At 34.4% G+C, this 142681-nt stretch overlaps 16 protein-coding genes and 2 pseudogenes across 22 annotated transcripts; 12 read left to right on the forward strand and 6 right to left on the reverse strand.

Moving 5' to 3' along the window:
* The first annotated feature begins 4597 nt into the window (after window positions 1-4597).
* On the forward strand, window positions 4598-6761 carry LOC129315531 (ervatamin-C-like). The gene is made up of 2 exons (XM_054959296.1): window positions 4598-5058; window positions 5388-6761. Exons 1-2 carry the CDS (start codon window positions 4608-4610, stop codon window positions 5975-5977), a joined length of 1041 nt encoding a protein of 346 aa, XP_054815271.1. The 5' UTR covers window positions 4598-4607; the 3' UTR covers window positions 5978-6761.
* Window positions 6762-22708: 15947 nt separating this feature from the next.
* LOC129315532 (rac-like GTP-binding protein RAC2) lies at window positions 22709-24427 on the forward strand. Its single transcript, XM_054959297.1, has 6 exons — window positions 22709-23071; window positions 23168-23255; window positions 23334-23443; window positions 23516-23579; window positions 23684-23916; window positions 24135-24427. Exons 1-5 carry the CDS (start codon window positions 22973-22975, stop codon window positions 23758-23760), a joined length of 438 nt encoding a protein of 145 aa, XP_054815272.1. The 5' UTR covers window positions 22709-22972; the 3' UTR covers window positions 23761-23916; window positions 24135-24427.
* A 1696-nt stretch (window positions 24428-26123) lies between these two features.
* Window positions 26124-31441, forward strand: LOC129316271 (acyl-coenzyme A oxidase 3, peroxisomal-like). Its single transcript, XM_054960604.1, has 13 exons — window positions 26124-26689; window positions 26938-27055; window positions 27161-27268; window positions 27367-27539; window positions 27635-27734; window positions 27845-27919; window positions 28014-28144; window positions 29338-29473; window positions 29553-29672; window positions 30242-30388; window positions 30488-30592; window positions 30677-30778; window positions 30913-31441. Exons 1-13 carry the CDS (start codon window positions 26235-26237, stop codon window positions 31159-31161), a joined length of 2019 nt encoding a protein of 672 aa, XP_054816579.1. The 5' UTR covers window positions 26124-26234; the 3' UTR covers window positions 31162-31441.
* Window positions 31442-33551: 2110 nt separating this feature from the next.
* On the reverse strand, window positions 33552-36673 carry LOC129315469 (transcription factor VOZ1-like). Of its 2 annotated transcripts, none has more exons than XM_054959153.1 (5): window positions 36489-36673; window positions 36055-36360; window positions 35635-35793; window positions 34480-35113; window positions 33552-34282 (listed from the first exon to the last, which is right to left on the reverse strand). In XM_054959153.1, exons 2-5 carry the CDS (start codon window positions 36271-36273, stop codon window positions 33900-33902), a joined length of 1395 nt encoding a protein of 464 aa, XP_054815128.1. In that variant the 5' UTR covers window positions 36274-36360; window positions 36489-36673; the 3' UTR covers window positions 33552-33899. The 2 variants fall into 2 exon arrangements, with proteins under 2 accessions (XP_054815128.1, XP_054815127.1); XM_054959152.1 differs by having other exon boundaries at window positions 34480-35116.
* A 2114-nt stretch (window positions 36674-38787) lies between these two features.
* Window positions 38788-42705, reverse strand: LOC129315470 (OPA3-like protein). The gene is made up of 5 exons (XM_054959155.1): window positions 42373-42705; window positions 41947-42081; window positions 40259-40345; window positions 39793-39982; window positions 38788-39235 (listed from the first exon to the last, which is right to left on the reverse strand). The coding sequence occupies exons 1-4, from the start codon at window positions 42502-42504 to the stop codon at window positions 39824-39826; spliced, it is 513 nt and encodes a 170-aa protein (XP_054815130.1). The 5' UTR covers window positions 42505-42705; the 3' UTR covers window positions 38788-39235; window positions 39793-39823.
* A 3715-nt stretch (window positions 42706-46420) lies between these two features.
* LOC129316788 (probable O-methyltransferase 3) lies at window positions 46421-47831 on the forward strand (annotated as a pseudogene).
* A 7799-nt stretch (window positions 47832-55630) lies between these two features.
* Window positions 55631-56913, forward strand: LOC129315585 (trans-resveratrol di-O-methyltransferase-like). The gene is made up of 2 exons (XM_054959403.1): window positions 55631-56495; window positions 56605-56913. The coding sequence occupies exons 1-2, from the start codon at window positions 55695-55697 to the stop codon at window positions 56911-56913; spliced, it is 1110 nt and encodes a 369-aa protein (XP_054815378.1). The 5' UTR covers window positions 55631-55694.
* A 1587-nt stretch (window positions 56914-58500) lies between these two features.
* On the forward strand, window positions 58501-60014 carry LOC129316789 (trans-resveratrol di-O-methyltransferase-like). The gene is made up of 3 exons (XM_054961162.1): window positions 58501-59223; window positions 59518-59592; window positions 59703-60014. The coding sequence occupies exons 1-3, from the start codon at window positions 58501-58503 to the stop codon at window positions 60012-60014; spliced, it is 1110 nt and encodes a 369-aa protein (XP_054817137.1).
* Window positions 59234-63324, reverse strand: LOC129315586 (extensin-like). 2 transcript variants are annotated; one of them, XR_008594543.1, is made up of 3 exons: window positions 62466-63324; window positions 60903-61099; window positions 59234-60027 (listed from the first exon to the last, which is right to left on the reverse strand). XR_008594543.1 is itself a non-coding variant. In XM_054959404.1 (2 exons), coding segments are annotated over exons 1-2 (663 nt in total). In that variant the 5' UTR covers window positions 63128-63324; the 3' UTR covers window positions 60509-61098. The 2 variants fall into 2 exon arrangements, 1 of the variants encoding a protein (XP_054815379.1); XM_054959404.1 differs by lacking the exon at window positions 59234-60027 and having other exon boundaries at window positions 60509-61099.
* LOC129316790 (prohibitin-1, mitochondrial-like) lies at window positions 63213-68392 on the forward strand (annotated as a pseudogene).
* Window positions 68393-71220: 2828 nt separating this feature from the next.
* Window positions 71221-72001, forward strand: LOC129316148 (glutaredoxin-C9-like). The gene has a single exon (XM_054960437.1). The coding sequence runs from the start codon at window positions 71403-71405 to the stop codon at window positions 71802-71804; it is 402 nt and encodes a 133-aa protein (XP_054816412.1). The 5' UTR covers window positions 71221-71402; the 3' UTR covers window positions 71805-72001.
* Window positions 72002-81325: 9324 nt separating this feature from the next.
* On the forward strand, window positions 81326-84105 carry LOC129316155 (zinc finger protein NUTCRACKER-like). Its single transcript, XM_054960447.1, is given in 4 exon segments — window positions 81326-81751; window positions 81894-82290; window positions 82910-83694; window positions 83697-84105. Coding segments are annotated over 4 exon segments (1431 nt in total). The 5' UTR covers window positions 81326-81615; the 3' UTR covers window positions 83810-84105.
* Window positions 84106-87981: 3876 nt separating this feature from the next.
* Window positions 87982-90058, reverse strand: LOC129315917 (NAC domain-containing protein 73-like). The gene is made up of 4 exons (XM_054960073.1): window positions 89819-90058; window positions 89529-89727; window positions 89221-89410; window positions 87982-88581 (listed from the first exon to the last, which is right to left on the reverse strand). The coding sequence occupies exons 2-4, from the start codon at window positions 89646-89648 to the stop codon at window positions 88022-88024; spliced, it is 870 nt and encodes a 289-aa protein (XP_054816048.1). The 5' UTR covers window positions 89649-89727; window positions 89819-90058; the 3' UTR covers window positions 87982-88021.
* Window positions 90059-92920: 2862 nt separating this feature from the next.
* Window positions 92921-93826, forward strand: LOC129315104 (protein DMP7-like). Its single transcript, XM_054958643.1, has one exon. It carries the CDS (start codon window positions 93203-93205, stop codon window positions 93818-93820), a length of 618 nt encoding a protein of 205 aa, XP_054814618.1. The 5' UTR covers window positions 92921-93202; the 3' UTR covers window positions 93821-93826.
* Window positions 93827-96153: 2327 nt separating this feature from the next.
* Window positions 96154-97014, reverse strand: LOC129314881 (signaling peptide TAXIMIN 2-like). The gene is made up of 3 exons (XM_054958366.1): window positions 96987-97014; window positions 96681-96891; window positions 96154-96368 (listed from the first exon to the last, which is right to left on the reverse strand). Exons 1-3 carry the CDS (start codon window positions 96997-96999, stop codon window positions 96245-96247), a joined length of 348 nt encoding a protein of 115 aa, XP_054814341.1. The 5' UTR covers window positions 97000-97014; the 3' UTR covers window positions 96154-96244.
* A 29385-nt stretch (window positions 97015-126399) lies between these two features.
* On the forward strand, window positions 126400-130143 carry LOC129315126 (probable transcription factor GLK1). Its single transcript, XM_054958676.1, has 6 exons — window positions 126400-127158; window positions 127459-127599; window positions 127912-128256; window positions 128809-128865; window positions 129083-129199; window positions 129762-130143. Exons 1-6 carry the CDS (start codon window positions 126679-126681, stop codon window positions 129909-129911), a joined length of 1290 nt encoding a protein of 429 aa, XP_054814651.1. The 5' UTR covers window positions 126400-126678; the 3' UTR covers window positions 129912-130143.
* Window positions 130144-133672: 3529 nt separating this feature from the next.
* Window positions 133673-137394, forward strand: LOC129316144 (protein NUCLEAR FUSION DEFECTIVE 6, mitochondrial-like). 5 transcript variants are annotated; one of them, XM_054960427.1, is made up of 4 exons: window positions 133675-134002; window positions 134301-134422; window positions 135422-135475; window positions 137178-137394. In XM_054960427.1, exons 1-3 carry the CDS (start codon window positions 133860-133862, stop codon window positions 135427-135429), a joined length of 273 nt encoding a protein of 90 aa, XP_054816402.1. In that variant the 5' UTR covers window positions 133675-133859; the 3' UTR covers window positions 135430-135475; window positions 137178-137394. The 5 variants fall into 5 exon arrangements, with proteins under 5 accessions (XP_054816398.1, XP_054816402.1, XP_054816397.1 ...); XM_054960424.1 differs by lacking the exon at window positions 137178-137394 and adding an exon at window positions 135708-136039 and having other exon boundaries at window positions 133679-134002; XM_054960423.1 differs by lacking the exons at window positions 135422-135475; window positions 137178-137394 and adding an exon at window positions 136352-137171 and having other exon boundaries at window positions 133673-134002.
* A 359-nt stretch (window positions 137395-137753) lies between these two features.
* On the reverse strand, window positions 137754-139156 carry LOC129316143 (uncharacterized protein At4g28440). The gene is made up of 2 exons (XM_054960421.1): window positions 138766-139156; window positions 137754-138134 (listed from the first exon to the last, which is right to left on the reverse strand). Exons 1-2 carry the CDS (start codon window positions 139007-139009, stop codon window positions 137944-137946), a joined length of 435 nt encoding a protein of 144 aa, XP_054816396.1. The 5' UTR covers window positions 139010-139156; the 3' UTR covers window positions 137754-137943.
* Between the last annotated feature and the right edge of the window lie 3525 nt (window positions 139157-142681).

Consider the following 142681-nt stretch of genomic DNA (forward strand, 5'->3'; position numbering starts at 1 on the left):
AAGGATGGATATAAAAAAAAGGGGGTAAAATACATAAAACTTCCATAAATTTTGAAATTATTGTATATGATCTTCTCATTTTTAAACATTTAAAATTAATTTTTATAACCTTTAATTTTATTTTTTAAAGTTCACTACTATTAATTAACTTTATTATATTATTAATAGAGTTTGATAAGTCAGTTTAATGAAATACACATGACACCTAATATGGAAAATATTTTTATTAATTTTTCTAACACAATTTAAGGAGAAAAAATTATAATTTTTACTTTTAATACACATGACGATGCTATCATTCTTTTAGTTGAGTGATTTTGTTCTTATTATTCACTGTTAACATAAGTTAAGAAAAACTATAATTTTATTATTCTTTATCAATTAAAATAGCTTTTTATGTTAAACAAATGAACAGAAAAACATTAAAAAGCTATCATTGATAAGAATTATATAAATAAAAATTTGTCATTTGATATAAGAAAACTATACACCATTGATAATAAAAAATATGAATAAAACTAATACAAAAGTAAATATTTAAAACTAATATAAAAGTAAATACTCAAAAAAGTTATTCATTTATTATTTATTTTCATAAACTGTCACATAAGTTGGAGTGTTCAACTAACCCAATAAGCCTTATCTTACTTGAGAGACCAGGTTGGTCTTAATGATCAGGTTGGGCTAGACTTCGAGTTTAGTCCAACCTGATCTTGCTGACCTCGGGTGTGTGTGTGATTTTAATTTTTATTGGTATTATCATTTTATGAAATTTTTTTTTTCCTTCATAGATCATACTTAATAAATTATTGTTGTTGTTATTGTTAAAAGTAAATTATTGTTGTTGTTGTTATTATGAAAACTTTTAACAGGTCAATATATTATTTTTATTTAAAATTTTAATTTGATTTTGAAACTTAATATTATGTCAGAACAATGTGTGTTTAAAATTTTAAAAAATATTACTTTTGAACATGATATTTTTTTAAGAGAATATTTTCGATGGACATAATTGAGTATATAAATTTTATTTATTATTTTATTTTTAAATTTGTTTAATATTTATGCTAGGTTGGGCTGGTCTTGTACTCATTACATAAGAACAAGCAACGAGACGATAGCTAGCCCATTCTCTGTGCACCCCTACGTATAAGCTTCTGTGTGGCTTTTCTTAATTTAATGTGAAAAATTCCAACATAGCATAATTAATTAGTAGCAAGGGGAAAAATAACATCAAAAATTAGAAGAGTTAATTTTTAATATTTAAAGATTAATGAGTTATATACAACTTCCTTAAAATTTAATTTTTTTTAATATTTGAGCTAAGAAAATATTTCACTGGAAATGATTCCAACTGAGCTTTTATGATTTCCACCTTTTATGTGAATAGCGGCATTTTGGCCAGTTAATTTCAGGTCTTTTTCCCAAACACCCCCCCAAGAAAAAAAAAAACAAAAACAAAAGGTTCTTTGTCACTTACCCTTTTTCAAATTACAAGATGAGTTTAGTTTATATTTAGATAATTTGATCCGTCTAATATCTTTTAGGTGTTTCGTGCATTATACTTTACTGTATCATTTACTCATTAACTTTATAAATGTTCTTGATACTTGAATTGGTCGTCTAATTTGTTTCCCTGTATTCCATAAGTTACTTGTCTGACTATTTCAAGTACTGGATAAGTACATACGTTGGCTTTCAAAATAAAGGAAAAACCAAAGAAGAACCCACTCATCTCTTCCAATTCGTCATTAATTTTACTTAAAATCAAAATATCTTTAATATAATAAATATTGAAATTTTGTTTTAATGGAAAACGATTGGTATTTTAGCCTTAAATAAATAAATGGGTTCAGGTCATCTACCATTAAAGAACTTAGAACCGTTTCTGCCTTTTTCCCCCCCTATATCTCCTCATAGCTTTGAGTCACAATCAAGAGAGGTTCTTTTTTTTATTTAAAAAAATCATTTATAACATATTGTGCGTCTTTGTGAGATAAAGGGATATGGAGAAATCGTAGCAGAAATCCAAGTGACATCTTTTCTAGGTTAATGGCAATAAAATTAAATTTTGGATGCACCTGAAATCCTCACCTCCTATGCCACAGATTAAATTAAAGTTTATTTCTCTTAACATATTAATTAGGACCAAATTAAGGTTTGGCAATAATTAGGTCCAACTAATTAAGGGGTAATTAGTGGTCTTCAGACGAGAGAGAACAGTACAAGATCGGGGTATGCATAATGCATGTGGTTGAACATTTGATTATTACTTTGGGAGGAGTAGTTATGCATGGTGGGTGAGTCATTAATAAATTACTAATTAATAATTAATAAACTAAGTTAAAAAAGCATCAAGAGTATGGATAGAGTAATAAGATAATATCCGGGTGCTTGATTCAATTGGTTCTCGAGTTCAAATTTTGTACATTGTTGATAATAATAGTCTTATAGAGGATTTGAATTAGTTCGAGTAAGTGTTGATAATACTCATGTTTTTCAAGATACCAAAAGATGGAATGAAAAACAAAAGATAATTAGAATTTTTATGGATATGAGCTGTGAAAGAGAATGCCCTCCTCTCTCTTCCCATGTGATTTGTTTGCAAGTTCTACGCTTTCTTTCCTTTGTCTCCAAACCATTCCCACATGTAGGGTATATGCCCTCTCTCTCTCTCTCTCTCTCTTGCGCGCGCTTCTAGGCATCTTCTTCCATGGATTGGAATTTTTCGAGTTCTTAATTGATACACAAAAGAGCTTGACAAGGCCCTAATCGTGATTACAGATCAGGAAAGCGTCTATTTATTACATACATACTATATGTAGATATGCATGTTCGTATTTATTTATGTTTTCTCCTTGATCTGTAATCAAGCAATTGCCTGCCAGCACAGGGCATCTTCATGGACTATCACTGTCATTATTAATTTATTAATTACCATTTGGCATCTCTGTTTGTGGGCTCCCACTCTTCTCATCCGGGCCCTACTTTCTCTTCTCTCCTACTCTCACCATTACTGAGACACATGCATGTTTTGAATTTTGCAAGATATTTTCGCTTCAAATTTAGTGGATTTAATTTTTAGTCTAGTCAAGCAATTTCTTAAGTTGTAGCATAAGTAGAATCTGAGCTTATGGCAGCTGCCAGTGTATTTAATTACATGCTACATATGATTTCAAAACATGCCAACACATTCAGACCTCTTTCTTTTGAAAAATGATGACGAAAAGTGCCCCCGGAAACTGGTAAATTAATCAAAATTGCACAATCATATTGAGTTGTGTTTGCCTTCAGCATGTTAGAATATGAAGAATCCCAACTAATCCTGAACAAGGGGAATCCCCACGAAATGTAATGCCTTGAAGTTCATTAAATATGTTAAAGCGATCTGGTTGGCTAATTATCTAACTCATCATCTGTTGCATACATGATTAATTGAATAGTATTAGTCTTTGGAGAATGGACATGTGTTTTGGTTCATAATTGTGGTTTTTAGAACCCAGAACTTACAGTTAATCTCTAATTCCACCCCCCTCTCTGTTTCTTCTTCTTCTTCTTCGTTTTTGGGGCTTACTTTTATACTGATCTGAGACGAGATCTAATGCAGACCAGTTTCTAATATAATAAAAAAGTACGTTTATACATATACTACTTAAAAAAAAAAAAAACATTCTAAGCCCGATTGTCAATCAGTTTTATTGGGAGAGAATTACATATATTGAACTTGTTTGGTGTAGAGGATGACGGTGGCAGTCATTTGATGTATAGCGGCCGCGATGCACAAGAGACGCATGCTGGTATTAAAGCTACTTGTTGGTTATAGCTAGCTTGAAAACCAAGGCACTCGCTAGTTTTAATATATACGGGCTTTGGACATTTTCAGGGGAACAGAGTCAAAACATATTCACATGCCCACGTAATCTTCATCATTCCCTTCTGCGCCAAACGGCCAAATTGAAAATTTGATTTTGTCACTATCATTGCCACGGCTTTTGGATGAAAGTTAACAACCTCAGACGGCAACTCTTAGACCTGGACTTCTGGGAGAAGTTGTAACACAATATATATATATATATATATATAGATAAATATATGCTGTTCATGAGTTTTTGATCATCAACTCAACCAAATTGTTCTAGTGGGTTGATAGTGCTTACAGGGGACGTTTCTGGTAATCAATTTCGTTTCGGGGAGAAATAACACTGATTCATTCCGATCTTTGTATTTAACTGACGAATTCTAAAATCCTCAGGTTGTCCGCATTACAGCTTAACCAAATATGAGATGCACTGACCAACTCTGGAATATACAATGATAGAAGGAAATACTAATCAGACATTCAAACGTGCGGGTTCTGTCTATATTGATCTTTTTTGGGTTAGAAAACCATAAGCAAGTTAACAACCTAAGCATCTTTCTAGCCACGCAGAGGAGAAGATGAAATATGCAGTCTTGCCTTGTTAAAACTCTCGAGTGCGAAAGGAATGAGAACAGCAAGATGTGTAAAGAATGCAAAACTCGCAGCATACTGCTACCGCATATATTAAATATTCATGCACGTATCATGTACATACCCTCTCATACTACATCCGCATAATTAGCCAGTCATGAAGACAACCACAACATCCCCCATTGTTATCTTCTATCTTCTTACTTTGTTCTGCAACTTATGGATAACAGCAGCGAGAGGGGTATGTCCTAACACTTCCAAGAGTGACGAGACTGAGACAGAAGTGGTCAGGAAGAGGTATGAAGGTTGGCTGAAACGACATGGCCGACAATACGAGGATAAGGAAGAATGGGAAGCCCATTTTCGCATTTACCAAGCCAATATCAGGTTTATTGAGTGCGTCAACGCCCAGAATTACACCTATAAGCTCACAGACAACAGATTTGCTGACATTACAAACGACGAGTTTAGAAGTAAATATCTTGGTTCTCGACCTACACAGCAATTACAGACACAATTCCGGTATGAAAAGCATGGGGCGTTGCCAGAAAGCATAGATTGGAGGAAGAGAGGTGCAGTCACCCCCATCAAAGATCAAGGCCAATGCGGTAAAGTTTCTTGCAAAAACAAGTTCATGGTTTAGAAGAACCCAAGAACAAACAAGTACACTATTACCATGCATTCCCTAAATATTTGAATATCATAATACACGAAACAAGCATATAAGATATATAAGAGCATGGAGGCATGAACAAAAGTAACCGAGATCCTTAACAAAATATATGAAGAGATCCTTGTAGTCTGCTGATATTTATCAAATGCTGATTTCGGTTGCTAATACTTCATTCATTCATTCATTCATTCATTTATTTTTGAGTATGTTTTGAATCTCGGAGCCAGCTGAGAAGTAAATCATGGCACAAACCTTTTGATGCAGGAAGTTGTTGGGCATTCTCTGCAGTGGCAGCTGTAGAAGGCATCAACCAAATAAAGACAGGGAAGTTGGTGTCTTTGTCTGAGCAAGAACTTGTAGACTGTGATTTTAATGGTGGGAACCTAGGCTGCCTAGGTGGCTACATGGACAAAGCATTTACTTTCATCGAGAAGAATGGAGGGATCACCACTGAGAAAGACTATCCTTATAAAGGGACAGACGGTACCTGTGATAAAGTCAAAGCTGCTCATCATGCTGTAAATATAAGTGGCCATGAAAATGTTCCTGCCAACAATGAGGAGAAACTGAAAGCTGCAGCTGCTCATCAGCCTGTCTCCGTAGCAATTGATGCAGGTAGCTATTACTTTCAACTTTATTCTAAAGGTATCTTCAATGGCACATGCAGAAAGGACCTCAATCACGGAGTAACAATAGTCGGGTATGGCAAAGAAGATGGTCAGAAGTACTGGCTTGTGAAGAATTCTTGGGGTGAAGAGTGGGGTGAATCTGGTTACGTTAAGATGAAGCGTGATGCTATGGATAAAAGGGGCATTTGTGGCATTGCCATGCTACCAAGCTACCCTGTCAAATAATAAGGTGTCCGATGAAATGCAGAGTAAAATAACGCAATTAGTCCATTAAAATAAGTAGGCTAGGCTTATCAAGCAGACTAGAAGTTATGATGGACAGAATGAAATAAATAATAATCAGAAAGTTCACTGAACATATAGAAGTCACGAACTAATTATTCTGCAAGGACAGCAACTCATAATGTGGTACTATACATAAAACCTTTATCATTTTCCAGCTATAACAATAAACTTGCCAAATTTCTCTTGGCACTTGTACAAAGAAATTAGAATTTTAACCAGACAGTGAAGAATAAATTCCATCACTCGTATGCTAAGTCTTTCTCACATGATAAAACAACAACAACAACAAGAAAAAGCCTTATCTCGCACGAAAAAAACTAAACAAAACCTAACTTCAATCTTTTGCAAAGGCACGACCTTAGTATTGCACTTCCAAGCTTCAAAGAGAAAGGCTTGTCCTCCTTGGGGGTGATTTTAGGGATGATGACACCTTATTCACAACACAGTTTCTACTATGTGTAGTTAGCCTGTTCAGCTTTAGGAATTTTATTGGCAGCTCTGTAAATAACAGCAAAGATCCAGGTGTTGTAAAAATACGTTACACTGCACAAGCTATTTTCCACAGGTAACCGCTGGCCAAACCCTGTCTTACTCCCAATCTGCCCAAATCATTTCCAACAGTAATACATAGCAGCCTCCGCAAACTGATGGACAGCACTAAGTAATCATAGTAGACAATAGATAATTACCCGTTCCACACTCCAGAAGATGTCAGATTGATTGCATCCCTAGTAAAAATATTAGAAATCTGATGTGACCGTGAGATATGGTCAGACTTATAAGAGGAGATCAAGGGGGCAGTTGGGTGTAGAAAGGAAATACCCATTGGGTTAGGATTAATATCCTGAGGGTCCAGAAAAGAAGGATTATGCCATGATGTTTTGGTAGGGTGGCTTAGATTTAGTCTCGATATTGAAGTCACCTTTTTGCTTGCTTTATTTGGCTGTATTATTTTTGTTGGCACTCAAGGATGTTTTAGAGAAGTTAGACAGAAGTGAGGAGAGTGCTGGTCTCTCGAACACCAGTGAGAGACCTTTTCTTGTTGCTGTGTTCTTCCATTTAGTTTGTAATTTCAGTTGTTGGGAATAGGGTTTTGGCTAGAATCAGTGAGTTTCTCTTGTAACACTGATTCAGTTCATATGCATTAATATCAAAAACCTCAGAATTTCCCTCATTTATTTCTCTTTGCATTGAAAGCTTGGTTCTATTAGTTACTTTAGAGCAGAGCTCTAACAATTGGCATCAGAGCCGTGCAATCCTCGGACCTTCTAATAAGCGCAAGAGAGATGGCCGAAAGAGTGCAGTACTCCAATTCCGAGGTACAAGAGTTGAAAGAATCTGTTGGAGGACTATCGAAAGAAATGATCATGATGAAGGAGATGATGCAGACGATGCAAGATAAATTAGAGCAAATAGCAGAGAAACAGAAAAGTGCAGACCAACCTCCTGAACAAGATCAACCCAGCCATGAAGAGACTACAGGAAGCACCGGAGATCATGAAAAAGAAGTAGGGAAGTACAGGAAGCTGCAGTTACCAATATTTGATGGAGAAGACCCTATTGGGTGGCTTTTCAGAGTGGAAAGGTATTTTCGAATCAATGCTGTGGCTGAAATGGAGAGACTGGAAGCAGCCATCGTGTGCCTCGAAGGTAAGGCTCTTAACTGGTATCAATGGGTGGAAACTCGAGCACCTATCCGAGAATGGTCAGAGTTCAAGCAAGAACTTCTGCGTCGATTCCATCCCTCATAGCTTGGGGATGAATATGAGATGATGTTTGCAGTCAAACAGGAGCATTCTGTGCGCGAGTATGTGGAGGAGTTCGAACGCGTATCAGCTATGGTGGGAGACGCATCAGAATCGTGTGTGGGGGGAGCATTTCGTGTAGGACTAAAACCAGAGATAAGGGCTGAATTAAAGCTCACGGCCGCCAGTACCCTTAGAGAAATTATGGAGATGTCTATTAGGGTGGATGAGAGGAATCAGGTAATAGAGAAGGCCAAAGACTCACGGTTTCTGCGAGGCCAGCGTTTTCAAAGTGGGCTTAAAAATGAATCAGCCCAAACTCCTTTCACACGGATCACTCATGTGGCTGAGCCCAGTAAAAGCATGCACACCTCTTCAATACACTCGGGACTCCAGAAACGGGCTAAGACAAAAACGGCAGACTCAAAAGTAGCGAGCAACACGACAGGAACAGCGTCGTCGCGTCCAGGGGGACGAACCCAGCGACTGTCAGACGTGGAATTAACTCGTCGGCGAGAGCTTGGTTTGTGTTTCAAATGTGCAGATAAATTCGGACCTAATCACATCTGCAAAAATAAAAATCTGCAAGTGATGTTGTGGAGCTAGAGCCCGAGAAGGGAATCGAAGGCCATGAACCAATATGCACTAAAGATAGTGAAGAAGCCGAAGAAGATGAAACTCGAATGGAGTTATCACTAAACTCCATAGTTGGGTTTGGAGGGAATCGCACTATGAAGGTACGTGGGAGACTAGAGAAAGCCGAGATTGTGATTTTGATTGATAGTGGGGCTACCCATAACTTCATAGCTGAGGAATTAGTCACTAAAATAAAAATTCCAGTGGAGGACATTGCCGTCTATTCTATCACTGTTGGGGATGGGTTTAGTATTAAAGGGAAGCAACGCTGCAATGACCTCAAGTTACAGGTACAAGGCCTGGACATTATTCAAAATTTCTACCCCTTTCTACTCAGTGGCGTAGATGTTGTACTAGGAGTTGAATGGTTAAAATCTTTAGGAGAAGTGAAGGTTAATGGGGGCAACTGACCATGAAGATTGGTAAGAAAGGAAACAAGGTGTGTTTACAAGGTGATCCCGCTCTAACCAAGGCCTTGGTTTTCCTTAAGTCATTTATTCGATCCGTATAGAAGAGAGGGGAGGGGTACATGATCGAATATAATGGGATGAATAATGAAGAAACAACAGCTGAAACTATAAAATTGGCGCCTGAAATTCAGAACCTCCTGGACCAATTCTCTATAGTTTGTCGACCTTTTGAAGGGTTACCACCAACTCGTTCTCATGATCATGCAATAGCAACCAAACCAGGCGAACAACCTCCTAACATACGGCCGTATCGGTACCCTCATGTTCAAAAAAATGAAATTGAGAAGATGGTGAAAGATATGTTGAGAGCAGGTATCATTCAGCCCAGTCAAAGTCCTTATTCAAGTCCAGTTTTGTTGGTTAAGAAAAAAGATGGAAGCTGGAGATTCTGTGTGGACTATAGAGCCTTGAACAAAATCACGGTGCCTGACAAATTTCCCATACCGGCTATAGATGAGTTGTTAGATGAGTTAAAAGGAGCCGCCATCTTCACCAAGCTGGATTTGAAGTCCGGATACCATCAGATCAGAATCATGGCTGGAGATGAACATAAAACAGCATTTAGAACCCACGAGGGACATTATGAATTCAAGGTAATGCCCTTTGGTTTAACCAATGCTCCTTCCACATTCCAATCTTTAATGAATGAGATATTCCGAGAGCATCTTCGGAAATTTGTGCTTGTATTTTTTGATGACATACTTATTTATAGCCATGATTTAACATCTCACTTGAAACATTTGAAAGCTGTTTTGTCTATCCTAAAAGAGAACCAGCTAGTGATCAACCTTAAGAAGTGCACTTTCGCCCAACCAAAAATTGAATATCTTGGGCATATCATTTCCAAGGAGGGAATGCAAGCGGATCCCAGCAAAATTGAGAGTATGGTGCAGTGGCCTAAACCCAAGAATGTGAAATCCTTAAGAGGGTTCCTAGGGTTGACAGGGTATTATAGAAGATTTGTCAAGAATTATGGAAAAATCGCTAGTCCTCTCACCGATTTACTTAAGAAAGATGCCTTTAAATGGACCCCAAAAGCTGAAGAAGCCTTCCAAAGTCTCAAGACAGCCATGACTTCTCTCCCAGTACTAGCTTTGCCTGATTTTTCCATCCCGTTTGAGTTGGAAACAGACGCTTCCGGGTCTGGAATAGGAGCAGTGCTGATGCAGAATGGCCGTCCAGTGGCATATTTCAGCCAAAAGCTCTCTAACCGTGCTCAACAATGTTCCATTTATGAGAGGGAACTTATGGCAATTGTTATGGCGGTCAAGAAATGGCGACACTACTTATGGGGGGAGAAATTTGTCATCCGGACAGATCAGAAAGCTTTGAAGTTTCTGCTGGAACAGAGAATTGTAGAAGAAAGTCAACAGCACTGGATCACTAAATTAATAGGGTTCAAGTTTGAAATAGCTTACAAACCGGGCAAGGAAAATCGTGCAGCGGATGCACTTTCAAGGAAAGAAGAAAATCTGGAGATACATGGTTTTTCTTTATGGCAGCAAGGTGACCTTGAAGAATGGGAGAAAGAAGTACATGCTGATCCTAAGTTAAATGATATACTGCAAAAAGTCATTACCAAGCAAGGAAATTTGGAGGGATACAGCCTTGTGAAGGGTTGTCTACACTATAAAGGACGATTGATGCTACCAAAGAAGTCTACCAGAATTCAATTGCTCATGAAGGAATTTCATGATTCACCAACCGGAGGCCATTCGGGTTATTTGCGCACTTACAAGAGGCTTTCTACTGTTGTATATTGGGAAGGCATGAAAAAAGATATCCAACAATATGTGTCACAGTGCGACGTGTGCCAAAAGAACAAATATCAAGCATTAACTCCAGCTGGGCTGTTACAACCCTTGCCGATTCCTCAACAAATTTGGGAAGATATTAGCATGGATTTCATTACAGGACTTCCAAAATCCAAAAGACATGACGTCATACTTGTTGTTGTTGATAGGTTGACAAAATATGCCCACTTCTTGGCTTTGACCCACCCATTTACAGCAAAAGAAGTTGCTGAAAGATTCATTAATGACATTGTTAAATTGCATGGGTTTCCAAAAACAATTGTGTCAGATAGGGATAGGGTGTTTGTAAGTCAGTTTTGGAAGGAATTATTTAAGCAAGCAGGCACTCAGCTTTGTCTTAGCTCTGCTTACCACCCGGAATCTGATGGCCAAACCGAAGTCTTGAACAGGAGCTTAAAAACTTACCTGCGTTGTTTCACCAGTGAGAAACCAACCCAATGGGCGCAATGGTTACCTTGGGCTGAGTATTGGTACAACACAACTCATCATGGGGCTGCTGGAATAACACCCTTTAAGGCGGTGTACGGATGGGACCCTCCTACTTTTTTTAAGCTGAATGGGGAACCGTCAGGCATTGAAGCTGTCAATGAACAGATTCAGTCCCGGAATTCCATTATTGCCATTTTAAAGGAAAACCTCACTGTGGCGCAAGAAAGAATGAAGAAGCAAGCTGACAAACATAGGCGAGAGATATAGCTGGACGTTGGAGATTTAGTCTATGTCAAAATCAGACCCTACAAGCTGAAATCTTTAGCCAAAAGACTTAATGAGAAACTCAGCCCTCGTTTCTATGGCCCCTTCAAGATCATAGAGCAGATTGGACAGGTCGCATACAAGCTGGAACTTCCTTCCACAGCTCGCATTCACCCAGTCTTTCACATTTCTCAACTCAAAAAATCAGTTTGTTCAGCTATTGTCACTCCTACTATACCACCAGCACTTTCTGCAGAATTGGAGCTACAGGTACAGCCTCAAGACATATGCAAGGTTCGGAAACTTATGACAGACCAGCTGGAGGTTTTAGTGAAATGGAGAGATTTACCCGAGTTTGAGAATTCATGGGAGACAGCTGACACCATTTCTCTCCAATTTCAGATTTTCCCCTTGAGGACAAGGTGAGACTCTTAGAGGCAGGAAATGATGTGACCGTGAGATATGGTCAGACTTATAAGAGGAGATCAAGGGGGCAGTTGGGTGTAGAAAGGAAATACCCATTGGGTTAGGATTAATATCCTGAGGGTCCAGAAAAGAAGGATTATGCCATGATGTTTTAGTAGGGTGGCTTAGATTTAGTCTCGATATTGAAGTCACCTTTTTGCTTGCTTTATTTGGCTGTATTATTTTTGTTGGCACTCAAGGATGTTTTAGAGAAGTTAGACAGAAGTGAGGAGAGTGCTGGTCTCTCGAACACCAGTGAGAGACCTTTTCTTGTTGCTGTGTTCTTCCATTTAGTTTGTAATTTCAGTTGTTGGGAATAGGGTTTTGGCTAGAATCAGTGAGTTTCTCTTGTAACACTGATTCAGTTCATATGCATTAATATCAAAAACCTCAGAATTTCCCTCATTTATTTCTCTTTGCATTGAAAGCTTGGTTCTATTAGTTACTTTAGAGCAGAGCTCTAACAAAATCAAATGGGACTGACGTTAACAGTCCAGCCAAGCAGATGAGAGGAGAAAACATGGGTTTTCTTTTGAGGAACTGAAAGGCAACCAAAACTTGAGTCCTTTAAAGTATGGCAAGACCAGAGTGAAAGAGATGGGATCTTTGGAGAGTGTAAGAAAAAATACAGGAATAGGCTATTGATGCCTTATCATGAGGTTGAGGTACAGAAGATTGCAAGATATTTTAAAGAAATTTGCACTATTATTTTAGGAGGAAATCAAGAACAAAATGAATAAGGACAAGCAGTTCAGCAGGACTCAAGGGAAATGAAGTCAGTCATTTTTTCCCATAGTTTTTGGCTTCTAATTCAGCTGTAACAGCTTGATCAAGCCTTTGTAATAAAGGAACCCAGAAAAGCGAAGGGCATTGTTTTAAGTAAGGACAAAAGTGAAGGAGAATATCACTGCAGAGCTTGGCTGCTTTGATCACCATCTTGGCAGACCAATGTAGTACAGATGCAACTTGGGGCAAAACAAAAAAAGAACCTACAGAGATGATTTTGTTTATCAAGAGGTAAAGGGATGCAACTTACAAGGATAAGTATGGCATACACAGAGTGAACATAATGTGATGAGAGAAAAAAGGGTAGAAGATGCAGCTGTGTGCATTCATAAAATATCACTTTTTCCCCATCATGTCATGCACAATGACACCTTTAAATGGTAAAATGACAACACAATTAGCATATACAAAGTCAATAAATAACTTCTCTCTCATACCATCCTTTGCAGATAAAAGTTTACAGTAAAAAAGAAAATAAAAAAGATACACAAAAAATGACAGCAGTTGGAGATAAGGGGGTCATGAATGATGATCAAAGAGAAGTGTAATGGAAAACAAAACTATTAACATATGTTCCTCAATTTAACTCTAGGACCTCAATGACATTGGGATGTTTAATCCAATTGAATAGCATAATTGGCGAGGTTATTCATTTCATATCTTAATGTCATAACCCTGCATCAAATTAGGTTTTCTACATGTTGCCCAAATATCTAAATTCTAATAATATCTTAGATTTTTGATCAGCTTCTTTCTTTCTTTCTTTCTTTATGTTCCCCCTTTTTGCTTGCCTTGAAAATTGTGTCATGGAAGTTCCCAATTTATGAAATGAGTCCTGACATCAGCTCATATGGAAGAATAGGAAACAATAATTAAAATCGGGCAAAAAAAATAAGAAATGGAAAACGGAGCAAAAGTATTTTAGAATTTTACCTGGGGTTTAAAATAGGCAAACAATAAGGACAACATCTGTTCAACGGTAATACCTCCTTCTATATCTCTTACGGCAATGAAAACACCAGAGAATGACAACAAAAATAACCAGAACCAGTTGAAGAATAATAGCCACCTTCAGTGCTGAAATCAGACAATTTAAAGACATATTTACTTATATATAGGTTTAAAAAGTAATGTGAAAACTCTCTAGGATGAAAAAGTTACCAGTAAGGTTATAAACTAACTCCTCTAACTTCACTCCATCCTTTGTCTTTTTTGCCCCACTAGAGATTGGATCAGATCTGTATTCTACATTTCCACCCATGACACATGTATTGGGACAATGGATGCTACCATCATACTCATCACTCCCATCACAACAATCTGCAGCAATACTGGATAAAAATTGGAACTTGAAGGCAAAAGAAAAATCCTTAATACCCTTGGCAGCACATCCAATTTGAATCTGTTTTAAGTAGAATTATGAGAGCAATTTGTACAAGAAGCATGATAAACCAGATTGGGCGCAACAGAATTTCTAGTTTTACACTAGTCATTTGTAGCAAATAGACCGAAAAACTCTTATTATTGAATCCCAGAGTATGTACACTGATTTATACATGTGAGAAGATGATCAAATCTCCAAGAAATCAGGAGATGGAATCAGGAGAGGATATTCGGGAATAGGATATCTACAAAATCCCTATTTTTACTCCTCACAGTATCCCCTTTATTAATAAATAATATTTACATTAAATATAGGTCAACCACACTCCCCCTCAAGTTGGATCATAGATGCTAATCATGTCCAATTTGCTTATACAACTATCAAATGCTGGCTTGTGTAATCCTTTGGTGAGTACATCAGCAGCTTGAAGCTTTGTTGGTATGTAGACAAGGCACACAATTCCTTCTTCAACCTTTTCCCTTATAAAATGTCTATCAATCTCCACATGTTTGGATCTTTCGTGTTGAACTGGATTTAGCGCCATACTTATGGCAGCCTTGTTGTCACAGTACAACTTCAGTGGAAGATCAGTCTTGACGTATATCTCATCTAGTACTCGCCTTACCCATAGTACCTCTGATATACCTTGGGCCAACGCCCTTAGTTCTGATTCTGCACTACTCCTTGAGACCACTCTTTGCTTTTGACTCTTCCATGAAACTAGGTTTCCCCATACACATGAGCAGTAGCCTGACGTTGATCTCTTATCCTTGTATGTTCCTCCCCAATCTGCATCTGTGTAGATTTCTATTGATCGTAGACTTTGCTTCTTGAACAATAATCCTTTACCTGGTGTCCCCTTCAAGTACCTTAGGATTCTGTATACAGCTTCCATATGCCTTTCTCTAGGGTCACACATATACTGGCTTGCCACACTTACTGCAAAAGTTATGTCTGGTCGAGTATGAGAGAGATAAATCAGTTTCCCAACTAGCTTCTGGTATCTTTCTTTTTCCACAGGCTCATTCTTCTCTCCTTCTTCTTCACAATCATTTTCCTCAGGTTCAACTTCATCTTCTTGATTTTCCATATCTTTTATTAATTTCTTCCCCTTCTTCTTCACAACAATAGGGGTCTCTACAGGTTTACATCCCAACATTCCTGTTTCAGTAAGCAAGTCGAGAACATATTTTCTTTGAGACATATAAATCCCTTTTTGTGATCTTGCAACCTCCATGCCCAGAAAGTATTTCAAGTTACCAAGATCCTTCACTTCAAATTCCTTTCCAAGAGCCTTCTTTACTCTATCTACCTCTTCCTCATAGTCACCTGTGACAATTATATCATCAACATATACAATGAGAATACACCTCTTACCACCTTCCATTTTTACAAACATTGTGTGATCAGACAATCCCTGCTTATATCCTTCATTCTTCAAGACTTCCGAGAATCTGTCAAACCAAGCCCGCGGTGATTGTTTTAGGCCATACAAGGATTTCTTAAGCTTACACACTTGATTGTTCTTTCCCGCCTCAAAACCTGGAGGTAGTGTCATGAAGACTTCTTCCTTAAGGTCACCATTTAGGAAGGCGTTTTTAATATCTAGCTGCTGGAGAGGCCAATCCAGATTTACAGCCACAGAGATTAGGATTCTGATAGTATTAAGCTTGGCTACAGGGGCAAAAGTTTCTTTGTAGTCCAAGCCATATGTTTGGGTGAACCCTTTTGCCACTAACCGTGCCTTTAATCTGTCCAACTTACCAGCAGCATCATATTTTGGGGTGAACACCCACTTGCAGCCCACAACCCTCTTCCCTTTTGGTAGCTCTACAACTTCCCATGTGCCATTTTTTGTTAAAGCATTCATCTCCTCTATCACAGCATTCTTCCAATCTGGTATGCTAAGGGCCTCATATACATCATTGGGAATCTTCACTTTATCAAGGTTAGTTACAAAAGTGCGGAATTGTGAGGATAGAGTCTGATAGCTCACAAACCTTTGGATGGGGTGCTGTGTACAAGTTCTGGGTTGTTTTCTGAGGGCTATCGGTAAGTCTGTCTCCGCTTTCCCAGCTTCAGGAGCCTCTTGTGGTTCGAATTCTGGTTGTGCTTCAGGTATAACAGTCTCCCTTTCTCGCCATTTCTTCCTAGAGTAGACTATAGGGTGTCTTTTCCAGTGCATTTCCAGCAATTTCAGTGCAATCTGAAAGACTTTTTACTTCAGTTTCTGGCCTAGGAGATTGGACCCTGAATTCGGTGGACTGTGGGTTTAAGAGTTCAGACTCTATTTGAGGGTTTGTTGGTGCAAGAATGAAGGGATCAGAATCATGAATGGTGGTGATTTCTTTACCCCTTTGCCTCTCACTTTCACTTTCCAAAAACTGAAAGTCACTCCCCCTCTCCCCCTGACTTGAAGTGTTTGGGTAAAAGGACTCATGCTCAACAAAGCTAACGTCTCGGCTTATGTAAAGTTTCTTGGTATGAGGATCAAAGCATTTATACCCTTTTTGTGTAGAGGAATAACCAAGAAAGATACATTTGATGGCTTTAGGGTCCAGCTTTTGGGAGTGATGGGAGTGAACATAAGTGGAACAACCAAAAATTTTAAGTGGTAGGTTGGTGTCAAGATGAGTAATGGAGTGAGATTCTTTTAATTTCTCAAGAGGTGTGGTAAATGAGAGGACACGACTTGGCATGCGGTTGATTAAATATGTAGCGGTAAGAATTGCATCTCCCCAGAAATATTTGGGAACGTTATAAGTGAAGAGCAAGGCACGTGCAACTTCTAAGAGGTGTTTGTTTTTCCGTTCCGCAATACCATTTTGTTGGGGAGTGTTAGGACAGGTACTTTTATGGACAATTCCATGTTCTGTGAGGAACATATCCATGGTTTTATTAAAGTATTCAGTGCCATTGTCAGTATGGAGGACTTGGATTGTGGTGTCAAACTGGTTTTTTACCATTGTATAAAATTGAGAAAAGACAGAGGGCACAGCAGATTTATCTTGTAATAGGTAGACCCAACACATTCTAGTATGGTCATCAATAAATGTAATGAACCATTTAGTATTTGTACGATTAGCAATACGAGTAGGACCCCATAAGTCACTATGAATAATGGAAAAAGGACGGGTAGATTTATATTCAACAGGTTTGAACACAGATCTGTGATGTTTAGCAAGTTCACACTCAGCACAGTGAAATGAAGAAATTTTATTAACTTGAAATTCAGGAAACAAACGACATAAGTATTGAAAATTTGGATGACCCATTCTCCTATGCCATAACATAAGATCATTAAAGTCTTTATTTGCAATGTGACACTGGATTCGAGACCAAAGACTACTCACGGTTGATTCATCGAGATAGTAGAGACCGTTATGCTCCTTAGCACTGCCAATCATCTTCCCCGATAAGAGGTCCTGAAAAATACAATGAGTAGAACAGAAATGAGCCCAGCAATTTGCCTCTTTAGTCAACTTACTTATAGACAATAAGTTACAAGCCAAGTAAGGTACATGTAAAACATGATTCAGTCTCATGACTTTAGAAATAACCACACTTCCTGTTCCTGCTATTGACGAGGAAGATCCATTAGCTGTACTTACTGTTTCATTCCCAGCGCTAGGAATATAGGTATTGAATAGTTTAACATTTGAGGTCATATGATCAGTTGCCCCAGTATCAACAATCCATTTGGGGTTACTATTAGAAGTAAGTAAGGCACATTTACCTTTGTGAGCCACAGATGCAGTAGGATTCAGTTTCTGGTTTTTCTCATTCTTCTGCAACACACTAAGCATCTCAAGTAGCTTACCTAGTTGCTCCTTATCAATTTCAGGTATTGAGTCTGGTTTATCTGGCGGTACATCATGAGAAGTTTGATAACTTCGTTGCTTGCCCTTTTTCGGCTTCCAATCGGCTGGCTTTCCATGTATATCCCAACAAGTGTCACGGGTATGCCCAATCTTCTTGCAATGTTCACAAGTGACCTTCCCCTTTTGGTTCTTATGATTTGAATCACTGCCCTTGCTCACAAGTGCAGCAGTGTCCAAGGAAGAAGTTGGTGCAGAAATAGCTCCAGGAGTCATTACCTTGCGTCTTGAAGCCTCTCGACGTACCTCTGAGAATACTTCTCTAGTGGATGGAAGTGGCATACGGCTCAGAACGCACCCCCGTACATCATCTAGAGATTGATTCAGTCCTGCAAGAAACTGAAACACCCGTTCATTCTCGACTTGCTCCTTATAATGGATTGCATCATTACTGCTAGACCATTCCACTTCTGTCATCAAGTCTAATTCCTGCCAGATGGTATTCAGCTCCAGCCAGAAAGCCGTGACATCACGTTCTCCCTGCTGCAGTGACCATGCTTTTGTTTTAAGCTCATATATTCGCGCCAAATCCTTCCCATCAGAGTATGAATCTCGCACAGCTTTCCAGATTTCATGAGCTGATGGAAGAAATATGAAGCTCTGTTGAATTTCCGGAATCATGGCATTGATCAGCCACGATGATACCAACGAATTTTCGGTATGCCATCGCTGTAGCTCCTGCGTTCTGGACTCTTCTGGAATTTTTGATGAGCCATCGAGGTAACCCATCTTCCCTCGGCCTCCAATCGCAAGTCGCATAGCCTGTGCCCATACCCGATAATTCGAGCCATTGAGTTTCATGGTAACCACGAGCACCGATGATCCGTCATGACCAGTGATCGACCCGAGGGGACTACCGGCCTTATCTGGATCGATTTGCGAGGACCCATCACTCTTCGACATTGGAGAAGTGTGAATCGGGTGCAACTCTTGTGTCTCGTCTTCGGTGCTTTCTGTCTCAGAGTTTTCGGCGTCGATATCTGCTAGTAGCTTTGATACCATGTAGCAAATAGACCGAAAAACTCTTATTATTGAATCCCAGAGTATGTACACTGATTTATACATGTGAGAAGATGATCAAATCTCCAAGAAATCAGGAGATGGAATCAGGAGAGGATATTCGGGAATAGGATATCTACAAAATCCCTATTTTTACTCCTCACAGTATCCCCTTTATTAATAAATAATATTTACATTAAATATAGGTCAACCACATCATTTAATCTCACATAAGCAATGTGTTTAAATAGGGTTAAGACTCAGTAGAATAAAAGCAACAATTATCAAGAAATCTTTTGTCAAATCCCCTTAACTACTTAGCTTTATTGATATTGAAGAGTGAGGAAATAGAGACGAAAGGCAAAAAAACTGTAGTGCAAAGTTAGGTTCCTCAAAATTCTTATAAACCTTGAAAGGAAGACATTTACTACCCATCTCAAGAACACAATGCTTCTATGTGGGAACAAAATGTTATACAAAAAGCATGCCTTAAGTAGCAACTCCGAAAAAATAAATTGGAAAAAAAAAATAGCAAGGGAGAAGGAGAGAAAAAAAAATATAAAATTTAACAAATGAGACCTTTTTTGCTTACCACAAAATAGATCATTAACGCGAGAAGAAAATATGAACTGTGGCTTGCTTCCTAAGTTTTGACAATAAAATTTTCCAGTTGGACAAGCTGAAGTTCCTGTAATCACAAAAACAACACTGTGCTATCAACAATCAATTAATGTATTTTATTTACAAGCAACAATCAAGTAATAAATCGTAGGGAATTTTAATAAAAGTACAAGTATATCAATTTTTTTTTTTGGGAACATATGAAGGCGTGGTCATTACTTAACATATTTTATTTTACCCACAGATATTACTACACACACACGTCTCTGTTAACACATGGACTAGAAAGAGAACTACGACTGTGTCAGCTGGCAGCAATAGACAGTGTCTAAATATTAAATAATAATAGAAAGTATTAATAACTAAATCAGAAAATTAAGTTAAGCATTACCACTGTAGCAGAGTAGCTATCATACAGGATTCCTTCTTGTCAAAATTTAGCTTAACCAGAAAAGAAATCAGAAAGGAAGAACCGGACACATTTTGAAGCATAAGCGGGGGACCAAACAGAGAAAACACGTGAACTCATTCAGTATAACACTGGACATAGAAGTAATGAAAGCATAGACTCATGATTTTCTGAGCTCTGAATTCAAATTTCAAACAAAGAACAACAAATTAGGATTAAAACGACCATAAACCATCATTTCCCTAGACTACTAGGAAACACGTTAATAGAATCTTCCATAATCCCTTGATCGCCTGAAAAGGTTAAGTTCATATTTCCTTTGATCGACTTCGACAGTACCATAACTGTAATTTGATACCCAATATGCAAATACCTATATCTTAAACTTCCACATTTAAGTTATGATTTTAGGGACTATAACTGGTACCAGGTTCATCAGTGCCATCGGTGCAGTCGCAAAAATTGTCATTGAGACGATGTCTGGGAAAAGATTTTGTTCCATCCTTGCATTTGATCAATTCTGACCTGTAATATTTCTCATCTGCATCCACAGAACCCAATTAAAATTTTTAACAAAAGATTTACAATAATAGCTAAATGGCGCACACCCACTACTTAAAAGGTTCAAACTTCATTTATTTCAAACAAGGTACTGCATAAAGACGAAGGATATCCAGAAATACCTAGGGGGTGAACTCCAAGGAGAGGAGGGTGTGAGAAGCAATAAGCTGTAGAAGCTAGAAGGAACGAGAGGCAGATGAAATGGACGAGGCAAGATTTTCCCATCTTAATGTCGGAGAATGTTTCTGCTCTCACTTCTCACAGACGAGCCAATGTATATCCAGCTGCGTTCATTGTAGCTGTAGTGTTGACTTGGTCGTCTTTTTCAGCCTAAACCGAAGGGAACGTCTCCCGTCAACAGTGAGAACTGAGAAGAAGTGTGATTTATTCAGATTGTCGGTTATCATTTTTTTACTTCCTAAGCAAACCTTGACATAATAAGGGATTTAGAATTTTCAAAATTATTTACATTAAAGTTAGAAAATAAGTTAATTATTAAAAATAAATAATAGAAGTAAATAGTAATCCTTTTTTTATGTGAAAATAAAAGTAATTCGTTTTTACTTTATATAATGTATAAAGCAAAATATCCCAGCCAGGATATAAGTTTATATTTTTTTAACGAGATAATTTTTTATTTCAAACAAAATTAGATAGTTTATTAATATATCAGTATCAATATAAAATATCATACTTATAATAAGATAAATTATTAAAAAGTTATGAAACTTAACTTAATATCCACGCAATTCAAGTCAGCTTAAATATATTAATCTGCATTAATAATAAGCCATAAAACATAAAAGGCTTCTTTTGGAGTTTTGGTATTATTTTATTTTTTAATCCTTTGACACATACTTTGTCAGAATATGTACATATTTCAATAGAATTTAAAAGTTGGTAAGTGTAATCTCTTAAAAAGTTTTAAGTTATTATATATTTCATGCATTCACAAAAATAATATTGGATTATTTTTATAAATTTTATCTTGTAATTGTTAAAACTTAAAAAATTTAATGTTATGCTTTTTAAAAAAACTTAGGTATTTAAATTTATATTTTTGGAATACTTGTTTTCAGTCAAATTAATGTATAAATTTAAGTATCTGAATTTTCTCTAATTATATAATTGATTAAAAAAAATACGAGTAACATGTTATAAATATAAATATAAAATATAGAATAATAACTTGTAAATCATCATCAATAACAAAATAAAATATAATTTCAGTACTATGATTTTTATCTCTTTATTAAAGCAAATTGACCAAGTTGGTGTCCGGCGATAACTTTGAAGAAACCAATGACCGTGAAAGATAGGATTCCATATAGTAATCTCATCATTACAATTAAAGCCATTGTTTTTGGAGCCGTTGTCTGCTTCAACCTTCAAGATAATTCTTCACTCACATATGAAGAGTAACTCAGCCAGTTCAAGCTATAGCTTTATGTGAGCCTGTCAAGGACTTAGAGAGCAAAAGAAAATCCAGAAACACATATTTCAAAGAGCTTGGAGAAAGTGTAAAGTGAAAAGGAAAATGAAGGAGTAGAAGATGGGTGACATTATTATTCTTGGTGTATTAATAAAGTTTGAAAAAGTACTTTGTATATTAACAATTCAGATCTCCGTTTAAAAGAAAGAGAGACAATATTAGTTGGTACTGAAACATAATATATTAAGATGTCACAGGTTATTAATTAAAGTATATATAAGATTATTTTATAAGAAAAACTTTGCTTTGGTGATAAAACACATGATGGATCTTCAATAACGCCAACCACCCAATAAAGCTAGATAAATCCAGTAAAGCCCAGATCAGGAAAATGATTCATATTTGAGATTTGGGAGTGTGATATAGTAGTGACTTGGGAGTGTGATACAGTGGAAAAAGTAAAGCGAATGGTTTTAATTTTTCCACTATATTCACAGTTTCTGTCACCTTATTATGACATTGATTAATTCTACTTGATATCATGCTTACGTTGGTGATATGTGAACCTCCATTTTAAACCATATGATTTTTCAATTTTCATTATACTGGTTCTGCTTTGAATCACTGCTTCTTTGTTGGGCAAGCAATACTTACATTCTAAATGCTCATAATTCAGCCTGTGCCTTGCACAATACTTAACCAACTGACACTAGTGCAGCACCAAACGCCCTCGTTGCTGATATCAAAGCAACGCCTTCCCCTTAAAGAAACAGAAAGCCGAAGCCAATAATGGTAAAGATTAAAGATACACAATAAAGTTGGTGCTTTGGGGCTCATCCTATTAAATGCTACCCTCCTCCCCCTCCATTGCTATTCAAATTCAAACTAAACCCTCTTTCTCTCTCTCTTTCCATCTAAATATCCCTCGTCCTCTCTCCTTTTTGTAGTTCTATTTCAAAACTTTCGAGTGAAAGTGATATTCTTCTTGTCATGGAAGCAGCAAGATAGTAATATAAGGTGCAGAAAACAGAGGATTCTGGAAATGAACACAGCAAGATTTATCAAGTGTGTCACCGTTGGCGATGGAGCTGTGGGGAAGACCTGCATGCTCATTTCCTACACCAGCAACACTTTCCCAACTGTATGATGACACACGATGTTTATCTTAAAATTGTTTGAACTTGCCGTTTTGGTTTGCATGGTGTCTGACAAAAAAGGACATTTTCTCCTTGGAAAGGACTATGTGCCAACAGTTTTTGACAACTTCAGCGCAAATGTGGCGGTTGATGGCAGCACAGTTAACCTGGGATTGTGGGACACTGCTGGTAAGTATAATTTAAGTAAGGTGGGTAATAGAGTGATTTAGCTTACTTTAATGATCTAATGTTGCTTGATTGGATCAGGGCAGGAGGATTATAACAGGCTTAGGCCTTTGAGCTACAGAGGAGCAGATGTGTTCTTGCTTGCCTTCTCTCTCATCAGCAGAGCCAGCTATGAGAATATCTCTAAAAAGGTTCTCCTCAAATTCACCAAAAACGCAACATTTTTTAGATGTCAGAATCTGACACTGAGTTTGTGTTTGCAGTGGATTCCTGAACTGAGACATTATGCCCCAAATGTACCGGTTATACTTGTGGGAACCAAGCTTGGTATTTTCAGCTATAACTATAATTTACTGAATTCCGTCAGTTTAAAGCTGCAAATTTATGAGCTGAGATAGCAATGCAATTATATATGATGATTATCACTGCAGATTTGAGGGGAGACAGGCAGTATCTGATCGATCATCCTAGTGCTAAGCCTATAACTACTGCCCAGGCAAGTTGTTAAAAGGTGTTTTAAGGCTAACACAGTTTAGCTTGCATGAATCTGAATGAAGTTCCTTTTAAGTCACACGTAAATCTTGTAATCCTTCAACAGGGAGAAGAATTGAAGAAGGCCATCGGTGCTGCTTCATACATAGAGTGCAGCGCAAAAACTCAGCAGGTTCTTTTTTTCATTTACTCACGCCTCTAAATTGCAGTAGAATTCTCTCTCTTATCATGAAGTTTTCCAGCTTATAACAGCATGACAAAATGAGTAATAAAGATTAAGTGATAGATAACTGATCTCGAGCAAACCGGCAACAACATGAACTAGAAACTTTGGGAGTGAACTAAGAATTTTGCTTGAGCTTGATAGAGTGCGTTCGATGCAATGTTCAGAATGTGAAGGCCGTGTTTGATGCTGCGATCAAGGTTGTGTTACAGCCACCTAAGACAAGGAAAAAGGGAAAGAAGACCAGGCCCTGTGTAGTCCTATAAATTAGTATTCAATTTTTATTTTGGTTCTTCCGATCTTGTGATAATTTACAGCCTTCCCAAGTTCTGTGTTCAGATTGCTATCCTTGAACATGCGTACTTGTTCTACTTCATGTTCTAAATGTATCTCCTGGATACAAGCAGTGTGTATTCAATATAATGGACAAGTTAATATCAGATCTGATTAAAATGTGTTATCTGCCTTGTAGTCAATTTCGGTTTCGTTGTTGGGACAATTCACCTTCACTGGATGCGATGTGCTATGATCGTTTTATTACAGTCATCTCAACTTTGCTAGACAGGTAGCATTTTTTTTTTTAAATGATTTTGATATAATTAAAAATGTTTAGATGATTTAGTCAAATCTATTTTAAATGTATAAATTACCATAAAAAGCATTTACTTATTTAAAATGTAAATATTAATTTCAGGTGTATAATATTATTAAATTTATTGAAATCTATTTATAAAATATAAATTATTAAATTTTAGCATAAGAATTTACTTTACTATCATTATTTATTTCCCATATGTTGAAGTAGGATACACAAACCCTTAATACGAAATCAAGCCATTGATGGCATCAGAATATGTGTCAATGGAGATGAGAGGAGGACCAAGCATAGTTGGAGTGGAGATATGTTGAAAGCTCGAATGACATCTAAAAGGTTGAAACTAGTTGGAGGGGTAAGTCTGGCGAGAAAAAAATTCTGACAAATAATAAATGACTAATGATATAATTGAATTGAGTAAGCTACTTCTCTCGCCTGATGGAAAAACATAATTTGGGTGTAAATAATTGATTATAAAAAACAGACATGTATGGGTATTTTTTGCCCAAACCATAATTTTAGTCAAAATAATCCATAATAAGGGAAATCCAAACAGGCGCTTAGACTTTCTTGGCCAAACAAGTTAACGAGTTTGACAGGCAAGATTCAACTGCTTTGACGCAGTCAACTAGGAAGTGCCCAAATGAAAAAAAAAAAAAAAAAATCTTCATTTGCATCGCTTGTTTGTGTGTAAGAGGGTCAGGCACCCAAAAAAAAATATATATATATATATATATGTATATAGATGCCGATTTTAATACTTACTCCATCACAAAATATATGACAATATTGGAAAAAAATTTTACTTTTTACTTTAAAATATAGAACAATTTTAACAAATTAATATTTTATTAATGATTTTTTAATATTATTTTTTAAGTGGAGAGAGAATTGAAATGATATTTTAGTATATTTTCTTGAAACCATACTATATGATATTTTTTAAAAATCTTGTTTAACTTGAAATATAAAACATTAGATAATTTTTATAATTATTTTTTTAACTATATTCCTACTTTATTTATTACTTTCTTTCAAAAAAATGATTCATTAAAATTTTAATTATTATCATTAAAGTACTTATATAGAGTATTTAATAAGATTAAAATTAAAAAGATGTAATTTTTTAAAAATAGTTAAAGTTTCAATTAATATTTTTTAAATCATTAATTAATTACAAATGTCTTATATTTTAATTCGAAGGAAGTAATAATTAAGTGTGAAATGATATTTTTTAAAAGTTTATAATTTTGTTATAAAAAAGTAAATTTATAAAATATTACTAGTATGTATAATTTTATTTTAAATTACCTTATAATTATGAAGGGAGTATCAAATATTTTTTGTCCATAAAAAGTCTATTTTTCCTTCTCATCAAACAAATTTTACGGTTATGAATTCAATTCTTCTTTTTTTTTTTGCCGACTATTATGAATTCAATTCAAATTCAAAATTTTAAAATCTATCTTCCCCTAAGCATTCCATTAAAAAAGAGGACTAAAGTGTCATGAGCATATGACATAAAATATTAAGGTCTCTCCATTTGATCCTATCCTTCCCCACCTTCTTCCTAAAGTCGCCCCATTGAGAATTGAGACGTTATTAACGTATATCATCATCTCTGTCTGACTTGTGTGTTTTCCTTCATAGCTTTTAGTTTCTTCGTTTTCCCATGGACCGTGCTTCATGGCGAACCCGGGTGCTCTCCGGCCACCTCCTTCACTCTTCTTCGCCGTCAATTCTCCGACCCAACGCCTGCCTCCATTACTCTCCGCCGGAAGTGTCCGAGCCCTTTGCTTTCGACATCAAACATATGCGGAAGCTCATGGACGGTCACAATCTGGACGATCGGGATTGGTTGTTTAGCTTGATCATGCATAGCAACCTCTTCAACCCTAAGAGATTGGGGGGTAGGGTCTTCGTCTCTCCCGATTATAACCAGTCCATGGAACAGCAAAGAGAGATGACTATGAAGCGCATTGAGTACCTGTTGGATCGTGGCGTCTTCCAAGGTTGGCTTACGGGTACGGGGCCTGAGTTCGAACTAAGGAGGTTTGCGCTCCATGAGGTTCTTGGGATGTATGACCACGCCATCGCTATTAAGCTTGGCGTCCATTTCTTCTTGTGGTATGCTTATTGTTTTCTCAGTTTTAGGAGGGTGAGAAGAGGTGTTTATATTGCCGTTGTGAATAAGAAAGAAGTTCATAGTTTTTGAGGGATGTGGTGGTGTTTTTTTTTTTTTTGGCCCCTTCTGTAAAAGACGACACATGTTGCTAGTAAAAGTAGATCAGAGAAGTTGTTATTTGAATTTCTTAAAATGTCAAATGTAACGGATGATCTAACTGCTAGTATCTCTGATGTATAATTGATCTCAGGGGTGGAGCCATACGGTTTCTGGGAACCAAGCGCCATCATGACAAGTGGTTGAGAGACACTGAAAATTATATGATCAAGGGTTGTTTTGCTATGACGGAGTTGGGCCATGGAAGTAATGTATGTGAAGGTTGTTCGATCAGGCTTGAGTATTGGGGTCCATATGTGGCTTATTATGTGCTGCCTTGTCAATCTTAACAATTCTTTTTGCACTAATGTTTATAGGTCCGAGGAATTGAAACAGTTGCTACCTATGATTCAATCACTGGGGAGTTTGTCATTAATACTCCATGTGAATCTGCTCAGAAGTATTGGATAGGGGGTGCGGGAAAAGTGAGATTGCTTTTACATCATTTTTTATAATTATTTTAGGAATCTATTCGTCATAAGATTGTTTTAGTATTAGCATTTATCCTTTTGTTTATATTCAGCATGCAACACATACCATAGTCTTTTCGCAACTCAACATTAATGGAAGCAACCAAGGTGTCCATGCATTTATTGCCCAAATCAGGGACTCAGATGGAAACACATGTCCAAACATCAGAATAGCTGATTGTGGTCATAAAATTGGTTTAAATGGAGTTGATAATGGTCGTATATGGTAATAACAACTCCTTTTGTTTTTTACAAGGTCTATCTATGTATTTTTTATTTTAAAAATGTTAACCTTCAAATGTTCTGGACATTTATATTTAGGTTTGACAACGTGAGAATACCCAGGGAGAATTTGTTGAATTCAGTGGCTGATGTTTCGTCAAACGGCCAATATTTGAGTGCAATAAAGGATCCAGATCAGGTGATTATTTTATTGGAGGGCTAAAATCCTCTTTGGTCTGTTTGTTTTCTTCTTCTCTCCTTGAGTAATCTTTGCCAAATGTCTTGTATTGGATGTCATTCTTGCTCCAGAGGTTTGCAGCATTCTTGGCTCCGTTGACTTTTGGCCGTGTAACTATTGCTGTCAGTGCTGTTTACGTGTCCAAGGTAATGTACTTGGTGCCTTTACTATGCCTTGGGCATCTGATCATGTTCCTTCCATTCAACATCTTACATTGTCATATCAATCATTTGCTTCCAGATTAGCTTAGCCATTGCCATACGGTATGCATTGACAAGGCGGGCCTTTTCTATTACACCAAATGGGCCTGAAGTCCTATTGCTTGATTACCCAATTCATCAGCAGCGTTTAATGCCTTTACTTGCAAAAGTGTAAGTTCTCCGAGAAAGACTTTTTCATTGCATTCAATTCTTTCAGTAAGCAACATTTAGTGAGAGATAAACTGAGCAGTCATTTCTTACTGTTGTCTAATTTTCTGGCTTTTGGTGTAAATATATACCATTTAAAAGTTCAAATCATTCGGCAACATGAGGGCCCCAAGAATTTTTCTTTTGTGCTTTTCTTTGAAAATTTAGAGGAATTTCAGTCTACTTTAATTATAGTCATTATTTTTCAGGTAATTGCTAAGTTGTTTTTTTGTTACTATAAGGCAGATACTTCTTGTTGTGCAGCAAGCCAAGGCTAGAAGAGTGCTATGAAATGAGGAAATTAGAATGGCATGAAATTATTACTTGCCTGATACAATTGACGATTTATTCCAGGATGTAGATGTAAGAAAGGACTTGTGACTATGTTGCAGATCTTTAGTCATGAAAAATAGCTTGGGAGTTCCACCTGTCCTTATGATGAGGCTGCCTGTTTATATAATTGAATTTTTTCTTTCAGGCACCACGTGCTTAATTATGCCATTAAAGATTTACCCCCTATAATGTTAGACCACCGACCATCCAGAGTCTCTTAAAGGCAAAAGTGTTTCTATGTGCACGTGATCTGTAAATGCCTTCCAAACTTGTTTAGTAACTTTAGTTCCTTTACTTAGCATTAACAAAATGAACTTATTGAAAACCATATTTAATTTCAACAAAAGAAAGTTATGACCAGACCAATTTCTTGGAATCCCATCTTGCAAGCTCCAGAGTAAATCAAATAAGCTGGAAGTTCAACTTAGATGTAGTAAATGGTTTTTAGATATCATTTTATTGTTGTGACTGTGCTCAATATCTTTCTCATGTAGGAAATAATTAACCATATCACTGATATTGTTTAAACGTTTGCAGAAAACATTTTATGAAATTATGAATGGATAGGGGCATGTTTCTTGAACTCAATAACCAACCACCATATCAAGTGAAATGTAGCCATTGAATGTATTAGGCAACTGAAGTGTATTGACGGTGGACTTTGCCTTCTTGGAAAACACATGCATTTTGCTCCCCCCACTTCCTCTATGTGACCAATTTTTCTAGACTCTGAACACAGTAAAAGGTCACTATGCTGGTTTGACCATTGACAGATGCATAGTGGCCTGACCTGTTGATGTTCATTTCCGTCCTCTGTGTTGCAGATATGCAATGAGTTTTGCTGCAAATGACTTAAAAATGATGTATGTGAAAAGGTCACCTCAGTCAAACAAAACCATTCATGTTGTTTCTAGTTCATACAAGGCTACATTTACATGGAATAATATGCGAATTCTTCAGGTAAGTATAGAAATTATAGTTAGGTTTGATAAATTATTTGTTATTAAACTCACAAAAGTTCTATTTATGCACAAACCAGGAATGTCGTGAAGCCTGTGGTGGACAAGGTTATAAAACTGAAAATCGTGTTGGTCATTTGATGGGTGAATATGATGTGCAGTCAACTTTTGAGGGGGACAACCATGTTCTGATGCAGCAGGTACGCTGTAGTAAACTGTTGATTATGATGTACCATATTTAAGCACTTTTTTTTCCCCCTAGCCTCGAAGTTTTGTTGTGTTGCTGGAAAAGTAATAAATGAATTCTGGCTGTGAAGGCTTCATATTCTACTTTACTACCCATCAAAGACAATATATTCTTAGTCTGACCTAATAGTTTAAACTTTTAGGTTTTTTAGGTGTATTGACAGAAATGAATATATTTTACATATTAAATTATACTGTTTAGTTTACCTGGGATATTTAAAACATACTATTTTCTGGGATTTGAGATTTGCAAACTTTGTTAAGCACTTAGGACTTCTATGTTGGCACCACTTGAGTTTCATGAGGATTTTTTTTTTTTAAATACAATTACACATTATTCATGGGCTAAGCTGGGTAGGATCACATTGGTGGTGAAGCTCTTCCAATGAGTATTTAACACAGTTGCATACCCAGAACTTGAGTTTCATGAGATTTTATTCATGCTAATTTTAAGCTTCCTTTCAAACTTTTTTCTTTGTTCTATTTGATGTATAAAATTCATTGGTGCTATATTTCAACACAGGTCAGCAAAGCACTTCTTGCAGAATACATAGCAAATCAGAAGAAAAACAAACCATTTGCTGGTTTGGGATTGGAGTACATGAACAAACCTCAGCCTGTTATCCCATCACTGCTAACTAGTTCTACCATAAGGAGCAACCAATATCAGGTGATTTCATGGGACCTTCTGAATTTGGATGATCAGGTTGAAATTTACTACTTGCCTCTTATTATTTTTTGGCACATTGCTTACCTCTTATTTACACAGATTGACATGTTCCGTTTAAGAGAGCGAGATCTTTTGAGTCGTTTTGCTGCTAAGGTATCAGAATATAAGGCTCAGGGAGAAAGTGCAGAGTCAGCCTTCATTCAAGTAAGAACAAGATTCTTCCCTGTTTTGTCAATTATCCCTTCATCCCTTCTCTGTCTTACAGTTCGAAACTCTTTTCTGTACCAGAGTTTTCAGCTTGCTGAGGACTTAGGTAGAGCTTTCTCAGAACGAGCAATGCTGCAAACCTTCATGGATGCTGAATCTGCTTTACCAGCTGGTTCTTTGAAGGTATAAGTAAAACTCGATTTTGTTTCCCCTTCATTTAAAATGCGTGCTATAAAATGCAGCTAGGATTTTTGGATACTGAGTTCAAGAGGTTAAACAAGCCCATTTACTCATAATTGCATATGTTTAATCGGCAGAATATCTTAGGGCTTTTGAGATCCATGTATGCTTTGATTTGCTTGGATGAAGATGCTTCCTTCCTCCGATATAAATACTTTTCAAGAGATGAAGCTATTGCAGTAAGGAAAGAAGTGACAAAACTCTCTTCTGAACTTCGACCACATGCACTCGCCCTGGTCAGTTCCTTTGGTATTCCTGATGCTTTTTTGAGCCCTATTGCTTATGACTGGATCGACTCAAATTCCTGGGCTTCTGTTGAACATTGATTGCTGATGGCAAAATGTGAGCATACCTAGCAAAATGTGGTCGTTAGTTTTCTGTGTCAGCTAAACATGGCTCCGTATAATATATATTTGAAAAATGAGTTGTATTATTCGTGACTGATGAATAACGCAGATTGTTACAAATCTTATCATATATCGATATATTGATGAGTGTAACATTTTAGCTTGTAAGTAACAGCAGTTGGACAAATAAAACTGCCTAAACAAGAGATGTTTATGTTTAATGATCTATATGTAGCATGAACCGGATTAGATGCATGAAGTGTAGTTGTTCTTTACGACTAACAATTATTATTAAGTTTTACCTTTTTAGAAAGTACTCCTATGTTCAAAAATGTAAAGTATTTTTTAAGAGATTGGATGTTAAAAAATATGAGACATTTTTAGTCATTTAAAGTGTAATCATTACCTTTTTTTTTCAAAAGTGCCCCTATTGAATAGATCACTTTATATTTTTTTTGGGGTGAAACATCCTATTAAATAGGGGTAAATATGAAAAGATAGAGTTAGTTTAAAAATAAGTAACTACATCGGGAGGTGAGATTAGGTTAAAACGCCTTATATTTTTGAACGGAGGGAATATATAATAAAATTTTCATTTTGGTTATTACTATTAGAGGCTGTTTTGCCCAGAATTCTGTTGTGAAGTGTATTTTGTGCATTTGGAATTTTATTCTTTGAATACTCTCCTATTGAATTGAAGAGAAGTTGCAAAGGGGATAACGTTTCAGTTTATAACCCACATAAAATTAGGATATGTTTGCCTTCTCTGTTGAAGCCTTCTCTGTTGAAGCAAATCCTTGAGACCTTGACAGCTGCGGACTCATCAATGAAAAGCTTTGCAGCACAGACTTCTCTCCAAAAGAAAGGTTGTTTGTTTTGGACGGGTACATGTCATTTGTCGAAGAGTTGCCTTTGCCTCTCTGTGATTAAACATAATTACTTTAACACTCTCAGTGAAGCTTTTCGATCTCAGTAATTTGTTGCATTAGCGTATCCCTGTTTCGCTAGCTATTTGTGACACCAAGAAACAAGGTACCTAAAAATCCAAGAATAGGACCTTATTGGTAGCGTGTCAGCATCTTTCTCCATGGAGAATTTATTATATTTATACATTTTATCAATTATGTTTCAAATATGAGACACCGTGAGATTATGGGTTCTATTTTGTTTATTGTGGAATGGAGATATCTTTAGCAAGAGCCAAGGGGAGAAGTAATGAACAAACTACTAACTATTCACAACCTAATAATCAACTCCACCAGAACTCAATTTTTTACATACGCCTCCTCTTTCAAGTGGGCCAATCGACTTTAGCAATAAGAACATTATTTTTTTTTCCCTGCCAAAGCATATTGGAAGAAAAATTCTGAAGGCAGAATGCAAAATGTTGTGAGCATAGGAATTTCAGTTCTCTAAAGTATTTTACTTTTTTTCACTTTTTGAGAGGACCAGTTTTCCATATCACCACCTCATAAAAATTAGGATAAAGGTGCAAATTTAATTATATATTATTTTTCGAGAAGCATCTAATATCTTAAACTATTAGATAGTGCAAAATAAATTATAAACTTTTAAAAATAGAACATTTAATAGCCCGTCGTTAACTTTAGCTAACGAATGTTATGTGGGGCTTATAATGACACGGATGGAGCATGATATGTTAGTATGATAGATGCAAATTTAGTCATAAACTATCTTTTGAGGAGTATTAGGTAGTCTGTACTATAAAAAAAGGACCATCCAATGCATTCTTCTTAATTTTGATTAAACACCATTTATTTTCATATTTATAAAGTCTATAAAGTATCAAACTCTCCAATATTCTTGCCTTCATTCTCAATATTAAGTCAAGAAGAAAAGATTCATAGAATTCTTATTTAAAGACATTTACAAGAATGATGCCAATGAAATAAAAGTTTGGTTTTATTACGTATGGAAGAAGCCTCATTCTAGCTTAGTTTAATCACAAATTATTTTTTCTACTTTGTTAGTTCGTCTTCATAAATGTTTTTAAATAAGAACTTTTTGAGCATCTTCTTCTTGAGTTGAGAGTGAAAACAAAGATAAGAAAATCGAAGAGATTGATGCTTTATGAGTTTCATAAGTATGAAAATAAATAATGCTTAGTCAAAATTAAGGAAAAAGTGTTGGATGATCTTTTTTTTATAGTAAAGGTTACATAATGCTCCTCGAAACATAATTCATGACTAAAACACCTTTATCATGTTGATGGGTGTCATTATAACCCTACATAACGTCTGTCAGTTGAAGTTAACGATAAGTTACTAGATGTTTCATTTTTGAAAGTTCATAATTTATTTTACATCATTTGATAAATTAAGCTACCAGATGCTCTTTAAAAAATAGTATATGACCAAATTTGCACCTTTACCTTAAAAATTATATTACCCTAAGGAATAAACATTTTATTAGCAAGAAAAGATTGACTAGTTTCTATGACACCAATATCCAAAAGCAGTATAATAGCTATGAGATGAACTTGTAATTGGACTCGTTCACCCATTAAAATACTCATATGACATTTCCAATGAATGTCAAAGAGTTTCCAAATGTTGTCATGCATGCCCAAAGATCTACATTTGGCAAAACCAACCTACGGAGTGTATTTTTCCCCCAATTTTTTTCACGAGACACAATATTTGCCAGTACCACACTAGGCCATTGGTTATCCATCACATAGGATCTTGGTCATTTTTTTACGGAACATCGGCAGTTAGCTTTCCCATCTTGTTCTGTATATCAGCAAGAGATTCCTTGGTCACTTTTCCTTTAGGACTTTTCTTTTTGTCCACAAGCTTTAATTCCAGTCTATATAATGCGTAACCATCATGCTTATTCACTGCATATTCATACAAATGCCACTCAAGATAACTTAGAGGCTGAGGATCCATGTAATAGGACCTCTTTTGTCCCCCATATTCCTTCATCACTTGCTTCCTTGATTCATGCCAACCACGTCCGCTATAATCTGGGAGTGATCTTTGTTTTCTGTTTCCACTATCAAAAGCCCTTCTAGGCTTGTCAAAAAAGAGCCATTCCCGCACCATTTCACCCTCAAAAAGAGAAAGATCAAATAACTCTGCAACAACACGGAGAAGCCAATAATTCAAACTAGAACAATACTGACGACTAGCTGCATTGAACAGCCCAGGGAGAAACAAAAAATTTGCACTACACTTCATGCAAGCAAACATGATGCTAGAAGTCTATAAAAGATTACATGAACAAGTTACACAGTGAGATACTTACAAAGAATAAGAGTTCATGCAAACTTACCAGGAGCATTCCAAGGGGATTTAGTTGAAGCAGCACCTTCACAATTAGGGATGCCCACCTCCTTACCCAGCGTCTTCGCATTAACAGCAGCAAACAAAGGACCATCCTTAACGCCAATGCCCCCAGGACGCAAAATTGGAGTCATGCCAGGAAGACCCTCATTATTTGCCAAAAGCTCATGCGAACTACAGCAGTAGTCCTGGCAACATTTTAACCCTTGAGCAGGCCTAAAGCAATCCCATAAAGCACATTTCGGGCCTAAAAAAGCAGAAGGTGGAGGGCATATATTTGGAAGAATATTAGGCATAATATCCTCTCCAGACTGTTGGATATCATCAACTCCAACAAAAACATTGCAATCAAAATTGTCATCTAAAATAAATTGATCTGGATCCGTGCTTTTTATTGCTGAGTTTTGCCTGTATTCCTGATATATATCGCACTGTTCAATCAAATCAGATTTATGACCTCCTGTGAAGTAATTTACATCTTGATTTAAATTGAATTGATGGTCATCCGATTGAGTTATCATAACTAAGTTATTAACAGCGTTTTGGCTGTTTGTAGTTGAAGCAGCTCCTTCATATTGGGAAAAGTCTTCCAGAGCATGACCTTGTTGGTCCTCACCAGAACACTTCTGCGATGTACATAGCATCTATTAATAATCGACAAAATCTATGAAGAACCGCAAACAAATAAAAGATGAACCGGTTAAAGCTTTCAAAAGATCAAATATAAGGAACAAAAAACATCCACACTGCACAGAAGCCAATGCCTTAGATAAAGGTAGCAAATGAATTATCTTCAGCTAGACATGATAAACCCACGTTTGAAAATAACTGAACATGTGATTCTTGAATTTTCTTGATCTAGGCAAAGGAGAGCTCCACTAGCAAAACTATGACTATTGCATGCTTGTCGTTGTCATTTCACAAAAACTACACCAAATCACATATTCTATATGATATTCTGTAACTCAAAGAAAAAAACTATACTGAAAGCATAACACTAGGAAGCACAAATAGGTGATAACAATCTTCACAAAAAAAAAAAAAGGGTGATAACAACAAAGTTTAAGTCATGTTTTCAAATTAATAATCAGCCATGCAACTATAAACCATAGGAAGCCCTCTAGAACTATTGAAAAGAACTCACGTCCTGAAATGATGAATGGTTGCTGTCATTGGTGTTATGAAGATCTGGCTCAGTCTTCAATGGTGCACTCTTTGCCAGTTCACTAGTGGCATTGTCTTCCTCCTCAAGCTCTTGCAAAAGTTGGGCTAATTCCTCTGGAAATAATCCAAAATTTCCATCCTAGACAACACCGGCATATATTTTGATGATTTACAAATCATTTAAGAGCAGGATATGGTATTTATCGATGGACAAGCATAACCTAGGTCCTGTTTTTCAAATATTATGTTCTCTACCAAATGCATGACGCGAGTATAATTTTTCACACTTCAACACCACATGATTAATGTTTCTTCCATAAGAAGTTTTTCAACATGTCAATTTTGATCGAGGAACCTCCCAACAAACAGTTATTAAACTGTAGCTAATTTAGATACATACAGCTAAGGAGGAAGCTGGAGATGGCTTGTTCAATTCCGTTTTCCACTCTTGAAGCATCTGATGTACCTGCTCCTCAAAGATGACTATATCCCTGTTCTCCTCTCTTGCAGTTCGAAGCTTGACAAAGATTCCTTGAAGATCATCAACCAATTGTTTCGCCTTATTTTTCATGGAGGGGTCAGATGAAGATCCAACTTGGTTCTTCAAACTATCGTCCATCTTTCCCTTTCTGTAAATGTTACAAACTCTACTAAGTCGCCTTGAAAGTTCGACGGTATTGAACTCGAACTCCTCAACTATTTATCCCTGAATAAAAAATAAACAGTCACGAGTCATCATACGTTAATTCCATTAAGTTCGAAACTTGAATTAAGGCAAAAAGAAATCAAACACAACAAAGCAAAACACGTAGGAAAGGGATATACGAGAATCACCTGGAAGAATGGTTTGGTGAAGCGTAGTCAAAACTCCGAATTGGAACAGGATTGCCGGATACACTCTACTGTTTCCGGGGAAAAATACAGAGCTGCGTACTCTGGACGTCCAAAAGCAGTCAAAATTACCGATGTGTCCTTACTATGCGGACATTGAAGAAAGTTGGCGTGGACTCTTTGGCAACCGCGAGGAGGTGAGCATTACCCGCCGTTTGGTACAATATTTATAGACCAAAATATAATCACTTCTTTTTTTTTTACTAAAATTATGGAGAGTTTTTTTTTTATTTACCCTCTCATTTTAAACATTTTTAATTGAATCCTATTTTTAAATAAAATAATTATTTATTTTTAAGTTAATATCATCTTTTCATATTAACCCTTATTTAATAAAAAATTTTACTCTATAATAAATATAAAGTGATTTATTTTTTAAAAGTACTTTAAAAAAAGATAATAATTATATCTTAAAATATTTAAAATTTTTTATATTTTTAAAAGAGGGAGTATATTTTAGTCCAATTTTTAATACCATTAAGAATATTCTATTAAAGATTCTAAATTATTTAACTTTTTACTTTTAATTATGTTAAAAAATTTAATTATTAATTTTCTCTTATGATCTAATTGTCTATTCCCTCTCTCATAACTTTAAAAAATTTTAAATAATTAAGTATCACAATATTTAAATAAATAATTTAAAAATTTGTGTTAAAATTAATAGAATTTTAGGAGAAACTTCAACTCAAGACTAAGGATGTGACTTAATTATTAGTGAGTTTTAAAAAAATTTAAAATTTCAATTCAATCTAAGAAAATTAAAGTAAAAATAATTTTAATGATAAAAAAATTAAAGTATCATTTACTTATTAATTTTGTCTAAAATGTAGAATCATTAATTGTTAATTTTTTTAATTTATTAATATAAGTTATAAATTACATAAATTGACCTATTAATAATTATAGAAGACTTAAATATTAATTATTCAATCACAAATAACAACATCAATTATTAAATTATTAACTTTACTTGTTAATTTACTAATATCATGTATTAGTAAATTAATGAGTAAAATTAGTAAATTAACAACTGATTTTGTTACTTGTTTAATAAATTGATATAATTTACTGCTCATATTTATAAATTAACAAATAAAATAAGAAAATTAATAACTAAATATTCTACATCCCAAACAAAATTAACAAATGAAAAGTACTTTAATCTTTCTACCATTGAAATTCAATCATCCTAAACTGAACTAAAGTTTTAAATTTTTTGAGACCTATTAATAAGTAATAATTAAATCACATCTCTAATCCTTAATTAAAATTCTCCCAAAATTATATATGGCAACTTATTATATTAAATTCTTATTTCATAAATTTTTAATTGTGTATCTAATATTATTTTATTTAATTTCTGAAAAAATGATTAAATGAATGTATACAAATAATTTTAAAAATTAAAATATGAATAAAAAAGTAAAAAAAAATATGAATTAATTTTTTTGGGTAATTTGAATGATTTTGAGATAATATATATACATATATATAAAGAGGGGTGTTATGGTCCATCACATGCACTCAATAGTCAACTAACATTGGGGGGATCAAAATAAAATCTTAAAAATAAAAAAAATATTCTTTTAATTTTCTAACTATTTATATTAGGAGAGATTCCTATAGATTTCAAAAATAGATAAAGAAGTATCTATAATTAAAGTAAAATAAAATGAAGGATAAGGTATTTTACTTTACTTTATAAGATAATGATGTTTTATACCTAGTCATGCTTCTCAAGTCCGTTTTATTTAAAAAACATAAATAACTAATATTTAAAAATTTAAAATTAATTTTATTAACAAATAATATTTTTCAACAAAATTACAAAAGAAAAAATATAATAAGTGTTTCAGACAAAAAAATGTTGTTTATTATAATTAGGAGCAAAAGAACTCTCTAAACATTCTCTTACAAAAATACTAATCTTCCATCACCAGAGTGAAAAATTCTTAGATAAATTAAATATGTCACGTCATTTATAATCTATCCAATAAAAACATAACATTTAAATAATATTAAATATATATTAATTAAAACATTAATAATAATAATAATAATGATAAAAAATTACACACATTTTTTATAAGAATAAAATTAATTAAAATAATATTATAAAAGATTTTATTTAAATAACTTAAAATATTTTAATTAGACAGATCACAAATGAACTAGCATATCGCCTACCTAAGAATTTCTCTCAATAGACTCAGATGTATATTGTGCGAAACATACAACATACCAAGTCATTTGATAATTTCCTTTTATATGTTTCACGCGACATTGCGATAAGGTTGAAAGGGCCTGTAAGTTCAACAACTTTATAGGAGTCTTTAATTCCCAAATTTATGAATGGTTTCAACTCTCTCCCCATTGATATTTGCTTTCTATTGAAATTTCAACTCCCTTCCCACTTCCCACTAAGAATGAACATCAACATCTATTCCAGCAGATCAAATCATCATTTCATTGGCCACCAGTCAATTCTCAATCAACAAGCAAGTACCAAAAAGCTTGTGATTCTGTGAGAGTGCTTCACATAATCAGCACAAATAAGGCAGAAAAGTTTCTGGATGAATTTCGCATTCGTGGAGGAGACAGTCAAACTTAAATCATTGCAGGCATTAAGAATCTCCACGTGGGTATCCTTCCAAAAAGAATATAGTCTTGCGGAGGCCGTTGATCTCCTGCAAAAACATGGTAAGAACTAAGAACAGAGCCACTAGCCCATTGACAAAAACTTTTGGCCTTCCACATGATCATGTCATGCAATATATAAATTACTTATGGAATTGCTTGAGCAGAAACTGAATAATGTGATAAGCCACCATACTGCATCAAAAAGGAATTAGTAGCATAGGCATCTGCATCCAAGAGATGAGGCGTGTTTCCAGACAGAAGAGTTGAAACATAACGGGCAGGGTAGTCTTGTAGAGTAACACAAGACGATGACAAAATACTAACTAGATAAGAGGCAAACTTGAACAAGGGACTGATGGTATATTTATGAAATTAAGATGAGGAGCCCAGGACACTCTGCTGCCCTCCCTCTGACGTTCTTCTGCATCCCCTCAGTATTGGGGCAATAATCAGAGGGGCCTCCCCTTATTAGTATTACTTTTTAAAGCTTTTGCAAAATTTAGGTTGTGAGGATCTGGAACCTATGATAGTCAAGGGAAAGTGAACAAATTAGATCTGTTTCAGACTAAGAACTACGGTTGAAAAAAGATTAGTCGATAGTTACCGCAAGCCATGCACAATGCTAGTTGCAACAGTTAGCTGGGTCTTGTTTTTTTGTCTTCACTTGCATGAGTGTGCCTGAAGTTAAGGATGCCAGCTAGTCCTCGTCCTCTAGCAAGTTCTTCCAGCTCTTCAAGTTTTTGTTTAAGAAGTTCAACTTCTCTGGCTAAGTTTTCATTCCCATCCTTTATAACCTATAAAGTAATGGGGAAGAAGAGCACATATTTTAGATTAAAATATTGTGGCCCTCAACAGCTGCTTACACCCCTTCCTATGGAAAACAGGGTATCAATAATGCATCCCATTTTCAATTTAAAACCTCCACAAGTTTTGACAGTCAGTAAAAACATATGTAAATGGTACCATGTCCAAGGACTACAAGAAGACAAATTTTGCTTCAGTGAAGTCCCTCTATAATCTACACTCATATCAGATAATATACAAAACTGGGAGTAAGCCTCAAAGATAACCTGTATTTCCTGCCTACGTATTTCCTCCTTCCTTGCTTCTGATCTAGAACTTCTTTGCACCTCAAAGATGACAGCAGCTCCTGCAACCTAAATGTAAGGAAATTCACTTTATAGACACTCCTTTTTGAGGGACCTTCTGATGAAGATGGGAATTATGATAATTTGCACCCAAAAAACAAAACCAAAAAAACTTGGCATATATTACTATTATCGTAAGGAAGAAATTTAGGCAAATCAAACAGTGATTGCAAGATAACTAACAACTATAATCTGACTTGGTAGCTGTTAGTTCAAATTATAGAAGGTACTTCTGCTTACAAATAATTTCAATATTTAGTTTGGTTAGAAAAAGGTAAACAAGATAAGATTTCAACTAGGTTCCATCTGTTCGCAAAACTTCTGAGCAAATGATAGGACACAGACTAGATGAACCTCCTTGTTGACATTTCCTTGTCGATAGAATGTTCAAGCACATCTAGATTTGAATTTGCACAACTCCAATGGACAGAAAATTAGTCTCTCCAATTAAATTTTACTTAAAAATATTGTGCACTGGTTCAATTTCTTTTCTAAACAAGATAACTACCTCATTGAGGTCCACTCCATGTAATCATAAGAAATCTTATGCCCTATGCAAACGTATGCACAAAAAGAGCATGAATGAGCTCTTGGCCTTTCTTGAGGGAACCAATTCCAATGTTTATAGTCAGTGTTACACCAGTGAATTCCCGTCCAGAGTTTCACTCCAGCAGCAGCTATGAAACCACCCGCAGCCATGAAACCAGCCCATAGCTTAAGACTTGTACAGCCAACGACCATTTTTTATGAGGCTCAAAACAGCACTACAAATATATTGGGTTGAGTTCCTGGTTGGACAAGCCACACCTCTGAGGGGTCTATGTAGGGGCAGTATCTACAAAATTAATCTAGTCCGCAGAGCCATATGCATAGATTTGAGCAAGAATACAGCTCACTATATTAATACTAGAAAGATCAAAACCAAGTTAACTGAACTGAATCTACTTCTCTCAATACAAAAGCAAGAATAAAAAGATAAAATTAAACAAAAGATTCTCACCATTATTTTACTAGAAGTGTTTAGGAATCGTGTTTGTGCCATTCAAATTTTCTAAAGGGCTGATCAACTCTGCTATATGTAAGACATGGCCATTTCCTTTTATGATTTAGTCAAGGAATATGCCAAATGCACGAATAATATTGTAAAGGGTCTCTTAGTGCACATCAATTGAATTAATTAGTTCAGTCTTATTCAGTATCAAACATCGTGAACGGGAAATGTTTACTTTCATTAGCAGTTAAATAACTCATGTGACTCTTTGTTAGGATAAACTTTCAACTGATTCGTAAGTAACATAAGCTTACATTCATTTTGTGTATAGGAAGAAAACCAAAGAACTATTAGGAAAGAATAAGAAGTCCCATTCCTGTGGGTTTTGTTAGATTTTCTTGTGAGTCCCTCTAATCAAACCCAAAATCCAAAACAAGCTTATGTTAAGAAATTAATAGAATGAAACAATGAAGGACTCTCGGCACAAGCAGAAAGGAAAAATCATATCTCTGCCCTTGGAGACCATAGACACAAAAAAATAAAACCTAGAAACATGCTAGACAGCATTTTATGAACGATAAAATATGCAGAACATCGATGATTCCATCCCTATGATTACCGCGAACACAAAGAGTTCCCCAAGAAGGTCTGCAGCGGCTTGGACAGCTTTTTCTTCATTCAGGGGGCGTATGGCAACATCAGTCGCATGACCATATATGCGTCTCTGCAATGTTGTTGTGAATCTATGATTCGCCTAACAAAGAACCACGTAGTTACTGTGTGAGAAGTTAAGCATCAGACTAAATACAGAAAGGAAATAAAAAATCAGCCCATATCGCAAGCGGCCTTTTCATGACCAAAAATAACAAGAATACCAAATCCAAGAATTAAAAATTCAGTCTAGATGAAAAGTGATCGCACAAGAATTCAACAGTATTGAGAGCAAAGACACAACAGATAGATTAAAAGGGGAAAAACAAACCCATATCATGGAGAGACGAAGCAAATCTAAAGAAACTAAAAATGGATAACAAATCCAAGGGACCTGGGCAATGCTGATGATGAACTGACGGAACTTTGGGTGATAGCCAGCCTCCCTCTTGAGCCTATTGGCTATAGGTTTGCATAGTGTCTTTAAAGCGAGCGTTCCTAGCTTCACCACTGGCAGGACCACCATGTCTCAGTAGTTTTGGCCCATCAAAATTATGGGAGAAATTGCTCAGAATTGAAGAAATTTCGAGCAACTTCTGTAAACAAGTGTTGCTGCGCGCTGAGTACCGTGGCGACTAGAACGATAGCGAAATGAAAGTAAGGAAAGTGGTGGGACTGTGACCGTCTCGTCCTCCGCATGAAGTTCCTTCCATTCACTATTAACTCTCACTTTATCATTTTGCACTCACGCTAGTTTACGTATGGCAATGTTTTAAAACTCAAATTGAATAGCGAACTGAAAATATTAATAAATTATGGGTCTCATGGTTAATTGTTGGTGGTTGGACCGAATAATTAAATAAAAAATTATTTATATATATATAAAAAAGAAATAAGTTAGTAAAAATACAACATTAGATTCTTGAATGTATCAAGATTTAGGTACAATCACTTGAAAAAAAATAAAACCTCTATTTGCAATAAACAACTCTTAGACAATAAAAAATAGATTCATCTTCATCCATTCAGCAATCCTTTATTTTGCAATAACTAACCCAGATAATAAAAAGTAAGCTCATCCATTAGCATTCATTCTACTCCATTTAGAATCATGGAGATTAGATTAAATTGGGTAGAGATATAAATGAGGGAGAAAGAAAATGTTACCAAGACTGAGAGAGAGAAAGGGCAATCGATGAAGAAGATGAAGAATGAAGAAAGGGGTCGACCTCGACACCATCTGATTATCTTCAACAATTGGACGCCTACACTAGAGTTAACCAAGAATACGAAGTCACGAATCGAAATGATGAAAGTGAAGTGAAGATAAAGAATGAAGAAGCATTTGAAGTTTGAGAAAGTCCAAGATAGCTGAAGTTGAATGATGAAGACAATGAAAGGTGAACATAAAACTCAAATAGTTGAGAAGGTGAGTCCAAGATGGCTGAATGGCGAAGATGATGAAGACAGAGCCCAAATGGCTGAGTGGCTTGAGAGAGAAGACACACAAAACAGAACCCAGATGGTTGAGATTTGACAAGGTGACGAGAACGAGTGTGTGCATCATGTGAGACAGAGAGAAATGAGACTGAAAAGAAGAACAATAGGTCTTTATAGGTGTTGGTCTACTGGACAGAGTGAGGAGAAGGGTTTTTTATTTTTCAAAATATCAATTTTGTCCTTTTTTTTTGACCCGCTTTTGACCCTCAAAACCCGCTCCGATTCCAGGTTTTTCCTGGGTCTTTAAAAACTGTCCGGTTCTAGGCGATCCAACCCGGGCCAACTGTTAATATAGGTTAATCAGTTGAACCAGCTCATTTTCTTCAGCGGGCGACAGTCCAACTGATTTGACTGTCCGAGTCGGTCCGGATCTTAAAACATTGATGTGAGGTTTGACTAAGAATAAAAATTTCTCACCTATAAAGTTTAGTGTTAGAGATTAATGGTTTTTTTTTTGGCTAAAATGCGAGATCATTAGTTTAATACAGAAACGGTTGGATGGTCATCTCTTTAATTTGAATGTTAAAAATGCATTTTATCTTGCATTATTTATTTCTTTCTTACATAATCATTTTTCAAATATAAGACATCCATGTGTAAAGGAGAGAAAGGGATTACTTCTGAGAAGTTTAAAGGTCACTTTTTTAGGAGAATTCAAGTCCAGCAACATAATTAAATAAGGATTTTAGGACAAAAATGCTTTGAAATTTTTTTTTTCAGCACTCTAAACTTTTTTAGAGCACATTTTTATATTTTTCCCTCATTCCTTTTATGTTTAGTGTTTGATTTTGTTCTCTAGTGAATCTTTAACTTTTTTTTTCTTCCAATAAATAAAAATAAAGAGTGAGAAACATAGAAACAAAAGAGGATAAAATCGTAAAATATCTTGATCAAATTTTAGTTAACGGTCAATGTTTGTTATTTTTAACGATGAAACAAAAATACTTTGTTTTTAAAACTTTAGGAGGCAAAAATGTTTTCAAAAAAAAAATTAAGATGCCAGACGCCCTGAAAAAAAAGTTTCAAATTATTTTAGCTATTTCACTCATTAAATAATATAATATTCATTGCTATTTGAACATAATTATCATTTTCTTATATTTATTTGTGAATAATTTTTGTGAATATTAATTATGTTGTGAGAATCTAAACATCATTGTTCCCATTTTTAACAAACATAAGAAAGCATATTTATGATTAATAGAACATGATAAAAGTATTTCTTATATTTTCTCAATAAAAATTAAAATATATTCTTGCTTGAAATTTGGAGTCAACAGCACTATTCATTGTATATAAATAGTACAACTTTTTTTTTATAATTTTACATTGTATATAGATATGTCATAGTATAAATCTTCTATGTATCATTTTATGTGCCTTAATTTGCATGGAGTTTGAGGTGAACTGCATTAATTATAAGGAAGACAACCTAACAATAACAAAAGAAGAAGAGAATAATATTCTGCAACTAGCAAGCAAGCATAAATTCCTTGAAGAGCTGCATGAGAAGCAATACCTTCTTTTTTAAAGACGTATGCTTTTTTTTTTCTTTTTCAAAAAGTAAGTATATTTTACAATTAGTTTGTTATTATTTGGTGTCAGCACAAGTCAACAATAGTTGAGAGTCATGACGTGGAGGCCATGGATTCTCTCCTCCTCTTTTCCCTCCTCTTGTGTTATTTTCTCTTTCTAACTATTAAATCAAGATTTAAATGATTTAAATTTGATTTTTTATAAATTATTATTAAATATTAAATTAAATTATAAATCATATAAATAATAAAATTCAAACTATTAAAATTTGATAAAAACAATTTAAAAATACAATAAAAGTAAGGTAAAATAAAATGTTTTGAAGGAGATCAAATTTAAATTATTTAAAATTTTGATTTAATGGCTAGAAATTAAAAAAAAAGATCGGAAGAATGAGGACAAAGTCATCTCCCTGATGAGAATCAACAAGCAACATACAGTTCTATATTTTTAGACCTAACAAGAGATAGAACATGACTCACCTAAACTGCATCGCACCTTCCCCTTCTCAGAGAAACAGAGCAAATCCAACAAGAATTCCACAAATGGCGGATCAAATTTCTCTATTACGTCCCATTCTTTTTTTTCTCTCTGCTTTACAGAAGATACGTATTATAAAATCACCTACAAGGACCAAAACATGGATCCCAAGAAATAAAAACACAGCAGCGCATGAGCGGGGAAAGGGTGGTGTTGTATCGAAATTTCTCACTATATAAACCGACATGACATTGTTATAGCACTCCACATGCATACATATTAGGCATTATCCATTAAGCCTCACAAAGTTGACGACACAGTCAATTTGCAAAATGAATTTGATGTAAATGAGTTGTTCCAAGCCCATGCCCAACCCTTCATGCCTGTCTCTCAACTCATAGCTTCCCTTCCCAATAGTTCCCATCAACCCTGCAAAAGCATACGCCTCATGTCCATTTTGACGCAATGGGTTTCTTCCATAGAAATAAACATAGTGATGAAGAACCTGAAGAAGCTTATTGTCACGGGCTGAGAATCTGGCGTAGCACACGGCGCCCGTGTGGTGTCCTGGAGGACCCCATAATCCTCAGGACAAGCCTTACCACATATGGATCACACTGATTTCGCCCTGCCATGGGCTCATCAGGGAGGCGGCACTAGCTCCCGACCAGTTGTGCACTCAGTCCGAAGACTGAGGCAGAACACCCCCAATGCCAATGTCGCCCCCTTTACCTATATTGTGTGAGGCTAACCAACGAATCGTTCATTACATTGGTCTTTACACGGTCACGGAGATATCGTCCGTGACATTCTCCCACACCCAATCTAGCACGCCCTCGTGCTAGGGGAGAAAGACTCCGCCCAAGGATCGCACATACAGTACTGCCACAAACACATCAGCTTACTGCTGAGTGGCCACCCGAGTCATGCATTCTTCGGACCCACTCACACCCGCTAGCCAACAGGAGTGGAGTCGACAACAGCCAACCTTCCTGCCCGAGTCCCCACTTTTGGACCCACCTACTTGGAGGCCTTCCTGGAGCGGTGCCGAGGTCGACCAATCCCAACGTGGGACCCCACAAGCACACGGCAGTAAAGTACGTCCTGTTGTGATACCACTATGTCACGGGCTGAGAGTCTGGCGCAGTACACGGCGCCCGTGCGGCGTCCTGGAGGACCCCATAATCCTCAGGACAAGCTTACCATATACGGATCACACTGGTTTCGCCCTGCCATGGGCTCATCAGGGAGGCGGCACTAGCCCCCGACCAGTTGTACACTCAGTCTGAAGACTGAGGCAGAACACCCCCAATGCCAATGTCACCCTCTTTACCCATATAGTGCGAGGCTAACCAGCGAATCGTTTATTACATTGGTCTTTACACAGTCACGGAGATATCATCCGTGACATTATGCTCTAACTGGTGCTAGTAAGCTACTTGGTAAGGACCATCCCTTGAGTATGACCTTTCTCTGCTTCTATCACTTGACCCAATTCAGATGGAGCCTGGGCGTCATTTGAGTACCTGGTTCCATAGTGACCATCCTACCGTATTTCACATAGCACATGGAATGGCTATTTAGAAGTATGCAGGCCATAACCCGAAGCTCAATCACCTATTCAACAGCACCATGTTATGTGATTCTCGCCTAGAGTCAGATGCCATGCTTCGCAAGTTCAGTGGGTGTTGAGGGATTGGAGTCAATGGTTGATGTTGGAGGAGGCACAGGAACTAAGGCGAAGGCCATAACTCAATGCTTCCTAAGCATGAACTGCACGGTACTAGATCTTCCGCATGTTGTTGCTCGCTTGAAAGGGATTAACAACTTGAACTATATTGGAGGAAACATGTTCGAGGTAATTCCTCAAGCAGATGCAGTTCTACTTAGGGTAAACCATACATGACCTAGCTGGTGTTTGTTTCACTATTTAGTCATTAATTTGATTAGACATATAAAATGCAATTCTTTTCTTTTCTTTTCTTTTCTTTTCCCCCGCCTTTTGAAAATGTGAAACAGTGGATATTGCATGACTGGAGCGATGAAGAATGTATGAGGATACTTAAGAAATGCAGAGCGGTGATATAAGTTAATGGGAAGATGGGTAAGGTGATCATTATAGATATGGTGATGGAGAATCACAGTAGAGACAGTGAATCTGTTGAAACACAGCTCTTCTTTGACATGTTGATGATGATCCACTCTACAGGAAGAGAAAGAAACGAGAAAGAATGGGCCAAGTTATTTTACACAGCAGGTTTCAATGACTACAAGATTACTCCTGTCTTGGGTTTAAGATCCGTCATTGAAATTTATCCACAAAAAGAGATGGCCTGATCGTGAGATAAAAGTAATAAAGATTTTAGCTTCAATTAATAAAAAACTCTTCCAGGGCTTAGAATCAAATATAATGGACGTCTTTCTTTTCCTTTTCTTTTCTTTTTTTCTTCCTTTTGGATGTCAGCTTTACAATATATTATTAAAAAAGATAAGACAAGATGAGGTGCTTTAATATTTCAGAAATATTAAAGAGTGCACACAGTTAGAAGAAAAATCTAATTATTAGTGTAGGTGCTAAAACTACTAATGATTTAAACCGTTACAAGCTACTTTAGTAGTGGTTTTGCAAACCGTTATTATACGTACCATAGCGAGCAATTTAATAGCGGTTTCGTAAATCGCTATCACAAAAGTCAAACAATTACCAACTATGTATCGATTCATATGAACTACAATGAGCAAACTAAAACAAAATTTGAAGCAAAATTTGGAAAATCAATTTGATTTTTTTTTGGTGGGAAGGTGCTAGTGGTTCCAAAGCCATTATGACAGGTGAAAATTTGAAATGTGCACCAACGTTTATAGCGGTTCGCCAACCGTTAAGTTTGAAATTTTTGAATTTTTGGCGACATTATTTGTAGCCATCAAGCAAGGTCCACAGATTTGCAATATCCTTTTGTGGCATTGTCATTGGACTTTGAAAATAATTAAATTAAATAATTAATTTCAAAAGATTAAATAAAATAATTAAATAATTAAATAATACAATTTATTGTTTAATTACCTTGAACCGTGACTCTATAGCCCTTCCTCTATGTATTGGTCTAGTTGTTGGTTTCACAAGGCTCAAAAATCTCATGATCCAAGAACTCCTTGATCGATTGGACAAGAATATTTAGGAACCCCTCCTTCTAAGGGTTGTTGTCACCTGCACCCGCAAACTCCCTCTTGCTGAGGCTCCTTCCTAGATTCCTCCTCAACATCCTCAATGCTGTCGAGGATGTTGTCTAGGTTGAACAAAAGCAGAATGAGGGTAAGGATTATTAGAAACATAGTGAGAGGCAAGAGATTTCAGAGAAGAGGATTAAGAGGAAAATTTGCCCAAAATGAAAATCAAGGTGGTGCGCAATTAACTTTTAAAGACATAGTTGATAAGTAAATATTTTGCCTAGATTAATATATAATTTATGCTCTTTTATTTGCTAACTAATGTGTAAATTTTGATAAAACGCCTCGCTTGGTGAATTTGGAGTATTTTCAAGAAAAAGAAGCAAAAGGAGGCTTAAAAATGCAAGACCAGAGTCAAAGCCTAACAATTAAGCCCAAAAAAACATCTCCAGGCATGGACAAGCTCAACACAAATCTTCTCTATACATGGATGTATCTTCTCCATGCATGGATGTATTTTCTCCACGTACGAACTTAACCTACCATGGTGAGAACAGAGCCATCTGAAGCACGACGGTGCACGGACAAGAATCTTCATGTGCTAGTATAAAGCTCAAAAACACAAATAAATATTTAAATGGATTTTAAATTATATATCACCAAATCAGATCCGATTAGGCGTGATTGATCCAGATTCTAAGCCAAGAAGGACAATTTAATTATAAATAAATTTCTTAAAAGCCTCTTAAATCATCCAATTTCATACTTGAAGGCTAGGAGGCATATTATGAAGTCTGGATAAGTTTTTTAGAGCCGAGAGCTTTCTTTCTTTTCTTTTTAAAATTTTGTTTATGTTGTTATTTGAGATTTTTAGATTGAAATTTATGAGTTGTTTCTAAACTCCTAGTCAGGATAGCAAGTAGCCTAACTAAAATGTATTTTTCTTTTTTATTTGGTTCTTTTTTTTTCCCATTGAACATGAATTTTTGTCTATAAAAATTTTTATATTTATATTTATTTTTCTTGTTCTTTCTTGCCTCATTATGTATGTGGTCAATATATAATTTGTTTGTGGGTTATTCAAAAAAATGAGAGGTGAAGAGTTAGCCTAGCCTAGAAAGATAAACACGGATAAACACGGATAATTGAACTAGAGATAGATTTAAGATATATGATGGCTTAGATCATAACTTTACAATTTATCTAGGGCCTTAATATAATTAGTGAGAACTAATTCAACCTTAGATAGATACGCCATAATATACTAAGAGATAATTAGGACATCTTAGTAACTGTTGTCATTATAGATAAAGAGAAGATAATTAACAGAATTAGAGTAAACCATTCTAATAAGTGAATCATGATCTCTAGCACTTGTCTGGTTAGTTAGTTCATCGCTTTTATCATGTTTCTTATTTATTTGAATTATTTAATTAGTTATGTTGTTAAATCCTTTTTTGAACTATTTGCTTTTAAATAACAAAGTTAACTATTTTTCCTTAAGTTTGACTCCTGAAATACTTCATGAATTAGTATTATATCGATCTTGTACAAGAGTAATCAATGAATCTAGATGCGATTCTTGACCAAACTGCTAGGCTATGTTTGGTAGGAAGGAATGACAGAGTAGGACTGGGATTGCTATTAGAGCAAGAAACGCAGGCATCTCCTCTGTTGTCATTGCCAGATCTATAGGGAGAATGAGGACATCAAAGTTGAGAGAAGGAGGAGAACAATTGATGACCTAATCTGCATAATTAATTTGAGCTCGAGCTACGACACCATCATTGCCAGATCTCGCCACTGTTGTCGACTTTATCGTCATATATATCCTCGTCATTCTCATTTCTTAGCTTAAACCAGAAGGGAAAAAAATAGAGGAGAGGGCAGCAATGAGGTTCTCTTGTGCAGCCATGGGTGTTCTTTATGGGGGAGAAGAGCAACAAGAAGAAGAAAGAAGAGGAAGAAGACGATGAGGATAACCAGTGGAAGCATTTCTTCTGGGATGTTCTGTTTTAGGGGGAGGAAAGTGTTTAATGATAATGACATAAATATTCAATTTATATTTTGAGGGGTAATATAGTATTTTTATATTTTTATTTAATTATAAAATAAAATAAAAGTAAGTATTCCCTCCTAATATTACTTCATACCAAACATAATTTTAAAACTTCATTTCCACTCTCATTCCTAATCTCAATCCTAATCCTAATCTTAATTTCAATTCCTCTAAATTGAGATCTGCATATCAAACAAGACCCTATAATTTTGGTAGCGGTTTTGTGCAAGAACCGCTACTCATTTTCAATGTCAAGATATGACTGTCATTAATGCACTTTAAAATTTGTAATGGTATGGACTTGAACCACTATGCAAACTACCATTCTATATGATTATCCATTAAGCAAGATAACTTGATAGCGGTTTAGCCATAAACTATCACAAATGTTGTAGCAGTTTAGTGACATGAGCCGCTACCAAGGTTTCATGCCATTTCGTGCTTTCCCTTTAACAATTTAAACAAATTGCTGCTATTGGCTGTGGCAGTTTTGAACGTGAACACCATAACCAAAACTGCTATGATTGTTCCGCCAAATGGTGCGGGTCAACTTGTGACAAAAATTATAGCAGTTTGGACTCATACCATTACATTTTTTGTTAATTGTAACGGTTTGCAGAAACTGCTGCTATGTAATGGCTACAGTAATTTTTTTTTTAGGTAGTGGCACCCTCTATTCAAGTTCAAGGACCACAAGGGATCCTTCCCATTGTAGTATATATTATAGAATTTTTTTGACTTGCCACAAATACACACACCCTCATGCAAGTCCGGCCAGACTTGCTTGTTCTCTGTAGGTTGAACTTTTTATTATTTTATATGCAAAAAATTGCTTTAATTACAAGTATATAGATGATATATAAATCATAAGGTGAAGGTACATTTTTATACTTGAAGTATTCTTCAAGGATCAACCATCACTCTAAACTATTTGATATAGCATTTTTGCTTTTAAAGTAATTAAAATATAGCATTTCCTACCCCAATGTTAAATAATAAACATTAAACGTTAATATGATATGAAAGAAGATAACTTGGTTATTTAATGGACGTTTATGATTATTTAATGTCAAGGTGAAAGATGCTACATTTTAATTACTTTAGAAGCAAAAATATTACACCAAATAATTTAGAATGCTAGGTATTCCTCGAATAATACTCCATGAGTTAAAATGTATCTTTACACTTAGTCAGATGCAAAAGGTGTCACACAATTGCCCCGCATCAAAAAATTATTCACTCTCGGCTCCTAGCTCGTGGGCCTCAATCAATTTCAAGTATTTAACAAAATTAAGATATATAAATAAATGCGTGATGTATTAGTATCACATTATTATATCACTCTTGAATACCATCTGCCGGTAGTTATATATACATACCAAGGTTTTAAAAATTAGATTAGTTATTATTAAATTGAACAAGGTATTTGTTCAAGAGTTAATAATCCAACCATGATTAAACTGTGGTCCAACCAATATGATTAATTTAATTTTTTTAAAATAATATACATATAAATTTACAAAAAAATCAACATATAATTATAAAAATGACATTTAAATAAAAAAATTTAACTAAATTGAAAGAAAATTCATAAATTATTTTATATAACTTATTTTTTAATTTGTTAAAAAAATAAAAGTAATTTTTGCAATGTAAAAGGCATTTAATGAGATTAATCTGAATTCCTTTCTTTGAAAACTTTTGCATTGACCTGAAAGTAAAGTAAGTTTCCCCTCCCTTTTCAATTGAAATTCTGCCTCCTCTTATACAAACCCTCGTCTTCTTAGTTGTTCTTTTATTCTTTTCTTTTCTACTCAGTCACTGCATGATTCTCCAAGCAAGGTTGAAGATTTTCGTTAGATCTGGCTATTTGATTTTAGATTTGACAGTTTAGTAACAATAGAAGCACGCCTAGAATGATGGTTTGTCACCAAATAACTTTTCTTCTTAATTTTTCCTTGCATCTCCTTTGCTCTTGCTTATCTTTTTGTTTCAACTCAATTTGCTAGTTTTTGAACGGTTTGCTGATCACACGGTTCACGTGCATCAATTAAATTGGATTAGTGACCTATTCCTGATTAAATTGGCTGATCCAGTTCAGTTTTTAAAACCTGTATAGCCAATCGTTATCACTGCAAAAATAATTAATAAGAATGGATTTTTTTAAAGTTGAGAATATGTGAATTTCATGAATTTTTTTAATGGCAAAAATTTTATGTTTTATGAAAAAATAAAATGAAAAAAAAAATTAAAAAAAGAAAACTTTATATAAAGGAAAAATGCCAAAAAAATTCATTTAAATTACATAAATGATAGATTGGTCTCACGTGGTATAATTCTCCTGGAGTCCCATGGGATGTTTCTATCATCAGGGAATTAAAAGAAATGACCAAATTTCCCTTAAACAAAACAAAAATCCCAAGCATCAATGCGGATTCATTCTTGTAAATTTTTCCCTCTGCTTCGTCATTTTGTTCTCCTCTTCTTCTCTTCTTTGTACTCTTCTTTTGGTCTGTCTCCTTCTCCATCTCCTTCTCCTTCTCGTCTGTCTTATTTCTTTTTGAGTTTTTGTACGTGAGTGATTTGTTTTGTTGAGCTACTGTATATGAGTATATGTAAGCAATCATTCTTCCTTTGTTAGTTGTGCTGTACATGGGTAAATTTTCTCTCCTCCTTGAAAATTTCTCCTCCCATATATAATAGTTGAAATTGATGTGGGTTAATATGTGTAAATGATTGAAGTCTTCATTTTCTTTACTATCCGTGGGTGTAGATGCTTACTCATGGATAAATGGTAAATAATAAATGATACACTGTCTCTGTTAAAAAATGTATAGCCTTTTTTGAGAAGTTGAATATTAAAAAATGTGATGCAATTTTAGTTTTTTGAGATGTAATCATTGCCTTTTTTTCCAAAAATGCCCCTATTGATAATAAATTTATATTTATTGTAAGGTATTTAATAAGGATAAATATGAAAAAATATGGTTAGTTTGAAAGTAAGTAACTACTTTATTGGGGGTGAGATTTAATTAAAAATGCCTTATATTTTTTAACAGAGTGAGTATCATTTTTCAGTTGTATTGTAAATACATAAACCAAAGTTGTGAATAACTAATACAAAGTTGTGAATATAAGAAGAATAGTTGTTGTTGGATAAAACATAATAGATAAATGATTATGGTGTTTGAAAAATAGACATGTTGATGAATAACTATTTTGTTGTTTCAGGTTGGCACAAGAAATAGCTTCTTTTATTTCTAATTTTGGAAAGGAACTATTTTGATAATTTCACATAGGGAGATATTTTGTAAAAAATATTGAAGGTAAAATATAATATGATAGGGGAGTGTGAGGATAAAAATGATAAGAGAAGAGATATTGATGACACTAGAAGATTCAACCCTTCATATATTTTTGTCAAAAGAATTGTAGAGTATTTTGAGGCAGATTATGTATCATGTAACTGATAACAAAACCTTTGATAGTTGTCACTTTTTAAGGTTTTCTTTTCACTTAAATTAATGAAAGTTGTTATTTTTTAAATTAGAGTGGTAATTCATTTTTGCTGATTCAATTAATTTACATAAGATGCTGATAAATTATAATTCCTTATTGCATTGTTGAGAATCTATAGACAAAAGTTGTTAATATAGGAACAAAAATTGTAAATAGAAAGTTGTGAATTTTCAACATATGATACATATTGAGACCTACAATGCAAAGTTGTGAATGAATATTGAATTGTTGCAAATTTAGAAATAAAAGTTGTTAATATAGAAACAAAAGTTATGAATGAAAAGTTATAAATTTTCAACACCTTATGCATATCAGGACCTGCAGATAGCTATTCAATTGTTGTAAATTTAGAAACAAAGGTTGTTAATATATTAACAAAAGTTATGAATGAAAAGTTATAAATTTTTAACACCTAATGTATATTATGATCTGCAGATCAAGACTTGTGAATAGCTATTAAATTGTTGTGAATTTAAAAATAAAAATTGTTAATATATAAACAAAAGTTGTGAATGAAAAGTTATAAATTTTTAATACCTGATGCATATCAAGATTTGTAGATTATGACTTACAAATAGCTATTAAATTGTTGTAAATTTAGAAATAAAAGTTAATATATGAATAAAAGTTGTGAATGTAAAATTGTAAATTTTTTTAATTTAAATAAAGGACAAAAGTGTCATTTCTTATAATTCTCTAATGACAGAAACATCTCTAAAGACTCTAGGGGAATTATAGCATTTCATGGGACTAATTTATCATTTACATAATTTAAATAGATTTTTCTGTCATTTTTCCTTATATAAATTCATAAATATTATCTTTAAAAGATTTAAATCCAAAAATAATAGTACATCTCCCTACAAAAGGTAACTCACAGTGCTGATCCTGAATTCAAAGTTTCTTGGTTGCCCTTTTGCCTCTGAAGGAATTTATAGTGTCTTAAAAAAATTGCCTTAAGACACCATTTTAGATGATGATGATTATTAGTCATATTTTATATAATCCATGCGCATGAATCTTTTTTTTTTTTTTTTGACCTGGCATGAATCATATTTTGGAGTTATACCTTTTTGAATAATTCATGAATCCTTTCAAAAATGTCCCAAGTCCAAGTTCAAGTTATTTAAAATCAATATAATTTTACATCTTAATTATCTCGAAACTTAAAGAAAGAATATTCATATTATCTTATCTTTTCAGGCCCAATTCCTGACATTGAATCTCACTGGTATTACACACAATTTTATTGTAAATGGGACAAATCCATTAGTGAAATCTCCACCTTATTCTGAAAATCAAGGTTCGATCCATAAAATCAAGAAAATTAATGACAAATTATAATTAAATTTGATTTGAAGTGCATTCATTTTGTCCCACGGGTCGGAATTTCATACTATATAAACAGGATGCATGGTGGAGGTGTTGTTGAGATCCCACCACATTAGCAGTTCATGAAGCCTCAGAAAGTGGTGAAAATGGATTTGCAAAATGGCTTTGATGTGGATGAGCTGTTCCAAGCCCATGCCCACATATGGAACCAAACCTACAACTTCATCAACTCCATGTGCCTCAAGTGTGCAATTCAACTGGGCATACCAGATCTCCTCCATAATCACACCCAACCCTTCATGGCTCTCTCTCAACTCTCAGCTTCGCTGCCGATCAACCCTGCAAAAGCAGACGGCATCGGCCGCCTCATGTCCATTCTGACACATTCAGGTTTCTTCCATAAAAAGATAGTTAATGAAGACGAGCCTGAACAAGAGGCCTACGCTCTGACGAATGCCGGCAGGCTCCTTGTTAAGGACCACCCCTTGAGCATGACCTTTTCTTTGCTTCTGTCACTTGATCCAGTTCAAATGGAGTCTTGGCATCATCTGAGTACCTGGTTCCAGAACGACCACCCTACGGCGTATCACACAGCACATGGAATGGCGATTTGGGAGAATGCAAGCCGTAACCCGAAGCTCAATCATCTGTTCAACAACGCAATGATGTGTGATTCTCGCCTAGTGTCAGGTGCCATGCTTCACAAGTTCAAGTGGGTGTTCGAGGGATTAGACTCTCTGGTTGATGTTGGGGGAGGTACAGGAACTATGGCGAAGGCCATAGCTCAATCCTTCCCAAGCATGAACTGCACTGTGCTAGATCTTCCGCATGTTGTTGCTGGGTTGAACAGGAGTGACAACTTGAACTATATTGGAGGTGACATGTTTGAGACAATTCCTAATGCAGATGCAGTTCTACTGAAGGTAGGAATTGAATACATATATATATAACTGTATTTCATTTCCGGTTCTGGTTTTCTGTTTTGGGCTTTTTAACTTGCGAGGTTTGTGTCGTGCATGAGTGGACAAACAGTGGATCCTGCATGACTGGGGTGATGAAGAATGCGTAAGGATACTAAAGAAGTGCAAGGACGCAATTTCAGGCAATGGGAAGATGGGGAAGAAAGTGATCATTATAGACATGGTGGTGGATCACCACGATAAAGATCATGAATCGGTGGAAACACAACTATTCCTGGACATGTTGATGATGGTGCTTGCTAAAGGCGGAAGAGAAAGGAAAGAGCAAGAATGGGTCAAGTTATTTTGCTCTGCTGGTTTTACTAATTACAAGATAATTCGTGTTCTGGGTTTAAGGTCTGTCATTGAAATCTATCCTTAAACATAATTTAATTTATTTACCTGTTGTTTTTTATTTACCTGTTATATTGTATGCTATGAGAGATAAGAAAGAAAGAAGAGAAAGATTGTTATGTTTTGTAATAGAAACATATAATTATTATTTCCGTCTATCCTTAATTTAAAGCAAATTTTAAAAGCTTTTTTTGGTCTTTAGTATAAGACAAGGTTAGAGTAATTAGTTGTTTTTTAAATTTTACCTTTATTTATTTATTATGGTTTGAATTCCTAAATAATAATTTAATATGGTCATTAATTGTAAAGAATGAAAAAATTGAAAAGTGATATATTTTTTAATAATTTTAAGAATATAATTATCATTTCTTAATAAATAAAATGTTAGTTAATTTTCTCTTATATTGAGAATAAGAAAGTACCATGTACTTGAAGCAAAGTATAGAGTACAATTTTCAATTAGCGACCTTGACGACTTGTTGGGGAGTTTGCCCTTGACACACTAGTCACCAATATGGCATTATCTCAATCTTTCTCGCGCTTTGGATTTAGATAAATAAAACAGAAAAATAAAAATGAAATGATTATGTTTTTAATTAGCGAAAATAAAATAAAAATTGAAACTTCTAGTTCTATATGTGGAGTCTTCTCCCTTGGGGTTCAGGATTTTATGCAAATATGTCAAATTATGAAAGGATCAAATGTTGTTTTTAGACATCTGTTCCAAAAAAAAATCCATGAATTCAAAAAAAAAAATCTTACCTTTTTTAATAATTCATCAATCAACTTTTTCAAGATAATTAATTAATTTTAGACTGTGCTTGGTTCAAGAGGAGAATGAATCTCTCAATTTGGAGGGGAGAGGTTTTAGAGGAAATGGAAAGTTTCCCTCTCCTTCCTTCCAATCAAACAAAGTTTTTTTTCTTCCCTCCCTTCTAACCAACCCTCCAATCAAACAAATTTTTTTTTCTTCCCTCCCTTCTAACCAACAGCCCCTTAAGTAACATGAGTAAGCATGCAACTCTTGTGTTAATTTCCATCTATTGGATCCTATGTGCACATGTTTAATTATGGGTCCCCCACCCCTCTCTCTATATATAGAGTGTGTGGGTGTGTGTGGGGAAATGAATTTACACGCTTCGTCTAACATTCATTGCATTGTAGGCTAATTGAGTACTAATTGATATCATTACTTTTTTTCATTTTAAAAGAAAATGATAAGCATTGTTTTTGCATTAACCTCTCCCAAGCCTTTCATTGTTTTTGAACATCGATAGCCTTTATTCTATTTATATTCATCTTAATTAAATCTTTATCTTGAACACCCATAGCATAAAATTATAACCTCCCATTTTTTCTTCATACGTGTATATTAAGATTAAAAAAAAATTATAGCGCGTCGTAGTTTTAGAAAATGATTCAAATGTATATAAATGGCATTAGTTAATAATTAAAAATGCATGATATGAATCAATATTCAACCATTAATTGCAGCGAATTATTATTAGATTCAAAATTCATACTCACATTAGCTTAAAAATCTTACCAATTTTATTCGGAGAGTCATTGGAAATAATGATCCAAAATGGCTATATATAGATGACTACCTCTTAGTATGGGTTATCTCAGCGCAAGAAAAAAGATGGAAATCGAACTGCAGAATGAAGACGTTGAGAATGATCAATTACTCAGAGCCCATTCACACGCATGGAATCAAACTTACAGCTTCATAAAATCCATGTCGCTTGAGTGCGCAATTCAACTGGGTATACCTGATACCATTCATAAGCACGGCCAATCTATGAAACTTTGCAAGCTTATCGCAGAACTACCAATTCACCCAACCAAATCACATGGTATTCATCGTCTCATGAGCATTCTCACCCTTTCTGGCTTCTTCACTGTACAGGAAGCAAGTGAGGAAGACGATGACTTAGAAGAAGCCTACATGCTCACAAATGCTTGGAAGTTACTGGTTAAGGACAACCCCTACGGCATGGCACCATACTTGCTCACGTCCCTTGATCCAGTGAAGATGAAGGCATGGCATCATCTGAGTGCTTGGTTCCGGAATGACCTGTCCACGCCATTTGAAACAGCCCATGGGATTCCCATTTGGGAGTATGCACATCACGAGCCAAATGATAATCAAGTGTTCAATAATGCTACGAAGAGTGATTCTCGTTTGATCTCCAGAGCAGTGACAACGGAATGCAAGGGGGCGTTTGAAGGGCTGCGATCTGTGGTCGATGTTGGTGGAGGTACTGGGACTTTGGCAAAGGCCATTGCTGACTCGTTTCAACACTTGGATTGCACTGTATTAGATCCCCCCCACGTGGTTGCTGGCTTGCAGAGTAGAAAAAGTAGAGAATATGAAATTGCATAAAAGTGGCGCACAGCCTCTGTGATGTATATTGCTATTTATAGGTAGGGTGTGGAACCCTAGGAAAAGAATTACATCAGATGGCAGATTTACAAAGGAACAATTATGTACAGATAAAGTGTAAAACGCAGCACCCCATTAAACAATAGATTGGGCCTTCTTGTGACTCATAGCTGTATTGGGTTTATATGTGATAAGCTTGATATTGGGCCTGCTTGATAGAAATTTATGGTCTGTCTTAACATGCAGGGAACCAACAACTTGAAATTCGTTGCAGGCGACATGTTTGAGGCCATTCCTCCAGCAGATGGAATCATATTGAAGGTATGCCAAAGGCAACATATAATTATATAATCTGTTGAATGCTGTCATCTTCTACATATACATGCAAATGTCTAACCTCTGACATTCTTCTTGCAAACAATGCCAAGTAGAGCGTATTGCATGATTGGGGCAACGAGGAATGTGTCAAAATACTAAAGAACTGCAGAGAGGCGATTTCGGGTGATGGGAGGAGAGATAATAAGGCGATCGCCATTGACATGGTAAAAATGGAGAACCCAAAGGAGGAGGAAGATGAATCACTTGGAACACAGCTCTGCTTCAATATGTTGATGATGCTGCTGAGTAACGGAAAAGAACGCACAGAGAAAGAGTGGGCTAAGCTATTCTTGGGTGCTGGCTTCAAAGACTATAAGATAAACCCTGTCGTGGGTTTAAGATCCCTCATTGAAGTTTGCCCGTAATCAAGCCTTTCTCCTACAATTTGTCAAATAAGGAATGGATTGAAGAGAGCAGTCCTTAATGGTCTCTATATTGTTAAGGAATTTTAATTCAGTAATTGTATTTAATACAAGTACTAAATGCTTATACAGTTTGAACTGTTAAAATCTAAATCAACAATTAAATAAACCCACTCCTTCATTAATCTCAAGTAAAATATAAATTTATAATCATTGATCTTTAAATTAAGATTTAAATCGTACAGACACTCAACACTTATATTGAATACAGTCATTAAATTCAAATCCATTATTAAGAGAGCAACACACTTCACAAAATATCTGTACTTTGGATAATCATATTTACATCGCGAATATACTTGGGGATGGGAGATCAAAATAGTGTTTTTTCTTTTTTCTTTTTTTTTAATTTTAGCCCCCAATACATATTTTATGGTTGACATAATAGCATGTGCCTCATTGTGAAGAACTACTCTCATCATTTGAGAAACTAGTAATTATTTAATTATTAATTAATAAATTAAATATGAAGAAGACCAGGATTTGCTGTTGCAGACAAATCTACAAGTAGATGAATTCCATGCACCGCAAGGACTCAAGTGAACTGGGCATGGAAGATGTTACTCATAACCATGAACAAATGACTGGGTAATTTAGCAAGCTAAGTTTTCTTAAAATATAATTAGCTTGGCAGTCGTTAAAACAAAACAAGATTGACTCCCTAACATGATTTAATTCGTACACAATAGTGTCATACTGCCTTTTCAGAGTGTTATATATATATATATATATATATTAACTGCCAACCAAAACCAGTTTAGCCATGAATATATATTATGTTGACTCAACATTCGATTGTTGGCACGTGATGAAAGAACAAAAATCCCTTACAGATTCTGACAACAGAGGTCGAAAGGTTGCCACCTGATCAGGTCAATCTTCAATGAATCCAAATGTCATCTCTGTGAAAATTGATATCAACTCCAGAGGGCCAAAGGATGCGTGCATTGAATTGCCAAAGAGAACCCATCTGTTTTGCTAAACGAGTTCAATTTGCCCTCGGGAAATAATTCAATCTCTGGCGCTTTCTGTGCAAACATATCATACATTGTCAAGCAGAGCCAATGTATATCACTTTTATTCCTTAACAGGCAAACTTTATGAGCACTTCTTCCCAAAAAATGCAAGAGTATTAAAATGGCGTCTATTAAGCAGCATGTTGAATTGATACATGCATGAGATTACACCATAGAACTCCAAATATGGCCAAAATGAACATGTAACATGCACAATGTCAAAATTTCAATCTATTTCAATATCACTACAGGATATAAAATCAATTAATGAATTTAAACACCTAAGTTATTGCCAAACAACGTTCATCTTGATTCCTGGGACAAAGTATACGGCCTTTTAACCAATAAATATTGAGGGTTAATTTCAACTACACACCTTTCCCTTTTTAAAATAGTCTACAATTACCGCAATTACATACTGACCTTAATCCCCAATAGAAGAATAAAGGTTACCTAATTCTAAACACCGGCAAACTGAACAAACATGAAGGAGCAAAAATTGAACTTGTCTAGCACAAATATTCTCTATGCACGTATAACCATTCCAGATCATTTAGGGTAGACCTCTGAAGCATGAAGACCTTTTTTAAAAAAAAAAAGGCCAAATCTGTGTTTGAAATATATGAGATACTCGCGTGGGACACGACACAACACTACGCAACACAATAAACGGCTTGTAAACGCTTTAAAGTTCAATCACCATGTTGGCATCAGTGTTATGTCCTGTGTCTGTAATAGTATCAATGCATCCTATGTTTAGACTAACATGGGAGTTTAACCCCATATACAAGTTCATTGCTCTCCTTCTAAGACATCATTGATTTATTTCACCCTCATTCTGCATGGAACTAGATTAAGACTCCCTCAGTTCATTGTCAAATAGTCATCTGCTTAAGGTCATGTTATTCTTTGAACCTTGTATACGAATATAAAGCAGATGTAGATTTGCAGCTATGCATAATAGTCATCAAGGAATTCTTATACAATGTGATGTTGCAGTCTTGCGGACAAACCAAGTAAATAGGCTCAATATTTATGAGCAAGTAATATAATGAGAGGATTCGGCGTTTTTGCACAATAAAATTGTTTAATGATTATTAAATTTATTGGTAATAAAATTTCGATCTTCAACATCCCCTATTCCCTACCACTACTCTCCACGAGTTTGTTCGAACTGAAACTAAACTGTTCGCCAATTATAAGTCAACAAATGACCAAAAACTTATATTTTCCTGAAAATATTTTCGCAAACTGCCACTGATGCGGCTACCTACCTCCCATACGTTGTACCTAAATTCAAGTAAGAAATGACAAAACACAAAAGACTCAATGGTACTGGACACGACAACACGCAGCTGGATTAATAAGACGAACGTACCATCCACTGGAACTTGGTCGACCCCCACTGGATCTCGGCCGATTCATCAACCCCACATCCGATAAGCCGCCTCTCCTCATCCTCTCGTACCCACCCGACTTGGGTCGGCCGTTTTCCACATATCGACCCGGATATCCAGCATGACCCAGCTGCCTGTGTGGCCGACTCAATTCCGGTCCAGGCTTCTCCTCCCTCGGAACAAATCCGGGACGAAGGTGAGGTGGCACGAACTTGTCGGATTTCGGAGAAATGACCGGTGGAGCGGAAGGCAACTCCTTATCTTTGTCGTAATTAGAAATAGGGGGCGAGAGAGACGAAGTGGCCCCCGTCCGGCCCAACGGACGAAGTGAGATGGCGTTGGAACCGGAATCGGAGGGGGGTTGATCCGGTACTTGTTGAGTCAGCTTAGATGGTTGCTGGGGTGGCTGTTGGAGCTGGGGTTGAAGGGGTTTGGGTGTGGGTGTGTGAGTGGGTCGAGTCAGAACCAACATACGGCCATGAGTCTTGTTGGGAGCAGAAATTGCAGAATAAGAAGTAGCAGAATACGAAGGGGAAAGTGAGGGAGCTGGGTTCTTGGCAAGGTTGGTGTTAGAAGCGGAACTGCTGCTTTTCTCGTAGATGTGGTTGAAGTTAATGGAGGTGTATTTGTTGTTTTTTGCCATCCACCACCACCAATTGCGCTGAAGAAGCGAGATATTGGAACTTGATTGGGGTATTGAACTCAAAGCCGAAGGAGAAGGATCTGAAATGAAGCAAGGACGAGAAAGAATGCCAAGAGGAGTCGGGTTCGGCCTCTCTTCGATGTTCCTTGCTGAGAAGGATGGAGGAGAAGAGAACGGCGGCGAGATGGAACGGGAAGTAGGCCGTCGTTATTGTGGTGGGTCAGGTTGGTCATGAAAGAAGCCCTTTACATGAGCCCAGCTCAAACGTTAATTATGTTGAACTCGGGCCCAACGCATAGCTTCTTTTTCATGAATTCGATATGCTATTGTTTGTCAATAAAGGAAATTGAGATTTCATTTATTGGACAGCATTACAGGACAAAATTTCTTGAAAAGCCTTAGTAGCTAACTCTGGCTTGAATACATTCAGGCCCAGGACGGCTTGAATATCAGCATGTTTATTTTTAAAGTTATATTTTTTGAATATTTAAACTATGTATGAGACTGAAAACTTAAAAAATATATATATATTTGGGTCTTAAAATTTAAAATTTAATATTAAAACATATTTTAAATATTATTTTAAGATATTTTATAAATTAAAAATAATAAAAATATGACAATATAAATATTTTTTATTTTTTAAATATCTATAGTAGCACTCTCAAATATATGATATTTTATTATAAAATAATCTAAAACTTAAAAATTTAATTAATATTTATTATATTTATATTTTTTAAAAAAGAAATTTATATTTGAGCTAAACTTGAATTTGATTGGGTTTGGATGAAATCGTTTTGATATATTTAAGCTGACTCGAACATTAAAAATTCATTATTTTATTGAACTTGGCTTTAATTTTTTTTTAAAGCTTATTTGAGCTCAATAAGCTTGACCCAAGCTACCTACTGTAGATAGTATTTGCTTGTGTCAGGCAATTAATAAAAATTGTTAGAAAATCATTATTAACACAAGCGATAATAAGTTTAAATTTTAATATGCATACATCTATTTACTAAGACACGTTGTGAATAAAACTGTCAACCTCCCCTCTGACAGAGAGGATTTCATGTCCCTGTGACATGTCACTGGCAATTGCATGTAAATGGCATTGGTAGTATCATTGGCCATAGAAAAATGATGAGCGAATACTTTTTCATTAAAAATCTGACATTTATTAGAAGATCTATACTTTTATTTCCATTCCTGTTTTATCCCATCCCTATCATGTAAGCTAACCCCAAAATGACGCCATTAATTATGTGATGCACATGCATCTCTTCAACTTGCCCCAACAGAACAATTGCTGCGGGAGGTAGATTATAAATTAAATCAAGAGTGTTCATGCATATGTAGAGAGAGATGAAACATGTATAGTTGAGTTTCACATTCAGTATAAGGTACGTAATACTAGGGATAAAGAAATTTCAAAGAAGCTTGCTAGTGCCATCTCGACAACGATAGATTTTACTATAGCCTCTGTTGTATGGATTAGCAGGCGTTCTTAGTCTTCGTCGTATGTGTATGTCTGGAGGGCCCTACCAAATTTTCTGCTTCACCGCCAACCACCTCAATGGTCATCACTAGGAACGCCAACACAGCACAGAGCAACATTCCCTTCATTGCTTTGGACATTGCCTTTTTCTGGAAACAATCCCACTTCCTTTCTTATACTCCTTCAAGACGGTAATAGTTTCTCTCACGCTAACGTATATATACCCTCACGTTTGTCAATTCTAAGCCATGCATTCAAGTGCAATCTATTATTATCTAATTGTCTGAAACATAGTTACTTTCTTGAAACAAATCAAGCATAAATACTAAACACATTTGTAGAGAAAAAAACAGGACAACAAATTTCTAAAAGTAATTACCATCAGAAACCAACAATGGTCGGGTTATGATATATGGGGGAAAAACAACTTTTAGGATGATAATAGTAGATTCAAGGGATAGATGCAATTCCTCAATTAAGAGAAAGATAGATTTTCCTTCTCAATTAGATCATGGCATCAACCGACAATTATCTTTTGTGTTCATTATAAGCCCCAAAAACATAACACAAGTGTCCAAATATTTTTTTTATTTCAATATCATCAAATTTGCAATGAAAAATAAGAATATTAATTTATTTTTCCTTTCCAATGGACATATAAAAGCCCATTCCCCAACTCCCGCTCTGCGGCCTTTGTTTTGGGTTGAAACGTTTCGTTTCTCTTCGTTACCCAAAAAAGTTGTTTCGGCTCTTTCCATTTCTTCCCGATTTCTTGTCCGGAAAGTTAGACTGTTAAACCGTACAAAAGGTGGAAGCATGAACCCTGAACTCTTCTCCACGCTTTCTCACTCGAAACGATCGCTAGGTCTAATTTTCTCGCCTATTACAGGGGGAAGCATAAACCCTGAACTCTTCTCGACGCTTTCTCACTCGAAACTATCTCTAGGTATACTTTTTCTCGCCTATTACATTATCGCCTTATTTATTTCTTTTCCGGTATGTTCTTTCTTGGTGGCATTATATTGAGAAACTGGATTAAATTCTCATCCTTCTGTTGTCGTGCTTTTTGCTTGCCGAGAAAATACAGAGGAATTAAGGAATTATCTTGTCCGCAAGTCTTGCTTCTTTAGAAATTCCATTGTTAATTATTGATCAGGCGCCTTTTTTTTCCCCCTTCTATGTAATTGTTTATGTAAAGATTCTATCTGCATTTTATTGGCGACACTCTGACTCTTCTAAATCTTACTCCTCTGCGATTAGGAAAGTGAATTTCAAGAACTTGAAGGTTCCAAACATTCCAGGTGGCGATGCATCCTCCGCCCTGTTTAAGCTGGGAATTTTTGGTGGTCTTGGCTTATATGCAGCTGCTAGCAGTCTTTACAATGTTGAAGGAGGGCATCGAGCTATTGTCTTCAACCGTGTACTTGGTGTCAAAGACAAGGTCATTGTTTGATATATAATTATTTCCTTTCGTAGAAAACATGGTTACTTTTGCAGATTACCATCAAGTGTTAAACTGGAAAATGTACTGTTTAATTGCATTTAAATTAGATAATTGTCAGTACACTGAAAACGAAATGACTAGTGTTTATCTGGCCATTTGACATGCTAAATCCACTACTCAACCTTTAAAGTTACAACACTTCTGAGAATGTTTATTCCTGTTGCCATCACTGTCTTTTGGCATCTTGCAATGGAGAGCTCTATCTTCTCCTTTGATTTCCATTAAGTTGGTCCAGATTACATTTATTTTTGTCCTCTCACTTCTGGTGGTTGTCCCTCATGAAATGCAATTCCTTGTCGTCATGTAGGTCTATCCTGAAGGGACACATTTTATGATTCCATGGTTTGAAAGGCCAGTCATCTATGATGTCCGTGCACGACCCCATCTAATTGAGAGTACGTCAGGGAGTCGTGATCTCCAGATGATAATTGCTTCTGCTAAAACTTGTGTTGTCATGAAATTTAAATTTGAAAAACAAAACGTTTAGAACCCTTACTTCTGCACCCTTTCACCAAAGAGAATTCCGATCTTTATTATCACATTCTAAACAAAATTGTGTTTCTTTTTACCCTTCTTCCTGTTGTTTTTAAAATTTTAATGCTGCTTGCGTTTCTCTTGGTTTAGCCTTTTTACACCTGCTTGATATCCTTAAACTTACTTTCATTAGGCGTTCTGTACTTTGGCCCAAAAGAAGGCGTTCTGTGCTTTTGTTTCCTTCAAAGCAATCCTATGAATGATAGAAAACTAGAACTTTTATTACTTATTTGCTGGCAAATCTGTTTGGTTTCTTGAAATTGATTTTGAAATGTTTCATATTTCAAGAAATTTGTATTCATTTTTTACCACGCTAGTACTGAATTGCATATACATGTCAATATGATTGTGATTTTGTTGCACAGGTAAGAATAGGGCTTCGAGTCCTTACCCGTCCTACACCAGGTGAATTGCCTACAATTTACCGAACTCTTGGTGAAAGTTATAATGAAAGAGTTTTACCTTCTATTATACATGAAACTTTGAAAGCTGTGGTAGCATAATACAATGCCAGCCAACTGATTACTCAGAGAGAGGTATGAGTACGACTGATTACCTTCAATAAGTATGCTAGTTATTGAGATGTTTAAATCGTGTTGCTGTCTCAATATGCCAATACCAATAGTTATTTGTTTGTCATTTGCTGTAATTAGCCCTATGGCTACAGATAAGTGATTACCCAATGAGAGTATTCTGCTTAAATTTTACTAGCCTAACATGTTTTATATTTTATATGGACAATTATTATTTCTGTTTTGCCACGTCGGTAAAGTGAAGAAGTGTTCTGTTTAAGTTGACTTGTTATCAATCATCCTTTGTTGCTCTGCAAATTCATATATTGTTTTCTTAGTAAAATTTTAAAAATCCGTTTGAACGCAAAGAAGGAAGTATATTGATTGAATTTATTCTTTGCAGGCTGTTAGTAGGGAAATCAGGAATGTTCTGAAAGGGAGGGCAGCCAACTTCAATATTGAACTCGATGATGTGTCAATTATCTCTTTGACCTTTGGCAAGGAGTTCACAGCTGCAATTGAAGCCAAGCAGATTGCTGCACAAGAAGCTGAGAGGACAAAATTTGTTGTGGAAAAAGCTGAACAGGACAAGAAAAGCGCTGTAATCAGAGCACAGGTGAGACTAGAAACCGAGTGCTTGGAATCAGATGCGCCTATCACTTCGTATTGAGTTGCTGCAATCTACATTCCGTGACAGAACTATGTTTCTTCACCTTTTTATGTCAATTCAGACAACTCATTTTAGATGCCTTTGATATCCAGGGTAAGGCAAAAAGTGCCCAGCTGATCGGTCAGGCTATTGCCAACAATCCTGCTTTCATCACACTGAGGAAGATAGAAGCTGCAAGAGAGATCGCGCATACTATTTCAAATGCAAGAAACAAGGTCTACTTGAATTCCAATGATCTGTTGCTGAATCTTCAGGGGATGAATTTGGAACTAAACAAAAACTGAGCATCTCTGTAGAAAATTGGAACGTAGTTGATTCAGTTGTCGGTTCAACAGGTCAATAGCAGGCTTTTGGAATCATTATAGCCAGATGTTATTTGAGGTTCAAATGTTTGTCTCTCTTTTTAATACATAAAATGATGGAAGCCGATGCATTGTTGGACATGATACTGTAAATTGTCCCGCATGTTGCATTTATCATGCTGCTGTTAGAAAGATTTTGAAATTTTGTTACTCTTTGTGGTAAAGGTTTTTTTTTTTTTTTGGTCTCTCTCCTTTATGTCCTCTTGTTTCAGTGCTACCCCATATCTTCTGGAAATAAAACTGAGAAAATTAATTGCATGTCTTTTGAACACATCCTGATAATTTTTTTACTTATTGTTTTTAAGAGATAATTCACTTGGTAAGAAAATTAGATAGTATTCCAATCTCATTTGAATTTGAATTGTTCAACCATTTACACACATGCATGCATGTATATGTGTATAGTATGTATATAATCAAACTCTTATCCTCTTCAGCGATTACAATTTACACATTGAGAAGTAATTTTGATTTATATTATCCAAACAATTTTTAATTTACTAAATTGACTTAATAAAAAAATTATTCAAACATAAATTCTTTTCAATAACTTTTATTTGAATTTGGCAAGTAGATTTTTGCCAATTTTTGATAAACCGAAAATGAAACCCATGTCTAAGCCTGCCCTTCCTCACGCGTGAAGATGATTGGTTTCATACTTTCATTCACAGTAGGGAATAGCCCGCCCATATTGGTGGTGGTTGCGAATTGGGGTTGATTTATGATTAGGTTAAAATACACATAGCTCTTCTAAATTTTCAGTCAAGTGTATATAACTCCCTTGAATTTTAAAACTTGATGATAAACATCCCTCACTTTTAATTTTGAACATTGAACTCCATGCTGTCAGTAAATATGTTAAGCTATTAACAGAACGTGATGCATCAGACTTGACTTAAATGTGATAGCTGACATGGCTTCAAAGACATTTATGTCATTTTAGTACTTAAGACCAAAGAGTAAAACCTTAAACATCATTCTCCCTCTTGCGAGAGAGAGAGCAAGTCTTCGACGTACACCTCAGCCTCGTTGCAAAATAACGTGCTACACAGTGGAGGCCACAAAATGCATATCAGTTGCCGGTGCATATCAACCAAGGCATCAACAAATAAAAGAGGAAGAAAAAAGGCAATATTAATTCAAAAAGCTTAAGTTTTTGCAGAAAATCAGATATAAAAGAAAGAGGAGCGAGAAGTGGTGTGTCAACTTAATGGCAATAATATCAAGAATGGAAGGAAAAGAAAGCAACGACACAAGCTTTTTTGGCACGAAAAAGGTATCTTTGGTTTCTTTCTTTTTTGGGGGAAAATGAATGCAAGGTTGATACTTGCCTATTGTGACTATTGGGATATCTTCCTGGGGAGGATGGAGGTGAAAAAGTTCGACCCAGTGATGGCTTTCAATCTACGAGGGGAGAAAAATGAAATTAACAATCATGAACCAATGGGATTTACCTTTTCTCTTTTAACTAGAGTACGTGTCAGTCCTTGATGTATGATGTAAATGTACTTGAAGCCATATCAACTGCCACATTTCAAGCCAAATATAACCTATAGCTTTATGTTGATGATTTAACAGATCTATTAATAGAAAGAAGTTTTATGTTTAAATATAGAAGGTGAAGGAGGTTTACTGTCAAGCTTTAAAGCTCATGGGAGTTATATTCGGTAAACCTAAAATTTAGGAGTGTTACATATATATATATATTTATATATATATGAGCCTTATGATTATAATTATAATTATGGAGTAGGTTGTGAGTGTGGGCGACCCAAGGCTTGGAGCCCATCCAGTTGACCGATGAGCTTCCATCCTATTATTAGTCTATGTGCCACTAATTAATTGAACATTGCATACAAAACTGTGGTCAAAAGTTTCAAGATCCGGTGGACGCAAGGGCGCAAATTCCCAACGCTGCATAATTGTGGCGGTGGGGCATCTCTTAGATACATTCGCTGAATGGGATCCGTATCTGAAAGGCCCCAAAAAAATTAAATTTGTAGACTTCTCTTTCCAAGTAAAATACTCCTGGCTAGGTTAATTATTAATTTATTATACGCACACAAGCACGTCAGCCATGAGTGCCGGAAATTAAAGGAGGCGCAGGAGCACTGGCCCGTTGCCTATTGCAGCACGTCACGTGTTGACGTCCCATGATGACTGATGATGAAATTTTTATAAAATAAAACGACGGAAAAGAGTTCCATCTTCCACGAGAACTTATCCGTTCTCCGGCGGATCTAGGACGAGATGTTGTGATTGGATGGACAATAAAAGTGCATAAACATGACTTTTGTCGTCGGTTAATTATTGGTTGTCTTGCTCGATCCATTGAATTCAAGAGTTGGAGCTCCAAAACACATCAGTAACTAAAAAATTATTTAAGAAAAAGAAGGGTGGAGGGAAGTGAAGAGAGAGTGAAATCACGAGATATGAATTGAACACGGTGCAAGCGATGCGGGTGGGGTGTGAAACACGCTGCCACGCAGCCATGACGTAATGGGTGCGGTTGAAGGGGCAATTACGTGGCAGAAGACGACAGGGAAGGGGTTTGTTGGCGACAACCAGGGGGTGACGTTAAAGAGTTACTAGACCATTATCCGTGACACGTGGCGGGGCCTCCTCTCTGACATGAGACCACACGCCTGCTGATGTTGGTCCATGAGTGAGTTCAACGCTGCTCTCTCTTTTTGCCCCATTCTTTTCCTGTTTTCCCCACTCCTAAGTATAACTTGTATCTCCGATATTATTTTTTAAAAAAAAAAAAAACTCTTTTAACTGATCTCCGTGCGGATAGACAAATTACATTAGATTTTCATTCATTAATATAAACCGAACAACAAACAGTAGTCATTTTTAATTTTGCCTGTGGTCTTCCTGGATGACCGTGGCGCTAAGTCAGCAATGCAGAAGGAGTATAGATAATTAACAGGCAAGTGGAAAGCAGGCAAGTGGGACGCCGTCCAAATAAAAACGTTCACAATAAAAGCAGAGAGAGCAAGTGACCCAACCACAAACGTCAGCCACACCCCCACATTACGACCAAATCACGCTCAGCCTCCTCTTCTTCTTTCCCTCTCTCCCAACTCAACAAATTGCATCCCCCAGTCCTCCACATATATATACACGCCCACGCCCGACTCTTCTCTTCCAAATCATTATACTCATCCCTTCATTCTCTGACGCCCGCACGCGATGCAAGAAGCCATTCCCTACAGGACATCTCATCACTCCCTGATCGCCCGCAGTCCCTCCCCTGTTTCCCCGAGGTGCGACGGCATGGTGGCCAAGATGGTGACGGAGAACGCCGTGATTGTGATCGGAAGGCGGGGCTGCTGCATGAGCCACGTCGTGAAGCGGCTTCTGTTGGGGCTGGGGGTGAACCCTGCTGTTTGTGACGTGGACGAGAAGGACGAGGGGGGTGTTGTTATGGAACTTGAAGAGTTGATTCGCGGGAATGATAAAGACGACAAGGTTCAGTTCCCGGCGGTGTTCATAGGGGGGAAATTGTTCGGAGGTTTGGATCGTCTCATGGCCACCCATATTTCCGGCGATTTGATTCCCATTCTCAAACAAGCGGGCGCCTTGTGGCTCTGATTCCTGATTTTCTCGTCTAGGGTTACGGTCCCCAAAACCCAAAAAAAAAAAAGAGTTCTCTGTTTCGAAAGTTGTAAAGAAGGAAATGCAAAAGGATTAATTTTCTGCGTTTAACAAATAGGTGGTAGTGGTACAGTACAGGACCAGAATGTTATGACATGACGGGCAGGATATGGAATATTTTCTGAGACTCTGTTTCTCCTTTGCGTTGTCGTTGTTGTTGTTGACTTTGATCCGTCTGAATCTGAACTGAGAAAAACTAAACGGGCCTTCAGGAAAAGGAGGGAGACAAAATTATTATACATAAAACAAGACGATGGATTGAATGATCATTTGGTTTGATGGAAGAAGAATGTTGCGTTATAAATCGCGCGCGATTCAGGTTTCTTTTCTTGCTTTATATGTGTCATTCTTCCAATTTTATCGGATGAGGTCCCTGTAATGATCGATTCAGGTTTCTTTGATTCAGGTTTCTTTGACAACTCAAATGAAAAACTTACCAAGAAATCTGATAATACGGGAGGGCTGGTGCTGTGATTTTTTTTTTTTTTTTAAAATAAATTATTCTGTTCTATCGAAAACGTTAACAATAACATTACGATGGTACATTATACCCAAAAAAATTACAAGATTACATCGCATTAATAATGTTGAACAATCTCCATTGAAAATTAAGCCGAACAGATTTTGAATTTCCGCTAGATAAATGCTCACATTTAATATTTACTGTGTCTCAAGTAGAATTATTTCTAATAATAAAACAATGATAAATAATAATAAAAATACTGTTACACAATCAACAAGCATTGTTTATATTGGATATTGCATTATATTTGAGACATGATGCTAATGCTCAAGAGCTTCTTTTTTTGAAAAAAAAAAGTCAGGGGCATTTTCATCAATTTACAAAAAAATTTATTTACAACTAACTCTCTAGAGACCTCATAGCCATGTGTATATTTAATGGGATTTTTAAACATTTAGAATGATTATGGAAAATTTTATAGTGATTTTCCCAAATTTTATTGCTTTTATATGGGCTTGTATCTCTGCTTCATCCCTGTTACAATGTGTAATCAATATTTACATGGATGTTCAAAAAAAAAATGTGGTTTTACCCTAATTAGTTAAATGAGTGTAAATGTTGGCTTGATTGCAATTTATTAAATGTCCATTAAAGGGTTAAAGTGATTATGGGAGATGACCCAGATGGTGTTTGCCAACATTCCTGTGTTAGGCAATATTCACTATCGAGTATCCGTGCCTTTTAATTTCCTTCAATGCCATATTTTTGCCACTTGTCCGAATGTTTTTTAAAATCCTTTGTTAATAATAAAAATTCTATAAAATTAAAGAGTAAAGACAACTGAACATCTCCCTATCAATACTTGCATGTATACTTTCGATACAATTATGCAATATCATAAATTATTCGCCTATTTGGGTAATGTCTTGTGCAATTAATTAAAACCCGGGGATTTAACGTTAGAAGTTAAATATATTGTAATGAATACTAGAAGATTTAAATTTTGCTTTTTCTTTCTAGACCATCTTGATGTAATCGTAATGATCAGAACTCAAATGAAAGAGTTCAAACGGAGAATTAATTCGTCGTCTGAATTGGAGTGTTTTAGACGAAATCATTGCTCAAGCTTTAAACCAATATGCACCGCACCCTTCGTACAAAATAACAAATAATACAGTCACTCTTAGCAATGGCAGCAACTAGTTTATCACACCTTGTTCTTTTTTTTTTTTCCTCCCCTTTTGGCAGCGTTTATCATAATTTTTTGCCTTTCCTTCTTTCTTCCCTGTTTTTTTAAACAACAAATCATACTAGTATTTTACGGGGGGGTTTATCTCCTTTTTTTTATTTTTTTTCAATTACCTTTTCACTATAAATCTAAACCATTCAAATTAAATATATATTTTTAAAAATCAAATCTAAATTTTTAAATTTAATTTAACGTCCAGATTTATATTGGTCTCTCATCTTTTCTCTTCTACAGGAGAAAAAAATCCAACTCTGTACTTTACATGCTATCAGTTTATGCAATGTGTGAACAATCAAATTGCTTGCAAAACCAATGCAAAGACGCTTGACAGAATCTCAATTCGCTTTCACACGTATACAAGTAGGCACATGAACTTGGCTTAAATGGTAAGAATAGTGTGAAGCATGATGTTCAGATTTTTTTTTAATAATAGGAAAAAAAACAAAACACCTCAATTAATTGCCATCCGTGAGGGCATGGGACGTATTTGATTTTTTGAAAAACAAAAACAAAAACTATATATGTGTACTGCTCATCACAAACTTCTTTTTAAAACATTATATTGTTTTATCTTAAATTTTATTGATGTATGAGGTTTACTTTAAATAATTACATCATAATTCACCTTTTGTTTAAAAAAAATTAAAACTTCCCTTCATAATTCTTTCTAAGACTTTGGTTATAATGAGGGCATAAATAAAAGTGAAATTATAGCTTCACTTGAAAAATGAGACAGGAGATAACATATCATAAATAAAATTTCAAATAATGGATAAAAAATTTTACATTTTTAATACTTTGGCACTATGTTTGATTGGAAGGGATTGCTTCTTCTCACACATTTCCTCCATTAAAATCTCTCCCCTCTTCTTCTCTACCTTTCAATATAGTCTTAGATTATATTTGATTGAAGCGGAAGGGAAAAGAGAAATTTTAATAAAACGGAAGGGAGAAGGGTGAGGGGAGGAGGAGGGTCCCATTTGTCAAATAAAGGGAGGAGCCCTTCCTTTACCTTGTCCCATCCAAACAAAAGGGAAAGATAAAATTTATTCTCCTCTCCTCTCCAATCAAACTAAAGATAAATATATAAAGTTAAATGCGTGAGTTTTATTATTTCAAAAATATCCTTAAATGAGTATAATCAAAAAGATTTTTTAATTGAGACATCAAATAAAAGTAAATATAAAAAAATTATAATTAAAAAATAATTAACTAACTTGTTAGGGGATGCGATTCAACTAAAAAATATCTTATAATATTAAATTGAAGAAGCATCTTCTTCTTCTTCTTCTTCTTTTCAATTTTCTATCCTCAAGTGAAGTTATTGTCAATTTTGTCTAATTAAATCAATACATGTGAATTATATTGGATTAATGATATTAATAATAAGAACTTGTCATAGAATAAATAATATAAAAAATACATATTTCTTGATTTAATTAGAAAGAAACATCTTAAATAGATAAGGTTAAGTATATAAGATTTTTTAAAATATCATTAATTACACTTTGAAAAAATTAAAATACCTTATCTTGGTTAATATTTTATTTAAAAATATTTTATATTTTTTAAAGGAATGATTACGGAGAAGAAAACATAAAAGATAATTCTCCCCAGTTGGCTGAAATGCTTTCAAAACTTGATTCACGTTATTTATTGACTAGCGGTTAATTCCAAAATGCAAACAACGAAAACGAACGAACCTTTGCGGGTCAATTTCCTCGTAACCCAACTAAAAAAAGTGGCGCTTGATCATCACAAAAAGAAGAGAGTAGTATAACTTCAGTTGATTACGAAAACATTTTCAAAATACTATTATAACTCCTCCCACACTTCTCCTCTACTTATTTTTTGGTTTACTCCGAAAAGATATAACTCCCACAATTCTCCCCTACTTTCAATTTCCTTCCCCTTATTCATTTGTCAATTCACCGCAATTAAAGCATGCCCACTCTACACTTTTTCTTCTTTTTTTCAACACCCTTGTATGGAAAAATGTTACCATACCCTTTAATCCTTTTTTTTTAACCTCAAAAATATTGTTCATCACCTTAATTTTTTAAAATGGAAGTTTCGAAGTCAAACTGAAAATACTTTTAATTTATTTTAGAGGAAGTTTTGATAATCTTGTGGGAAATGTCTACATGGGTTTAGAGAAATTCAAAACTCATGGGCCTAAATTGTAGGGCCTACGTTTAAATTGGAGCCCAAAAGTACAGGGGCCTTACTCGTATGCTTCTCCATTCATTTCAATTCAAGGCCCTCGTCCACCCAAACATTTTTCTTCTAAATGTTAACCCAAAAAGAAAAAAAGAAAAGATTTTTCTTCTGAAAAAATTGACATTTTAGACTTTTTTTTATTGTGTATAGGTATCCTCTTAATAGGAGGCATCTTGTTTAAAACACAGCCAAACATTACACAAATGCACATTTGTAATAAGGACTTAAACTTTGATTGATTGCGTAGGTGAGAGATTAATCTTTTTATTAGACCAACGAATATCAACATTTTCAGTTTTCACACTCTAAATGCTATTAGCCATTTGGTACTTGAAACGACACTAGTTTTTGTTCCCAGTGTATGAAAACCGATTTATAAGATACTTCACGTATGTCTTAAATAGTATCAGAGATGCTCACTGTTTTTTAACATGCAAGCTCTATATTTTTTTACCAAGTAGTACATATAAATTGCTTCATGAGAAACGCTAGCTAGTCATCATAAAATGTGAGAGTACAATTTGTCATCAGAAGAAACGCTCCGCATGCTTTCTGATTAAGATGTCTTCACCCTCCTTATACTTTTAGAGTTTCGGTGACAGCATATAGTGTAAGGCTTAATTAGAATGGTCTTTTATGCAATGCTCATTAGTAATCCATAAAAAAAAAAAAGGAAGAATGACAATAAAGTCTCAAAACTTAGAATTTATGATATTTAATTACCAACAAAATTTTTTAAAAATAAGTTGTAAATATTGATTCAAATAGTTGCAAAACATGACTTCTAACTATAAACTAAGGCCTCATTTGGTATGATGGAAAAGTTTTTAATAGAATTGAAATCGGAATCGGAATTAGAATCGAAGTCGGAATAGAATTGAGTTTTAAAAGTGTGTTTGATATGAAGATGGAATTCTAATATAATATTAATTTATATAGGTACTTAAAATAGGAAAAGACTAAATTATCCTTTTTTTTAAATTAAAAATACCTATCTAATTATAAATGGACAAAAAAAATGAGGATAGTGGGGTTCACAAATTGAATTCAAGGGAATTGAAGCAATTCCATGATCAATATGATGGAATTAGATTCTAGCATTTTTGATAAAATTAGGATTCTTAGGAATTATAATTCTTGCATACCAATCATGCTTAAATTAGGATTCCATCTTTGATTTCATTTTCACCTTATCAATTCAATGCTATCAAACATGGCCTAAGAGTTATATTTAAAATTGAAATGTCAGTGGGATTTTTTGAATTTATGACTATTTAAATTAATATATATAACTGATTTTTCAAAAAAATTATTAGGAACCTAACAACTATAGATTTATTGGTTTGGAACTCTAATGTCATTCCCCCATAAAAAAAAAAACTATTTTCATATAAAGCCACAAAAACAGCATCATGTTTCACCCCTAATAGATAAATATATAAGATTTGAGACATGTCTAATCAAGTAATTTAAGTTATTTTGATAAATCTCAAATATATAAAATTTGATAGTTTGAGCTCATGTTATATTTATATATTTATCTTTTTCATGATTTAACATTTAATAATAATTTTATAAGAGATTGAATTTGAACTATCCAAATTTTGATTTAAAGGTTAAAAAAAGAGTGAAAGAGGATGGGAAATGCAGATGAGATAATCCTCGTCCAATAAAAAAATAAAATTTTTTTTGTAGGAAATGAAGATGAGCGGGAATACATACGTGGATTGTGTAGTACTTTAGTTGAGAAGAAAAAGTAATTATTTGATTAATTACAAAATTTAAAAGGCGCCACAAAATCCCCAATTTAGGCACGGAAGAATGAAGATAACAAAAAACACTTTTTATGTTCATCACGACATTTTATTGACTTGGCCAATATAGATGGTGCGAAGCGTGCGATATTAACGGAAGCACGATGGGTAAAATGGTGGAAGTGGACACTGGGCCTCCTCTGTCTTGAAATAATTCCGCCGAGGAAGGAGCTAGGGTTTTGAAAATCTGTCATTTTGCTCCAAAATTATTTGCCAATAATTGAAGAAGCAGCATGATCATATCACCAATTGATTTCTTCAAGATCGTATCAAATTCATCAAACCTTTTGCTCTCTCTTGTGTTTTATTTCCCTAGTGGAGCTTGAGTGAGTGCTCACTGCTCGATCATATATAGTGACGCTGACCTTCCTCGCAACAGAGAGAAGAGATAGTGACTCTTCTTTTCATTTGAGTACCATACAACATGATCTCGATTTTAAAATAAATAAACTCGTGATTTGGGCATTATTTGGTCTCTCTCTCTCCCCCCTTTTTGCACCGATGCGGTCCCTACCTCTTTAAATTAAGGGATAGATGTGTAAATAAAAATAAGGGGTAGGCATGCCTCCAGAAGGAAGCTAAGAGAGAAGTGGATGCTTTTCAAAGCTAAAAAGAGAAAGCCTCGTAGTGTCGTTAATATTATATATGTGAGCAAGATGGCAATTTCATAATTGGTTGACATAAGGTATAGTGGTGGTCTATTCTTTTCCCATGCCACCACACCGTGCTTTGCCTCTTCCCCATCCGAGCTCCCTCTCATTACATATCGCATATGTAACTCTGCTTGTTGCTAAATTTTCTGACTCACTCTCTGATCTGTCGCACCATGCACATAGAAGAATTGCTCATGATAGTTGGTAGTTACTTGGAATTTTACCAGATTTATTTCTATGATGGCATTATACAATGTATTGTTTGTTTTGGTGAATTTTTCAGAAATGTTATTTGATAATCTATCGTTTGTTATATTTAATTCTTGCAGGGATTGACTTCTTTATAATAATGGAAATCATTTTCCCTTCCACGGGATTATCCATAATAGGCCAACGACATTATCGGAACTACCCTATTAGCTTGCGCCTAAACATAGTCATTTGATCCAATCCGAAACTCATTTTGAAAATGAGATACGTAAGTTAGGGTTTAGTATTGATTTTTCCTGTTTAATTTGGTCAACTAAGAATTTTGAAGCTTAAAGACATTCAAGCTAGAGATATCAGCCTCTTGTTTAGACCAACTTTGAATTTGAACTTTCTCTTGATGTCTATAAGCTAGCTCAAAGCTCGAAAATGAATTAATTTTGAGAGCTGAGTTAGCTTAGCTTTAAACCTCATACATTTTATCACTTGAAAATATTAGCTATGTCCCATAAGTCTATAAACTAAATGCTATAATATATCACTAGAGAGAGACCTTTCTATGTAGGCGTGATTTATTGCTTTGTTAGGGTGATGTAGAAAATAAAATCTCACCTACATAACTTGCTTTCCAATATTCGGAAGTATGTCGAGCTAGAGAGAGAATTAGGGTGGCGGGGGGGATTTGGTGGAATTTCAAAAAATGCTGAAGAATCTGGCAATGGCCTTGAAAGTTGAAGCCACTGGGAGGAGAGGTGGAAGGGGATAGAGAGAATATTCTAACGCCACCAAGGTTCAACAGCTAAACTCCAAACATTTAGATTAAACAAATGTCTCAAATCAAAAACATCATTAGATTATGATTAAGGCTCTGCCAATGTTGCAGGCAAAAGTCAGCCCACAGGGTGACGACTCCCACACTTCCAAATATTCACTGCCTTTGTCAGCTCCCTGTGTCTTCACCTTTTCCTCTCCCTTCCCTAATCTCCACAACACCAACTTCAAACTCACCCTTATACCGATCCCACTTTTTTCAATGCCATTCCCAAGGTCATGTGAATTCAATACATGCATATGCCTCCCCCTTTTCTTTATTTCTTCCTTTTTTTTTTTCTCTCCTTGTGGTGGTGGTTGAGAAGAGTAACTCTATCTCATATATACTCCTTTCATTTTTATTTATAAAAAAATTATTATTTTTTATTTATAAAAAAAATTATTGTTTTTATTTATTTTTTATATAAATAAAATCAATTATTGTGATAAGAATTTATTATAAATTTCTTAAATCACCTCTCATAATTTATATTAATAAAAAATAATTAATGCATGCTTATTATATTGATTAACATAGAGAATTTTATTTTATTTTTTTTATTTTCAAACATAATTAATATAATTAACCAACTTTCTTAAATGGTGTGATATAATTTTTTTTCCTATATATAAAAACAAAGGGAGTATATCCTTTGAAATGGTTTAGGTCCCCCATAGCTTATTTTAAAATAATCAGCATCATAAGATGAGAAGGAAGATTTTTCTTTTTTTTCTTTTTTTTTTGCCAAAGAAGATGAGAAGGAAGATGCGGCTTTGTTTTCAGAACTTTTAATTTCTTTCTTTTTTCTTGTTCTATTCACTTTTGAAATCAAAGTTGTGCGCGAATACGCGTTGATATATCTTAATACATCCATATTATATATATATGGAAGTGCATTTACATGGAATCATTGGGATTCTTTTAAAGTTACAAGAAAATGGACGTCAAAAGTGATAGAAAAAGCTACAAAGTGAAATATCTACCAAGCAACCAGCAATCGGCGATAAGATTAAAAGGTGCTTCAGTACGTATAAGCTCATATTCTACACGGCCGTACGACTGCAATATCGGCCACCCAACGAAGATCTGTCAATTTTAACTGGTCTACTGGTTTTAATTATAAATCCAAGAATTCAGGACTTATCGGAGTTACATCATCGCAGGGTGATGCGATGATGGTAATAGAAACAACAATGAAAACAAAGAAACAAATAGTTTGATAGGTATATAAAAGTCTAGTGGGGCGAGAAATGCAGCCAGTGTTGTGAGACATACTATGTTGTCATATGGACGATTATTCCCTTTTTTGTGTTGCTTCGTCGTTTCCTGTGGAATTACCTTCATTGACAGTTTGGACTGTGCATGGACACACGTGCATGGCTGTTTTCCAAGAGTAGTATCAAAGTAATTAACAGCTAGCGTCTCTTCTTAGTAATTTGTAAATTAATTACATAGCTGGTTAACTATAGGCCTGCCCTCGATCTTCATCTTCACTTTCAAGTTTCAATCCAGTACAGGCCATAATGCATGCATGCGTTTCAGAACATTTTTGGCTTGTTATCATCAATCTTCTTTGGGCAATTCCACTTTTAATATATAGGTTCAAAAGAGTCCCATTTTGCGCCTGTGTGTAAAATGTGCGTTGAAGAAAGAGTTCGTGATTTTTCTAATTATACTTGGTATTGTGTTTCTATCAATTTCGCAGAGGTGGCGTATGTCGTTAGGCATTATAATTTGAATGTTCAGAACACATTAGCGGGGTTACTATAGGTGAGTAATAATATAGGACCAAATCTCTAAAAGGAAATGAACAGAGAAAATGGGGATTGGAGGAGAAAGGATTAAAAAAATAACAAAACAAAAAGAAGCAATTATGGGATAATCATTAATTCCAAATGGAGATGAACTTTATTTTTCCGATCTCATCATATGGTCATCATACAACTTTGCTTCGCCTCCCTCTCCTCTGTCTCTCTTTTCTTGGGGGGTCGTATTTCCCTCCCTTTTCCAATTCATATGTCTTTGCCCCACTTTCTCTCTCTCTCTCTCTCTATCTTTCTCTCTCTACTTTAATTTAACTTTGCCCGCCTGCCATAGCATCTTATAGTTTTATTTTATTCCAACTCTCACAGAGATCCCATCTTGCATATATCATCCTAGTTTGTGCTGCTTAGGGTTTGAGCCATAATTAAGAAGCTTGCCCATCCTCTCGGGTCTTCTCATAATTCAATATTGCTCGCTAAGACTCATGCTCTCACTTTAGCCAGCTTTAACTGTTTCTGGGTTCCTTCTAAACAGAGTCAAACTCCATATAAACAAAAAAAACTCGAGATGCTTCTGCAACAAAAGATGGATGATGTAGAAATTTCAAGTGGTTTCCGTCATCCGAATCCAACTGATCATCTTGCATCTTCTAATAATAACCCTCCTGTTTTGAAGAGGAAGAGAAACCTCCCAGGAAATCCAGGCAAGCTTTATTCTCTTTCTCATCGGCAGTCTGATCTCTTTAATTAGCTTTTGTATCAGAAGTATATATATTCAAAAGTCAATTGTTCATTTATGAAACACAACGATAATTTATCATGATCAGATTCATCTTGTAATCACAGATCCTGAGGCAGAGGTCATAGCCTTATCGCCGAAGACTTTGATGGCCACCAACAGATTCTTGTGCGAAATCTGTGGGAAAGGTTTCCAACGGGATCAAAATCTTCAGCTGCATCGAAGAGGACACAATCTTCCATGGAAGCTGAAGCAGAGGACAAGCAAAGAACCAAGGAAGAGAGTGTATGTTTGCCCTGAGAAGACGTGTGTCCACCACGACCCTTCAAGGGCACTGGGAGACTTAACAGGGATAAAGAAGCACTTTTGCAGAAAGCATGGTGAGAAGAAGTGGAAGTGCGAGAAGTGCTCAAAGCGATATGCTGTCCAGTCAGACTGGAAAGCCCACTCTAAGACCTGCGGCACCAGAGAATACAAATGTGATTGCGGGACTATCTTTTCACGGTAATAATTCCTCATACCACTCGCTCATGATGAAGTCTGATTCTTATGTTACATCAATTCTGTGCAAAAAGTGGTGGCTTGTCTAGAATCACAGAAGTATATAGTGCATCACATCACAGTTCCTTCATGAAAACAAGTTAAATAAAAATAAAGACAAAATGATATCGTTGTCCCTAATCAACCGCCATCTCTGTGTGTGTGTGTGAGAGAGAGAGAGAGAGGCCTGAGGGATTGTGCGTATCTGGGTACTTGCTATCAGTTTGGCTTTTAGCAGTAAATGGAGATGAGGACTCTTAGAGCAGACGGAAATCTCGATAGAAGACAGACAAGTTTTTTTAGTGAGGTTATCTAGTTAATGGCGATTATTGCTTAATTAGTTTTAGAGTAATTCGACCCTTAATTGTCTAATAATTTATTTGCTTGTTAATTTTTTCAAGACTGAGACCTAGGTCTGACCCCTATTGGGCACGAGTAAGTCATTATGCGTGGTCTGGCAACATGTCAATCACGTTTAAACTTAAGTAGAAAGAATCTTCTAGGTGCACGCCTAGCTGCCTCTTTGGATATTTAGTTAATTAGCTAGCTAGCTTGCGTTAATTAATGAATTTTGGTTGAGCAGGAGAGACAGTTTCATAACCCACAGGGCATTCTGCGACGCCTTGGCAGAAGAGACAGCAAGAGTTAATGCAGAATCTACAGTGAACAACTCTCTGCTGGGTTACAACATCATGGGAAATTCCCAAGGGCATGGCATGACCCCACATTTTCCTTCAATTTTCCAGCCAATCTCAAACACAGTTGCCGAAACAAATCATCAAGCACCCATGGGGCTATCTCTATGGATGGGTCCGACCCGAACTCAAGGCCCTCGAGCTCATGACACAGTAGCCAATAATTTGAGCAGTAATATCAATAAACCGTTTGAGATTCATCAACTCGGGTCAGTCATCACTAGCTCATCATCATCAGGATCAATACTATACGGGAACAACCCGCTTGTTTCATGGTCAAATCCTCAGCCGAATTGGGTGTTTGGGAGTAATAACAAGAACGTTAGTCATCATCAAGATCAGCTGATCAGCGTTCCTTCCCTGTACAGCTCCCAACATCAGCAATCCCGTCAAACATCGTCGGCAAACATGTCGGCCACGGCTTTGTTGCAGAAAGCCACCCAAATAGGGGCAACTTCAACCGACACGTCATTCCTGGGAACCTTAGGGTTGAAATGCAGCAGCAATCAAGAAAAGGATGGGAACAAATTCTGCGGACTGTACGGTTCAGGTTCAGTAACGGTGAGTACCCTGGGAAGCGAGACAGAGAACCCAGCAAAACGCAGGAAAAGACAGCAGAATGAAGAGAATAAGGGGGGAGAGCAAACGAGGGATTTTCTGGGCGTGGGCGTAGAATCCATTTGCCATCCAGCTCCAATGAACGGATGGATTTGAAGCATAAGACGGGACGACAGAACATTTTGAAAATGGACTTAAATGAAACACTAAATACGATGATGCACATCTAATCTGAAGGGGTGGTGTCGTTGCATATGTAATTAGTTGAAAGAGATTAAGATATTTAGGGAAGGTGATAATGATGAGTGGTTTGAGAAAGAAAAGGAGAAGGGTTGGATGAAGAATGAGGGAAAAGGTGTGGCGGGCGAAAAGCAAGGGGCACGCATATTCTTTCGAATGCTGAAAGATGGCCACTTCTACAAAGTGGGCAGCTTTTGGACCCCTTCGTCTCCACTGTGCCAACGTTACAAGTTTCCCTCTTCCACTTTCGTCATTTGCAAATTAATCATCCATTTTTCTCATTTAATTTCTCTCTATGATCTCTCTCTTCTCCCCCTCAAATTTATATTTATATTTTTCATATCGGTTTAAAGTTTAAACTTAATACTATTTTGTAAAATCATTATTGCTGAGTCATTAAATTTTTAACGAATCTATCCTAATAAAACTTCTAGGAGTGAGAATCAGTGAGAAAATATCATAGCTACTCCCTCTATTTAAAAATATAAGATATTTTAAAAAGTTAAATATTTAAAAATATAAGACATTTTTAATCTTTCGAAATGTAAGCATTGTCTTTTTTAAAAAATAGCTCTATTAATAAATGATTTTATATTTATTATAGGGTATTTAATAAGAATAAATATAAAAAGATATGATTCGTCTAAAAGTAAGTACTACTTTATTGAGGGTATCTTTTTCTAGTGAGAAAATGATAGTTGTCTTAAAAAATTAATTTAATGACAATTAATTTTTTGATAAAATTTAGAAGTTACAAGCAACCAGAATTCTCAGTTGCAATCTAAAAATTACATTTAAAATTTAAATACCTCATTTATAATTGAGACTTATTGATTTATAATTAGTTGGATCAATATTTATAACTTATTTTTAAAAAAAATTCAGAGACCTAACTATAGTTAAACTAATCTTTGAAACATAATTGCCATTCTCTTTTTAAATAGCTATCTCTCATCCTCTTTATAAAGCATTCCAAATTCTTATTTTTTACCTACATATTTTTCCATGTTAACACAGTTAATCATAGTAAATATTTTTCACCTTTATATATAGAGAGTTAATAGTTTGAGCGGGCTGAACTTATTTAAAAAAATATATATATCCATACAACTAGGCCCTATCTTAACAATTTTGAACTTTGATTTATAAGGCTAACCCAAATATTTAAATTGTCAATTTTTTAATTTTTAAAAAATAAATTTCAATTTTTAGTTTAAAATATATTTTTTGAGATACTAGAAGAACAAAGAATGCTTAGAATTTTCTTAGAAAAAATTGTAGATCTTAAAATTTAAAAATCAAGATATATTTTGAATATTATTTTAAGATATTTTTATAGATTAAAAATAAAAAAAAATCTAAAATAATATACACAAATATATAGTCTCTCACTATACAATGAACAAAGACTTAAAGAATTAATTAAAGACTTAAAAAGGATAAAATGCTATTTGGTCTATTTGGGCTGGCTAAAATAGTCCTAAACATGAAAAATATATTTCCTCTAAACTATAATATAAAGCACCTTTTAAAAATCTTGCTTTACATTTATTTTTTTCAACCATATTACTACTTCATTTATGATCCTTTTTAAAAAAAAAATCATACATTATAATTTTAATTACTATCATCAAGATTTTTATATAGAGTATTTAACGAAGGTATAAATAAAAAGATATTGATATTTTTAATAATTTAAAGTTTTAACTAATATTATTTATAAATTATAAATTAGTTAAGTATGATTTATATTACGGCATTGAGGAAGTACTATTTTGTTAAATTCAGTCCTAATTTTTTTTAAATTTATTTGAGAGCTTGCCGATATACCACTCCATTTATGTATAGTGGTGCCAACGTTTACTGCAGCCATTCCTCTTTTTCTTGTTTAGTCAACATATAAAAACAGAAAATTTATGCATAATTCCAGTAACTTGACTAGAATTTCAGCCTGTCGAATAAAAACAAAATATCTACCTGTTGAATATTAAAATTCACCTCTGGCTATAAATAGGGGGCTTCTCTCCATTTTTATCTCGTCTTTCATTTCTGAAAAATTTATATTGTACAGATCAGATTTGATATTTTATACAAATATTATCAAGATGTTAAATTTTAAATGAATTATAAGTAAATCTAGAATGATAAAATTTAATTCAAACAATTTTACACTATAATAATATGAGAAAAAAAAATAAGCGGAGAAATTTTGAATTATATATCAGAATTAACATCTCTGGCTATAGCTAGCATAAATTTGTCAGCTATCTTTATATGAAAATATCCCATTTCCTTTTTTTAATTTTATTTTTCCCGAGTGACAAGAATGGCAAATATTTGTCATGATGCCTCCAACTAATTAGCATAAAATGCTCTTACGTTTTAAGCATTTAATTTTTTTTACAAGATAAAGTAATCGTTAAATTTCTTGAGAATTAGTTTCCTGGCATGCTGAGTTGGGTTGTATATGAATCAAAGCGTACAAAAAGAAAAGTGCCTGTACGAACGAAAAGAATTTATAAAACAAAAGTAAGGGGGAGGAGGCATTTTCCGCAGCCTTAGGACATGTTTGGTTTCTGTTTTCATTTTTTATTTTTAAAAATTATTTTGTAATATAATTTTTAAAACCATTTTTTTAAAACAAAATAAATTAAAAATATATTTGGTTACGTCAATAAAAAAATAATCTTAAAATTTTTAAGATATAGTAATGATTATAGATAATTAGTAGTGATGATTAATAATAGAAGTTAGTCAATGTAACTATAATTTTTAATAAATAAATGTAATGTATTTTAAAAATAAGAAAATTTTATTTGTTTGTTTGTAAAATAAAAAATGAAAACAATTTTAAAAATTATTAAGTGAAAAACAATTATCCAAACAAGTTTTTTAATTGTTCTATTTTCAAAAACAAAAAAATAATTTTTTAAAATAGAAAACGAACAGGCCCTTATTTGCCATACCAACTCTTCGATTTTGTTTTCACTTTAGGATACATTAGGGCATGGTGAGTGGGGCATGTGATTTGTAAAATTGTCCTCCATTATTACCTCTTTTTTGGTTCAACAACGTGTGTGCCTTTAATGATTTTATTTATTTGCCCTTGAGTAAGATTATTGGTTAGGTCATACGATGATTGTCCATCAAGACCAACAAGCCTTTGTTCCCGTTTCGCATTCTTGTTTCTTTCGATTTTACAATTCGGCTCCTACAACTGCCCAAGTTAAATTCGAATTATAATTTCTTTGAATAATTAATTTAAAGTACTTTAATAATATTATGCTACCATTAAGACTTCAGAGCTACAGCAATGTTCACTAGGATCTGTAACGATAGAGAAGAGAAATATAATCAAAGAGAGGCAATATTCTTTGCTTCCGCGTAATCTCCACAATATTTTTTCTTTTTTTTTTTTTGCTTTTTTAAAAGGCTTCAGTACAAAGAACAGAGTTTTCACTACGACTCCTACGAGCACCAGAATCTTGCTTTTATATTTGCTTCGTTTAGCGTTTTGTGAAGAAAAACGATCAATAATTGCCATGGCGTCTCTCTAGTAAAACCACGCCGTTGCTATCTAAATATTTTTGCGTTTTTTGTGAAGTCGGTGATCCTTCCAAGCATTCTTTTCGGTTCCCACCAACGATTCAACCTTAATTGGGCCAAAATCTCCTTAATTTTCTGCGGACAGCATACATTATTTGGATTTTCTAGATAATAAATTAAATATCACATATAAATTCATTTCATACTTCCAATTAATTAAAAGGCACATGCATATACTGCTCAGGCTAAAAAGTCATGTTTGTACAGCTTGCTAGTAATTAGTTTTCAGTTTACACGCTTTATGTTTCTCTGACACTGTACAAATCATGATGCAGATGACATCAAAAATAAAATAAAATCAACCAAAAAGGTCACAGTACCATCTGGATCTCCTCCTCCTTCCTCCTCCTCCTCCTCACGCCGCTCTTCTCTTTTTTCCTGGTCAGATGAAGCAGTAGCTCTCTTTATTCTTTCCCATCTTTTGCCCTCCTAATTAACTAAACTTGGTCATTAACTTATTTCCTTCTTTGCGTAGTAATAATATCGTATTACTTCCGTATCATATGTGAAATTATGAACGCCTACATACATACATACATACATATATATATATATATTTTTCCATGCATTTCCCTGTAGCACCGTCTCCTTCGAGGTCAAGGAATATTGAAGGAAGAACCGTCCTGGACAGGAAAGTGGGAGATCACTTGAGAATTACCAGACCTGTGCTGGCCCCCTTGATCGAAGGACAAGAAGGAAGAACTGTAGAACTCGACATAGCCATTATTGCTCTTATGATTGTTGGCAGCCTCGTACATGGCTTGGGCCTTGAGCTTTGCAGGCTTAACGGATGACTGCTGATCTTTCATGAGCAAGGAACCACATTGCCTGGGTTGTGTTTGATAGAAAACCTTGGACACCACTAACTCTCCTTCTTTCTCCTCTTCGTTATACCCCAGGTGGTACTGGTGCATCACCCAGTTCGTCTTCTCGGGCTTTCTTTGCTTCCCATAGTTCGTGTACAGCACCAGAATCTTCTTGTACCCTACTAGCTTCCCGCTCAGATACACTGGCCTCGTCTTTCCCGTCTTGTGCCAGCGTGTCTCGCTGCCGTCCACTTCATCAGTGTGCACCTTCCTCCTTTTCCTCGTCCCTGTCGTGTATGCTTTCGATGGCCTGTGAAAGAAATGGCGGACCAGACCGTCTTTGCTTACTCCTGCAGTTAAAGCATATTCATATATTAATTAATGCACAACATGTTTGTATTTTCGACTCACTTCAGCACGTTGACACTGTATCACGTATCATATTATCTATTCCAGGTGATATTAACTATCAATTAATATATTTGGTTTGGTAGTCATTATTAATTAGATGAAATTGTAATGAAGGGCTGTTTGACAATAATTGAGAAAAAGGAAAAGGTGGGAAGTACAATAGTTAGGTGCCTCGTAATAGCAAGGTTGGTTGCAAGGTTTTCATCCAAATACGGAGAGATATATAGGGATAACAGGGTGCGATTAAATGGTCGCCTCTTCTACCACAAGTGTTCATCAACGAATCATTTTTTCATGAACTCAAGTCTAAGAACATCAACTTCAGACATGAGTGTAGCAGTCCTCGGAAAAAATAAAAATTGGTCTCACAAAACATGGATTTTTGGGATAGTAAAGCAGATTTCATTCTTCCATAAGTGCTGGTTCAACGAAAGATGATCTTTTTCATTTTCTCAAGTCTAAAAACAAACCAGCTTCTGACGAGCAACTTATTTTATTTAACAATGGAAAAATCTTGCAAATCAGATACGAGAGTGCGGAGTTCAAAAAAAGTGAAAGCAGATATAAGCATGCATGACCTGGTAGCTTCTCAGGATGAGTATAGCAGATTCCATTCTCGCCTTCAAGAGTGGGGATGAACTCATCGATTAGTGGATGAAGCTTATGAATATCAGATCGAACTTTGGCCTCCAAATGTTCAAGAATCTCTTGATCTGTTGGATCAAACTTCACTCCAGCAGGCAGTCCAGGCAAGTCATGGATCCCAGCCTATAATAACAAGTTTAATATATATGTAATTAATTATATCTAAACAAAAATATACAGATCAAGAGTGGCGATATGTTATATATAAGGAAGGAACCATGAGTTATGCATATATAGGAACCTGTTCGTGGCATTTGATATGATGTCCGCAGGAAGGGCACGTCGTAATTAAGCTGTCCTTGCGTTTGTCCTCGATGATATTGCTGTGACGACTATTTTCAGAGTCATTGCACTGAGTCATTTCCTCGTAACCTTCTAAAAACCACACATTCCACTACTGCCTGGATTTGATCTGATGGTGCTAAAAAATATGGAAATGGCTAGAGAGAGGCAGCGAAGATCGGAAAAGAAGAGAATGATTAAGAGGATATATAAAAGTAACAGTAGAGGGGACAAAAAGGGGAAACTTGCCTCTTATAAAATTTTGGCCCCCCCCTTGCTACTTCATGTTTAGGAGTGGGAAGGAATTAAATTCTCTCTCACTTTTAAGCGCTTTAATTCTTTTGCATCACTCACTAAGTGATCTTCCCAACCTCCTTTGCTCTTACCAGAAAGAAGAAAAGACCTGAAAACTAAACAAAGAATGAAACATTAAACAATGAGAGACTGGGTTAGTTGCAGATATAGAGAATAAAGAAAAAGGAAATAATATAAGCTTGCTTTGATCTCAAGTTAAGTTGTGCGCTTTGTGTGTGTGTGTGTTTGTATGAAAACTTGTAGAAGAATAAATGTAGGTTTTTGTCCTTTTTTACTCTGACTAAAGGCAGCTTTAATGAATTTTCCAAAAAAACAAGACTTGCAATTTTAACTTGAAAAGAAACAAATAAGATATATGTGGAAGAGAGTTGAGTGGGATTGGGGCAACCTGATGTATAAAACGCAAGGCACAGGGTGAGAATTTAGGTCCCAAGTCACCCTGGAGTGTAGATAAAGCTAAACGATATAAATACCATAACTGATAATGAGAAAATGGAAGAAAAAAATTAATATATATTTAGGCCATATATGTTTGAGCCAACCAGAAATTCCATTCCTTCACGTAGACTTTTCATGCATAGCAAGAAACCTCTTTGTCTCTCTTTCTCTCTCTTGTCGAGTTTATTTTGACAATCCTAATTCCTTGATGTCAACAATGGTTCTCAAGGCATGTTATCTGTTGCCATATGGTAAAGGAAAACTTAATAATGTGTCAATACTTGGTGAAGGAAAGAGACAATATTTAATTAAGAACTGGAATCCCATATTTATTCTTTTTTCCTTAAGATCATACTCTACACATCTCCACGCCACATGTATACTTGATCTATATCTACCAAAAAGATTTCGCAATATCATGAGCTTCACCAAGTTTGAAAGAAATCTGTCGACCCTGCATTCTCTATTTTTGCTGCTTATTATTGGGATTTTATTTGTTGGTGGATATACATTTTTTTCATGACCAGGCTCGTAAAGTTAATCATATGTCTTAGACTCGAACTCATTAAATAAATAAAAAATTATTAGCATTATCAAATGGTACGGTGAAATGCATGTTCAGTGAAAAGTTACAGTTTTACATGTTTTCTTGCATCTTTAGCACACATTCATTCGTTTGTTTTCAAAATAAATATATCTGTAATGAACCTGGACAGCACCACCTAAAATAGGAGCAGAGAATCCAACTGGGCCAAGAAGAGAGAAGAGCCTAGAGAGTCTGACATAGGCAATCAGGCGCGACGATGAGGATACATAGTTTATATCTATATTGATATAAGTTTGGATTATAAATATATATATATATATATATATTGTGTATATATATGTATCAATATAACTTTATCACGTACAATGAAGGTGAGAGAGAACCATGTAGTTTCAACATTATATATATTGATATTATCACGGGAAGAATATTCGATTCAAAAGTACATATATATGCTATAACAAGAAATATACAGATCACAATTCATTAAACATGTATATGATGATCATAGATTGTGAGAACTACATTAGTAAGCTTTTAGACTGTGGATTAGAATTTTCAAACATAAAGTGACACATGATGAGAAGATGCAGCAATATTAAATTTGAATTATAAAATGTGTAATATTTTAGAACTCTTTCCATCCTAAATATAATAGTTGGGAGTTACTTTCTTCAATTAAATTCCTCTGTCTCCCATGTTTATTATTATTTCCTCAACTATCCCCATAAATAGATTCTCAGATTATAAGTTATGTTGATAATACTCCGCGATGTAAATTATATATTAAAAGGAATGGTATTTTAATTTAGAAAAACCGGCACATAATTTTTTTTTTTGCAAATAACTAAACTTACTTAATTTTCTAGTAAGTGTGAATTTGTTAACTATCTCCTAAATTTAGGGGTAATAATATTTAACAAGACGTCTGGGTAGCTAATTAAATAATAATGAATGCATAAGAAATAGATAGTGTCTCACACTCGCACAATGCGTAACGCAAAGTCACAAGTGAACGCATAAGAATGTTTGCGATGATTCATGGCTGGAGATGGGACCCATAGTTTAAGATGTTCTTCCTAAGAATGGAAAGAACCACATCCATATGTAAAGGCACGCATTTATTTCATTATACAAGCTTAGGCAGCTAGCCCCTATATATTTGCTTTGCATCATCATTAATTCATTATCAACTGGAAAGAGAAAAGGACGGAAATATTCGAATACTCTTTTTGGCGTTTTTGAAGCATTTAAAGTTTTAATCAAACTAAATGGGAGGCTTGTCGCCGGCAGTATCAAAAATTGAAGGTATATGCATATTGGTTATAACTTATGTATGCAGTGTACGTATAAATATATTTATTTGTGTCGACTAAGGAGGGGCAAAAAAGGGGTCAAGTGGCCACAAAGTTGTCCCTTACAGATGAACTACTTGTGTCAGTTGAAGATTTTGTCACGCGAGACAAATTTGAGAGACTAATTATCTTTCAGAGACTGAATCATTAATTTAATTACTAATAAGATGAAAAAAATGGGATAAATTTCAGAGTGTCTGTGAGGTCTTTCCCAAGTTATATATTTGGGATTCCTCACGTCTGGGGAAAGAAAAAGAGCTCCATGATTTTCACTATTCACGTTGTTCCATCGTTTTGTTCCCCACACCTGGCTCATTATACCTCTTCAATTTATTTTTATTTCTTCTGCTGTTCAAGATTTCAGTAAATCAATTAATAGATATAATTAATATGTCAGAATTTTTTTCAACTTTCATATCTTTAACTTATATTAGTAATTGGAAATAAATATATATTTAAAAGATAGTAATTAATGTTTTTTAATGAATAATCTTGAAGTTAAAAAAAATGAGGAGTATATATTCTACCTACAAATTGATTGATATTAGGATTATGAAAACAAGAATCGCCAGGGGCCGGAGGGCAACAAACAATCCAATTACCGGAAAGCAAAATTAAACTAGCTTTCAAAAATGAATTAAACAAAAGATGAAAACCTTGCCTAATTAAAGCAAATTAACCTCCTTCAATTCCCACATAAAACATATCAGCCAAGTCATAACGTTACTGTATTTCCATGAGTTACCACATTCCTCCCCAATTTCATAACATGGTACCAACAAATAACAACCTCCAACCAAAGAATAATCCTCACTCAAACAGAAAACCGACCCGAACCCCACATTTCGTGCTCTCCGTCCTAATTTATAGCCTCCTTCTTATATTAATATACCAGGCTTCCAGAGCAGATCAGCACACAAATCTCGAGAACAAGAGAATTGAGGGGGGAAAAGCAGAAACTCTTGATCATCGTCAACCATGGAGGTGATTGTAAACACTCAAGAATCTCAGCAACCTCTTCTGGAAAACGCCCCATTATTAAAACAACCCAAAACGCCTACTCAGAAGGTGATAAGAAAGACGTTCAAAAGCACGGCAAATCTGTCCAATCTCCTTCCCACAGGAAGCGTCCTGGCATTTCAGATTCTGTCACCCATCGTGACGCACCAGGGCCAGTGCAAGACGCACACGAGCCAAACCATGACGGCCTGCCTCTTAGCCATGTGTAGCATGTCGTGCTTCCTTCTGAGTTTCACCGACAGCTTCAGGGACGAAAGGGGGAAAGTTCGATACGGGTTTGCTACGTGGAATGGGCTTTGGGTCATCGACGGGTCGGCGAAGCTTTCGGCTCAAGAGGCAGCTAAGTTCAGGCTAAACTCGATTGATTTCTTCCATGCATGTGCTTCCATTCTGGTGTTTTTCGCTGTTGCCATGCTCGATAAGAACGTGGTCATGTGCTTTGAACCTAACCCTTCCGACGAGGAAAGAGACCTTCTCGTCACTTTGCCTGTTGGGATTGGCTTGCTTTGCAGTTTTCTGTTCATCATATTCCCCACGAAACGCCATGGGATTGGCTTCCCTCTCTCTCGTGATTAATTTATTTTTTTCCCTCATATTTGTTCTAATTAATTGATTGTTGTAACTCGTAATTGCCATTCTATGCTCTAATTATACAACTCCCATTTGGATAATTTCTCCTCTTTAAATTGCATGATCGATGCTGCGGTACTTTCACTTTTTATTGCTGATTAAAATAATCTTTTGACCCGTGGTTCGTTAGAGAGACGGACCTAACCATTCAGATTATGAGAACTATCATATGCTGTCTTAATAACATTATTGTCTCTCTTTATAAATCCACTTCATTTGTAAGATATTTGTCACTGGATTTTATAATCCTTGATTTGTTTACATGTTATACTTTTCTTTTATCCAACAATTACAGGATCCTAATAAATAATCGTTAATTAAGCTTTTAGGTATGAATGTTGACCTGCGCGCTATTCTAGATTTTCCCCTTTAGATATAAGAAGTTGACAAGCCATTTAAAAAACAAAGAAATAATTCATCACGAATACGTGTGTTCATTATAAACTTGATTACAAGTGAGACAAATCAGATAATTAATAACCTTGAACAGGTCAGGTTAAGGGCATCTAATGTAATCTTCTCTTGCCATGCCCCAACTTTTCTTTTCTTTTTTAGATCATTGAATTCTATATAAAATAAAAGACATTTGGATATTTTAAAGTTTCAAAACAGTAAAAATTTATATTTTCTATATTTTTTAAAAAAAATATTATAATTATATCCTTTTATCTTAGAAAAATCATAAAAAATATAAATTTTTATATCTTGAGATATGAAGATATTAAAATATTTTTTATTTTATATAAAAGCTAATGAATGAAAAAAACAAAATTGAAAAATTGAAACATTAAAAAAGACATTAAAAAAGAACACGTTAAAAGCCTTGGCCTGAATAGGTGTAGCCTTTCACAAAATGCATGTCTTTTTATGGGAACTACATTCAGTGCTCATCATTTGTGACGAGCACCTCATGCAGGTTAGGAAGGATCTTGGCCCTCTATTTCAACTTTATTTGATATCTATCGTCCATTTAAAATGAATTTTTTAAAATATTTTTAATATTATATTTATAAATATAAAAAACATAAAAATTTTAAAATTTTAATATATCTGTTTATTATTGATTTGGTCAGTACATATTGAATCTAACAATCCAATTTAATATTAAAAAAATTGTAATTTTATAATTTGACTATACAAATAGACTCTGTACAGTTCAGGTATAATTTAGATGATTTAATTTAATATTAAAAAATTTATAAATTAATCATTTAAATGTATTCTAAATAGTCTAAATTTAATATTAATTTTTATATATTTTTTATTTTAATAAATATAATATTAAAAATATTTAAAAAATTAATTTAAATGAACGATAGGAATCAAATAAAACTGAAATAAAGAGTTAAGATTATTTCTGACTTTGATGAGCACGTGATGTTTTATTACTATGATGAACACCGAATACCGACTTCTTTTTATGCTACCAGACCTTTTGGGCTCAGCCGTACCCTTTCACACAAACAATAAAGCTTGGGTTGTGACTTGTGAGTGCACTTTGGGAAGGCCCAAGCCCTGACGATATAAAAACTGTTTTTGACTTTTTTCCAACCAAATGATGCATGATCCACCAAATTTAAACCAGATTTCTATATTTACCCAAAAAAATAGATTTTTGTCACAACTCACGCGCAATGGTCGGTTCAATTGAAATAGATGAGGCGGAGCGTTTAGAACTTGAATTTTCTCCATTTCCTCTTTATTTTTATTTATTTCTCACTTATCATATGAATTATTGAGCCCTTTTTTTAAAATTTAATGTTTCATAAAATTAAATTTTTTATTTTTAAATTATAATTTTAAATCTTAAATTTTAGTTTAGATTATTTAAATCTCAACCATTTAATAATAAATATTAAATTAGTTATATTTTAAATCTCAACCATTCAACAATAAATTCAATGGTTGAGATAGGAAGTGGAAAAAAAAGAAAAGAAACCAAATTCAAGTATTTATCGATATTAAGAGCCTGCTAGAATGAATTTTAATATATTAATTGATAATTAATTCAATTTAATAAGTATTTAATTAGTTTTTTTTATTTGAGCAAAAAGTTCTTACTTAGTTATTTAGAGTCCGTTGACTCTGGTTTAAGAGGGAAAAACCCAAAGATCAAAATTCAATCGCACTCATTTTATAAAAAATCATCAAGTTATTCCAGGCGCAATGCGAAAACTAATCACTCGCGTTTAGCCTATAATTTTCAATGCCACCATGTTTGGACATAAATAAAAACAGCAATTTAAGAAAAGCGAAAGGGAAAACAGAGAGAGGAGCCATTGAAGAACACGGAAGCAGTATTAGCTATTAAAGTAATCACGATGGGAAATACACGATATAAAATCAACAAACGAGAAGATTATGTCAAGTCTAGCAAGGAATTTGATCAGTGAACCATCTGATGATTTTAACTGGAAGCCGTATCAGTTTCATAGCCAAATTAGCCAACGCACTGCAACAGAAGCAACACGGACATATGCAACTCAATATACTCCTGCGTTCATCAACAAAAATATGTTCTCAGCAAATAACGCATGAAAAATAAACAAAGAAAGGAACAGAGGAAAACAAAAGGCGCTACTATATGAAACCACAACTAGATACAAGTTGTAGTGAAGAACCCGTTAGACTCGAGATCAAGACGTGACTGATTCTTGAAGATGAATAAATAGATTGGAGGCAGATTTATTTTCTTAAATGTTGATCATGATCAGAAGGAAAAACGAAGAAGACGAAGCCGACTAAATTGGAAAAGGGAAGAGAGAAGGGTGGGAAGAAAGAAGAGGAAATATTGGATAGTAGATACCCAAGAATCCAGATAACAGCGCCCACAGCCGCTAAAACGAGAGCAATAAGAGCGAAAGGCAATCCTATCAGGAACCCCAATGGCCTGCATTCCCCCATTCTGCGATCTCTCTCTGCTTTTCTTGTTTCGGATCCGATTCTCTCTGCTCTCAATCCGAGATTGTGTATATGGGAGGGGTGAGATTGGTAGAATTGCGTGTGGACGGCGTCCACTGTTATTACAAAATTAATTAAAATGAGGGGTCAACCACCGCCATTTACGAAATTTTCTTCATTCAAAATCCCTAAAACCCCACCCATTACGCACCACGTTTCCTCATTACTTATGGATTGTAAATTGGCCATTTGAGCACTTCGTTCTCGAAGTTTCCTTCTCACCTTCATTGCCCTCCCGCTGACTTGTTCGCCAACGCCATCTCTGTCTTCCCACGTTCGACTTTTTTGTTCGGCCTGTCCATCTTGAACCTGACCTCTTTTAAATCAAAACTTTTAAACGGATTTTATATTTATTTATTTATTTAGAATTAGATGGACACTCCATTGTCAAAGGTAAGAGCTTGTTAAGAATTTTGGTTTCATTTTTAATTTAAGATTATATCAACTTCTTCCATCTATCATATTCATCACGTTTTTCAAAGTATTTCACATATTAATTGCAAATAATTAACTTAATTTTTTTTAAAATAATTGTGAATTAAATAAAAGGCGTATCCTATAATTAAGACAAGAAAGCGGGAGTATTATTATGTAAAAAGTATTTTATTTTCTATATTAATGCAGCATCTATTTCTATCTTCAATTCTCCATTTATTAAATAGCTTAATCATAATAATTGCCCGTGCATGTCTCCTTCTATCTAACCATTTTCTCCTCAATCTTTTAATGGGAAATTTCAATTACATGTTTCAATATAAATGTCAACTTTTCCATCAACCATATTTTTCTGGAAAGCTTTTAATATCCTGTTTTTCTTATGAGAAAACTAATTTTATAATAACGATATTTGACAGTGAGGCGGAATCTTGGTGCCATGGTGGTGAGTTGGATTTGGTAATGAATAGTTTCTTGGGTTTGGGCCTTGAACAACAGAGTACTATGAAATGTCCACGAACACAACCTCCTCATTACAACTGTGGGCTGGGAATGTGGGCCGAGAGAGTACAATATCATTAGGTTGCTTATTTCTAGACAGTATTCATTCATTCATTTATTTTTGTTTTGTAGACAATATTTTTCAAAATCAATCAATATATCCATTTTTTGCCAGCTCCTCAATATATCAATATGTGTGTGTATGATAAAATTAAATACATTACTCCTCCGTTGAGACAAGATTACCATACCAATAAAATACATTAATGATATTTTACAAACTTAGTTTTTTATAACAAAATTATAAACTTTTAAAAATACCACTACAAATTTAATCATTACGCTATAACATCATTTTAATTCTCTCTTTATTTGAAGGGTAATACTGAAAAGATATTTAATTAAGCCTTATTTTTCTCAGACAATTTTATATTTTGAGATAAAAAATTCTTCTCAAATTGTTTTATAATTTAAAATAGAAGAATTACTATAATATTTATAACTCATGTGCTGCTTCGGTTCCTTCAATTTATGGAAAGATGCGTTTAGTTATGAATATTTTAGATATTATATGAAGTTTGAGTAAATGATTCTTTCAAAGAAAAAAATGGAGAAAATGCAATGAGTGTCCACTCATTTTCTCCCTTGCGTCCCCCCACTGTGGTGTTTTGTTGTCCTTTTTCTTTTTTCTTTTTTTTTTTGAAGAAGGGAAAGAAGCTAAAATTAACAAGGTTCCCTTAACAACGCGTCCCACTGATTCCTTGTTGAGTGCCTTTTTTTTTTTTTTTACCGTAAATAGCAACCAAACAAACACTCGCGGACGGAAAGGGACTTGTGGGATCCTCGCGCTCCCCCCACCCCCAAAAAAAGGGGGAAAAAAACACCTTGGCTCCTTTTTACTACATGAATAACTTGTGGGAAATATCAATAAAGTTCCCTTCTATAGACTTATTTTACATCAAAACCCCTAAATTTTTAAAATATTACTATAGTTCAGGGATTTTGATTTGATATTAAATTTATAATAAAATGATAAAATTATCTCTCGTTTATATTAATATTAAAACTATTGCATTTTACTTGATCATTGCCCTACTTCACTTATTCATTTATTTGTGAAATGATGTTAATTATTTTACTTCACTTGATCATTTCTTTGGAATGAAATTAAGTAAAAATAGAGCAATAAATAATAATTTATAAGTAAATAAATACCATACAATACGCGAACAAAAAAGTTGTTTTAAAATAATTTAAATACTTGGAATAAAATCAAGTGAAATATGACAATAAATAACATTCCGTAAATAAATAAATAAAATATAATAGTTTTGATATTAACTTAATGTGAGGCAATTTTATCATTTTTCTCAAAAATTTAATATTAAATCGAGACTCCTGGATTGTAGTGATATTTCATAAATTTAGAGGCTTTAATTCAAAATAAATTTGATTAAAGGGTCTTTATTGATATTTTCCCATACCTTGCGCCAGGTTCGTTTTTAACTCTCACTTCCTTTTTTTTTTTTAAAAAAAAAAACACCTCTTGTGATGATCTGACTCTCCCGAATTTGAAGTTGCATAATAGGTCCGCAGAAGTTGATATATACCGTTATTCAAAAACAACATGCGACCACATTCTTCAGACTTAATTTGATTGCTACGTACAAGGCTTTTCTATGTTAATTTTAACCAAAATGAAATACAATAGAACCTAGTATACTGATATGCACTTCATTAATATCCCAAGCTCCGTCTCATTATTACTCTTGCAGATATCTGCTTTGGACATATGAAATGGGGAAAGGGACGAAATTGTCAATGTTGTCCTGTTTGGATCATATATATGGGAAATTACATGAGTTTAATTCGTTTGTACAACAATCAGCCGTTGACAGGTGTCCCAAGCCAAGAACTAAACGGATCGAGAAATGAGATTAAGAGGGTATCGACCCTAACGGACAGTTAAACTGACGAATCCAAAATTACAAAATGAAGACTCATTCCCATGCCACGGAAATAATAAAGAAGCAAAAGCAGTGGAGATGTACGTTTCTCATGCATTCCATGTTTTGGATTCTGCAATTGTTGTTGTCAGATGACTCGGTTCACAAGTACTATAAATATTAAACATTTTTAACATCTAACGTACAATAATGCATGCCAATCATCTCCTGCACACTGGTAATATATTAACAGTCACTTCGTATTTCTGACAAATTATTTATTGAATACACGAACGTTGACCATTGATGACCTCCAGCTGCTGTAAGGTACGTAAAATGTTATTATATATAAGCAGTTGATTTAGAAGCAAGCTATGAGTAACCCTGTAACTTGCTGGAATCTGAATGGGCGCAATGAGAAGATCTCTCTTTACCGTTTTTGCCCCTAATTCTGTAAATTAGTGTGAGTTTCATCGAAGGCAACTTATATGAAAAAGAAGAGTGAAATGGACGTTAAGCAGCAAGACTTTCAGAAATTATTGACTGGATCAGTATGTGCCAATCCCGTGCAACACTACCCCTCTGTGTCTATGGTGCCCCACAACTGAACAAGGACCATCTCTCTATATAGGTATATCCACCGTTGGACACGTAGATACAAACAAGTGTCCGTTACAGTATACCGATCGATTCAGACAAAATAATTGTCACCACAAAAATAAGCTCCTTGGAATACTTCCGTGAGAGAAAGACAAAAATTTCTTCTCCACATACACCAACGGATGCTTTTGGGCCAGTTCTCAAAATATCATTTCCAGATCATCCATGGATATCCCATGTGTTGTTCCTCTCAACATCCTTTTCTTTCTATTTCCAACTTACATATGTGATTGCTTCATTTTACCCTCCCATCATGCCTTCATCACTTTCTAACCTTTTCACTCTCTCTTCTTCATTACATCTTTAACGACCTTCTCATATATGTATCCACATGCACCTTTTGTGTGTGCGTGTGTGTTTGTGCAGGGCAAGGATAAGAAATACTACTGTAGCTTACTATATATTATGAAATACTGATATTAAACAGATTAGATGGAGGCTCCGAAGAAATTAAAGAACGTAAGGAGGGTTTGATTGATTATTATGGCCTACATATATACGAAGAAAGCACCATGTTTTGTTACGACATAGTGATGCAGAGGCCATCTGGATTGAATTATTGAGGACGGTGGGTCTATGTCAGGGCTAAATGGTTTTGGATTATTTTAGTGGATGAGAAAATATGGGGACCTCCATGGCTCCATCTTGACTTCGAGAGCGACCCTTTGATAGAGAGATTCTGATTCTTTTGTTCACAACACGACCAAATAATACAATTATTGCATTTTTCAAAATCTCCTTTCTATTTAAGCTTCTCTGTATGTCTCTGCAGGTTTTCATCATCACCACACCCTCCAGTAAAGACACATTTGTTTTGTTTTTTTTTTATTTAGTCCTATACAAATTTTATATGTCTATTGATTAATTGGTTAATTGTTAGTGTTTTGCATCAAATTCTTGAGCTCGCTGGATATCTGCCAGTTACCTAGATACCTGATTGATTTCTGATTTCCTTCACTCATGCGCGGCCCTGTCTTCATCCAAATGGCTGGCCACTTTTCTGTTCAAATAATAATAATAATAAAAAGCACAGTATATAAATTCAAAAGGCATTTTAGGTAATTAATTACCATCCATGAAGTTAGCAGCTTAGACGAGACGACTCGGGACTTTTTATATCCATATTTATGTCATGACTACAATGCAATGCATATGATTAATTCTCTGTGCAGTGCCTAATAATTAATTAGCACTGAAAACACACAACACATACACACAGATATTTAAATCAAAATTCAAACTTATCTATAAAAGTATATAATAATATTATTATTTTTAGTAGATAATGATAATTTCAAAGACGGATAGTTATACTGATCCAAAATCTGTAGCGTAGGATCGGGATTGATGAAGTGTGTGTGTGTGTAGCATGCACTTCCTCGTGTATTTAGTGTAAAGTAAGTTAACCAATTTTGCATTTCTTAAAAAATATTTGTTATAACTTTAAAATTATATAAAAAATGTAACTTTTCAATTTTATTTTTATTTTCCATTAATAATTATAATAAATTGTTATCTGGAAATTTAAACAACGGTATAAAAAACAAGGGGTGAAATTAAAAAAATATTAATTACTCAAACTTTGCCTTATATTAGAAAAAACTTTTAAACTTCATTTTATACTATAGACAAGAAGACCTAAGTTACAAAAAACTACCATAGGATTAGAGTAAGGCATTCATAAAGGAGTTGCCCACTTTAATTTACCTAACCTATAAAAAACTCAACTTCTTTTAAAATTTATAGTTGATTGCTTTTTTTAAAACAAAATCCTAAGAAGTCAAAATATCTTTGGTTGGGCAATTCTATTATGGAAGGTAAACTCAAACCAAACATATGGTTTTGGTCCTATGTGTAGTTTACAGTTTCAGTTGAGGAGTATTGGAGGTTCAGATGCATATAATTATGCAATATGGTATTGTGGTGATACATATACTATCTGTTGTATGTGCAAACTTGTTTTCAAATAGTGTTATATTACTTGTTTATAACTTAATGTGTTAATCGATAGTATAAATTGTAACATCCCAATTTAAATTTTAATAGTTAATTTGGATTAATAGAAATTAAAAAAAAATATTTAGAGGTAAATAAATTAGTAGGAGATGATTATTAAATTTAACTTAGGATATAATTATAAATTAAAATAAAAAATAAAAAATAAAAAAAATAAAAAATAATAATAATAATAATAAATAAAATATTATTAAATTATTATTATTATAATAATAAAAAGAAAGAAAGGAAAAGAAAGGAAGAAGAAGAAGAAAACGAATTTGCTTCGTCCGCCGCCTCAACAGTAACAATAATAAAATAATAATAAAAAAAAAGAAGAAGAAGAGAGAGAAAATAATTAAAAAAAATGTGGGACCCACTGAATTTTTATAAAAACTCACCTGTTCCTTCATTTCTTCATTCCTTCTTTCGTGCGTGAGCCTCGGCAGAGAGAGCATCTGTGAGCCAAATTCACCGGTGCTGGGTTTTAAGGTAAGAGTTTTTAATAGGATATTTAGGATGTGATTTTAAGCTTTTCAAGACTAAGTAAGTGTTCTAAAATTTTTTCTTAGTCATCCTTTTTCTTTTGTTTCTGAGTTTGTAGTGGTAGAAAATTTAAGATCTGGAAGAGGGATGAATTTATGTTGAATAAATATGGTTTTTGAGGTTGTTAGTAGTATAATAAATATTCTAGAGTATAAATTTATTGATGATCTTTGAATTTATGGCTTATGGATCAAATTCTAGACTAGATCTGAAAATATATGTTGATTTATTGAGGTTTGGATGATTATTTGGGATGAAAAATGAATTATTATGGTTATAGGATTATGATTCTAAACTAGAGACTCAATTTTTAATTTTTGGGTATTTTAGGTACGAATTTATAAAATAAAAAGAAAATTTTGATAATAGAAATTAGTTTAAAATTTGATTTTTAGATTATTAATGTTTATTGATAATTAAAAGAGGAGTTAAAAATTTTACTTAATAGTATTAACTATAGATTTGTATTAAGATTGAGATTAGGAATTATGTTATATTTTTAATTCTATTATTAGAATTATTTTATTAGTTTCAAAAATTGAAACTAATATTTATAAATAATATGTTATTTGTAGATTGTATTACTGGTGAAGATTGTGGTGAGAGAGAAATTTTAAGGAATAATTTATTGAAAAAGCCACAAGGTAACCATGCTTTTAATTTGTGATTAGTGTTACTTCTTGTTAATTGGGTGATTATTGAGAAAATTATGAATTTTGTAATATTGTATAATTGTGCAATATTATTATGAATTTGTTTAATTATTGTGGGAGGTGTTGGGAGACTTGTTATTATTGTTGTATTTATGTGCCACGTGGTACGCCCCTATTGGAGCTCAATAGGTGGCTTGTAAGGGCTCGGGCTAATCTACCTTTGGCCGGGTAATTTAGCACCGAGTGAGGGCTACGGCTCGAGGTTAATGGAGGGATATAAGGATGGTTGTTTGTGTGTATTGTAATATTTCTTATATTTGTTGGAATTATATTATTTTTAATTCTCACTTAGTAAGCACACACTTAACTGTTTGTATACACTATCATAAATTGGCTTTGGTTACTGGGACTTTTGAGTCTCATTATGTGGTTAACAATTTTCAGGAGAAGAGCCACGAGTGACACGTGGAGGAGTCCCAGAGGCTTAGTGGTATAGATCCACTGTCTCTTTTGGGTATTTAATTTATGATTTATAATGTGTTATATTGCCAATATTAGGGCTTTTTGTTTATTGTCAATTATATGAATATATAAATGTAATCATGCCTTTCAAACTATTTCTATTTTTGGTACAATTTGGATGACTGTAATTTTAATATTTGGTTTACTTTGGATTGGTTAAAATGGCATGATTATAAGGCCAAATAACTGGCTTGTGTTGAAAATTGACTAAATTGCTTATTTTACTTGTTGGGAGTATAAGGATGGACAAATGTGATTTAGTCTACTTGTTGGGAGTATAAGGATGGACAAATGTGATTTAGCCTAATGGCATGTGGGAGGTAAAAATTTATCTGAAATGTTATAGTGTGTGAATTGAAGCCAATTATAAAATATTTTATATCGAAATTATTGATATAAAAATGTGTTGGGTGTCTGTAACCCAACTATGGTTGAGTTAAATTATTTAAAAAAAAATTTTGGTGTGTTACAAATTTTGGTATCAGAGCTACATGTTTCAAATTCTTATAAATTATGAAATTGTTATACATTAACCTAGTTTATTGGCAATATACATTAGTAAATCATAATACTTCTCCATTATTTTTCTTGTCTTGAGATTAGTGTTAATTTAATTATGTGACTTCCATCCTTTAGGAGGGGAGAGATGGTGTCCAAAACTAGGAGAGGTGGCGAAATTGTCGGTGATTCTATAGAGCCAATAGGAAATGACATACCTTCACTGCCACAACCGGAGCCCACACAGCAACAAATTGGGCAGGGCGAGCCCATACAGTCACAACTAAGGCAGGATGAGCCAACCATGAGGCAAATGATGGATCTACTATATAATCTTAGTGACCGCATGAAGAGACAAGAAGAAGAGTTGGCCGCTTTAAGACAATATAAGGAGAATTCCAACCGAGAGGGAAATGGCCAACAAGAAGGAAGCCATACCAAGTATTAAATGCGAGCCAATTTGCTGATGAAGGCTCACCTTCCTATTCTCACCATGAGACTAGTCCGAAGAATGTGAGTCTCCACTCTGAGCAACAGACATCCACGATCACAAAGATCTGGAGTACTTTTTGTATGTTTAATCCTCCTACTTTCGATGGAAATCTTAAGCCGGCGGTGGTTGAAGAATGGATACATCAATTGGAGAGTATTTTTCGTATGGTTGTGTGCACTTCTAATCAAAAGGTGCAGCTGGCAATATTCCTATTACAGAAGAGTGCTAAGAAATGGTGGGAAACATCAGGACCGAAGGATGATTCCTCTCTTACTTGGGAAGATTTTAAAGCCATATTGTTCGAGAATTATTTTCCTACTGCACTGAGAGCAGAAAAGGAGGCTGAGTTTCATGCATTCCGCCAGGGTGATTTAGATGAGGATGAATTTATTGAACAATTCTCAGAATTATCTAAATACTCTACTTACCTCCAGAAACATGAAGATACGGAGTGGATGGCTGAACGATTGTTAGAGAAGGCGAGACCTGATCTAAGGGAACAGTTAGCCCCTTTTGAGATCAAGACATTCAGTGAGATGTGCAATAAGCTTCGAATAGTTTCTCGGAGGAAGAGAGAGGCTAGATTAGAAGCTGATAGAAAGAGGAGGAAAGAACCTCATGGGAAGCCCCCTATCCACACCAGACCCATTGGTGGAGTAGAGAAGAGGAGCAGTCAAATCTTTGGAGGCTTTAGAAATCAGAAGAAGAAGGGCTACTATCATAAGGGCCAGAGCTACAGAGGGAATCAGAGTGGAAGTCAAGGTTCCTATAGGAGCCCAGCTACCTTTAATCCTACTCCTAGTGCTGCTAGTAATCAAGCATGCAGTAAGTGTGGGAAGTTTCATTCTGGTGATTGTTGGGTTTGTTACATTTGCCAGAAGCCTGGTCATATTGCCCGATTCTGCTATCAAAATCAGAATAGGGGTAATGATCAGAGACCTACAGTACCAGCACGAGTGTATGCCCTCTCTGGGCCAGAGGCTGCTAACAACCCTAATGCTATCCGAGGTATAATCCGAATCCTTGATAATGATGTTTGTGCTTTGTTTGATTCAGGTGCTACACACTCTTTTGTGTCTGATGAATGTATGAAAAGATGTAAATTGCTTGTGTGTACCTTACCTTTTGATGTGAAGATTTCTACTCCTGCTGGTTTGACTGTAAGGACTGCTAAGGCATGTCTAAATGTAGAGGTTGAGTATGAGGGTCGAAAGACCACCATAGACCTCATTTGTTTGTCTTTGTCTGGGATTGATGTTATTGTGGGGATGGATTGGTTGTCTGCAAATGGAGCTGTACTTAATTGTCAGAAAAAGAGTGTGTCACTCTCAGCTCTTACTGTAACCCCTGTAGAGTCCCAAAGTCCTATGTTGTTGTCTACAGCTCAAGTAGAACAGTGTATAAGAAAGGGCTGTCAAGCTTTTATGATTTTCTTCTCAATCAAGGCAGAGATTGAAGAAGGTGTAGATCAGATTCCAGTAGTGAGAGAATTCCCTGACGTCTTTCCTACTGAAGTGATCGGTTTGCCTCCAGAACGAGAGGTTGAGTTCTTAATTGAACTCGTACCTGGTACGGGGCCTATTTCTAAGGCACCCTATAGGATCTCACCATCGGAGTTAGCTGAGTTGAAGAGACAAATTGAAGAGTTGTTAGAGAAGGGGTTTATCAGACCGAGTGTATCACCATGGGGGTCACCGGTACTGTTTGTGAAAAAGAAATATGGAAGCCTTAGATTGTGTATTGATTATAGACAATTGAATAAGGTAACCATCAAGAATAAGTACCCCTTACCTCGAATTGATGATTTGTTAGACCAATTAGTCAATTCAGTGGTATTTTCTAAGATTGATCTAAGATCAGGGTATCATCAATTGAGGGTTAGAGCAGAGGATATCCCTAAAACTGCTTTTAGGACTAGATATGGCCACTATGAGTTCCTAGTGATGCCGTTTGGGTTAACAAATGCCCCAGCTGTCTTCATGGATTATATGAATCGAATCTTCAGGCCTTATCTTGATGAATTTGTTGTAGTCTTTATTGATGACATACTTATTTATTCTCGAGATGAGGTGGACCATGCTAGACATCTTAAAATTATTTTGGAGATATTAAGAGAGCACAAGCTCTATGCCAAGTTGAGCAAATGTGATTTTTGGCTTAAAGAAGTTAAATTCTTAGGCCATGTTGTTTCAGAAGAAGGGGTAGCAGTGGACCCTAGTAAGATAGATGCAGTGATGAAATGGGAACAACCTCGAAGTGTGACAGAAATTAGGAGTTTCTTGGGTCTTGCAGGCTACTATCGTCGTTTCATTAAGGGTTTTTCACAAATTGCAATGCCCTTGACTAAGTTGACCAGGAAAGATGCTCCATTTATTTGGACGAACGAGTGTGAAATTGCATTCCAGGAGCTGAAAAAGAGGTTGACCACCACACCGGTGCTCACCTTACCTGTTACAACTACTCCTTATACCTTGTATACTGATGCTTCTAAGAAAGGTTTAGGTTGTGTATTGATGCAGGAGGATCGAGTAGTGGCTTATGCCTCTCGACAGTTGAGACCTCATGAGGAAAATTACCCTACTCATGACTTGGAGCTTGCTGCTGTGGTATTTGCTTTGAAGATTTGGAGGCACTATCTTTATGGTTCTTCTTTTGAAGCTTCAGTGATCATAAAAGTTTAAAATATTTGTTTGATCAAAAGGAGCTCAACATGAGACAGCGCAGATGGATTGAGTTTTTGAAGGATTATGACTTTGAGTTGAAGTATCATCCAGGGAAAGCTAACGTAGTCGCCGATGCTCTGAGCAGGAAGCTACATACTGCTCACATGATGGTCAGAGAACATGAATTATGGAGTAGTTTTCATGCAGTAAATATAGAAGTAGTCGAAAATCGTTTGGCTGCTCTACACATTACTGAATTTGAGAATAATTTTTGGGAAGAAATCAGAATTTCGCAGCAGAAGGACGATTATTTGAATAAGATTAGGGTAGAGATTGGGGCTGGAAAGGCTGAACATTTTGATGTGACTGATGATAATGTCGTAAGATATAAAGGTAGAGTGTGTGTGCTTAATGATACTCGATTGAAAAATATCCTACTTGAGGAGGCTCATCAGAGTAAATATACCATTCACCCAGGAGCAACTAAGATGTATCATGACTTAAGACGTGGTTGGTGGTGGCCAAGGATGAAGAGAGATGTAACTGAACATGTAACTCGTTGTTTGACTTGCCAGAAAGTCAAAATTGAGCATCAGAAACCAGCCGGGATGCTACAGTCTCTTGATATTCCAGAGTGGAAATGGGACAGCATTTCTATGGACTTTATTACAGGATTGCCTAGAACATCTTCTGGTCATGACACTATATGGGTAATCGTAGATCGACTCACCAAATCAGCTCATTTTCTTGCTACTAATATCAAGTATTCTCTTGAAAAATTAACTGAAATCTACATAAGAGAAGTGGTGAGATTGCATGGAGTGCCGACAAATATTGTATCTGATCGTGATCCGAGATTCACATCAAACTTTTGGAAGTCATTACAGGAAGCCATGGGTACTCGTCTGAGTTTTAGCACAGCTTACCACCCCCAGACCGATGGACAAACGGAACGAACCATACAAACTCTTGAAGATATGTTAAGAGCTTGTGCCATTGAGCTTAGAGGTAATTGGGATAGTCACTTGCCATTAGCTGAATTTGCTTATAATAATAGTTTTCATTCTAGCATTCAGATGGCACCTTATGAGGCATTGTATGGAAGAAAATGTAGATCGCCACTGTGTTGGACAGAATTAAGTGAGAGAACTGTTTTGGGGCCAGACATTGTTGATGAGACTACCCAAAAGATTGCTTTAATCAAGCAAAAATTACTCACAGCTCAAAGTAGACAAAAGAGTTATGCGGATAAGAGGAGAAGATCGCTTGAGTTTGAAGTAGGTGACCATGTATTTTTGAAAATCTCTCCGGTAACTGGTGTTGGAAGAGCTATTAAGGCTAAGAAATTGACACCAAGGTTTATGGGGCCTTTTGAGATCTTAAAACGAGTTGGACCAGTAGCGTACCAAGTAGCATTACCACCCCAAATTGCTGGAATACACAACGTATTCCATGTGTCACAACTGAAAAAGTATCAACCAGATCCTTCCCATATAATTGAACCCGAGGAAATTGAACTCAGGGAGAATTTGACATTCAAAGTTGAACCAGAAAGGATTGTGGATTATAAGGACAAGCAATTAAGAAACAAGACCATTAGATTGGTTAAAGTAATTTGGAAGGGCACGACTCCAGGTGATGCTACGTGGGAGACCGAGGACAGTATGCGACGTGATTATCCTCGTCTTTTTGATTAAGTAAGTAGTTAATAGTTACTAATTTTAAATTTTGAGGACAAAATTTCTAAAAGGAGGGGAGAATTGTAACATCCCAATTTAAATTTTAATAGTTAATTTGGATTAATAGAAATTTAAAAAAAATATTTAGAGGTAAATAAATTAGTAGGAGATGATTATTAAATTTAACTTAGGATATAATTATAAATTAAAATAAAAAAATAAAAAAATAAAAAAAAAAAAAAATAAAAAATAATAATAATAAAAAAATATTATTAAATTATTATTATTATAATAATAAAAAGAAAGAAAGGAAAAGAAAGGAAGAAGAAGAAGAAAACGAATTTGCTTCGTCCGCCGCCTCAACAGTAACAATAATAAAATAATAATAAAAAGAAAAGAAGAAGAAGAGAGAGAAAATAATTTTAAAAAAAATGTGGGACCCACTGAATTTTTATAAAAACTCACCTGTTCCTTCATTTCTTCATTCCTTCTTTCGTGCGTGAGCCTCGGCAGAGAGAGCATCTGTGAGCCAAATTCACCGGTGCTGGGTTTTAAGGTAAGAGTTTTTAATAGGATATTTAGGATGTGATTTTAAGCTTTTCAAGACTAAGTAAGTGTTCTAAAATTTTTTCTTAGTCATCCTTTTTCTTTTGTTTCTGAGTTTGTAGTGGTAGAAAATTTAAGATCTGGAAGAGGGATGAATTTATGTTGAATAAATATGGTTTTTGAGGTTGTTAGTAGTATAATAAATATTCTAGAGTATAAATTTATTGATGATCTTTGAATTTATGGCTTATGGATCAAATTCTAGACTAGATCTGAAAATATATGTTGATTTATTGAGGTTTGGATGATTATTTGGGATGAAAAATGAATTATTATGGTTATAGGATTATGATTCTAAACTAGAGACTCAATTTTTAATTTTTGGGTATTTTAGGTACGAATTTATAAAATAAAAAAAAATTTTGATAATAGAAATTAGTTTAAAATTTGATTTTTAGATTATAATGTTTATTGATAATTAAAAGAGGAGTTAAAAATTTTACTTAATAGTATTAACTATAGATTTGTATTAAGATTGAGATTAGGAATTATGTTATATTTTTAATTCTATTATTAGAATTATTTTATTAGTTTCAAAAATTGAAACTAATATTTATAAATAATATGTTATTTGTAGATTGTATTACTGGTGAAGATTGTGGTGAGAGAGAAATTTTAAGGAATAATTTATTGAAAAAGCCACAAGGTAACCATGCTTTTAATTTGTGATTAGTGTTACTTCTTGTTAATTGGGTGATTATTGAGAAAATTATGAATTTTGTAATATTGTATAATTGTGCAATATTATTATGAATTTGTTTAATTATTGTGGGAGGTGTTGGGAGACTTGTTATTATTGTTGTATTTATGTGCCACGTGGTACGCCCCTATTGGAGCTCAATAGGTGGCTTGTAAGGGCTCGGGCTAATCTACCTTTGGCCGGGTAATTTAGCACCGAGTGAGGGCTACGGCTCGAGGTTAATGGAGGGATATAAGGATGGTTGTTTGTGTGTATTGTAATATTTCTTATATTTGTTGGAATTATATTATTTTTAATTCTCACTTAGTAAGCACACACTTAACTGTTTGTATACACTATCATAAATTGGCTTTGGTTACTGGGACTTTTGAGTCTCATTATGTGGTTAACAATTTTCAGGAGAAGAGCCACGAGTGACACGTGGAGGAGTCCCAGAGGCTTAGTGGTATAGATCCACTGTCTCTTTTGGGTATTTAATTTATGATTTATAATGTGTTATATTGCCAATATTAGGGCTTTTTGTTTATTGTCAATTATATGAATATATAAATGTAATCATGCTTTTCAAACTATTTCTATTTTTGGTACAATTTGGATGACTGTAATTTTAATATTTGGTTTACTTTGGATTGGTTAAAATGGCATGATTATAAGGCCAAATAACTGGCTTGTGTTGAAAATTGACTAAATTGCTTATTTTACTTGTTGGGAGTATAAGGATGGACAAATGTGATTTAGTCTACTTGTTGGGAGTATAAGGATGGACAAATGTGATTTAGCCTAATGGCATGTGGGAGGTAAAAATTTATCTGAAATGTTATAGTGTGTGAATTGAAGCCAATTATAAAATATTTTATATCGAAATTATTGATATAAAAATGTGTTGGGTGTCTGTAACCCAACTATGGTTGAGTTAAATTATTTAAAAAAAAAATTTTGGTGTGTTACATAAATTATCCTGGTTATTAAGATATCTCATTATGTGGTTACTATTTTTCAAGTTCTGAGACAAATAAAGCACAAGGGAAAGAGCCGGGTAAGGAATAGCTACTCAGCCACACACATACGTATGTATATTGTAATGCCCGAGTTATATTTTGAGTTTGTATATATATTTGTAATTATAAAATATTTGAGTTGCCAACTAGGAATGCATATTATTGGAAATTGCACTTGTATGAAATTATACATGTAATGTATTTTAGCCTAGATTTGTATATGTGATAAAGTGTGAGGATGGACTAAAACACAAGTACAAGCGCAACTACATTGTGAACATATAGGATATGTGAAATTACACTTGTATGAATGTAAAATTACCATATTTTGACCTAAGGAAAATTTTATTGAAACATTTTGTATTTATACTAAAATAATATTTACAAGTGTTTGTGAAGATGTTTAAATGTGATATGTGGTGATGTTTTAGTCACAAAATAATCATGGTTGGTTATGTAGCTACTTGTAATATCCTCCTTCTTTAACCCAAGTTTAACTCCAAATTTCCATTAGTTAAGAAATTTGATTAAGGTAAAACAAATTTATCAAGTTTGAAAATATATAGTACAGTTGAAATACCAAGTTTTCAAAACTAAAAACCCTTTTTAAAGACTTTAAAATAGACAAATTAAAGTTTAAAATTATGTAAAAATATGAGATCATTTCAAACATTAATGCATTGCAAAAGAAAAAAAAACAAAGTGATTCTACAAAAGTTAGGGCGTGCGCTGCGACTCATTGCACCATGCGCTGTGACATATTGCACATCCCATGATAGCAAACTTTGCTGTCAATTTGACAGCTTTTAAGGCAACTTTTGACGAGCTCCATTCATTCATCCGACATCCTATTGATGCAAATTAAGTGTCTATAAAAAGCTCATTTCAAACTCTAACTAATGGATTTGGTTTTATAACCAAAATATTACACATTCAAATTTTGGATACTCTTCTTAAAACTTACATTTTTCAACCTTTTTCACAAAACTAAGTGTCCAACTCATTCACTAAAAGCCAATAGCCATTAACACCACTTATACCACACGTAAAACACCAAAACTAATTTGTGCAGAACACCCCAACATATCAAACACTTATAACTTAAAATTTTAATACTCAAACCTTTAATTTCAAAAACATAGAAGGGGGAGTTCTATCATCAATTTCATCAAATATTTCATAAGTATCACTCAATATGTCCAAATTTTACTTGCATTAGTATTTAGCCCTATCACATATAACATTTCATAAGCTCACTCCCTATAGCCCAAAATACACTTACAACTCACAAAATACATCATGTAAGTAAGAATCAAAATGAACTATTCATAGTTGGCAATTTCAATTATCATATATAAATAAAGACTAAAAAATAAAAAGGCCTATTAAATAGGATCACAGTCCTAAGCCTCTAGTTATTTTTCCCTGTCTGGTTCTCTTGAGCTATTCCCTGTAATATTGAAGATAGTAAGATGAGTAAAACTACTCAATAACCAAGGTCTAACTAACTTATGCTAATGTATGTCCATTAATTTTAAATGCAAGTGGCAAATACAATCAATTTTCTAAACTATTAAGACGTTTAAGAGCATAAATTCACATTTTCAAGCATAATAGCACATGCATGAAATATTGCTTTTTAACAACATTCATTTAAGAGAGAGTTTGTCACACAATCAATTGATATACACTCGAGAGGGATTAAGACTCAATTCATGATTTTTATCATTAGGGTTATAATACAGATAATTATGTGCCCTTTTTCACTATATGCATGATCACACCTCTCTTATATCCTCCTTATTCCTCTGACATGAAATCGTAAACTATAGTATATTGGGATAGTCTATAATCCGAGACTTCCCTAGCCTAAATACTTGTGAAGGGATTACTCAGCCAAGATTTACCCAACTCACTTGTGAAACACGATTTTCCCCATTTTCTCTCACTATAGGATGTCATACTCTCTAAATTAGCTTCTTTGTTGAACCAGTAGATAGCTAGCTAGGTTCAAGTCTCTCATTGAATTAGTAGGACTGTCTCTCATTGAACAAGTAGGACACTGTGCATATAAGTAATCCAGGCAAGCCATCAACTTAGGTGGGAGCCCTACCACGTGGATTTAATTCTCTACTCTTTTTCCTAGGCAAACTCCCACTTTTCAAAATCATGCAATCCATAAATGTGCACAACTCAAGGCATACAAGTTTTCACTACTCAACATGCCCAATAATTTCATTGTACTTTCATTTTACATATTCACAGTCATGCATAAAACTCCACCTCAAGCACAATTATTGAAATTTCCAAATACATAATCATATAACTCTATTCACACATAGTCATTGTACTCTACTTATCATCTAATCATTGAACTTCTCATTAAAAATTCATTTCATTGAACTTTATACATGTATCCTCAATGAACTCCAAATAAACAAGTCATAAAACTCTATATTTTATGAAATTATTGTACCTTACACATTCAAAATTATTGAACTCCTTAAATTTTAAAATCATTGAACTTTTATTAACTCAAATCATTGAACTCCAAGAAAAACACATCATAGGGCTCCACTAGCATTGTTTTTCACAAAATTTTGCATAATTGAACTTTGCAAAAATCACTGCACTGAATTTTTAAAAGATTCATGCCATACTTGCAATTATTTTATTTCCACATATTTAACTTGTCAAATATCAGTCAATAGATTAATTAACACATAAGAGCACAAGATAGAATTTTTCTGATTACCTCAAACCTTTAAGAGGTCAAAAATGTCATCACTCAATTACTCACTACTAAAGCTTCCAAGAAGCTTGAATAGTGCTAATAAGGTTGCACTATAAGAAATTATAATATAATTCATTAATATGCATAGTTGAGCTAATTTTTACTATTAGCTTAACACTTTTTCATACTCAAGATTCATTTTATGCTCATATAAAAAACCCATAAGGTTTCTTGATTTCCTTTAACCCTTATTAATATCATTGAGTTCTTTAATGGTATTACATTATCCCAACTAACACATTTATAGGAATTTTTAGATATTTATTGCTTTCCAACCACCAATCAACATAAACCCATAAATACTAAGTTTTATTAGCACAATCTACTCTCGTTAACTCTATTTAAGTCAAAAAAACCCTAACTTTTACTACTAAAAAAATGGAAGAAGAGAGAAGGATTTAGGTGTAGGAAGCTTACCTTTGATGTTTATAAGCTTTGAAACACTCCTAATAGTCAAACCCTTCAAGCCCTAGCACTACATTTTTATCTCTCTTTTGTATTCTTCATTTTTCTCTCCTCTATTGCATCAGTTTTGTGATCTTATTACAATAGAAAAGTAACCATGCACCGTAACACGTGGTACAAAACCTTGCCCTTCATATTTCTTCCTCTTATTATTCTCGAGTAACTCGATTCTCTTTCAGACTCGTGTTTAGAGCTGAAATTGAAACCAAACATGCCCATTAGGCCTCTCTGACCACACACCTTGCTAATACACTTAATTAATCTAATCGAGCTTAATTAATTCAGTTTAAAATTGAGGATGCTATACTACTAGCCCTATTTTATATGAAACTAAGGTTTTAAGTGGCTAAATCTCGTGTTTAATGCTATATATTGTATTTAAATTGTCAATTAAGTGTACATGGGTCTATTGAACTTGGGTCAAACCTTAAAATAGATTAATGGTATGATAGTTGGGGTTTGAGCATTTGAATATACTACTTTTGGTACAAAATTTGACTTTTGGCATTCAAGTGCTCAAATCTCACATATGATTTCAAACCTGTACCATTAGCTAGATTATCAAATAAGTTTCGTGTGGACGCTTGAATCACTTTGATGCAACTTTGAATGTAGAAATGACACGTGTTCGAGTTTGCTGCTATCATGACTAATTATGTGCATTGTGGTGCAATGTGCACAAGCCGCATTACACGTCACAGAGGTCAAATTGCCCTTTTTGTACCACATGCTATGACGCATGGATCATATGCCACAACATCTATGCTATAATGTGTTAAATTAACATTTTTGGCCTTATTTCTTGTGATTTGCTTCTTTATGTGTTCTATGCTTCTTGAGTTGTTTTAAATCATTTAATTTTAGCTCAAGCTACATTTTTGAAAGGTTTTTAGGATCCCAAATATTTTCAAATGCTTATTCGATTTGACCTTTCTATGTTTACAGTAAACTTAGGAGGGTTTAATAGCTCTAAATAATCTTGTATGATGTGATTGTGTGTTAATTAATGGTAATATCAAAATGGACATTACAAGAAGGGTCTCAATGGAGACTTTGGTGCCTTCAATGGCCTAGTCTCACCACCATTAGTGGACTTGGAACTAGAAGAAGGCTTTGCCCTAAGGGAATGGCGAAGGTAAATTCTACTAATCATGATTGTTTTTTTGTAATTGTGCTTTAAAGGAGTGGCTTTCAATTTACATAATGTTAGTTTTAATTTCCATTGCTACGTGCATGCCTGCATTTGAAGCTTTTTGCATATATGCTAATGATCATGAATATTTGCACATAGATGTGTGTTCCATAAAGACATGGAGTGAGACACAATGTGAGGGAGACAAACAGGGAAGGGCTAGAGAAGCATTAAAACAAGGCATAGGTTGTAAATGGAAAATTGAAATTGCAATAGCAATAGAGAAGATGTCATTGAAGCAAGAATGTTTGCACTTCATCTGGGTAGTACAAAGGAGGAAGAAAGAAGAGGAGGGGAGAGAGAGAGACGAGGAGGAGGAGGAGGAGGAGATAGGAAATGAGACATGATTGAGAGATAGAGTAACAATAGATGAACCCCATTATATGTAAAGTGACAAGCGCTAATTCAAAATTAATGGTGAAAGTAAGATTATCCCAAATTTAATTGTTTAGGTTTTAAAATGTGTCAAATAAGAGTTTATGGTTCAAATTGTCCTTAAGTTTATAGTTTAGGGTTTAAATTACTATTTAACCATTTAATAAATGCTAGAATGCTTAGTAAATTATATTTTTAATTGTGAAATAGTAAGTGTGAAGCCTAAGTTTTCTAAAATTTAAAACTTTCAGTAAATTGAAAGCAACCAAAAACCATCTCTTTTTGGCAACTTTTAGCTTTTTCTTCCTCAGTCACCCTGAAAAGGTGAATAGCTCGTAGAATATTCCACTGAATTGAGATGACCTCAACCATAAAATAACAAACTTAACATACCACAATATCATATCCATCTCATTTTTACTTTTCAAGGCAACTACAGATCTCGAGACCCATCTTGATTTTGCCCCCTTAAATTTTTGCCTATGTTACATTGAAATCTTTTTTTGTAAAAAGCATTATGTGTAATTATAATTTTAACAAAAAAGTAATTGGTAATTTTCGTCGTTGTGCTCCTCCTCTAAATGATATTTTAATTTTCTCTATTTCTTCATGCAATGAATTCGAAAAATATTTTATGCCATGACGCGAATACTGATCGATGCAGATCGGACACAAACCATGGGGCCAAAAAAAGGTCAATTAACTGCGGTATCATTTTCTTCCCAAAAGAAAAGTATATTGTAGATGAGCTTTCTAATATTAAATAAACAGAAAGAAAATGCATGAAAGCAAGGGAAACATACATTACCAAGGCTGGAGAATATCTTTAATTAGAAAAACTCGGAACCGTGAATTAATAATTTCTTTATGCAGACGCAGAGGCATTTTATCGCATCCATGAGCAGGATATCAGATTTTTGTTGACGAAGATCTGAAACACTTTGTCTTTTATATATACCTCTAGACGAATTTCTCCACATCTGATCACAATTATAAAAAAATGAGATTCTACGAAGTCTAATTGAGGACAAATTTGTTTTTGCGGAGATAAAAAATTTTGATTGTAAATAAAAATCTTGATTGTGATTATTTGTGAAAAAAACCTTTTTTTAACTGTGTAAGAAAATTATATTTCATATCCCAAAACCAAGGTTGTTAAATTTGCAAGTTTAAATAAAATCATGACAGGAATGTAAACTCGTATTGCAAACTTGGATCGAGTTTATCTCTGTTAATATATAATCATTAAAATATAACTGTAATTTAATTTAAATATATTAAAATATAAATTATTAAAATTAAACCCATCTATATGGATAAATTATCATATACAAGACCTAAAAATTTTAAAATAGAAAAACTTATTTTTGGTATTTTTGTTTTCTTTTTTATTAATATTAATTTTTGCATTTTAAGTTTTTTTCTTTGAACCAAGTTCTATAATTTTTATGAACTAAATTCTTCATAATATATACTTAATTCACTTAACTCAAAAAAATGACAAGCTTGATAAGTTTAACCAAACTTATATCAAGTCTGAGTTTATGAATTAGTTGGCATGATTTTATAAGTTAGAAACATAAAAATAGTAAACTCGAAGCTAAACTCGTGAATTTAATCAAGTTTGTATCTAATCTAAATTTATAAGTAAGTTGACATAATTTTGTAAGTTAAAAATGTAAAAAACATTAAACTTGTAAATCAACTCGGTAGTTTGAAAATATGCCCAAAACCCATTACATAACTTAAGATTTGTAGGATGAAATTTTTTATAATCAAATCTAGGTATTTTTTTCCCATGCGTTATACGAGATAGACAATAAAATAATTTTTTTGAAAGTTTGTACTTATTTTTCTAACATTTAAAGCTTACTAAAGCATATAAAAAACTTTTATAAGATAAAAAAGTTGTATGGGAGCCAATAAAATATAAGATAAAAGGTATTAAAATAATAAGTATCTTGTAGGAAGCTCAAAAACTTACTACTTAATTATTTATAGTTTATGAATAATGTAAATTTATGTATATTTTATGTTCTGTCCTGATATTGATTTTTATTCACATGATTGATATTTTTTATTTGATCAATTAATTTTTTTTCGTTAAATATTTTCACCTGTCTAGTGCCTTGAAAAAAAAATGTTCTTCTGGCTATATCCTTTTAGTGGTTAGAATACATTCTGAAAAAATAAAAAAAATTTATTTACAAGGTAATTTTAAGTTATTATATTTATTCGCTACATAATACAGTAAAATTCAAAAAATATCGGAAAAGAATTAGAAAAATAAACCGATTAGCGAGGAGATCCATACATCAAGATTGATGATATTTTGACTAAAAAAGAAGACTATTGATATTTATACTCCAAAAAATGCAAGTAATAAAAATTATATTTTTCGAAGGAAACTCATGCTTTGTGAAGAATATAATATGTTTGAAAAGAATGATGTTTCAAATTTTAATAAAAATTAATCTTATTAAATTTTAAAAATATATAAATTTATCATAATAAAATTATAAAATTAAGAGTGAAAATTATAAAATTTTAAATTTTAACATTTTAAAATTAATTAAATTTAATTTAAATTAATTAATCCCTTAAAAATTATATGTTATTCTTCAATATTTTTGCCAGTCACCAGCATTGAGCCTGTTTAGATATCTTTTAGAATTAATTTTAGGTTCAAAATCATGGTTTTAAAATTTTTTATCCAAAACCTCAATTTTTTCAAACTTCATTTAATTTCTAAAACTTCATTTGAGATAAGCTAAAATTTGTTCCATTTTAAAAAATTAATTTTGAATATTATTAACTTGTCACTTTAAATGGTAGAATTACCCACTTAAAATTAATTTTAAAAAAATTATCCAAACATCATTAACTTTGTCACAATTAATTTTTAAAAATTTATTCAAACATCATCACATTTTAATAATTAATTTTTTTATAATTAATTTTTTTCAATTAAAATTCAAACACATCCATTATGTGCTGTGTATGCTTGAGCTCATCATTACGCGCGCCCTGCATGTGTTGGCATTGCCACATCGACACGATCTATCCTGATTCCAATGTACTTCTGTTTTCAGGTAATTAAAGGATACCGGTCATGCTTTTGCGTCAATCAGTCAATCACGCCCATATATGTATATCAACGACCAAAAGCATTATTGCCGAAATAAATCGTTTGTTTGTTTTTCTTTTGTTCACGTTACCGGTTTTGAACGGGGACCACTTTTTTTTTTTTTTTGGGTAGACTGAACTTGGACTTTTATTCACGCCCAGGTCATCTTTACCATACTAGAAACTTTTTTTTTCATGCACACTTTCATTAAATTTTATGATTTTCATCCGATTATATATATGTATGTATTTATGAAAGAATCAAAATAATTTTAATTTTTAGCAATCTTAATTTTTTATTTACTTACAAGCATCCTATTAAAAATAATTATGTTTAAGACATTATCAGGTACTAAGTGTGAATATAATTTTTAACAAAAATTTAAATATTAATTTATCGTGTTATAAAAGATTAACTTCTTTTAATTTGTTAAACTTAACTTACATCATTTTTACCATTCTTAATTTGGTGGCAAACTGCGTAGTTGTTGATATAATAATAATAGGAAAAGAAGATAGCGTCTCCTCCTGTATTTATTATAGAAACAGGGAGGGGAGTAATCTTGTTAGTTAGTGCCTCGCAAATAAAGTGATTTGGCATAAATTTTAGATCTTATGTTAACATTGATGATGTTAGTGAATTCAACTTCTTAAAGACGTCGAACTCGCCTTATACATTGTTTGGCCTTATGTGTTAACAGAAATTCTACCAGGCATATGTTTTGGTTTTGGTATTATTTAATTAATATATTATCTAATTTATAGATTAATTAATTATTTTGTATGGAAATTTCATATATAATATAAATATTGATAAATACAATTTTTTAAACGATTCTTCTAAGCGTGTGTAATATATAAACACTAACCAAATAATGCCACGAGGTTAGCTCAGATGTTCAGCAATAAGTTTGGCAAAACGTGTGCATATGTAGTTTCTCCATTAAAAAATATAAAATATTTGCTAGACAAAAAATAAAAAGAAATGTCACAAGGCATGCCAGAGATGTAGGGTTTTAAAAGGATGAAAGAATCTGACTTCTAATCAAAGGAAACTCAGACTCTCTTACCATGGTTTACCCGAATGTGAGAATGTAAAGTGAAAAAATTAATGTAAATGCAGGAAAGCAGAGATATATTAATTAAAGAAAGAGGTGGTGGGCTATGCCGGTCATACAACAAAAAAATAAAGATTAAAACTATATGATAAAAAAAATAAAATAAAGTAGCAAACGCAGAGTTTAAGACTTGTATTTTGTTGATGCTGATGATGATTATTGACAGAGGGCTCATCTATTTATAGATGATCCTGACTTGATACCCAAACCTTGTGATTGTCAGTTTTTTTTTAAATTTAAGAATCACTTTCTCTATTGTGGTTACTCATCATGGATAGAGTGTAGATAACTTAGTGGCTAAGGTTTCATAAATATTTTTTAAATTATTTTAAAGTTAATTAAGTTAAGTTGAGTTTAAGCTTCCAAATTTATAGTTTGGGTGCAAACAATATTTTTTCAAGATTTAAATATTCATAATTATAAAGCATTTTTAATGTTTTGAAATGTAGTTAATGTAATTTTATCAAAAGTATTTCTAATAAATAAGTCATTTTATATTTATTTTAAAATAAAATATCTTGTTAAATAAAAGTAGATATGAAAAGATGATATTAATTTTAAAATAATTAATTATTTTATTGATATATGTAATTTAATTAAAAATTTATATTTTTTAGCGGAGGAAGCATATATTATAAGTAACACCTCTTTTGCATGGACATGGTAGTATATTCGGACGAAGGTCATATATTGAGTGAGAGAGAGAGGCGTAGAACATGGAAGAGACATGGAATGACATTGTAAATTGTAATGCTGCATTGATTTAAAATTTAAATGCTTTTTAAGTGCGGTGTTCATTTTCTTATTGGATCGAAAGCTGATTTTGCAGTTTCAGGAGCAAATTAAAATTAATTATCCTCACCTTGCGTTGTTTAAACTGATTAGGCACTGAATTTTGCATCTCTCCAATAATAAAATCATTGTTTGATGACAACGAATGCATTTTAAACTTGTCATTGACAAGGAAGCATCTTCAAACGTCCATTCCAGGAAACGGTGGGGCAGCCCCGCAAAAGGTCAAACCCAAAAAGTTGGTTGTTTCAAAAGTGATAATTTTCTGAGGTCCAGTTCTTTAAAAGGATTCGGTGTCGGGTTTCAAGATCCAATTTTTTCAAAAAAAAAAAGGAGTCATTTTTTAAGCTTATACTTTTATTAAAAAAATAAAAAAATAAAAAAATTAAATGAGCAGCTAGTCAAATCGACCTCGTTCCTGGCTTTATGTACAGCCTTTCCCTTTTACTCTTGTCTATTTTAAGACGTTGCAATAAGAAATTCTGGCAAATAGCATTTGCACAGTATTATATCCGTTTGGTTAGACTTCAAAATCGATTTTCGTGCCTGAAATCGATTTTTAAAATAAAATTACTCAAATGGCTGAAAAATGACAAAAATTAATTCTGACGTATTATGTGCGTTTTTTTAGAAGTTGATGAATCAACATTTATCAAAAAATTATCAAAAAATGTTAGAAAAAATTATAAAAGAAGGCCCACGAAAAATTACAAATAAAGTACATAATTTAATAAAAATAAAATTAAACTCTCTTTTCTTCTCTCTTTTCTTCCTTAATAAAATATAAATTTTATATCCTCAAAAATTAATGTTTAATATTTAAAAATTAAATTATATAGTCATTTATATAATTAAAATTAATTTTGATTAAATTATTTAAATATTTTTAATTCTGTTAAAATTAATTTTAAAAAAATAATATCCAAATACATTACTTATAATATAATAAAGTATGATTAAAATCTATCACTTAATTAATTATTTTCATAATCTATTATACTCAATTAAAATTAAAACAGACCCATCATCTTAAACTGTCAACCAAGAACAATTTCTGCATAAGCTATAATGCATTTAGAAAGATTACAAAATACGATCAAAGATAGCAGAGGAGGGGGGAACTTATGAATTTATAAGGCTGAATTCAGTTTTATTTTTCCTCACTGTTCTTCTCGTGCGTCGAGCAGCATGTCTTCTGGCTTTTAACTTTATCACGGAACCACATGTTTCCACTTTTCGGAAACAGGGTTTGTAATTTGAACAAAATTGAAATTAAATCCCGTCAACTTTCTAAGGTAAAATAATTATCCAATGCCAAGCCTTGTCACTAATCGTTTCCAATGCTATCCTTGCAAGTCTATGTCTATATTGGACCGGGAGACAGATTTGGTAAATTATTAGCAAATTAGAAAACATCCAAATAAAATTAAAAACATGAGCTAGGTAGCGATGATTAAGGTTTTGGATCCCATGACTTTATCAACTACAGGCATTGAGAATCTATACCCATATGACGAAATTCATGCTATCCATTAAATCATGAATTTGGAGAATTTTTTTCAACCAAAATCATAAGATACTGAATCTAAATCTTTTAAATAGCATAATTGAATGTCATTCCCAATTCTAATATAAAATTCAAAACATTTTTAAACAGTGCATTCTTATATTATACTCCCCCGTTCAAAAATCTAAAATATTTTTTAAAGAGTTAGATATTTAAAAATATAAAATTTTTGAGGTGTAATCATCATTTTTTTAAGTGTCTATATTGATGAATGACTTTATATTTATTATAGGTTATTTAATAGAGGTAAATAAAAAAAGATAATGTTAGTTTGAAAGTAGATAACTACTTTATTTAAAGATGAGATTTGATAAAAAATATCTTATATTTTTAAACGGAGGGAATATTATTATTTTTATACGACATTATGATATTTTGCATATATCTTTTCTATTATGATTTTTGTAACATCCCAATTTAAATTTTAATAGTTAATTTGGGTTAATAGAAATTTAAAAAAAAAAATAATATTTAGAGGTAAGAAAATTAGTAGAAAATAATTATTAAATCTAATTTAGGATATAATTCTAAATTAAAAAATTAATTATAAAAAAATTAATTAAAAATAATAATAAAAAAATATTATTAAATTATTATAATAATAAAAAAAAGGAAAAGGTATGCACAAAAAAAAAGGAAGAAGAAGGAAGAAAACGTGAATGCTTTCGACCGCCACCTCAATAGTAAAATAAAATAATAATAATAAAGAAAGAGAGAAAGAAGAGAGAGAAAAGAATAAAAAAAATGTGTGGGACCCACTGAATTTTTATAAAAACTCACCTGTTCCTTCATTTCTTCATTCATTCCTTCGTGCGTGCTGAGGCAGAGAGAACGCGAGTCACCGGTGCGAAATATCTAAATTTTTAAGGTAAGAGTTTTTAATAGGATATTTAGGGTGTGATTTTAAGCTTTTCAAGACTAAGTAAGTGTTCTAAAATTTTTTCTTAGTCATCCTTCTTCTTTGGTTTCTGAGTTTGTAGTGATAGAAAATTTAAGATCTAGAAGAGGGATGAATTTATATTGAATAAATATGATTTTTGATGTTGTCAGTAGTATAATAAATGTTCTAGAGTATAAATTTATTGATGATCTTTGAATATGTGGCTTATGGATCAAATTCTAAACTAGATCTGAAAATATATGTTGATTTATTGAGGTTTAGATGATTATTTGGGATGAGAAATAAATTATTATGGTTATAGGATTATGATTCTAAGCTAGAGACTCAATTTTTAATTTTTGGATATTTTAGGTACGAATTTATGAAATAAAAAGAAAATTTTGATAATAGAAATTAATTTAGAAGTTGATTTTTAGATTATTAATGTTTATTGATAATTAAAAGAGGAGTTAAAAATTTTACTTAATAGTATTAACTATAGATTTGTATTAAGATTGAAATTAGGAATTATGTTATATTTTTAATTCTATTATTAGAATTATTTTATTAGTTTCAAAAATTGAAACTAATATTTATAAATAATATGTTATTTTGTAGATTGTATTACTGGTGAAGATTGTGGTGAGAGAGAAATTTTAAGGAATAATTTATTGAAAAAGCCACAAGGTAACCATACTTTTAATTTGTGATTAGTGTTACTTCATGTTAATTGGGTGATTATTGAGAAAATTATGAATTTTGTAATATTGTATAATCGTGCAATATTATTATTATGAATTTGTTTGATTATTGTGGGAGGTGTTGGGAGACTTGCTATTATTGTTGTATTTATGTGCTACGTGGTACGCCCCTATTGGAGCTCAATAGGTGGCTTGTAAGGCTCGGGCTAATCTACCTTTGGCCGGGTAATTTAGCACCGAGTGAGGGCTACGGCTCGAGGTTAATGGAGGGATATAAGGATGGTTGTTTGTGTGTATTGTAATATTTCATATATTTGTTGGAATTATATTATTTTTAATTCTCACTTAGTAAGCACACACTTAACTGTTTGTATACACTATCATAAATTGGCTTTGGTTACTGGGACTTTTGAGTCTCATTATGTGGTTAACAATTTTCAGGAGAAGAGCCACGAGTGACACGTGGAGGAGTCCCAGAGGCTTAGTGGTATAGATCCACTGTCTCTTTTGGGTATTTAATTTATGATTTATAATGTGTTATATTGCCAATATTAGGGCTTTTTTTGTTTATTGTCAATTATATGAATATATAAATGTAATCATGCCTTTTAAACTATTTCTATTTTTGGTATAATTTGGATGACTGTAATTTTAATATTAGGTTTACTTTGAATTGATTAAAATGGCATGATTATAAGGTCAAATAACTGGCTTGTGTTGAAAATTGACTAAATTGTTTATTTTACTTTTTGGGAGTATAAGTATGGACAAATGTGATTTAGTTTACTTGTTGAGAGTATAAGGATGGACAAATGTGATTTAGCCTAATGGCATGTGGGAGGTAAAAATTTATCTGAAATGTTATAGTGTGTGAGTTGAAGCCAATTATAAAATATTTTATATTGAAATTATTGATATAAAAATGTGTTGGGTGGCTGTAACCCAACTATGATTGAGTTAAATTATTTAAAAAAAAAAATTTGGTGTGTTACAATTTTGATATTATGATATATGAGTTTGTATTGTATATTATTCATGAATGAATTTATATTATTATATTATTTTTTTCCTACGTTGCTCAATGTCATAGAAAATAGAGAAAGATTTTATACTAACAATAGGCAAGAAATTTAACAGTACAAAAGAAGCATGAAAATTTTAGACTGTTTAAAAAAATTCTAAATTTTAAGCAAAAAAATGAGCTAGATATTTATTACATAATAATATTTAGGAGATTTGAATGGATTAAATTCAGTGTTTTTTTTTATTTTGATTATAACAAAATTCTTGCAACTATTAATTTAATAGACAACATAGGTTTTACCAACATCAGCATTTGGAAGCATTAACAAAGATAAGACCGGGAATGGATAAACTTCATCAGTGAGCCACAAAAATACAGCGGTCAATTATTTGATCATCAACCTCAGTAACAGTAAGGCACACGTCCCTTTCGTTTTCACAGTACTATTGCTGGCTGCTTCAGACATATATTCAGTTATTAATATCCCTTTATTAATTATAGTGTATCAATAATTAAAACCATCACTTTCAGAATTTTCCAACAAAAAAATAAAAACTCTTTTGCGAAAAAAAGACCATCCACAAACCCATAATTTATACATGCACACCAACACACGCACACTGCAACTAGTACGCTCCCAAACAAAAACATAAAGCAAATCTCTCTCGAGTCTATAAAACTCTTCCAAGTTGTGGTTCTCAACCAGAGCTCTTCATTAGTTTCTTCCACGCATACTACTCTCTCTTGCCTATCCCATTAGATTCATTCAATTCAAATTGCACTTCTTGAGCGAGCATGTGTGGGTTTTTTAGAGTATTTTGAGAGGAGTGCTTTATTATTAATTAATTAATTAATTGTAAGTTAGAAGATTGAGATTTGTTTTGCTAGTTAGAGGTGGGAATCTGGGATTATTGATGCTCTCTGTGTCACCTCTTGGAAGCACGAAAGATGAAGAGGGGCAGGGAGAGATGGAGAGGCTCTCGATGGAGTCCCACGTGTTCGGTGACCTCTCCGATGGGAATTTATTGGAAAGCATCAGCTTCGACGATATATTTGTCGGTATCAACGACGGAGATGTCTTGCCGGATTTGGAGATGGACCCCGAGATCTTCGCCGACTTTTCCCTCAGCACCGGCGAGGACTCGGAGATGGCCACGTCATCGCTCTCGGTGGAAAACTTTAAAGTTGACCAGAATATAGCTACGTCGACAAAGAAAGAAGAGGAAGATAAAGTGTCCTCGGATTCGGGCTCCGGTTCGGGGTCGAACTCCGGAGATGAGATAGTGAGCCGAAGGGATGAATCCGTGGCGGTTAAGCCGTCGCAGAGTGAAGTTGATAAGGGAAGAAAATCATCAGCCGAGTCGAAGAATTCTCGAGGGAAGAGAAAAGTGAAGGTAATTAATTAATTAACCTATGTAACTCCCTAACCGCTTTCTTAGGTTTCGACGAAGCTCGTGTGCTAGCTGAGCTAGTCCTGAAGCTCCTGTCTCTGTCTCATTCATTAATAATGATTGTGCTTTTACAAAGTGCCTGGGTTTCAAAAGAGATCACGGGTGCCATAAGCAGAGAAGAGATAGAAACACGGACTTATTATTATTACTATTATTATTTATTACGCTTCTTCTCCTTCAATCTTCATCATCGTATTATGAATTAATTAATTAATTTTTTTGTTGTTCTTGGGTGATGTAAAGGTGGATTGGACCCCAGAATTGCACAGGCGATTCGTGCAAGCAGTGGAGCAACTAGGAGTGGATAAGGCGGTGCCTTCGAGAATTTTGGAGATTATGGGAATAGATTGTCTCACTCGCCATAACATAGCCAGCCATCTTCAAGTACGTACCCTTCTTCTTCCCCTTTTGGGGTTTCATCTTGCGTGCATCTTCCAAAAAAGGACGCTTTTTTATAATATCTTATGATAACATTATTTTTTTTCAATTTAAGCTACCAAAAAAACATCCATAACTTCTTTAATTTTCATACGGGAAGCTTGAATTTACTGCTAAAACATACGCAAATTTGTTTGGTTGCTTTGGGTAGATTTAGGGAAAAAAACAGGAATAATTAAAATGTATAAACACCAGTATGTATAAAATTGAAGGTATAATTAAGGAGAGAAGTCTAAGAGGTGGAGATTTGTTTCGCAGAAATATCGATCCCACAGGAAACATCTGTTGGCACGTGAAGCAGAAGCAGCGAACTGGAATAAAAGAAGACAGTGTTACGGTATAGGAGGAGGAGGAGGAGGAGGCAAGAGGGAGGGAAGCCCTTGGCTGGCAGTAGCACCGACCATGGGTTTTCCTCCGGTGACGCCGCCGCCGCCAATGCAGCATTTCGGAGCCTTACATGTGTGGGGCCATCCCACCATGGACCACTCCTTCATGCCCTTGTGGCCTAAGCATCTCCCTCCTCACTCCCCCTCGCCGCCGCCCCCCCTCGCTTGGGCTTCGCCCGCCCCTCCGCCTCCTGATCCTTCCTACTGGCACCAACCGGTTAGTACTTTGTACCCCGATTCTTTAACTTCAATTTGTTAATTTAATCACTAAGTATTTAATCTCTTATCCTTATTCAAAAATTTAGGTTTATCTTTTCGCATGTGAATGAAAATCTTATATTGAAATCTATAGCTTATAAATTTGAGAACAAAAGGTTATGAAATAATTAAGGGGGGCAAGACGTTAGTTATTTGGCAAGTTCAAGCCATAATAGACGCCATCTCGTTATAGATATTAGGAGATTAATTTGACAGTTTTAAATTTTTGTCCATGCTATAATTTTTTTTAAAAAAAATTTGAGATCACGTTAAAGTTTTCAATAAAATTAATAAACTAAAATTGCTTGACATATACCAAGATTCACTTATGGTGGCTTGATTGAAAGAAGGCAACTAGTAAAATAATTGGCTTGTGTGCGAAATTTCAGAAAAGAACAAAGCGTATAGCTAGATTTTGAAATCCGATGGACACATATAATTAAGTTTCCGGGTCTAAATAGGCTATAGGCAATATATATATATATATATATATTCATGTTTACTATTTCAGGCTACCAATGCACTAACGCCGGGAACACCTTGCTTTCCACAGCCTCTGACTACGGCGGTACGTGACTACTAATTCCTGACTCTTTTGGAGCCACTCTGGCTGTCTTCTTCCTTTTCTTTTCATTTTTATCCCTTCACAAATTATAATCACCATATAGATGAAACACACAAATGTTGTCAGCATGTTTACTCAAAAATATGTAGCAATACGTACTTGCCTCGCACGCCATATATAGAGGAAGGATGGCAAATTAAGAAATTCCGTGTATGTGCAGAGATTTCCCTCTCCACCTGTCCCGGGTATCCCACCCCTTGTAATGTACAAGGTAGATCCTGGCATCGCCGTCCCCACCGGCCAACCCGCTCCTCGCCCACTCATTGATTTTCATCCTGTGAGTTTTTTCTCTCTCCTTGTACATTCTCATATAATTGGATTTTGCCACCCGAATGCATATAACTTATGTGATAACATTAAAGTAGGTGTCGATATAATCTCATAAGTCTGAACCTTACTACCATATAGCAGAAAAAAATTGCGTTAGCTTTATGTCCTTGTCTCTCATAAAGCTGTACCTACTGGTATGTAATGTTTCATACATGTGATAAATATCTTTCCTCCCTCAATAAGCAAACATGTTTGTACCCGACGTCTATACAATTTTTTCGTTTGATTTACCCACTAAACACAAGAAACAAACCAGTAATTCTGCATTTGTTTTCAATGTTTCTCTTCTCCAGCTTTTTCCTTGCAAAATTGTCTTACCTTATACATATTCCCATATATACCTTATTTAGCCACAATAGTAACAGAAACTTGTTGGAGCAGTTAACTCATGAAACAAACAATTTTTTTTTTTAAGAAAGAAATCTATAGCTTGAACGTAAAACACAGTTTAGTGTGCAAAATCATATATTATATCACGGGGAATGAAATACCGTGTCGTGTGTGTGCAGTCAAAGGAGAGCGTAGATGCAGCTATTGGAGATGTTTTATCAAAGCCGTGGCTGCCACTTCCTCTTGGGCTTAAAGCTCCAGCGCTTGACAGTGTGATGGGTGAATTGCAGAGACAAGGAATTCCAAAAATTCCACCCTCCTGTGCTTGACCTCTTCAACAGTAATGTCCTCTACCTCAGAGGTTTTTCCCCTTCCTGCTGGGTTGTTGCTGAGCATGCTAACTAGCTGTGGTGTGAAGGCCCCACCACAAAACCCTAATTCGACGACTTCTCATTTGCTTCAGAGAGTTACTTTTGAGGATTCTCTCTTTCTTCAAAGTTCTCTTCTTCATTAGCCTTTTTGTGTATTTGTGATGATAATTAAGCAATAATTTTTGTGTTAGTCGTAGTTTATTTCAGAGAGAGATAGATCAGGCAATAAAAGCACTTCAAAAAAATGTTTAAAAAAACTTTAGAGACTTGAGATATCTTAGTTTTCATATGCCCCCATGTCTATGTGCATGGAACCAAATCAATATAATATCCTATTTGACGAAACATAATTAAGTTAAGCAAAATAAAAAATGAATTAATTGTATGATGTCAAAGAATCATGAACATGAGTATGATGGGGGGACGTAAGTGCTAAAGGTGAACTTATTACTTCTTCCGTTTTAAATTATATGATATTTTTAAAAAAGTTTCTTCACCCCAAAATATAAGATACTTTAAGTAAATTAAAGTTTTATTAAATGCATCAATTTTAATATTACCCTTTTTTCTATTTATAATTAATTTGTGATGTCCTTTTTCTTTTCAATATATTAAATGATGAATATTTTTGAAAGTTTATATTTTTATTTTAAAAAGATAAAATTGTTAAGTGTATTTAATGAGGTTTATTGATATATGAGATTTTATTCAAAAATATTTTATAATTTGAGACAGAAGGAGTACTATACGAGACAAACAAGCATTCAAATATACAACGTACCCCATGAAAGGATCGGTGTAAGAAGCAGTAGGCAAAGCCAGAGATAAATGCCTCTTGAACAAACGCTTAATTATTTTGATTATAACCGTGGCGGACAAGTCATGCATACATTAAAAAAAAAAAATGTGAGAGACCTTTGATGTGTTCTTTAATTTTCCAATAACTATATGTCATTATTGGTGCATATTGCAAGTTTAATTTCTAGGCTCTGCTGAACATGACAAGTAGTATTGGGCCTTATTAGGATTATATTTTTATGCGTTCTTCACAGAAATCCTTCAACAATATAATATGTAGCTCAGGAATTGAAACATCTATATTCACACGAAAATAAAAGAAAAGATATATGTATAATCTTCGGCCAAAATAAATTTTATGAACTCAGTTAGTTATCAAATATACTTGTGAGTCAGTTTTGCATAATTCTCCTGAAAATCCCAATAATGGAATTCCAAGTCCCCTCATTAAAGGATTAAAGCCGAGAAGCTCTTCAAAGATCCCTTTATTAGTTTATTTACCTTTGTATATGCAGACAATAAGGGGTGAATTATTGGTTACAGGAAAGGAAGGAAATGAAACAGATTTAAAAACTACAAATAAAAATAAAAATTATCTAAATATGGATGAGAGATGGGTTAACCATGTTCATGATGAAGGGAGAAAAATTTAATTCATGAAGTTGGAATATAATTGCATGATTTATGAGGTTTGTCAAGAGTGTAATTTATAGTGATTCTCACATATGTGATCTGTGATATTGAGTTTTATTATATTTGTTATGAGAAAGAAAGTAACTTATTAGTTTATTTATATTCTTACCTACTTAATCCAGTTTATTTTTATTCGTATCTCTTTAATCCATTCCATTCTCATTATTTTTCAGTTATTAAACGGATTCTAAACACGCATGGGATGGTTGTGAATTCATGTTGATCAAATTTCTTACATTCAGGGGAAAAACAATTATTCTCCTTTTGCAACAGTTGAGCCTAATTTACGTTTTATTTTTTTATGAAATAAAAAACTGACAAGCCCAGACTTAACTCACGTAGGAGGGCCCATTCATTAAATGAGGCCTATTGTAAACGCGTTCCTGAATTTGAGCCACGCCCATGTGAAGTCCAGGAAAATGTGTTCGTGGGGTGCTAATACAATTTCCTTCTTTCTTTTATTACCAAATTTTGTTTTCTTTCTTTTTTTAAAATTCCAAAGATAAATAAATAAAAGACATTGTGGGCAGCAAACAAACTCCACATACGTCCATCAGCCTTTTAACAATTTGAAATTGAGCTCCTGTATTTGTTATTAACGGCATGTTTGGTTGGGAGTTTTGGAGGGAAGGAAAGGAGAGGTTTTTTGGGAAGGAAGCCAAATTTGTTGGCTAATCTACTGGCATTAATTTTGCCATATTCCATGACTATTTTTTTTTTTTTTTTAAAAAGTACATTGCCTCCTTCATCGTTCTCTTATCCCTCCTTCCTTCATTACTTCCATTTCTCCTCCTCCTTTTCCCACAGTAAGCCACACCCTCACTCTTTATTTTCTCTATCACTAGATCTTAGATTTCACTTGCCAGGGTTTTAAATTGCCCATTGGTTATATGTTGCTCTAATACAATGATGGCAAATATGAATTTTGAGTTGGGTATGAAGCCGATAGACAAACAGCACGGTGGCAGTCAGGCCATACCCAAGTTGAACATTTTTTAAATAAAAACATGCATCAATTTTTTAATGCATATATAAAAAATATATTAAGATTAAAGTAGTTCGCAATTTTTTAAATAAAAACATGTATAAACAATATGTTAAGATTAAAGTAATTTTTTAAAAATGATGTAATTTGTGTTTGGATATAAAATAGATTTACATGAGAGAAAGTATAAAAAAAAATTATATGTAAATATAATAATAAATTAATTATTATCTCTCTTTCTCTATATTTTTGAACTAAACAAAAAATTATTAAAAAGATCACTCTTCTTCTTCCATTTAACAAAACCAAATAAATTAATATAAAAATAGTATACTCCCCTCCATTTTGATGTTTTGCAGCACGACCTCCATTTCTTTGTTTCTTAACTGTTTCCTGCTTCGGTGTTTCTCTTCTAAATTTTAATCACTTCTCATCCAAGATTTACTTTTGCCCTGTGCTGACAATGGCGCCCCATCTTAAATTTTACCTCAGGCGCCAACAAGAATATCTGGAGAGTCAAAAGGATAGGTCCACCTTTTCCTGTTCTGAAATAGAATCTACGTTCAACTTTGAGATGATGTTTGATATGTTCGAAACATCTTTGCAGTCATATATGAGGATTTAACATTGAAGCGGCAGCCGGAATGGCAACCAGCTCTGAGTCTTGATCCCATCCTGCAGATGAATGGTCTCGTGTATGAGGTTAATGTTATTTTGCTTGATCATTTGACGCTATTTTAGTCACATTTCTACTATATGCCTTGATCTAGTTGAAGAAACATTGAATTGATTAAGAGACAGATAGATTGTGGATTGGCATTTCAATAACTATTTTAGAGGACTTCTCTGTTCCTCAGGATCCTCAAAGCCCTCTTTTAAGTTTCTCCGCCCTCAGCAGTGCGAATATTATGCGATAGATGAACTCCAACATTTGGAACTGAGATTATCAGTTATTCCAATCTTATTCAAAAATTGAAATTAGGAAAACGAATCAGTACGAGAAGGACTTGAAACTGGTAAAACAAGAAGCATTGAATATTTTTGGGGAACAAATGAAAAGATTGGTGTACCTTGAATACCGAAGCCCCTTTTTCCTCAAAAACACAGCTGAGACAATGTATGAAAACAAGAACAAACAGGGGGGAGGAGTACGAGGAGGCAGAAATGGAGCCGTACAACCATTGAAGCTCAGAGAGGCGTTTGGGACACGGACACCGAAGATGGCGGGCTTGAAAACGACTTCTGGATCTTTCCGCATAGTCCGACCCGAACCGAAATAGACCCGGTGGTAATCTTTTCCGGGCCAGGAATTCCTAAGCCCTGTAGCCAAACACTCACGCAGGGTTTTAGCTTCCTACGCGGCGGAACATTACCCCAAAAACCCTAGCCATTCCTGAAGCAAAGCATCAGCTATCCTTTCCGATCACAAAATGGCCTCCTCTGCTGCCGTTAGGTCATTCTTCCGTTCTTACTCGTCTCGCTCCTCCGCTTTTCGTATTGCGTCGGAAGCGAGAGCGACTCGTTCTCCATTCCGCCTCCCCTCCCGAAAACCTCTATCCCATTCCACGGTCAGGTAACCTGCATAACATTGCTACTATTTTCTGGTCTAGGAGAAAATGCAAGCCACATAAAAATTAAAAATTGAAGCCTTTGGATTTTTCTCCCCATGTTTTTCTTTAGAAAAATAAAATGTACTTTGAATCCTTGCAACAGGGTGGTAGATTATTACCTTGACGTTTGAATCTTCTTAATGATAGTAAGGGTCGGGTCTTTAAAACTGAATGGTTTATGCGTCTTTCTCACACTATAATGCCTAGAGCGTTTTGCATGACAAATTTATGGATGGAAGTTCTTATATTTACTTAAATTAGGTGTCCTGTTGAATTGAGTTTCTGTGCGGAATCCATGCTGCCATATCATACGGTAACTGCTTCTGCACTGATGACTTCAATGCTCTCCATCTCTCGCCGCAGTTGTGGGTGGCTTCCTGAAGGTAAATTCCATACCGTTGATATCAATGATTGTGTTCCTTTGTGAGTGATTATTTCGTTCATGAGGTTAAAATGTGAAAGGTAGTTAATGTGGTCGTGATTAGCTTGACTTATTGAGTTGATAACATCATCCTTTACTTATTTCGATTTTTATTAAGAGCTAGAGTAACCTTCTTGCATTTGCAAGTGATTTCCAATTTTTTTTAATAATTTTAAAATAGGAAAAGTTGACATGAAAAAAAGGAAAACAATGTAAAAACCACACAACCTGGTTTGTAAAGTTTGGAACAGGCATTAGGGATTCTAATTTTATAATATATATATATATATATATATATTAATGTTTATCATCTAAGCGACTGAGGTGCGGTATTTCATTTACTGCTAGAGATTCAATGTCAATGGTTTGATATTCATTCTAGATTATCTTGGCCAACTTATATATATTCATTTTCATAATGGGTGGGGAAGGGAAGGTTGATAGGAAATTGTCGCTCCTTAAAATGAAGCATGCTTCTAACTTGAAGCTTAATCCACTGACTTCTCTTTTTTAATATTTTGTGCTTTAAAGTAACAATAAGAGTCTGCAGACTGCAGTCTTCGATGGATGACTTGCAAAACATATTTTTGTTCCCATTTTGGTGTAGATTTAGTATGGATGCCCATGATGGTTGGAACTCTATGGAGACTTAATCGAGAAGATGATTTTCTGGATCAAGAATTAAAATTAAGATCCCCCTACTCTTCAACTCAATATAAAATTTGGAGCAAAGAGATTATGTAATGTGGCCCCACTGTTCGACTATTTGGGTCACTAGTCTTAGTCAATTTTAATTGTATGATTGCTTTGACAAGATAAGCTTGTTTATTCTTTTTCATTGGGCTGCTAGGATTACTGGAGCAAAAGTTTTTAGTATTGCAGGCATATTTTGCTCACGTGCACTGAAGATGGTAGTTCTCCTAGTAGGTTGCCTGATGATTGGATTTTACTTTTGAATTAGGTAGCTAAACATCTGTAGGATTCCTTGATGTTCTTTCTTCAATTTAAACTTCAGGTTAGTGTTTCTTTCAATCCTTGGGTTAAACTTACCAGAGTCTGGCGAGAAATGATATAAATGCTATTGATATACATAATGAAGGAGGCCTTTTGCATATTGATTCTTGAACACATGTTTATGATATTACTTAATCCGCTGCATCAATTTGATGGACTATATCTTAAGTATTCCCGGCTCCTGCATCTAAAGCTTTTAGTAAAGCCACACACACTCCTCCTTTTGTTTGTAGGCCTACAGAAGACTAGATGAAGATCAAGAAGCAAAGATGGATGATATGGACTTCTTTGGAGTGTTGGGTTTTAAACAAATTTTTCTAGATCATTAGGAAGAATTGCTAGATACCTATAACCACGGCTTAAAAATTATTTAGAGCAATTTATGTGCTCTCCAAATTTTTACTGATTTGGCAGCTTGAATGGATGCATTATATTCCTAGCTTATATTGCGCGATAGAATATAATAATCTCTCTATGTTTCAGTTATATTGTTCAAAAGTATTTACGCTTGTAGAGTACAAATGTGAGGAATTATGAAAAATAAAATGGCTACATTTTAACTGAAGAGCGGCTGACATCATGTGAAAAATTTGTCAATATATGTGGGAATGTCTGATGGAACAGCAAGATAGAATCGCCACTTCTGTAATGTATATATGAAATGATTCATTGGTTTGTGCCATGTTCATTATTGTCAGTGGAACGTTCTTTATACATTAAATATTCAAGCCACACTTCTGTGTAGCGTGATTGTGCTGTTGGTCAAAACATTTCATAATTACTCTTTTGATTCAAATCCATGCCGTTTCCTTGATTTTCTTGCATGCTGAGGGCAATAGATAACGAAAGGTTATACTGATGAATTTTGTTTAATCAGATTGCAATGATGATGTGTGATAAGTGTTCAGAAGATTCAAGCAATCTATTATGTACAAATCAGAGTTTTGAAACCGTCACCGCTGAAAAATTAGGAGTTTTGACTGAGCCATTGGAGGGGCAAGATGAGTAAATTGGACTATGATACTTGACGCTTACACCAGTTGTATTTTTCTCTATTTCTGATGCATAAATGTTGCTACTTTTATCCATGCCGTCCATGGCGCTCAGAGTTTAGAACTTGGGCAAATAACTGAATAAGAGGAAAAATGTGTTGCAAAGTATTGAATATTTATTAAGTTTCTTTTTAACTTATCCTGAATTCTCGTTGAATCAGGCAAAGATTTTTAATGAATGTCATATTTGAGAAGTATGTAGTGAAAATGAAATCTTTGAATTGCAGAGGTGAGAAATATGGTGCCGGCCGAAGTAGGAATAACATTTACTAGTGAAATGCCTATTTGACAGTCAACCCTTGTTACTGATACGAGATTCATGCCTGAAATGCTTTCTTTTCATCAATTACTTCGATTCAATAAGTCGGCGATGTAGACTTATGGTTGAGGTTGAAGGCATTTCTTCACGAGATCTTTTTTGCTTGGTCGGCACTATTTGTTAACTTCGTCATTTGGTTATTTATGACATGTTATCTTCCTCTATAAAGGGGTCAGCGATGGGTTCTGCCTTCTAAGTCTAACCTGATTTGCTTGATTTCCTTTCTCAAAGTGGGATGGTTCTGAGCTTTGTATATTTGAACTCTTTAACTTCAGGTTTTGCCTCTGCCTCACGCCTCTTTGAAAATCTAATCTAGTGTTTTGTTTATTCAGATCTGTGACCTTCCCTAAACGCAACTCTGGCCCGGAGTTGGAGAACTATGCTTTCGGCACCTTCATTTCAAAAATTGCCTGACGTTGGGTTTACAACTTGGTTCGCCCCCAGTGGACCTCGGGATTAACCAAAGTCTCATGCTGGTTTTCTTAGTTTCTCACTTTTGTACGAGATTTACATGTTCTTATAAATGGTCATCCTTCCCTGCTTTTATTCCTTATTCCTCCCAAATTTCACAAAATGCGTAAAAACTGAACTAACTATGGAAATTGGCCATTGCCTCATAATAAAGAGCTCTGTTGTCAACCGATAAGAATGCATTGATTTACCTCTCAAAGAGTGAGGATGCAAGCCAATGACGCAACAACGTACCTGCTATTATTGGACTCCGCCACTATGGGTTCACAGTTATATATAGGATGAAATCTGTCATCAATCTCTCGTAAATCACATGGAATGTGCCCTCAAATTAAAATGTCAATGAATCTGCAGGGTTAAAAAATCTTTCATTTTGCATGGTAACATTAGCCTCTTAGACCAACTCAATCGAGGATGTTAAACACAGGCACCATGACTAATCAAAACTGTATTTGCACCCTTCGATAAAAATTTTGATTTTAGTACAGCAACTTTTTAGACTAAATCAATCAAGGCTGTACCACATGAATACTGCTCTGCACAGCAGGCTGCAGTTAATTGTTCAATGTCACGTAAAAAAGATAGAAACTCTCCTTACTACAAAGCATTCGCTTCCAGACCCTAAAGTCACTCCTCAACAACATTCACTAATTCATATTCAACCAAAGACAGATTGTTATCCTCTTTAACCTCAAATTTTGCAGGCTCAGTTACTTCAACACGCCCCCATTTATCAACCGCAAGCCTCATAGATCCCTTGAACATGTCAATCTTTGCGTTTCGCAAAATCAAGGTGGAGCCTGGCTTCATAATATCCACTGTACGAAAGTCACGAGTTAATGATCATTCTGCAACATGTAGATTGAACATATACCATATTTTCTAACGAAAGTAGAAAAGTTTGCATTTAGCAAAGAGTATACGAAGAAATACGAGCTATCAATGAAACTATTTGTTCCAGAGATCGCAGGATTACACAACTGACATATCTGAGACTGAGATCTCGAAAGACTCCCCGAATATTATATCTTAACAACAGAGGCTAATAATGCATGATTCCACCCATGTTCTTTTTTTTTTTTTTAACTCGGAAAAACGCTAATTGCAGCACAAGTTCCAATTTCCATCATTGGCAAAGACGACTAAACATTACTACAACATGATGCTTCCTGCGACTACAATAACTTAATGAACAGTGTAAAATGCAGAAAAATGACACACAGGCATGAAAAGAATAAAACGACACAACACTGGTGATTCTGTTGGGCGGAGTAAAAATACGACGGCCCAGTCTTGAGCATTTCTCAGGGCATATCTAGTAGGTTTTAGCGAGTAATCATAATCCAGGCAATTAAAACACTCCTAAATCTTGATGTAACCTTTCAAACGAATCGAACTGAACTCATGAGAATAATTCAATGATAATCAAACTTTAACACGTTAACATACCCTGTTCGTTACGAGCTGTGAAAATGATGGTGCCAGTCTCATCACCTACAAGACACTCAGCGATGAGAGTGGGACGAACGGGCCGACCAAGGACTATTGACGATCGACTACCTTTGTTGTTGACAGTCTTCACTGGATTAGAGCTGATTACCTTCACGGTCAACGTGTGGCCATTTGTGCCGGGTTTTAGCTGGTCCACCTTGATGAACACTGGCTTTCTCTTTGCTGTAGCAGGCGTTGCCATGGTTTCAAGCAACAAGATTCTAGAGACTGAGGATGAAATCGATTGATCGATCGAAGGCTTCAAAGTAAAACCCTAACCCTAGTGCCTCTGTCTTCGGATTTGGGAATTTTGATTCATTTCCTGAGCGGAAATTAGTGGGCGGTTCCAGCCACCCAATACCCATACCATATATGTCCAAGTAGCCTGAGGCCCATCGTACTACCCAAAAACCATCAACATTATGTTTCTTTTTTCAAATTTTTATATATCAATATTGATATTATTAGAATCTGTAATTCAACCAAGTCAGAGTTATTTGAATTGGCTCAAATAAACTTGAACATACAAAAAATGGTACAATTAAGTCTGATCCTAAAATCACTCAAGCTTTCACGCTTATTCAAATTCAAGCTAATAGAGTATCCGGATTGTTATCCCTTTTTATTTTGTTTTTAAGCCAATTTCAATTTTTCTTAATTACTATTGTTATTATAAAAAATATAATTTTTGAAATACTTAAAAAATATAGACAATATTCAAATTACTGACTCTAGATACTATACAATTAAACAGATGTATTGTTCATAACTAGGATTTTCAATTAAACAAAGGGTGCGCCACTTTTTGGCAGTAATAATAGTGTTTTTCGGGGTCGCCGACCAACATCAAGGATTATTTTCTTTCTTTCCTTCTTCTTCTTCTTTTTATTTTTTAAGACAAGTGACGAAACGAAAGCTAAAAATCTTTGAATCTAACAACACAAAACCTTTCCTCGTTGTGAAGGAGGTCACCTGTTTAACGTTTAAACCTATACTTAATGTCGTTCAATGCAGGCGTTAGGATATATGTACATGTATGTGTGACTCACTGAAAAAAAGAGAGAGAGAGATTAACCAAATTAGATTTTTTTTTCGAAAGTATTTTCTTTCGGGCCAGTTCCAGGGTCAAAATTGAATAGTAATATTGACAATTGTATGAAATACGCGATTACAAGTTTACAGCTTAATAATAAAAATATGAAATACAAAAATGTTGAAATCTGATTACTTATTCATAAAAATCAATTACAGCACGCATATGATCTGTGTTTCGAACTTTCGACTGTTCCAGGTTATTAGTAGTTCATTGGACCAAAAAAGAAAAAGAGTTATTAGTAATTAGAAACAAGGATTGTTCTATTTGAAATTTGCTAGCTGAAATGTATTCGTTCCCTTCTGGCAAAAAAAATAAAAAATAAAAATTATTCGTTCACTAATATCGTTTAACTTGACCAAGGCCTCTCACTGATACGTTTCTAATGACCTCGAATTCTGGGATACAATGACGGAGGATATGAGACGGGAAACAACTAGGAAATGAGCTATCATCGTCTCTGTATGCTTTCATTTAAGAACAGACAAGAACCAAAATTCCAGGTCTATCACAGAAACCTACATTCAACTGACATGAATGAATGGGAATGGAAACCCGAGAATGTTGAGATTGATAATTTCATGAATTCATAGCGATTGGTTGGCACTCATTAATGTAAACAGAATTGCAAGATGTAAACAACATTCCTTAAATGACTGCAATGGGATTACATAGTAAGACCCAGTGAAAGGGGATGCGGGCCTCTTGTAATGGGTTTTAAAAGACATTATTGCCCTTATAATTTTTATTATGACTAGATTATCTTTTTTTTCTCCAAATATATGAAGAATCGCACAGAAAAAGAAACCCTATGTGCAAAATTTTTTGGAGAGAATCACGCTTGCCAAATTTGCTTGTGGGTGAGTGTTCTCTATTTAATACAATCTATCCTCATGGTCAGCTTTGATTTTTCTACTTCATATGTGCAAAATCTGCTTTATTTGATTTTCTCTACTTAATATGCTAATGCCGAATTGAACAAAAGTTGCTTGCAAATCTTTATCTGATTTACTCTACACAATAGTTTGTTGCCATCAATTCCTACTGCACAGTAATATGCTGACAACAACTATAGCTATTCATCAAGTCATTCTTTATTCACTTCATATGGTTCTTCACGTCAGTTTGCTGCGATCAACTCTTTTGATCTACAAAAAAGTGGGTGCATATAATATTATAATATTATTATAATATTTTAGTTGGTGCTTTATACTATTGTGAAATTATTATAATATTGTAGTGGGTGTTTTATTTTGAATCATTATAAAATTGCAGTGGATGCTATAAGCTTGTTTTGGTTGGGCACAATTATGGAATGAAGACCAACAGCAATTCATCCTTCATACAATGTTGGGCTGCTTTATGATTATGCATGAATGTTCGTAAAAATGCTTGTTGACATAATGTTTAGTGTGGCTATATATAGCACTAGACACCAACACATTTTTATATCAATAATTTCAATATAAAATATTTTATAATTGGCTTCAATTCACAACTATAGCATTATAGATAAATTTTTACCTCCCACATGCCATTAGGCTAAATCACATTTGTCCATCCTTATACTCCCAACAAGTAAAATAAGCAATTTAATAAATTTTCAATACAAGCTAGTTATTTGCATTATAATCATGCCATTATAACAAATTCAAAGTAAACCAAATATTAAAATTATTTAAGATAAGTCAATCCAAATTGTACAAATAGTTTGAAAACATGTTCATTTTATAATTTTATAATTACAATAACAAAAAGCCCTAATATTGGAAGATAACACATATAAACGTAAATTAAAATAAAAGAGACATGTTTATACCATAAGTCACTCTCTAATGTTATCGTGGCTTTCTCCTGGATTGGAACCACATAATGAGCTCAGTCCCAGTAATGCAATTTAGATAGATACAACAGTTATGTGTGCTTCTAAAGAGAATTTAATATATTTTCAACAATATAAGAGTATTAGAATAAACATTTATTCCTCATACGAGCCGTTAATACTGGTGCTAAATTTGGCAAAGGGAAATTATTATCGCAGTATTGATGCAGGGTATACAAATTATGAAAGCTTTCTTGCCCCATACAGAGGACAACGGTTATCACTTAAGCGATTGACGTGATGGAAGACATCCTGAATCTCCACAAGAGTGTTTTAATATGCGACATTCATCTGCCAGGAATGTCATTGAAAGGGCATTTGGGATCTGAAGATGCGTTGGGCAATATTAAGGAGTCCTTCATATTATCCCATTCGAACTCAAAATCGATATATACTTGCTTATTGCCTCTTGCATAATCTCATTATGCGAGACAATGTAGACGACCTTATTGAGGCTGAATTTTGATGCAATTGACTCACTGAATCCCCAAATAGACATCAATCCCATCTCAACCATGGAACTATCAAATGTTTGGAGTGCTTTTCGGGAAACATGGCTAATGAAATGTTTAATACATTTATAGCTCGTAGGATTAATAGATAAAGCCTTTGGCTAGTATGAATTGTTCAATGAAATGACTTTTAATGTTTTAGCTAATATGATTTTAATTTATTTGTATTAGTATGTCCAGTACATTTGCATGATTTTATATTTTATATATTAAAATCTTTTATGAGTTGGGATCTTTTAGACTCTTATTACTCTTTTCTCACTTTTTATTACATAGAATGGAAACACTAGAAGATATTAGTAAGGGTAACAAGCATGTTTGGACAGTTCAAGAGACAGCATGCTTGTTGAATGCTTGGCCCAATTAAAATTGATAGGAAGTTTGTTG

The sequence above is a fragment of the Prosopis cineraria genome, unplaced genomic scaffold (genome assembly GCF_029017545.1).
Source record: "Prosopis cineraria cultivar Desert tree isolate PC_DT_omini unplaced genomic scaffold, ASM2901754v1 PC7, whole genome shotgun sequence".
Taxonomy (NCBI): Eukaryota; Viridiplantae; Streptophyta; class Magnoliopsida; order Fabales; family Fabaceae; genus Prosopis; species Prosopis cineraria.

Bases quoted from the DNA above. Each gene is read 5' to 3' on its own strand.
- LOC129315586 (XM_054959404.1), bottom strand. From the start codon at position 63,127: ATGGCAAAAAACAACAAATACACCTCCATTAACTTCAACCACATCTAC.
- LOC129315585 (XM_054959403.1), top strand. From the start codon at position 55,695: ATGAAGCCTCAGAAAGTGGTGAAAATGGATTTGCAAAATGGCTTTGAT. The intron at 56,496-56,604 runs GTAGGAATTGAA...GTGGACAAACAG, and splicing joins CAGATGCAGTTCTACTGAAG to TGGATCCTGCATGACTGGGG.
- LOC129316789 (XM_054961162.1), top strand. From the start codon at position 58,501: ATGGGTTATCTCAGCGCAAGAAAAAAGATGGAAATCGAACTGCAGAAT. The intron at 59,224-59,517 runs GTTGCTGGCTTG...CTTAACATGCAG, and splicing joins TATTAGATCCCCCCCACGTG to GGAACCAACAACTTGAAATT. The intron at 59,593-59,702 runs GTATGCCAAAGG...AATGCCAAGTAG, and splicing joins CAGATGGAATCATATTGAAG to AGCGTATTGCATGATTGGGG.
- LOC129316144 (XM_054960423.1), top strand. From the start codon at position 133,860: ATGGCCTCCTCTGCTGCCGTTAGGTCATTCTTCCGTTCTTACTCGTCT. The intron at 134,003-134,300 runs GTAACCTGCATA...TACTTAAATTAG, and splicing joins CTATCCCATTCCACGGTCAG to GTGTCCTGTTGAATTGAGTT. The intron at 134,423-136,351 runs GTAAATTCCATA...TTGTTTAATCAG, and splicing joins TTGTGGGTGGCTTCCTGAAG to ATTGCAATGATGATGTGTGA.
- LOC129315917 (XM_054960073.1), bottom strand. From the start codon at position 89,648: ATGACTCAGTGCAATGACTCTGAAAATAGTCGTCACAGCAATATCATC. The intron at 89,411-89,528 runs GTTCCTATATAT...TTGTTATTATAG, and splicing joins ATATCAAATGCCACGAACAG to GCTGGGATCCATGACTTGCC. The intron at 88,582-89,220 runs GTCATGCATGCT...CTTTAACTGCAG, and splicing joins TCATCCTGAGAAGCTACCAG to GAGTAAGCAAAGACGGTCTG.
- LOC129315531 (XM_054959296.1), top strand. From the start codon at position 4,608: ATGAAGACAACCACAACATCCCCCATTGTTATCTTCTATCTTCTTACT. The intron at 5,059-5,387 runs GTAAAGTTTCTT...CTTTTGATGCAG, and splicing joins CAAAGATCAAGGCCAATGCG to GAAGTTGTTGGGCATTCTCT.
- LOC129314881 (XM_054958366.1), bottom strand. The intron at 96,369-96,680 runs GTATCTACTATC...TGATGAACGCAG, and splicing joins GCTGTTATCTGGATTCTTGG to GAGTATATTGAGTTGCATAT.
- LOC129315470 (XM_054959155.1), bottom strand. From the start codon at position 42,504: ATGGTGGTCCTGCCAGTGGTGAAGCTAGGAACGCTCGCTTTAAAGACA. The intron at 42,082-42,372 runs GTCCCTTGGATT...GTTCTTTGTTAG, and splicing joins TCATCATCAGCATTGCCCAG to GCGAATCATAGATTCACAAC. The intron at 39,983-40,258 runs GTTATCTTTGAG...ATTACTTTATAG, and splicing joins TACGTAGGCAGGAAATACAG to GTTATAAAGGATGGGAATGA.
- LOC129316148 (XM_054960437.1), top strand. From the start codon at position 71,403: ATGCAAGAAGCCATTCCCTACAGGACATCTCATCACTCCCTGATCGCC.
- LOC129315126 (XM_054958676.1), top strand. From the start codon at position 126,679: ATGCTCTCTGTGTCACCTCTTGGAAGCACGAAAGATGAAGAGGGGCAG. The intron at 127,159-127,458 runs GTAATTAATTAA...GGTGATGTAAAG, and splicing joins GAGGGAAGAGAAAAGTGAAG to GTGGATTGGACCCCAGAATT. The intron at 127,600-127,911 runs GTACGTACCCTT...TTTGTTTCGCAG, and splicing joins ACATAGCCAGCCATCTTCAA to AAATATCGATCCCACAGGAA.
- LOC129315104 (XM_054958643.1), top strand. From the start codon at position 93,203: ATGGAGGTGATTGTAAACACTCAAGAATCTCAGCAACCTCTTCTGGAA.
- LOC129316271 (XM_054960604.1), top strand. From the start codon at position 26,235: ATGGACCGTGCTTCATGGCGAACCCGGGTGCTCTCCGGCCACCTCCTT. The intron at 27,269-27,366 runs GTGAGATTGCTT...GTTTATATTCAG, and splicing joins GGATAGGGGGTGCGGGAAAA to CATGCAACACATACCATAGT. The intron at 30,593-30,676 runs GTAAGAACAAGA...TTTCTGTACCAG, and splicing joins CAGAGTCAGCCTTCATTCAA to AGTTTTCAGCTTGCTGAGGA.
- LOC129316143 (XM_054960421.1), bottom strand. From the start codon at position 139,009: ATGGCAACGCCTGCTACAGCAAAGAGAAAGCCAGTGTTCATCAAGGTG. The intron at 138,135-138,765 runs GTATGTTAACGT...ACTTTCGTACAG, and splicing joins CACAGCTCGTAACGAACAGG to TGGATATTATGAAGCCAGGC.
- LOC129315469 (XM_054959152.1), bottom strand. From the start codon at position 36,273: ATGGACGATAGTTTGAAGAACCAAGTTGGATCTTCATCTGACCCCTCC. The intron at 35,794-36,054 runs GTATGTATCTAA...GGTGTTGTCTAG, and splicing joins CTCCAGCTTCCTCCTTAGCT to GATGGAAATTTTGGATTATT. The intron at 35,117-35,634 runs GTGAGTTCTTTT...TGTACATCGCAG, and splicing joins ACCATTCATCATTTCAGGAC to AAGTGTTCTGGTGAGGACCA.
- LOC129315532 (XM_054959297.1), top strand. From the start codon at position 22,973: ATGAACACAGCAAGATTTATCAAGTGTGTCACCGTTGGCGATGGAGCT. The intron at 23,072-23,167 runs GTATGATGACAC...CTCCTTGGAAAG, and splicing joins CCAGCAACACTTTCCCAACT to GACTATGTGCCAACAGTTTT. The intron at 23,580-23,683 runs GTATTTTCAGCT...TTATCACTGCAG, and splicing joins ACTTGTGGGAACCAAGCTTG to ATTTGAGGGGAGACAGGCAG.